This window comes from Ochotona curzoniae, unplaced genomic scaffold (assembly GCF_017591425.1).
Source record: "Ochotona curzoniae isolate NIBS_2020 unplaced genomic scaffold, NIBS_Ocur_1.0 patch441, whole genome shotgun sequence".
In the NCBI taxonomy this organism is placed as follows: domain Eukaryota; kingdom Metazoa; phylum Chordata; class Mammalia; order Lagomorpha; family Ochotonidae; genus Ochotona; species Ochotona curzoniae.
Genome location: NW_024467019.1, coordinates 11247 through 154253, shown reverse-complemented (window position 1 = coordinate 154253; position 143007 = coordinate 11247). Strand labels below are relative to the sequence as shown.

Below are 143007 nucleotides of genomic sequence, written 5' to 3'. Positions count from 1 at the left end.
GTGAGAGAGAAGGATTTTTAAGATTTGTTTATTTATTGGAAAGTCAGATATACAGAGAGGAGGAGAGACAAGAGAGGAAGATCTTCTGTCCGATGATTCACTTCCCAAGTGAGTGCAATGGCCGATGCTATGCCGATCCAAAGCCAGGATCCAGGAACTTCTTCCAGGTATCCCACACGGGTGTAGGGTCCCAAGGCCTTGGAACTTCCTCCACTGCTTTCCCAGGCCACAAACAGCGAGCTAGATGGGAAGTGGAGCTGCAGGGATTAGAACCGGCACCCATATGAGATCCCAGTGTGTTCAAGGTGAGGACTTCGGCAGCTGGAACACAGTGCCTGGCTGAGAGAGAAGGATTTTATAATCACCATATTGTATGGTGGAACCCAAAACCTCCTGCCACCTAGCTCTAATCCAGTGTCTATGAACCCACCTTTGCCCATCCTTCCCTCCCCACTTGCCACCCAGTGTTTAGTAAGCGCAAGTATATATTTTTTAGCTTTTATAAGCTTTCTGTTTTTTAAGTCAACATGTGAGTGAAATTATGTGATATTTGTCTTACGGTGCTTTGGTTGATGTTGTCACCTGCGGTTTAGTCAAGGTGTTGTAAAGGACAAATGTGATCCTTTCATGTCTGAGTTACATTTCCATGTTGACACACCCATTTTCTTTAGACGTTCATCAGTACAGGGAGCCTTAGGTTGTTTTGATTTCTTGGAACTTGCGGAGTGCAGACAGCTCGACGGATGAATTTCATTTCTCTTTGGAATCTTGCCAGTTAGTGGAATTGCTAGATCATATGGTAATCCTAGTTTCCAGTTTTTGAGGAACCTCTCTACTGTTTTATGTATAATTCCATGAACAGTGTGCAAGGATTCCCTTTTCTCTGTATCTTCTCCATCACTTTTTGTTAAAAAAAAAAAAAAAAAAAAAAAAGAGTTTAAAGACAAAGTAGGGGACTGGCAGTAAGTGATGCTGTTGCCCAGAACAGCTTACATCCCCTATGGGTGTGATGTGTATCCTGGCAGTTCCACTTAGGATCCAGCTCTGTGCTGATAGCCTGTGGGAGCAGGAGAGGATGGCCCTAATCTTTGGGCTCTTGTACTCACTGGGGAGACCCAGACTCTTTTGGCTTAGGCCTGGTCCAGGCTGGGCCATTGGGGCTTTGATCTGAGCTGAAACTGGGATTGGCAGCCGGCAGCACATGGATATGATTCTTCTCTCTCTATAACTTTGTCTTTCAAATAAAGAATGAATCTTCAAAAAAAAATCTAATATTGACAATGTTTTCATGTACATGTTGGTCATGTATACATCTTTTGAAAAAATTATATTTCAATCTGCTATCTGTTTTAATTGTGTTATTGATGGTGTTTTTGCTTTGTGGCTGTTTCAGTTTCTGTTTCCCAGTCCCCTGTCAGGTGTGTAGTGTGCGTATTTTCTTCCATCCTGTAGGTTGTTTGTTTAAAAAGTAGTTTTTCTTCTTTTACCAGGGAAAAGCTTGCACTTACTATACTTTTTTAGTCTAATCTAGAACAATCACTGCTAATTGAAGTGTCTGGAGTAATTTCATCCAGATTCCAAAGACCGAGTTACAGAGAGATAGTGAGAGAGAAAGACAGTGAAAAAGCTCACATGAGCACGGCTCACTCCCTGAATGTCTACAACATCTGCAGATGGGCCAGGCTGAAGTGAGGAACCTGGAAGCTTGTCTGGGTCTCCTACTTGACTGCAGGGACCCAAAGCCTGGGGCCCTTTCCACTGCTTTCTTTCCTCGGTACATGTACAGGGAGTTGGGTCGGAAGTAGAGCAGCCAGGACAAAAGCTGGCACCCCATCCCAGGTGGCGGCTTCATTGCTGCCACCACAACATTGACACCCCTGTCTGTGCCTTTAACTGAGGAATTGAGTCTGTTGACATTTAAGATCATTATTGATTGGTTATGTCTTACTGCTGCTGTTTTGAGACCTGTGTGTTTTTATTGTGTGTCCGTTCCCCTCAGTGTTCATTTGTCATTTAGTGATTCTCTCTAGAGTTGTACTTTGATTTCCTTGCTAACTCTGTGTGTAAGTTTTGTGTTGTAGTTACTTTCAGGCTTACAAAACAACTTTATTGACTGTAATAGACTCTTAAAGTGATAACAGCTTCTGATAGATAAGGAAACAAACAGAAAACACAAAGAGGTAAAAAGTCTTCATACTTTCTATACTCTGTTCCCTACCCATATTTTGAAGAAAAAATTTTGTGAACTATATTATTTTGATTTATCAGGGAGAACAGCAAAGTGAGACAGAAAAGATGCTCTCTTCCATTCACTGTTTTACTCCCTAAGTGGCTTGTAACGTCCAGGGCTGGGCCAGGCTGAGGTCAGGAGCCAGGAACTCCTTTCTGGTCTTCCTCACTGGTGGCAGGAACTCACGTGTGTGGTCTGTCTTGTCCGGCTCCGCAGGATGTGTTGGCAGAAAGTGGAATCAGATGTGGAACAGTTGGGCTTGAACCAGGACCTGATAGGGCATGCTGGCATTGTAGGTGGCAGCTTAAGTTAATGCTGTTTTGTAGTGACAGGCCCCGCTTTGGGATGTGTTAATGTTGTTATTGTTGTCATTATTATTATTACACAATTTATATACTTTGAAAAATTACAGAGAGAGGGAAAGATAGAGGATTTTCCTTCCACTGGTTCACTTTCCAAATGGCCAGCATGGCCAGAGCTGGATCTGACCATGGTTGGGAGCCAGGAGCTTTTTCCTGGTCTCCCACATATGTGCAGGAGCTCAAGGACTTGAGCCATCCTCTGTTACTTTGCCAGACCATTGGTCAGTACTTGCTCAAACGTGGAGCAGCTGGAATGTGAACTGGTGCCCAAATGGGATGGCACATCGCCATGCCAGCCCATGGCTATAATGTTTTAGTCGTTATAGTAAAGTCATAAATGGTTGGATCAGAGGCGGAGCAGCAGAAGTCAAAGTAACAACCATATATTAGTCTGGCACTACAGGTGGCAGCTTTGCCTGCCATGCCATGGGGTTGACTCCAAAATATTGTTTCCTTGTGCATGTGTGTGTGTGTGTGTGTCTATGGTGGAAATGTACACACACACACACATACAATTCTCTTAATCATCGTACTTAAATTTGATAAACCAGCCCATTCTACATGTCCTGTCACTTTTTATGTCACTCATGGTTACCCTCCTTGCCAAACCAGCTGAAGTGACAGCAGAGTTCATCATTGTCCTCCGTTTATGACACATGAGTAAGGTCTGTGGACAGAGAACAATCCTTCGGAAAGTTTGAGGAAAAGGTGGAATTACAAATAAGTCTATTCTAGTACAAAACAATTTTGAAATTCATGCTTTGCTTTTTCCTAATGTGCATTTCCCCCAAAGTCCCAGGGTTGTAGATCTAACCTACGAGAGGCCAGCAGTGACACATGGCAAAATGAGTCCAAACCTCCAGAGCTCAGGGCTCTGCATGATGCCATTCTAGGAGCACTGGTGAGAAACTGGAGTCGTGTAGGCTTCTTTAGGTGCTGGTCTCATCATAATGTGCCAGCTTTGAGCTCTGAAGTGTGTCCTGCACAGCTGTAGTTTTGTTTCCTGCTGGTGGTTGGGGCAGGCTGTCAGAGGCCACCTGGCCGTTGAAGATCCCAATACTCACTGCCCTGGTGTGGTCCTGGGGCCAGGGCAAGGGCTGCCATCTATATTTTTCACAGTGGCCCTGGTCCCCTAATGCCCACGCAGGAGGCAACTATCTCTGCATCCATCGTTGGAGTGGGGGAAGGGTGGCATGCCTGGACAACTCTTGTTTTTGCTTTCTTTGATGTGACTCTTGTCATGTCAGGGTTAGAACAAGGTGAGGCATTGTTTCCCCTGCCTGACTCCAGTAGCTCTTGAGAAGCTAACTTGGTGTATGTATAACTAGTCACATTGCTGTCTGCACAGGAGTCTCTTAGCCTGATGCCATCCAGTGAGAGAGCTCAAGAGCTCCCGTTCAGTTAGCCCAAATGCCTGCAGTGGCCAAGGCTGGGCCAGGCTAAAGCCCGGAGCCAAGGACTCAGTCCCAATCTCCCACATGAGTGACACTAATTTCACCCTTGCACCATCACCTGCTGGATTCCAGGGTCTGCATCAGCAGGACGGTGAGTAGCCATGACCTCAGCCAGGCTCTCCATGTGGGATGCAGGTTAAGCAGCATCTCAGTTGTTAGGCCAAATGCCTGCTCAGAAACCACATGTTCCAAACACATAGTCTTAGTGCATGAACACTTACTTTAGGTTTTACATTTACAAAGATGTTAAAAGTAACTGAGACCAATTGATTTAGACTGCTGTACATTGGACCAAGGGATGAAAAATAGTATGAAAGTGGATACACTTTGCAAGGTGAGCATTCATGGATCCAAGTAGAGTCTAGAATTTCATTGATGTTTGATAATTTATAAGAAACAAGGTAAAAGAATGAGTCAGTGCATTCTGTTGATCACTATTTTAGAAGGATTAGCATAAAGACAGACAGTGAATAGTTTCATACTTCAAAAACCAATTTGGGACCCGGCAGAGTAGCCTAGTGGCTAAAGTCCTCCCCCTTGCACATACAAGGATCCCGTATGGGTGCTGGTTCTAATCCCAGTGTCCCGGCGGCCATGCTTCCCATATAACTCCCTGCTTGTGACCTGGGAGATTTTATGGGCATTTGCAATATGAACCCTCAGAAGCTCCCTCCACATTTCTGCAAAGTGTTTTAAGACATAAACCATGGGCCCACCGTGTTAGTCTAGTGGCTAAATTCCTTGTCTTGCCTTCCTTCCAGGCCTGTGTAAAGAGCATTGCAGAATACACACAGAGATAGGCAACATCTGGACACATCTCTAAGGTATGTATGAACAATGGCAATGAATTGGTGATTGAGTTTATTCCTTTTATTTGCATGTCTTTGAAGGGAAGGGCAGAAGCTTTTTGTGAAGATTGATTTAGTTTTGGGTGTAGTGGTTAAGGTCCTCCCCTTAAACCCACCAGGATCCCATATGGGCGCCAGTTCTAATCGTGGAGGCCCGCTTCCCACCCAGCTCCCTGCTTGTGACCTGGGAAAGCAGTGGAGGACAACCCAAAGCCTTCCAGTCTTGCACCTGTGTGGGTGACCCAGAAGAGGCCCCAGGCCCCTGGCTTTGGATTAGTGCAACTCTGGTTGTTGCAGCTGCTTGGGGAGTGAATCATCAAAGGAAACATCTTCTTGTCTGTCTCTCCTCCTCTCTACACATCTGCCTTTCCAAAAAATAAATAAATCTTTTGCAAAAGTTCAGGGATAAAATGAATTGAAAAATAACTGCAATTTTGTCCCAAAACTCTAAAGTCAATGTGTATGAGAAGTCTGCAGTAAGTTCATGGAAATGTGACTTGTTAAACCAAGCAGAATTTTCCCATATCATTCCACATTCCACAAATGTTTGAAAGCAGCATGATTCATGTTGAAGTTGGATAGTTTTGAGATATTTGTTAGTATGATCTGCACAGCTATGAAGATTGCTTTCAATGTGCATGGTTGTACCTAAACATTTCCTTTGGTTTGTGTGGTGGTTAGAATTCGTGCAGCATGGGAATGGTGCTGTGGTGCAGTGGGGGAAACCATGGCTTACACCACCAGCATTCATAAGAGTGGCAGTTTGAGTCCCAGCTGCCTCACTTGCCTTCAGGCTGCCAGCTGGGGAGCCTGGATCCCTGGCACCTGTGTGGGTATCCCAGAAAAAACGCATGGCTCATTTGGACAGTGAATGAGCCAGAAGTGAAGAGAAGTCATCTTTTGATTTATGACTCTCCTTTTCTCTCTGTACTTTAAAAATACATACTTATATTCATGCTTTCTCTTGTTAATCTTCCCCTAAGTTCTATCTATTTCTTTAAAGATTTATTTATTTTCTTGGAAAGGCAGATGTACAGAGAGGAGGAGAGCCAGTGAGGAAGATGTTTCAGTCGGTCATTCACTCCCCAAGTGGTGGCAACGGCTGGTGCTGCAGTGATCCGAAGCCAGGAGCCAACAACCTCTTTCCAAGTGTCCCAGGCAGGCGTGCAGGGTCCCAAAGCATTGGGCCATCCTCGACTGCTTTCCCAGGCCACAACAGGGACAGTGGAATGGGAAGTGGAGCTGCTGGGATTAGAACCGGCGCCCATATGGCATCCCAATAGTTTGAAACAGTGGGGACCTTAACCATTGCTCTATCATCCAGGCCCAGTTCTATGTATTATAAATTGCCTTTGACTATGTGCATGACTCTACTGAATCTACTCCAGGAGACACAGTTACTTTCCTCTCGCATTCCATATTGATGGACAAATGTTTGGCCACTGTGTTATTTGATTTCACTTAGCACTTGAAAGCACTGAGTGTTTTTAGCCTGTGCTTCATAATGCTATATTGTGGTGTTATCCTCCACAATTTTCTATTCAAAACAATTTTTTTCACTGTCAAGTAAGAGCTCACCTATTCTAAAGAACATTTTTCTCCTCCAGATGACCATTTCTTTGATAAGGATTTTTCTTGCCTTAGCATCTGCTCCCTCTATTATTTTTCAAATTTAATTGTGATCGCAGTTGATAACTCCATAATCCATATCTGGAATCTAGACAGCTCTCTTGGTCCCCTTTTAAGCCTATCATAATCTCTGCTATTATGATGCAAAAATGTCAAACTTCACTATTGCTAACACCCCCTGACCCAATAATCAAACAGATTCTCGTTGTTTTTCTATGAACTATAATGAAATTCTGCACCGTAGTGTGTAACCTGATATGAAATAATAATGCTTTTAATTTTTTCCTTGCTTTCATGCACCAATGCATATATCCATGCATTTCTACATATTAAATATTTCCAACTATTTCCCCTTAATTATTTCTGTAATGATGCTAGTTTGGACAGCTGTTGTCATGAACCTTAATTTCTCCCATCTTCCCAAAAGCATTTTTCAAGTCTATGCTGGTTCTTTTGTCAAAATTCATTCACTACTTACTACCTCTTCCTCTCCCTCTAAATTCTCAAGGAATCTCTTTTGGTTTCAAGTGGGACCTACCATTTCTTCGCATGATAGTAATTCTTTCAGGGAGGTAGACATTAGTCAAATGGTGAAGATACTGCCTTGGACACCTTCATGCCATGGTGGAGTGTCAAACCTGGCTTTCTGATAACGGAAGCCTACAGGTTATAGCTCACATAGCCTATTCATTGCCACCCACATGGGAAAATGGACTTGAGCGTGTGGCTCCTGGTGTTTGACTGATGTAGCCTATAGTAGTGTAGGTATTTGCAATGTTACTTAGAATTAGGCTCTCGCTCCGTCTCTCTTTCTCTCCTTCTCTGCCTCTCCGTTTACAATAAACTTAAAACTAGAATTTACTTTTAAACATGTTGAAAGAATTCACAAGATAGCATAGCTGTTCAACTCATTTTCAGGTAATTTTCACATGATCATCTAATCTCCTTGCACCAACATGGCAATAACTCTGTTTCATTTTTAATCGTTCATCCATTTAAAAAATTAGGCTTTCACCTGAACTCCTTACAAATTAATTATTTTCAAAGCGTCTGTGCCTTGGTTGCCACATAGAGTTCTCGATCCAAAGAAAAATTTTGAGAGATTTTTTTTGAATGGATAAACGAAACAATAAGAACCATGGAAGAAGTTTCTTAAAAGACAAATACAGTGTACAGTTTTTCAAAACCAACATGAAATATGTCAAAACTGATAGATCACATTTTATTTGTACAGCAGTCAAAACCTAAAATTGCATGTCTCTAAGTGGGCCTCCAGAGCCCAGTGCAGCAAGGAGCCCCCATCCCCATCTGGCCACACAGAACTTCCCAGGGTGAGGAGAGGAAGCACAGCAGGGCGCCCTGGTGTCCAGGAGGAGGAAGAAAAGGTTCCCCAAGGGCGGCGGGGCATCCAGCGGAGGAATCCTGCGTGGTGCTGACGCGGAGGGATTGGCCGCTTGGTCACTTCCTGCGAGATGCTGCGGCCTCGCACACTCAGTCAGTGAAGAGCCAGTGGAGAAAGAGGACAAGTCACTGGGTTCTCCAGAGTGGAACTGTTCTCTTGCCGAAGATGTGCAGCAGGCTCCGGGAGAGGACGTAAGGGCTCATGGACTCCAGCTGAAAATCATCCTGCCTGCTGTCCACCTGCCCCCCACCTGGGGAGGGTCTGGCGGTGGCTGCCATGGTGGACATGGAGCCAGCTATGTGTGAGTTGGTGCAGCCCCCAGAGTGCCTGGTCTCTGAGCCTCGCTGCAGGACTTGATAGACCCACTGGGCTTCATCAGCACCATCCGACCTGTTACGGAAAACAGGGACACCTACAAGGTAAGAACCCCCAAGTTCTAGTGATCCAGGAAGGGGAGGCGGCAGCTTGGCCTTAGCACCTGTGTGGGAGCGCAGGTGGAAGCTTGTCCCCTAGGGCAAGGGTAGTTTAGCCATCTCCATCACAATGGTGCAGGAGTGGAGGTGGCTGCTTGCCTGCCTGCAGGGTTTAGGAGGATGGGCCATGGCTTAGCACTCAGTGAGGATTCCAGGAGGCGAGATTGCAGCTTGGCCATCTGCGTGGGGTCTAGGAGGGCAGGTAGTGGCTTGTCCCTAGGTGCAGGGTCCAGGAGGCAGGCGGTGGCTTGGTCCTTGGTGAGTGTTCCTGGAGGGCAGGCAGTGCCTTGGCCCTTTTGTGTGTTGTCTGGGAGGGCTGGTGGCAGCTTGGTCATTGGCATGGTCCATGAAAGGCATGAGGTTTCTTTGCCCTAGGCATCGGATCCAGGAGCTCAGGTGGCAGCTTAGTCCTGCATTCTGGGTGGAGAAGCTCAGGTGGTGGCTTCGCCCTCAGGGTGGGGGTCATCATGGCAGGCTGTGGCTTTGTGCTTTGTGTGTTGTTTTCTGGGAGGGCTGGAGTCCTTGGTGCAGAGATGAGAGGGAAGCTGGGGTCTAGCACTCAGTGTGGTCTCTGTGTAGAGTGGGCACAGGTGCCTCGGGTTCACGCTGTCCTGCAAGGCCTGCTCCACTTCTGTCCTTGGGGCCGTCCTTCCTTTTTTCCTTTCTCTCTCTCTCCCATTCTCTCTCTCTTTCCTTTTTTTCTTATTTGGGTTAGTGATATATCAGTGTTACTTAGTTTTCAATAAATCTGTTCTTCATTGATCTTTTATCTTGTTTTCTATTTTGTTTATTGTCTACTTTCTTTCCTCCTAGTAATTTTGTGGTTTGTGTTGTTTGTCTTTTGCCTTGATGCCGTTTATCTGATGCCTTTCCATTTCTCAGTATAAGCACTGACCGCCCCAAATGTCCCTGTCAGCACTGCTGTTGTTGTGTCCCTTCAATTCTGATGCATTGTGCTATCTCCATTTGTTCACAGGAAGCTTTTGATTCTCCTTGGTTTCTTCTGTGGCTCTTTGCTTAGGAGCAATTTGTTAAGTCATGTGTGAGTTTACATATCTTTTAGATATTTGTAAGTCGTTAATTTCTAACTGAATTAGATTGTGATCAGAATGTAATCAGAAAAGAGAAATGATATGGTTTCATTTCTAAAAAAAATTATTGAGACTTTTGCTTTATATCTTAGCAGTGAACCATGATAAGAAAGTTCAATGTACTGATGAAAAGGATGGTTTCTGGACGTATGGAATGAGTTCTCTCAGATGGCAATGAAGTTCTGTTCGTCCATAGTGCAGATTAGCCCTGTTGTTTCTTGGCTGATTTTCTGTTTTGTTGATCTGTCCACTGATGGAAGTGAGGTGTTGGAGTGGAGGGGGCCGCTCCTTGCTGTGGAACTGCATGAGCTGATCCGAAGCCTGGAGCCTAGAGCTTTTTCCTGGTCTCCCATGTGGGTCCAGAGGCCCAAGGATTTAAGCCATCCTCTGCTGCTTTCCTAGGCAGGGAACTGGTTTGGAATTGATGCAGCTGGGACATGAACCAACACCCATATGGGATGCCGCATGATAGATGAGGATTAGGTTACTACACCACCATGCCAGCCCCTAAGTGATTAAAAATGGTATATATATATATAACATATATGTATATATTACAGAAAAAAATATATAAACCTTTTTAATCACATATATATACTAAAATGCATATTTTTAAATATAGTTTTCAGCAGTTTATCTTGTGATAAGCAAATGGAGTGCTTCATTCTGTCATGCCAGAAGTCATTTTCTTTTTTGTGTTTTGTTTTGGTTATTTTGAGGTTTGCAGTACTGTGTAGTTGTAGTTTTAATGTGCATTTACAAGCACTTTTTCATTGTCTCTGTCATTCTATCCTCTTGAATAAGGTGTTTGTACATATCATTATCTTTTTAGTTGGCTTGTTTGGTGCTGTTCCATTTGTGTGTGTGTGTGTGTGTGTGGGTGTGTGTGTGTGTAGTTTAAAGGCTATTCCTGGCTGCTTAGTGACATGCAGATATTCGTCTCCCAGGCTGAAACTTACTTTTTTTCAACTTAACAGTGTCTATGAAAAAAGCTAATATTCATGAAGTCTATTTCACCAGTTTGTCTTGTCATTTATTGGTCTTTTGGTGTCATGTCAGACCACTTGTCAGACCCTCCCTCTCGGTCCTAAAGGTTTCACATGCGTTTCCTGAGGAAGGTTTTTTCATTTTTGTTTTTTTTATTTCATGGAGTAAAAATTTCATGGTTTTTCATTTTACATTTTAAGTTAATGAGCTGTTTTAATTTTCCTACGAAGTATTGGTGTAGGAGTTTAAAGTGTTTATGTGTTTTTCATTTTTTGTTACTGTTCAATTACTGCAGTATCATTTATCATAAAAGCCTGCCCTTTCCCAGTTGCATTGCATCTACAAGTTTATAAAAGGCGTGCTTGGGTCATTGTTGGGTTCTCTAGTGTTCCTTTAGTCTGTTGCAGCTGCTTGGGCAGTGAACCAGCAGAGGGAAGATCTTCTTGTTTCTCCTCCTTTCTATCTGATTTTCCAATAAAAATAAATCTTAAAAAAAGAGTTGAATTATGATCTGCAGAAAGGGGGAACAAGTGTTTATTGTATCATTTGATTCTCATTCTGTCACCGTTTCTCTGGTTTCCTTACAGAGCTCTGGGGAACATGAGTGCAGTGAAGAAGTTTCCCATGAAGATGAGGGGTTTATGGGCATGTCCCATCTCCTGCAAGCCCATCATGCTGTGGAAAGATTGGAAGAGTTTGTGTGTAAGGTAAGATGACGGTATCCTCTCATTTGCATGCAGTATTTAGTCAGCGCCAATCAGAAACAGCTAAACAGCATGAGTACTTTGGCATTCAGCTTTCTATGCAAAAAATCCATGGTAAAATGAGGGCAGGGGAAGTCTTCTGAATTGTTTCAGAAAAGTTTTACAAATAAATAGTAAAGATTTATTTATTTTTGTGCAGAAGGGAGAGTTACAGGGAGACAGAGCAAATGAGAGAGAAGGATTTTTAAGATTTGTTTATTTATTGGAAAGTCAGATATACAGAGAGGAGGAGAGACAAGAGAGGAAGATCTTCTGTCTGATGATTCACTTCCCAAGTGAGTGCAATGGCCGATGCTATGCCGATCCAAAGCCAGGATCCAGGAACTTCTTCCGGGTATCCCACACGGGTGCAGGGTCCCAAGGCCTTGGACCTTCCTCCACTGCTTTCCCAGGCCACAAACAGCGAGCTGGATGGGAAGTGGAGCTGCAGGGATTAGAACCGGCACCCATATGAGATCCCAGTGTGTTCAAGGCGAGGACTTCGGCAGCTGGAACACACTGCCCGGCTGAGAGAGAAGGATTTTATAATCACCATATTGTATGGTGGAACCCAAAACCTCCTGCCACCTAGCTCTAATCCAGTGTCTATGAACCCACCTTTGCCCATCCTTCCCTCCCCACTTGCCACCCAGTGTTTGGTAAGTGCAAATATATTTTTTTACCTTTTATAAGCTTTCTATTTTTTAAGTCAACATGTGAGTGAAATTATGTGATATTTATCTTACGGTGCTTTGGTTGATGTTGTCACCTGCAGTTTAGTCAAGGTGTTGTAAAAGACAAATGTGATCCTTTTATGACTGAGTTACATTTCCATGTTGACACACCCATTTTCTTTAGACGTTCATCAGTACAGGGAGCCTTAGGTTGTTTTGATTTCTTGGAACTTGCGGAGTGCAGACAGCTCGACGGATGAATTTCATTTCCCTTTGGAATCTTGCCAGTTAGTGGAATTGCTAGATCATATGGTGATCCTAGTTTCCAGTTTTTGAGGAACCTCTCTACTGTTTTATGTATAATCCCATGAACAGTGTGCAAGGATTCCCTTTTCTCTGTATCTTCTCCATCACTTTTTGTCAAAAAAAAAAGAAAAAAAAAAAAGGGAGAGTTTGAAGACAAAGTAGGGGACTGGCAGTAAGTGATGTTGCCCAGAACAGCTTACATCCCCTATGGGTGTGATGTGTATCCTGGCAGTTCCACTTAGGATCCAGCTCTGTGCTGATAGCCTGTGGGAGCAGGAGAGGATGGCCTTAATCTTTGGGCTCTTGTACTCACAGGGGAGACCCAGACTCTTTTGGCTTAGGCCTGGTCCAGGCTGGGCCATTGAGGCTTTGATCTGAGCTGAAACTGGGATTGGGCGCCGGCAGCACATGGATATGATTCTTCTCTTTCTATAACTTTGTCTTTGAAATAAAGAATGAATCTTCAAAAAAAAAATCTAATATTGACAATATTTTCATGTACATGTTGGTCATGTATACATCTTTTGAAAAAAGTATATTTCAATCTGCTATCTGTTTTAATTGCGTTCTTGATGGTGTTTTTGCTTTGTGGCTGTTTCAGTTTCTGTTTCCCAGTCCCCTGTCAGGTGTGTAGTGTGCGTGTTTTCTCCCATCCTGTAGGTTGTTTGTTTAAAAGTAGTTTTTCTTCTTTTACTGGAGAAAAGCTTTCACTTACTATACTTTTTTAGTCTAATCTAGAACAATCACTGCTAATTGAAGTGTCTGGAGTAATTTTATCCAGATTTCAAAGACCGAGTTACAGAGAGATAGTGAGAGAGAAAGACAGTGAAAAAGCTCATGTGAGCATGGCTCACTCCCTGAATGTCTACAACATCTGCAGATGGGCCAGGCTGAAGTGAGGAACCTGGAATCTTGTCTGGGTCTCCTACTTGAGTGCAGGGACCCAAAGCCTGGGGCCCTTTCCACTGCTTTCTTTCCTCGGTACATGTACAGGGAGTTGGGTCGGAAGTAGAGCAGCCAGGACATAAGCTGGCACCCCGTCCCAGGTGGCGGCTTCATTGCTGCCACCACAACATTGACACCCCTGTCTGTGCCTTTAACTGAGGAATTGAGTCTGTTGACATTTAAGATCATTATTGATTGGTTATGTCTTACTGTTGCTGTTTTGAGACCTGTGTGTTTTTATTGTGTGTCCGTTCCCCTCAGTGTTCATTTGTCATTTAGTGATTCTCTCTAGAGTTGTACTTTGATTTCCTTGCTAAATCTGTGTGTAAGTTTTGTGTTGTAGTTACTTTGAGGCTTACAAAACAACTTTATTGACTGTAATAGACTCTTAAAGTGATAACAGCTTATGATAGATAAGGAAACAAACAGAAAACACAAAGAGGTAAAAAGTCTTCATACTTTCTATACTCTGTTCCCTACCCATATTTTGAAGAAAACATTTTGTGAACTATATTATTTTGATTTATCAGGGAGAACAGCAAAGTGAGACAGAAAAGATGCTATCTTCCGTTCACTGTTTTATTCCCTAAGTGGCTTGTAACGTCCAGGGCTGGGCCAGGCTGAGGTCAGGAGCCAGGAACTCCTTTCTGGTCTTCCTCACTGGTGGCAGGAACTCAGGTGCGTGGACTGTCTTGTCCGGCTCCGCAGGATGCGTTGGCAGAAAGTGGAATCAGATGTGGAACAGTTGGGCTTGAACCAGGACCTGATAGGGCATGCTGGCATTGTAGGTGGCAGCTTAAGTTAATGCTGTGTCATAGTGACAGGCCCCGCTTTGGGATGTGTTAATGTTGTTATTGTTGTCATTATTATTATTACACAATTTATATACTTTGAAAAATTACAGAGAGAGGGAAAGATAGATAGAGGATTTTCCTTCCACTGGTTCACTTTCCAAATGGCCAGCATGGCCAGAGCTGGACCTGACCATGGTTGGGAGCCAGGAGATTTTTCCTGGTCTCCCACATATATGCAGGAGCTCAAGGACTTGAGCCATGCTCTGTTACTTTGCCAGACCATTGGTCAGTACTTGCTCAAACGTGGAGCAGCTGGGATGTGAACTGGTACCCAAATGGGATGGCACATCGCCATGCCAGCCCATGGCTATAATGTTTTAGTCGTTATAGTAAAGTCATAAATGGTTGGATCAGAGGCGGAGCAGCAGAAGTCAAAGTAACAACCATATATTAGTCTGGCACTACAGGTGGCAGCTTTGCCTGCCATGCCATGGGGTTGACTCCAAAATATTGTTTCCTTGTGTATGTATGTGTGTGTGTGTGTGTGTGTATGGTGGAAATGTACACACACACACACACACACATACAATACTCTTAATCATCGTACTTAAATTTGATAAACCAGCCCATTCTACATGTCCTGTCACTTTTTATGTCACTCATGGTTACCCTCCTTGCCAAACCAGCTGAAGGGACAGCAAAGTTAAACATTGTCCTCCGTTTATGACACATGAGTAAGGTCTGTTGACAGAGAACAATCCTTCGGAAAGTTTGAGGAAAAGTTGGAATTACAAATAAGTCTATTCTAGTACAAAACAATTTTGAAATTCATGCTTTGCTTTTTCCTAATGTGCATTTCCCCCAAAGTCCCAGGGTTGTTGATCTAACCTACGAGAGGCCAGCAGTGACACATGGCAAAATGAGTCCAAACCTCCAGAGCTCAGGGCTCAGCATGATGCCATTCTAGGAGCACTGGTGAGAAACTGGAGTCCTGTAGGCTTCTTTAGGTGCTGGTCTCATCATAATATGCCAGCTTTGAGCTCTGAAGTGTGTCCTGCACAGCTGTAGTTTTGTTTCCTGCTGGTGGTTGGGGCAGGCTGTCAGAGGCCACCTGGCAGTAGAAGATCCCAATACTCACTGCCCTGGTGTGGTCCTGGGGCCAGGGCAAGGGCTGCCATCTATATTTTTCACAGTGGCCCTGGTCCCCTAATGCCCACGCAGGAGGCAACTATCTCTGCATCCATCGTTGGAGTGGGGGAAGGGTGGCATGCCTGGACAACTCTTGTTTTTGCTTTCTTTGATGTGACTCTTGTCATGTCAGGGTTAGAACAAGGTGAGGCATTGTTTCCCCTGCCTGACTGCAGTAGCTCTTGAGAAGCTAACTTGGTGTATGTGTAACTAGTCACATTGCTGTCTGCACGGGAGCCTCTTAGCCTGATGCCATCCAGTGAGAGAGCTCAAGAGCTCCCTTTCAGTTAGCCCAAATGCCTGCAGTGGCCAAGGCTGGGCCAGGCTAAAGCCCGGAGCCAAGGACTCAGTCCCAATCTCCCACATGAGTGACACTAATTTCACCCTTGTGCCATCACCTGCTGGATCCCAGGGTCTGCATCAGCAGGACAGTGAGTAGCCATGACCTCAGCCAGGCTCTCCATGTGGGATGCAGGTTAAGCAGCATCTCAGTTGTTAGGCCAAATGCCCGCTCAGAAACCACATGTTCCAAACACATAGTCTTAGTGCATGAACACTTACTTTAGGTTTTACATTTACAAAGATGTTAAAAGTAACTGAGACCAATTGATTTAGACTGCTGTACATTGGACCAAGGGATGAAAAATAGTATGAAAGTGGATACACTTTGCAAGGTGAGCATTCATGGATCCAAGTAGAGTCTAGAATTTCATTGATGTTTGATAATTTATAAGAAACAAGGTAAAAGAATGAGTCAGTGCATTCTGTTGATCACTATTTCAGAAGGATTAGCGCAAAGACAGTTTCATACTTCAAAAACCAATTTGGGTCCCGGCACATTAGGCTAGTGGCTAAAGTCCTCCCCCTTGCACATACAAGGATCCCGTATGGGTGCTGGTTCTAATCCCAGTGTCCCGGCGGCCATGCTTCCCATATAACTCCCTGCTTGTGACCTGGGAGATTTTATGGGCATTTGCAATATGAACCCTCAGAAGCTCCCTCCACATTACTGAAAAGTTTTTTAAGACATAAACCATGGGCCCACCGTGTTAGTCTAGTGGCTAAATTCCTTGTCTTGCCTTCCTTCCAGGCCTGTGTAAAGAGCATTGCAGAATACATACAGAGACAGGCAACATCTGGACACATCTCTAAGGTATGTATGAACAATGGCAATGAATTGGTGATTGAGTTTATTCCTTTTATTTGCATGTCTTTGAAGGGAAGGGCAGAAGCTTTTTGTGAAGATTGATTTAGTTTTGGGTGTAGTGGTTGAGGTCCTCCCCTTAAACCCACCGGGATCCCATATGGGCGCCAGTTCTAATCGTGGAGGCCTGCTTTCCACCCAGCTCCCTGCTTGTGAGCTGGGAAAGCAGTGGAGGACAACCCAAAGCCTTCCAGTCTTGCACCTGTGTGGGTGACCCAGAAGAGGCCCCAGGCCCCTGGCTTTGGATTAGTGCAACTCTGGTTGTTGCAGCTGCTTGGGGAGTGAATCATCAAAGGAAACATCTTCTTGTCTGTCTCTCCTCCTCTCTACACATCTGCCTTTCCAAAAAATAAATAAATCTTTTGCAAAAGTTCAGGGATAAAATGAACTGAAAAATAACTGCAATTTTGTCCAAAAACTCTAAAGTCAATGTGTATGAGAAGTCTGCAGTAAGTTCATGGAAATGTGACTTGTTAAACCAAGCAGAATTTTCCCATATTATTCCACATTCCACAAATGTTTGAAAGCAGCATGATTCATGTTGAAGTTGGATAGTTTTGAGATATTTGTTAGTATGATCTGCACAGCTATGAAGATTGCTTTCGATGTGCATGGTTGTACCTAAACATTTCCTTTGGTTTGTGTGGTGGTTAGAATTCGTGCAGCATGGGAATGGTGCTGTGGTGCAGTGGGGGAAACCATGGCTTATACCACCAGCATTCATAAGAGTGGCAGTTTGAGTCCCAGCTGCCTCACTTGCCTTCAGGCTGCCAGCTGGGGAGCCTGGATCCCTGGCACCTGTGTGGGTATCCATCCCAGAAAAAACGCATGGCTCATTTGGACAATGAATGAGCCAGGAATGAAAAGAAGTCATCTTTTGTTTTATGACTCTCCTTTTCTCTCTGTACTTTAAAACTACATACTTATATTCATGCTTTCTCTTGTTAATCTTCCCCTAAGTTCTATCTATTTCTTTAAAGATTTATTTATTTTCTTGGAAAGGCAGATGTACAGAGAGGAGGAGAGCCAGTGAGGAAGATGTTTCAGTCGGTCATTCACTCCCCAAGTGGTGGCAACGGCTGGTGCTGCAGTGATCCGAAGCCAGGAGCCAACAACCTCTTTCCAAGTGTCCCAGGCAGGCGTGCAGGGTCCCAAAGCATTGGGCCATCCTCGACTGCTTTCCCAGGCCACAACAGGGACAGTGGAATGGGAAGTGGAGCTGCTGGGATTAGAACCGGCGCCCATATGGCATCCCAATAGTTTGAAACAGTGGGGACCTTAACCATTGCTCTATCATCCAGGCCCAGTTCTATGTATTATAAATTGCCTTTGACTATGTGCATGACTCTACTGAATCTACTCCAGGAGACACAGTTACTTTCCTCTCGCATTCCATATTGATGGACAAATGTTTGGCCACTGTGTTATTTGATTTCACTTAGCACTTGAAAGCACTGAGTGTTTTTAGCCTGTGCTTCATAATGCTATATTGTGGTGTTATCCTCCACAATTTTCTATTCAAAACAATTTTTTTCACTGTCAAGTAAGAGCTCACCTATTCTAAAGAACATTTTTCTCCTCCAGATGACCATTTCTTTGATAAGGATTTTTCTTGCCTTAGCATCTGCTCCCTCTATTATTTTTCAAATTTAATTGTGATCGCAGTTGATAACTCCATAATCCATATCTGGAATCTAGACAGCTCTCTTGGTCCCCTTTTAAGCCTATCATAATCTCTGCTATTATGATGCAAAAATGTCAAACTTCACTATTGCTAACACCCCCTGACCCAATAATCAAACAGATTCTCGTTGTTTTTCTATGAACTATAATGAAATTCTGCACCGTAGTGTGTAACCTGATATGAAATAATAATGCTTTTAATTTTTCCCTTGCTTTCATGCACCAATGCATATATCCATGCATTTCTACATATTAAATATTTCCAACTATTTCCCCTTAATTATTTCTGTAATGATGCTAGTTTGGACAGCTGTTGTCATGAACCTTAATTTCTCCCATCTTCCCAAAAGCATTTTTCAAGTCTATGCTGGTTCTTTTGTCAAAATTCATTCACTACTTACTACCTCTTCCTCTCCCTCTAAATTCTCAAGGAATCTCTTTTGGTTTCAAGTGGGACCTACCATTTCTTCGCATGATAGTAATTCTTTCAGGGAGGTAGACATTAGTCAAATGGTGAAGATACTGCCTTGGACACCTTCATGCCATGGTGGAGTGTCAAACCTGGCTTTCTGATAACGGAAGCCTACAGGTTATAGCTCACATAGCCTATTCATTGCCACCCACATGGGAAAATGGACTTGAGCGTGTGGCTCCTGGTGTTTGACTGATGTAGCCTATAGTAGTGTAGGTATTTGCAATGTTACTTAGAATTAGGCTCTCGCTCCGTCTCTCTTTCTCTCCTTCTCTGCCTCTCCGTTTACAATAAACTTAAAACTAGAATTTACTTTTAAACATGTTGAAAGAATTCACAAGATAGCATAGCTGTTCAACTCATTTTCAGGTAATTTTCACATGATCATCTAATCTCCTTGCACCAACATGGCAATAACTCTGTTTCATTTTTAATCGTTCATCCATTTAAAAAATTAGGCTTTCACCTGAACTCCTTACAAATTAATTATTTTCAAAGCGTCTGTGCCTTGGTTGCCACATAGAGTTCTCGATCCAAAGAAAAATTTTGAGAGATTTTTTTTGAATGGATAAACGAAACAATAAGAACCATGGAAGAAGTTTCTTAAAAGACAAATACAGTGTACAGTTTTTCAAAACCAACATGAAATATGTCAAAACTGATAGATCACATTTTATTTGTACAGCAGTCAAAACCTAAAATTGCATGTCTCTAAGTGGGCCTCCAGAGCCCAGTGCAGCAAGGAGCCCCCATCCCCATCTGGCCACACAGAACTTCCCAGGGTGAGGAGAGGAAGCACAGCAGGGAGCCCTGGTGTCCAGGAGGAGGAAGAAAAGGTTCCCCAAGGGCGGCGGGGCATCCAGCGGAGGAATCCTGCGTGGTGCTGACGCGGAGGGATTGGCCGCTTGGTCACTTCCTGCGAGATGCTGCGGCCTCGCACACTCAGTCAGTGAAGAGCCAGTGGAGAAAGAGGACAAGTCACTGGGTTCTCCAGAGTGGAACTGTTCTCTTGCCGAAGATGTGCAGCAGGCTCCGGGAGAGGACGTAAGGGCTCATGGACTCCAGCTGAAAATCATCCTGCCTGCTGTCCACCTGCCCCCCACCTGGGGAGGGTCTGGCGGTGGCTGCCATGGTGGACATGGAGCCAGCTATGTGTGAGTTGGTGCAGCCCCCAGAGTGCCTGGTCTCTGAGCCTCGCTGCAGGACTTGATAGACCCACTGGGCTTCATCAGCACCATCCGACCTGTTACGGAAAACAGGGACACCTACAAGGTAAGAACCCCCAAGTTCTAGTGATCCAGGAAGGGGAGGCGGCAGCTTGGCCTTAGCACCTGTGTGGGAGCGCAGGTGGAAGCTTGTCCCCTAGGGCAAGGGTAGTTTGGCCATCTCCATCACAATGGTGCAGGAGTGGAGGTGGCTGCTTGCCTGCCTGCAGGGTTTAGGAGGATGGGCCATGGCTTAGCACTCAGTGAGGATTCCAGGAGGCGAGATTGCAGCTTGGCCATCTGCGTGGGGTCTAGGAGGGCAGGTAGTGGCTTGTCCCTAGGTGCAGGGTCCAGGAGGCAGGCGGTGGCTTGGTCCTTGGTGAGTGTTCCTGGAGGGCAGGCAGTGCCTTGGCCCTTTTGTGTGTTGTCTGGGAGGGCTGGTGGCAGCTTGGTCATTGGCATGGTCCATGAAAGGCATGAGGTTTCTTTGCCCTAGGCATCGGATCCAGGAGCTCAGGTGGCAGCTTAGTCCTGCATTCTGGGTGGAGAAGCTCAGGTGGTGGCTTCGCCCTCAGGGTGGGGGTCATCATGGCAGGCTGTGGCTTTGTGCTTTGTGTGTTGTTTTCTGGGAGGGCTGGAGTCCTTGGTGCAGAGATGAGAGGGAAGCTGGGGTCTAGCACTCAGTGTGGTCTCTGTGTAGAGTGGGCACAGGTGCCTCGGGTTCACGCTGTCCTGCAAGGCCTGCTCCACTTCTGTCCTTGGGGCCGTCCTTCCTTTTTTCCTTTCTCTCTCTCTCCCATTCTCTCTCTCTTTCCTTTTTTTCTTATTTGGGTTAGTGATATATCAGTGTTACTTAGTTTTCAATAAATCTGTTCTTCATTGATCTTTTATCTTGTTTTCTATTTTGTTTATTGTCTACTTTCTTTCCTCCTAGTAATTTTGTGGTTTGTGTTGTTTGTCTTTTGCCTTGATGCCGTTTATCTGATGCCTTTCCATTTCTCAGTATAAGCACTGACCGCCCCAAATGTCCCTGTCAGCACTGCTGTTGTTGTGTCCCTTCAATTCTGATGCATTGTGCTATCTCCATTTGTTCACAGGAAGCTTTTGATTCTCCTTGGTTTCTTCTGTGGCTCTTTGCTTAGGAGCAATTTGTTAAGTCATGTGTGAGTTTACATATCTTTTAGATATTTGTAAGTCGTTAATTTCTAACTGAATTAGATTGTGATCAGAATGTAATCAGAAAAGAGAAATGATATGGTTTCATTTCTAAAAAAAATTATTGAGACTTTTGCTTTATATCTTAGCAGTGAACCATGATAAGAAAGTTCAATGTACTGATGAAAAGGATGGTTTCTGGACGTATGGAATGAGTTCTCTCAGATGGCAATGAAGTTCTGTTCGTCCATAGTGCAGATTAGCCCTGTTGTTTCTTGGCTGATTTTCTGTTTTGTTGATCTGTCCACTGATGGAAGTGAGGTGTTGGAGTGGAGGGGGCCGCTCCTTGCTGTGGAACTGCATGAGCTGATCCGAAGCCTGGAGCCTAGAGCTTTTTCCTGGTCTCCCATGTGGGTCCAGAGGCCCAAGGATTTAAGCCATCCTCTGCTGCTTTCCTAGGCAGGGAACTGGTTTGGAATTGATGCAGCTGGGACATGAACCAACACCCATATGGGATGCCGCATGATAGATGAGGATTAGGTTACTACACCACCATGCCAGCCCCTAAGTGATTAAAAATGGTATATATATATATAACATATATGTATATATTACAGAAAAAAATATATAAACCTTTTTAATCACATATATATACTAAAATGCATATTTTTAAATATAGTTTTCAGCAGTTTATCTTGTGATAAGCAAATGGAGTGCTTCATTCTGTCATGCCAGAAGTCATTTTCTTTTTTGTGTTTTGTTTTGGTTATTTTGAGGTTTGCAGTACTGTGTAGTTGTAGTTTTAATGTGCATTTACAAGCACTTTTTCATTGTCTCTGTCATTCTATCCTCTTGAATAAGGTGTTTGTACATATCATTATCTTTTTAGTTGGCTTGTTTGGTGCTGTTCCATTTGTGTGTGTGTGTGTGTGTGTGGGTGTGTGTGTGTGTAGTTTAAAGGCTATTCCTGGCTGCTTAGTGACATGCAGATATTCGTCTCCCAGGCTGAAACTTACTTTTTTTCAACTTAACAGTGTCTATGAAAAAAGCTAATATTCATGAAGTCTATTTCACCAGTTTGTCTTGTCATTTATTGGTCTTTTGGTGTCATGTCAGACCACTTGTCAGACCCTCCCTCTCGGTCCTAAAGGTTTCACATGCGTTTCCTGAGGAAGGTTTTTTCATTTTTGTTTTTTTTATTTCATGGAGTAAAAATTTCATGGTTTTTCATTTTACATTTTAAGTTAATGAGCTGTTTTAATTTTCCTACGAAGTATTGGTGTAGGAGTTTAAAGTGTTTATGTGTTTTTCATTTTTTGTTACTGTTCAATTACTGCAGTATCATTTATCATAAAAGCCTGCCCTTTCCCAGTTGCATTGCATCTACAAGTTTATAAAAGGCGTGCTTGGGTCATTGTTGGGTTCTCTAGTGTTCCTTTAGTCTGTTGCAGCTGCTTGGGCAGTGAACCAGCAGAGGGAAGATCTTCTTGTTTCTCCTCCTTTCTATCTGATTTTCCAATAAAAATAAATCTTAAAAAAAGAGTTGAATTATGATCTGCAGAAAGGGGGAACAAGTGTTTATTGTATCATTTGATTCTCATTCTGTCACCGTTTCTCTGGTTTCCTTACAGAGCTCTGGGGAACATGAGTGCAGTGAAGAAGTTTCCCATGAAGATGAGGGGTTTATGGGCATGTCCCATCTCCTGCAAGCCCATCATGCTGTGGAAAGATTGGAAGAGTTTGTGTGTAAGGTAAGATGACGGTATCCTCTCATTTGCATGCAGTATTTAGTCAGCGCCAATCAGAAACAGCTAAACAGCATGAGTACTTTGGCATTCAGCTTTCTATGCAAAAAATCCATGGTAAAATGAGGGCAGGGGAAGTCTTCTGAATTGTTTCAGAAAAGTTTTACAAATAAATAGTAAAGATTTATTTATTTTTGTGCAGAAGGGAGAGTTACAGGGAGACAGAGCAAATGAGAGAGAAGGATTTTTAAGATTTGTTTATTTATTGGAAAGTCAGATATACAGAGAGGAGGAGAGACAAGAGAGGAAGATCTTCTGTCTGATGATTCACTTCCCAAGTGAGTGCAATGGCCGATGCTATGCCGATCCAAAGCCAGGATCCAGGAACTTCTTCCGGGTATCCCACACGGGTGCAGGGTCCCAAGGCCTTGGACCTTCCTCCACTGCTTTCCCAGGCCACAAACAGCGAGCTGGATGGGAAGTGGAGCTGCAGGGATTAGAACCGGCACCCATATGAGATCCCAGTGTGTTCAAGGCGAGGACTTCGGCAGCTGGAACACACTGCCCGGCTGAGAGAGAAGGATTTTATAATCACCATATTGTATGGTGGAACCCAAAACCTCCTGCCACCTAGCTCTAATCCAGTGTCTATGAACCCACCTTTGCCCATCCTTCCCTCCCCACTTGCCACCCAGTGTTTGGTAAGTGCAAATATATTTTTTTACCTTTTATAAGCTTTCTATTTTTTAAGTCAACATGTGAGTGAAATTATGTGATATTTATCTTACGGTGCTTTGGTTGATGTTGTCACCTGCAGTTTAGTCAAGGTGTTGTAAAAGACAAATGTGATCCTTTTATGACTGAGTTACATTTCCATGTTGACACACCCATTTTCTTTAGACGTTCATCAGTACAGGGAGCCTTAGGTTGTTTTGATTTCTTGGAACTTGCGGAGTGCAGACAGCTCGACGGATGAATTTCATTTCCCTTTGGAATCTTGCCAGTTAGTGGAATTGCTAGATCATATGGTGATCCTAGTTTCCAGTTTTTGAGGAACCTCTCTACTGTTTTATGTATAATCCCATGAACAGTGTGCAAGGATTCCCTTTTCTCTGTATCTTCTCCATCACTTTTTGTCAAAAAAAAAAAAAAAAAAAAAAGGGAGAGTTTGAAGACAAAGTAGGGGACTGGCAGTAAGTGATGTTGCCCAGAACAGCTTACATCCCCTATGGGTGTGATGTGTATCCTGGCAGTTCCACTTAGGATCCAGCTCTGTGCTGATAGCCTGTGGGAGCAGGAGAGGATGGCCTTAATCTTTGGGCTCTTGTACTCACAGGGGAGACCCAGACTCTTTTGGCTTAGGCCTGGTCCAGGCTGGGCCATTGAGGCTTTGATCTGAGCTGAAACTGGGATTGGGCGCCGGCAGCACATGGATATGATTCTTCTCTTTCTATAACTTTGTCTTTGAAATAAAGAATGAATCTTCAAAAAAAAAATCTAATATTGACAATATTTTCATGTACATGTTGGTCATGTATACATCTTTTGAAAAAAGTATATTTCAATCTGCTATCTGTTTTAATTGCGTTCTTGATGGTGTTTTTGCTTTGTGGCTGTTTCAGTTTCTGTTTCCCAGTCCCCTGTCAGGTGTGTAGTGTGCGTGTTTTCTCCCATCCTGTAGGTTGTTTGTTTAAAAAGTAGTTTTTCTTCTTTTACTGGAGAAAAGCTTTCACTTACTATACTTTTTTAGTCTAATCTAGAACAATCACTGCTAATTGAAGTGTCTGGAGTAATTTTATCCAGATTTCAAAGACCGAGTTACAGAGAGATAGTGAGAGAGAAAGACAGTGAAAAAGCTCATGTGAGCATGGCTCACTCCCTGAATGTCTACAACATCTGCAGATGGGCCAGGCTGAAGTGAGGAACCTGGAATCTTGTCTGGGTCTCCTACTTGAGTGCAGGGACCCAAAGCCTGGGGCCCTTTCCACTGCTTTCTTTCCTCGGTACATGTACAGGGAGTTGGGTCGGAAGTAGAGCAGCCAGGACATAAGCTGGCACCCCGTCCCAGGTGGCGGCTTCATTGCTGCCACCACAACATTGACACCCCTGTCTGTGCCTTTAACTGAGGAATTGAGTCTGTTGACATTTAAGATCATTATTGATTGGTTATGTCTTACTGTTGCTGTTTTGAGACCTGTGTGTTTTTATTGTGTGTCCGTTCCCCTCAGTGTTCATTTGTCATTTAGTGATTCTCTCTAGAGTTGTACTTTGATTTCCTTGCTAAATCTGTGTGTAAGTTTTGTGTTGTAGTTACTTTGAGGCTTACAAAACAACTTTATTGACTGTAATAGACTCTTAAAGTGATAACAGCTTATGATAGATAAGGAAACAAACAGAAAACACAAAGAGGTAAAAAGTCTTCATACTTTCTATACTCTGTTCCCTACCCATATTTTGAAGAAAACATTTTGTGAACTATATTATTTTGATTTATCAGGGAGAACAGCAAAGTGAGACAGAAAAGATGCTATCTTCCGTTCACTGTTTTATTCCCTAAGTGGCTTGTAACGTCCAGGGCTGGGCCAGGCTGAGGTCAGGAGCCAGGAACTCCTTTCTGGTCTTCCTCACTGGTGGCAGGAACTCAGGTGCGTGGACTGTCTTGTCCGGCTCCGCAGGATGCGTTGGCAGAAAGTGGAATCAGATGTGGAACAGTTGGGCTTGAACCAGGACCTGATAGGGCATGCTGGCATTGTAGGTGGCAGCTTAAGTTAATGCTGTGTCATAGTGACAGGCCCCGCTTTGGGATGTGTTAATGTTGTTATTGTTGTCATTATTATTATTACACAATTTATATACTTTGAAAAATTACAGAGAGAGGGAAAGATAGATAGAGGATTTTCCTTCCACTGGTTCACTTTCCAAATGGCCAGCATGGCCAGAGCTGGACCTGACCATGGTTGGGAGCCAGGAGATTTTTCCTGGTCTCCCACATATATGCAGGAGCTCAAGGACTTGAGCCATGCTCTGTTACTTTGCCAGACCATTGGTCAGTACTTGCTCAAACGTGGAGCAGCTGGGATGTGAACTGGTACCCAAATGGGATGGCACATCGCCATGCCAGCCCATGGCTATAATGTTTTAGTCGTTATAGTAAAGTCATAAATGGTTGGATCAGAGGCGGAGCAGCAGAAGTCAAAGTAACAACCATATATTAGTCTGGCACTACAGGTGGCAGCTTTGCCTGCCATGCCATGGGGTTGACTCCAAAATATTGTTTCCTTGTGTATGTATGTGTGTGTGTGTGTGTGTGTATGGTGGAAATGTACACACACACACACACACACATACAATACTCTTAATCATCGTACTTAAATTTGATAAACCAGCCCATTCTACATGTCCTGTCACTTTTTATGTCACTCATGGTTACCCTCCTTGCCAAACCAGCTGAAGGGACAGCAAAGTTAAACATTGTCCTCCGTTTATGACACATGAGTAAGGTCTGTTGACAGAGAACAATCCTTCGGAAAGTTTGAGGAAAAGTTGGAATTACAAATAAGTCTATTCTAGTACAAAACAATTTTGAAATTCATGCTTTGCTTTTTCCTAATGTGCATTTCCCCCAAAGTCCCAGGGTTGTTGATCTAACCTACGAGAGGCCAGCAGTGACACATGGCAAAATGAGTCCAAACCTCCAGAGCTCAGGGCTCAGCATGATGCCATTCTAGGAGCACTGGTGAGAAACTGGAGTCCTGTAGGCTTCTTTAGGTGCTGGTCTCATCATAATATGCCAGCTTTGAGCTCTGAAGTGTGTCCTGCACAGCTGTAGTTTTGTTTCCTGCTGGTGGTTGGGGCAGGCTGTCAGAGGCCACCTGGCAGTAGAAGATCCCAATACTCACTGCCCTGGTGTGGTCCTGGGGCCAGGGCAAGGGCTGCCATCTATATTTTTCACAGTGGCCCTGGTCCCCTAATGCCCACGCAGGAGGCAACTATCTCTGCATCCATCGTTGGAGTGGGGGAAGGGTGGCATGCCTGGACAACTCTTGTTTTTGCTTTCTTTGATGTGACTCTTGTCATGTCAGGGTTAGAACAAGGTGAGGCATTGTTTCCCCTGCCTGACTGCAGTAGCTCTTGAGAAGCTAACTTGGTGTATGTGTAACTAGTCACATTGCTGTCTGCACGGGAGCCTCTTAGCCTGATGCCATCCAGTGAGAGAGCTCAAGAGCTCCCTTTCAGTTAGCCCAAATGCCTGCAGTGGCCAAGGCTGGGCCAGGCTAAAGCCCGGAGCCAAGGACTCAGTCCCAATCTCCCACATGAGTGACACTAATTTCACCCTTGTGCCATCACCTGCTGGATCCCAGGGTCTGCATCAGCAGGACAGTGAGTAGCCATGACCTCAGCCAGGCTCTCCATGTGGGATGCAGGTTAAGCAGCATCTCAGTTGTTAGGCCAAATGCCCGCTCAGAAACCACATGTTCCAAACACATAGTCTTAGTGCATGAACACTTACTTTAGGTTTTACATTTACAAAGATGTTAAAAGTAACTGAGACCAATTGATTTAGACTGCTGTACATTGGACCAAGGGATGAAAAATAGTATGAAAGTGGATACACTTTGCAAGGTGAGCATTCATGGATCCAAGTAGAGTCTAGAATTTCATTGATGTTTGATAATTTATAAGAAACAAGGTAAAAGAATGAGTCAGTGCATTCTGTTGATCACTATTTCAGAAGGATTAGCGCAAAGACAGTTTCATACTTCAAAAACCAATTTGGGTCCCGGCACATTAGGCTAGTGGCTAAAGTCCTCCCCCTTGCACATACAAGGATCCCGTATGGGTGCTGGTTCTAATCCCAGTGTCCCGGCGGCCATGCTTCCCATATAACTCCCTGCTTGTGACCTGGGAGATTTTATGGGCATTTGCAATATGAACCCTCAGAAGCTCCCTCCACATTACTGAAAAGTTTTTTAAGACATAAACCATGGGCCCACCGTGTTAGTCTAGTGGCTAAATTCCTTGTCTTGCCTTCCTTCCAGGCCTGTGTAAAGAGCATTGCAGAATACATACAGAGACAGGCAACATCTGGACACATCTCTAAGGTATGTATGAACAATGGCAATGAATTGGTGATTGAGTTTATTCCTTTTATTTGCATGTCTTTGAAGGGAAGGGCAGAAGCTTTTTGTGAAGATTGATTTAGTTTTGGGTGTAGTGGTTGAGGTCCTCCCCTTAAACCCACCGGGATCCCATATGGGCGCCAGTTCTAATCGTGGAGGCCTGCTTTCCACCCAGCTCCCTGCTTGTGAGCTGGGAAAGCAGTGGAGGACAACCCAAAGCCTTCCAGTCTTGCACCTGTGTGGGTGACCCAGAAGAGGCCCCAGGCCCCTGGCTTTGGATTAGTGCAACTCTGGTTGTTGCAGCTGCTTGGGGAGTGAATCATCAAAGGAAACATCTTCTTGTCTGTCTCTCCTCCTCTCTACACATCTGCCTTTCCAAAAAATAAATAAATCTTTTGCAAAAGTTCAGGGATAAAATGAACTGAAAAATAACTGCAATTTTGTCCAAAAACTCTAAAGTCAATGTGTATGAGAAGTCTGCAGTAAGTTCATGGAAATGTGACTTGTTAAACCAAGCAGAATTTTCCCATATTATTCCACATTCCACAAATGTTTGAAAGCAGCATGATTCATGTTGAAGTTGGATAGTTTTGAGATATTTGTTAGTATGATCTGCACAGCTATGAAGATTGCTTTCGATGTGCATGGTTGTACCTAAACATTTCCTTTGGTTTGTGTGGTGGTTAGAATTCGTGCAGCATGGGAATGGTGCTGTGGTGCAGTGGGGGAAACCATGGCTTATACCACCAGCATTCATAAGAGTGGCAGTTTGAGTCCCAGCTGCCTCACTTGCCTTCAGGCTGCCAGCTGGGGAGCCTGGATCCCTGGCACCTGTGTGGGTATCCATCCCAGAAAAAACGCATGGCTCATTTGGACAATGAATGAGCCAGGAATGAAAAGAAGTCATCTTTTGTTTTATGACTCTCCTTTTCTCTCTGTACTTTAAAACTACATACTTATATTCATGCTTTCTCTTGTTAATCTTCCCCTAAGTTCTATCTATTTCTTTAAAGATTTATTTATTTTCTTGGAAAGGCAGATGTACAGAGAGGAGGAGAGCCAGTGAGGAAGATGTTTCAGTCGGTCATTCACTCCCCAAGTGGTGGCAACGGCTGGTGCTGCAGTGATCCGAAGCCAGGAGCCAACAACCTCTTTCCAAGTGTCCCAGGCAGGCGTGCAGGGTCCCAAAGCATTGGGCCATCCTCGACTGCTTTCCCAGGCCACAACAGGGACAGTGGAATGGGAAGTGGAGCTGCTGGGATTAGAACCGGCGCCCATATGGCATCCCAATAGTTTGAAACAGTGGGGACCTTAACCATTGCTCTATCATCCAGGCCCAGTTCTATGTATTATAAATTGCCTTTGACTATGTGCATGACTCTACTGAATCTACTCCAGGAGACACAGTTACTTTCCTCTCGCATTCCATATTGATGGACAAATGTTTGGCCACTGTGTTATTTGATTTCACTTAGCACTTGAAAGCACTGAGTGTTTTTAGCCTGTGCTTCATAATGCTATATTGTGGTGTTATCCTCCACAATTTTCTATTCAAAACAATTTTTTTCACTGTCAAGTAAGAGCTCACCTATTCTAAAGAACATTTTTCTCCTCCAGATGACCATTTCTTTGATAAGGATTTTTCTTGCCTTAGCATCTGCTCCCTCTATTATTTTTCAAATTTAATTGTGATCGCAGTTGATAACTCCATAATCCATATCTGGAATCTAGACAGCTCTCTTGGTCCCCTTTTAAGCCTATCATAATCTCTGCTATTATGATGCAAAAATGTCAAACTTCACTATTGCTAACACCCCCTGACCCAATAATCAAACAGATTCTCGTTGTTTTTCTATGAACTATAATGAAATTCTGCACCGTAGTGTGTAACCTGATATGAAATAATAATGCTTTTAATTTTTTCCTTGCTTTCATGCACCAATGCATATATCCATGCATTTCTACATATTAAATATTTCCAACTATTTCCCCTTAATTATTTCTGTAATGATGCTAGTTTGGACAGCTGTTGTCATGAACCTTAATTTCTCCCATCTTCCCAAAAGCATTTTTCAAGTCTATGCTGGTTCTTTTGTCAAAATTCATTCACTACTTACTACCTCTTCCTCTCCCTCTAAATTCTCAAGGAATCTCTTTTGGTTTCAAGTGGGACCTACCATTTCTTCGCATGATAGTAATTCTTTCAGGGAGGTAGACATTAGTCAAATGGTGAAGATACTGCCTTGGACACCTTCATGCCATGGTGGAGTGTCAAACCTGGCTTTCTGATAACGGAAGCCTACAGGTTATAGCTCACATAGCCTATTCATTGCCACCCACATGGGAAAATGGACTTGAGCGTGTGGCTCCTGGTGTTTGACTGATGTAGCCTATAGTAGTGTAGGTATTTGCAATGTTACTTAGAATTAGGCTCTCGCTCCGTCTCTCTTTCTCTCCTTCTCTGCCTCTCCGTTTACAATAAACTTAAAACTAGAATTTACTTTTAAACATGTTGAAAGAATTCACAAGATAGCATAGCTGTTCAACTCATTTTCAGGTAATTTTCACATGATCATCTAATCTCCTTGCACCAACATGGCAATAACTCTGTTTCATTTTTAATCGTTCATCCATTTAAAAAATTAGGCTTTCACCTGAACTCCTTAAAAATTAATTATTTTCAAAGCGTCTGTGCTTTGGCTGCCACATAGAGTTCTCGATCCGAAGAAAAATTCTGAAAGATTTTTGTTGAATGAATAAACAAAACAATAAGAACCATGGAAGAAGTTTTTTAAAAAGCAAATGTAGTGTACAGTTTTTCAAAACCAACATGAAATATGTCAAAACTGATAGATCACATTTTATTTGTACAGCAGTCAAAACCTAAAATTGCATGTCTCTAAGTGGGCCTCCAGAGCCCAGTGCAGCAAGGAGCCCCCATCCCCATCTGGCCACACAGAACTTCCCAGGGTGAGGAGAGGAAGCACAGCAGGGAGCCCTGGTGTCCAGGAGGAGGAAGAAAAGGTTCCCCAAGGGCGGCGGGGCATCCAGCGGAGGAATCCTGCGTGGTGCTGACGCGGAGGGATTGGCCGCTTGGTCACTTCCTGCGAGATGCTGCGGCCTCGCACACTCAGTCAGTGAAGAGCCAGTGGAGCAAGAGGACAAGTCACTGGGTTCTCCAGAGTGGAACTGTTCTCTTGCCGAAGATGTGCAGCAGGCTCCGGGAGAGGACGTAAGGGCTCGTGGACTCCAGCTGAAAATCATCCTGCCTGCTGTCCACCTGCCCCCCACCTGGGGAGGGTCTGGCGGTGGCTGCCATGGTGGACATGGAGCCAGCTATGTGTGAGTTGGTGCAGCCCCCAGAGTGCCTGGTCTCTGAGCCTCGCTGCAGGACTTGATAGACCCACTGGGCTTCATCAGCACCATCCGACCTGTTACGGAAAACAGGGACACCTACAAGGTAAGAACCCCCAAGTTCTAGTGATCCAGGAAGGGGAGGCGGCAGCTTGGCCTTAGCACCTGTGTGGGAGCGCAGGTGGAAGCTTGTCCCCTAGGGCAAGGGTAGTTTGGCCATCTCCATCACAATGGTGCAGGAGTGGAGGTGGCTGCTTGCCTGCCTGCAGGGTTTAGGAGGATGGGCCATGGCTTAGCACTCAGTGAGGATTCCAGGAGGCGAGATTGCAGCTTGGCCATCTGCGTGGGGTCTAGGAGGGCAGGTAGTGGCTTGTCCCTAGGTGCAGGGTCCAGGAGGCAGGCGGTGGCTTGGTCCTTGGTGAGTGTTCCTGGAGGGCAGGCAGTGCCTTGGCCCTTTTGTGTGTTGTCTGGGAGGGCTGGTGGCAGCTTGGTCATTGGCATGGTCCATGAAAGGCATGAGGTTTCTTGGCCCTAGGCATGGGTTCCAGGAGCTCAGGTGGCAGCTTAGTCCTGCATTCTGGGTGGAGAAGCTCAGGTGGTGGCTTCGCCCTCAGGGTGGGGGTCATCATGGCAGGCTGTGGCTTTGTGCTTTGTGTGTTGTTTTCTGGGAGGGCTGGAGTCCTTGGTGCAGAGATGAGAGGGAAGCTGGGGTCTAGCACTCAGTGTGGTCTCTGTGTAGAGTGGGCACAGGTGCCTCGGGTTCACGCTGTCCTGCAAGGCCTGCTCCACTTCTGTCCTTGGGGCCGTCCTTCCTTTTTTCCTTTCTCTCTCTCTCCCATTCTCTCTCTCTTTCCTTTTTTTCTTATTTGGGTTAGTGATATATCAGTGTTACTTAGTTTTCAATAAATCTGTTCTTCATTGATCTTTTATCTTGTTTTCTATTTTGTTTATTGTCTAATTTCTTTCCTCCTAGTAATTTTGTGGTTTGTGTTGTTTGTCTTTTGCCTTGATGCCGTTTATCTGATGCCTTTCCATTTCTCAGTATAAGCACTGACCGCCCCAAATGTCCCTGTCAGCACTGCTGTTGTTGTGTCCCTTCAATTCTGATGCATTGTGCTATCTCCATTTGTTCACAGGAAGCTTTTGATTCTCCTTGGTTTCTTCTGTGGCTCTTTGCTTAGGAGCAATTTGTTAAGTCATGTGTGAGTTTACATATCTTTTAGATATTTGTAAGTCGTTAATTTCTAACTGAATTAGATTGTGATCAGAATGTAATCAGAAAAGAGAAATGATATGGTTTCATTTCTAAAAAAAATTATTGAGACTTTTGCTTTATATCTTAGCAGTGAACCATGATAAGAAAGTTCAATGTACTGATGAAAAGGATGGTTTCTGGACGTATGGAATGAGTTCTCTCAGATGGCAATGAAGTTCTGTTCGTCCATAGTGCAGATTAGCCCTGTTGTTTCTTGGCTGATTTTCTGTTTTGTTGATCTGTCCACTGATGGAAGTGAGGTGTTGGAGTGGAGGGGGCCGCTCCTTGCTGTTGAACTGCATGAGCTGATCCGAAGCCTGGAGCCTAGAGCTTTTTCCTGGTCTCCCATGTGGGTCCAGAGGCCCAAGGATTTAAGCCATCCTCTGCTGCTTTCCTAGGCAGGGAACTGGTTTGGAATTGATGCAGCTGGGACATGAACCAACACCCATATGGGATGCCGCATGATAGATGAGGATTAGGTTACTACACCACCATGCCAGCCCCTAAGTGATTAAAAATGGTATATATATATATAACATATATGTATATATTACAGAAAAAAATATATAAACCTTTTTAATCACATATATATACTAAAATGCATATTTTTAAATATAGTTTTCAGCAGTTTATCTTGTGATAAGCAAATGGAGTGCTTCATTCTGTCATGCCAGAAGTCATTTTCTTTTTTGTGTTTTGTTTTGGTTATTTTGAGGTTTGCAGTACTGTGTAGTTGTAGTTTTAATGTGCATTTACAAGCACTTTTTCATTGTCTCTGTCATTCTATCCTCTTGAATAAGGTGTTTGTACATATCATTATCTTTTTAGTTGGCTTGTTTGGTGCTGTTCCATTTGTGTGTGTGTGTGTGTGTGTGGGTGTGTGTGTGTGTAGTTTAAAGGCTATTCCTGGCTGCTTAGTGACATGCAGATATTCGTCTCCCAGGCTGAAACTTACTTTTTTTCAACTTAACAGTGTCTATGAAAAAAGCTAATATTCATGAAGTCTATTTCACCAGTTTGTCTTGTCATTTATTGGTCTTTTGGTGTCATGTCAGACCACTTGTCAGACCCTCCCTCTCGGTCCTAAAGGTTTCACATGCGTTTCCTGAGGAAGGTTTTTTCATTTTTGTTTTTTTTATTTCATGGAGTAAAAATTTCATGGTTTTTCATTTTACATTTTAAGTTAATGAGCTGTTTTAATTTTCCTACGAAGTATTGGTGTAGGAGTTTAAAGTGTTTATGTGTTTTTCATTTTTTGTTACTGTTCAATTACTGCAGTATCATTTATCATAAAAGCCTGCCCTTTCCCAGTTGCATTGCATCTACAAGTTTATAAAAGGCGTGCTTGGGTCATTGTTGGGTTCTCTAGTGTTCCTTTAGTCTGTTGCAGCTGCTTGGGCAGTGAACCAGCAGAGGGAAGATCTTCTTGTTTCTCCTCCTTTCTATCTGATTTTCCAATAAAAATAAATCTTAAAAAAAGAGTTGAATTATGATCTGCAGAAAGGGGGAACAAGTGTTTATTGTATCATTTGATTCTCATTCTGTCACCGTTTCTCTGGTTTCCTTACAGAGCTCTGGGGAACATGAGTGCAGTGAAGAAGTTTCCCATGAAGATGAGGGGTTTATGGGCATGTCCCATCTCCTGCAAGCCCATCATGCTGTGGAAAGATTGGAAGAGTTTGTGTGTAAGGTAAGATGACGGTATCCTCTCATTTGCATGCAGTATTTAGTCAGCGCCAATCAGAAACAGCTAAACAGCATGAGTACTTTGGCATTCAGCTTTCTATGCAAAAAATCCATGGTAAAATGAGGGCAGGGGAAGTCTTCTGAATTGTTTCAGAAAAGTTTTACAAATAAATAGTAAAGATTTATTTATTTTTGTGCAGAAGGGAGAGTTACAGGGAGACAGAGCAAATGAGAGAGAAGGATTTTTAAGATTTGTTTATTTATTGGAAAGTCAGATATACAGAGAGGAGGAGAGACAAGAGAGGAAGATCTTCTGTCTGATGATTCACTTCCCAAGTGAGTGCAATGGCCGATGCTATGCCGATCCAAAGCCAGGATCCAGGAACTTCTTCCGGGTATCCCACACGGGTGCAGGGTCCCAAGGCCTTGGACCTTCCTCCACTGCTTTCCCAGGCCACAAACAGCGAGCTGGATGGGAAGTGGAGCTGCAGGGATTAGAACCGGCACCCATATGAGATCCCAGTGTGTTCAAGGCGAGGACTTCGGCAGCTGGAACACACTGCCCGGCTGAGAGAGAAGGATTTTATAATCACCATATTGTATGGTGGAACCCAAAACCTCCTGCCACCTAGCTCTAATCCAGTGTCTATGAACCCACCTTTGCCCATCCTTCCCTCCCCACTTGCCACCCAGTGTTTGGTAAGTGCAAATATATTTTTTTACCTTTTATAAGCTTTCTATTTTTTAAGTCAACATGTGAGTGAAATTATGTGATATTTATCTTACGGTGCTTTGGTTGATGTTGTCACCTGCAGTTTAGTCAAGGTGTTGTAAAAGACAAATGTGATCCTTTTATGACTGAGTTACATTTCCATGTTGACACACCCATTTTCTTTAGACGTTCATCAGTACAGGGAGCCTTAGGTTGTTTTGATTTCTTGGAACTTGCGGAGTGCAGACAGCTCGACGGATGAATTTCATTTCCCTTTGGAATCTTGCCAGTTAGTGGAATTGCTAGATCATATGGTGATCCTAGTTTCCAGTTTTTGAGGAACCTCTCTACTGTTTTATGTATAATCCCATGAACAGTGTGCAAGGATTCCCTTTTCTCTGTATCTTCTCCATCACTTTTTGTCAAAAAAAAAAGAAAAAAAAAAAGGGAGAGTTTGAAGACAAAGTAGGGGACTGGCAGTAAGTGATGTTGCCCAGAACAGCTTACATCCCCTATGGGTGTGATGTGTATCCTGGCAGTTCCACTTAGGATCCAGCTCTGTGCTGATAGCCTGTGGGAGCAGGAGAGGATGGCCTTAATCTTTGGGCTCTTGTACTCACAGGGGAGACCCAGACTCTTTTGGCTTAGGCCTGGTCCAGGCTGGGCCATTGAGGCTTTGATCTGAGCTGAAACTGGGATTGGGCGCCGGCAGCACATGGATATGATTCTTCTCTTTCTATAACTTTGTCTTTGAAATAAAGAATGAATCTTCAAAAAAAAAATCTAATATTGACAATATTTTCATGTACATGTTGGTCATGTATACATCTTTTGAAAAAAGTATATTTCAATCTGCTATCTGTTTTAATTGCGTTCTTGATGGTGTTTTTGCTTTGTGGCTGTTTCAGTTTCTGTTTCCCAGTCCCCTGTCAGGTGTGTAGTGTGCGTGTTTTCTCCCATCCTGTAGGTTGTTTGTTTAAAAAGTAGTTTTTCTTCTTTTACTGGAGAAAAGCTTTCACTTACTATACTTTTTTAGTCTAATCTAGAACAATCACTGCTAATTGAAGTGTCTGGAGTAATTTTATCCAGATTTCTAAGACCGAGTTACAGAGAGATAGTGAGAGAGAAAGACAGTGAAAAAGCTCATGTGAGCATGGCTCACTCCCTGAATGTCTACAACATCTGCAGATGGGCCAGGCTGAAGTGAGGAACCTGGAATCTTGTCTGGGTCTCCTACTTGAGTGCAGGGACCCAAAGCCTGGGGCCCTTTCCACTGCTTTCTTTCCTCGGTACATGTACAGGGAGTTGGGTCGGAAGTAGAGCAGCCAGGACATAAGCTGGCACCCCGTCCCAGGTGGCGGCTTCATTGCTGCCACCACAACATTGACACCCCTGTCTGTGCCTTTAACTGAGGAATTGAGTCTGTTGACATTTAAGATCATTATTGATTGGTTATGTCTTACTGTTGCTGTTTTGAGACCTGTGTGTTTTTATTGTGTGTCCGTTCCCCTCAGTGTTCATTTGTCATTTAGTGATTCTCTCTAGAGTTGTACTTTGATTTCCTTGCTAAATCTGTGTGTAAGTTTTGTGTTGTAGTTACTTTGAGGCTTACAAAACAACTTTATTGACTGTAATAGACTCTTAAAGTGATAACAGCTTATGATAGATAAGGAAACAAACAGAAAACACAAAGAGGTAAAAAGTCTTCATACTTTCTATACTCTGTTCCCTACCCATATTTTGAAGAAAACATTTTGTGAACTATATTATTTTGATTTATCAGGGAGAACAGCAAAGTGAGACAGAAAAGATGCTATCTTCCGTTCACTGTTTTATTCCCTAAGTGGCTTGTAACGTCCAGGGCTGGGCCAGGCTGAGGTCAGGAGCCAGGAACTCCTTTCTGGTCTTCCTCACTGGTGGCAGGAACTCAGGTGCGTGGACTGTCTTGTCCGGCTCCGCAGGATGCGTTGGCAGAAAGTGGAATCAGATGTGGAACAGTTGGGCTTGAACCAGGACCTGATAGGGCATGCTGGCATTGTAGGTGGCAGCTTAAGTTAATGCTGTTTTGTAGTGACAGGCCCCGCTTTGGGATGTGTTAATGTTGTTATTGTTGTCATTATTATTATTACACAATTTATATACTTTGAAAAATTACAGAGAGAGGGAAAGATAGATAGAGGATTTTCCTTCCACTGGTTCACTTTCCAAATGGCCAGCATGGCCAGAGCTGGACCTGACCATGGTTGGGAGCCAGGAGCTTTTTCTGGTCTCCCACATATGTGCAGGAGCTCAAGGACTTGAGCCATCCTCTGTTACTTTGCCAGACCATTGGTCAGTACCTGCTCAAACGTGGAGCAGCCGGGATGTGAACTGGTGTCCAAATGGGATGGCACATCGCCATGCCAGCCCATGGCTATAATGTTTTAGTTGTTATAGTAAAGTTATAAATGGTTTGATCAGAGGCGGAGCAGCAGAAGTCAAAGTAACAACCATATATTAGTCTGGCACTACAGGTGGCAGCTTTGCCTGCCATGCCATGGGGTTGACTCCAAAATATTGTTTCCTTGTGTGTATGTGTGTGCATGTGTGCGTGTGTGCGTGTGTGTGTGTGTGTGTGTGTGTGTGTGTGTGTCTATGGTGGAAATGTACACACACACACACACACACAATTCTCTTAATCAGCGTACTTAAATTTGATAAACCAGCCCATTCTACATGTCCTGTCACTTTTTTTTTTAAAGATTTATTTTTATTATTTTTTTTATTGGAAAGGCGGATATACAGAGAGGAGATACAGAGAGGAAGATCTTCCATCCGATGATTCACTCCCCAAGTGAGCCGCAACGGGTCGATACTATGCCGATCCGAAGCCAGGAGCCTCTCCCGGGTCTCCCACGCGGGTGCAGGTTCTCAAAGCTTTGGGCCGTCCTCAACTGCCTTCCCAGGCCACAGGCAGGGAGCTGGAAGGGAAGCGGGGCTGCCGGGATTAGAACCGGCGCCCATATGGGATCCCGGGCGTGCAAGGCGAGGACTTAACCACTTGCGCCACCGCGCCGGGCCCATGTCCTGTCACTTTTTATGTCACTCATGGTTACCCTCCTTGCACTCCTTTTCTGATTTTTGGTTATTTTGAGTTTAACAGGAGACAGGTGTTATTTCACAAGTTGAAAAGTGTTGTGGGCTGAGGAGTTAATTAGCGCTCGTTAAGCTGAGCAGTTCAGGAAATGGGATTGCAGCTAAAGGCACCTAGACTAATTGGACTCATTGGCATCCTATTGTTTAGCTAAAGGACTGGAGGGGGAAGGGTATAAAAGGAGTAATCAAGGAAGGCTTTGAGAGACTTCTACCATTACTGGTTTCCTGACAGGACTTCATCACCAGACCCTCTCCCTGTCCAGGTTACTGGCTCTGCTGGCTGGAGCAGAAAAGAGCTGACTATAGGGGTGTCAGTGTTTCCTGGAGAGGCTTGAAGAAAGGCTCAGTGTAAGATTTCTGTGTGCAATTCTTGCATTTATAATGTATGTCAAGCTTTTATGTTGTGAGAGTTTAATTCAAACACAGAAAACTAGTGTTCTCTTTAGCAACCTTCAACTAATTCATTTTAGGTCCAGAGAGAGCAAGTATCAGATGCAGGTAGTTAGAACCCATTGGGATGCACAGGCCACAGCAGGTTACCCATTTCTGTGCTGGTGCAGCTTTCAATTCCAGCATCTTACTGAGGTGCACTCTGAAAAGTGGCATGTGGAAGACCAAAACCTTGGATCCCTGACACCCACCACGGGAAGCCCAAATGGAATTCATAGCTTCTGGCTTGGTGATCCTGGCCTATTTCCGAGAGGCCAGATGTTGCCCAGGATCCGTGGTAAGCCTGAGGCTCCATGTGTATAGAGGCTGGGTGTGCAGGAGGACAGTGCAGGAAGGCCCAGATGTCAGAGGAGGGAGTGAGTCCTGCCCTAGAAGAGATGAGGCCAGAGGTGGGTTTAAAGGAGAACCCTGGAAGTCTACACATGGGGCTTCTTGGCAAAAAAGCTAATCCACACAGGGGAACAGAGACAAAAAGACAACCACCACCCTGTTCCTGGCCTGCTTCTTAACTTCCCCAGTCTGACTGCAGGATGAAGGACAGCCTCACCTGAATGGGGAGACCCCAGGGCCATCCTCGGCCATGATCACTTTCCATCACTGTATAGGAAAGGCTTTCCCAGAGGAAACCCCTAACACTTCCCAATCCCTAGACCCACTGTATTCCATGGAAATGCTGGAGCATTTGGCTGTGCAGTTTGTCTAATAAAAGGCTGCTGTCTGCCAGGCTACCAGCCCCGCTCAGGCTGCTGTCTGAGGGCCAGGATTCAGGCAAGCTGAAGGCCTGGACCTGGACAACTTTCCCAAAAGAACTGCTCCATGCCACAGCTTCCAGGAGAGAGACATCAGCCTGGAAATGCCCAAGTCATTGGCGTGATACTGTCACTCATGTAATATGAGGCTCCTGGAGATCCCATCTAGGCCACCTCTGTGACTCCACATTCTGACCTTGTGCTGTGAACCTGGGACAGGTGCACAACAGTAGTAGGTCTGCGTTCCATTGCACATTTGACAATGGTATCCATGGGACTGGTGTGTTAGAAGGACATGCACATTGTGTGCCCTGCACCTGGCTTGGAGAATCATCCCTTCATGGTCATTGTGAGCCATTTGTCACTCCTGGGGTTGACCTTGATTACTCTCTAAAGTTATGTTTCCATGTAACTTTCCAAAGGCACTCCAAGGAGACATGGCTGCCTGGTTAAGCTGAAGCATGCATGACTCCAGTTGTGTGCCAGGAGGTTGCAAGACAAAAGAACAGTGCTCCTTCTGGTGGAGCATCCATTTTACTCTCTGAATTGGAAGAAAAGGTTATCCACTAAGTGGCATGTGCCTTCCCCCAGAAACATGGAAGAGAAGAACAGGATGTGTGTGTGTATGTATGCATGTATCGGAAGGCGCCATCCCTACAGCTTTCCCAGCTGAGGCCAAAGAGGTCCTCTCCTCTACAGTTGGCCTCCACCTTTCATCTCCTTTCTGCTCACTCAAATTTTGCACAGGTGGCTTTGAAAGATTAAGGCATGGCCAGGGTCCCTGTGGACCTGAACACTGCATGAATCCCCAGGTATCTTGCCCACCTCTCTCCTCTGCAGTGCTTAGGCCACAGCTGAGCTTGCTGCCCTGCTCCCACCTGTAGCTATTTGAGTCCACACCATCATGCCAGAGCCTATGGTTCTTGAGGGAGGTTCTTGTCCTCAGTAACAAGTCAGGAGGACATTGGATATGGAAATACGCATCTCTGCTGTAGTGCACATCACTGTGGACCGGTGGCTTTGGGCTGTCCTCAGCTGCTTTCCCAGGCCACAGGCAGGGAGCTGCACTCACTTGGGGGACCAAGAAGAACCTCCTGGTTCATTTTGGCTATTAGGGGTGTGATTGAGTGAATATAAACTTCTATCTCCCCCATTCTATATTCCAGTCTGCCTTTCCAATACAAATAAATAAACCTTTTTTTTTTTTTTTGAACAATAGGTGGAGCAGGTCGGATGTCCATCGAGATGCCCACGGGAGGTGGTGCTGGTGGCAGCGAGGGAGAGTCCTCCTCTCCAGAAGCACAACCTCTGCCCCCTGGAGCCCTCCAAGGTCCTCCATGCTGGAGAAGCAGCTGCATCTCTCCCCTCCTGCGCTGCAGGGCCCAGTGCTGTGAGGGGCCCCAGGCCCTGTTCGGCAGTGCAGAATTTCTCCAGGGCGAGGAAAGGAAGCACAGCGGGGCGCCCTGGGGTCGGAGAAGAGGAAGAAAAGGGTCCCCATTGGTGGAGGAATCCTGCATGGTGCTGAGGGTGCTGAGATGGAGGAATTGGCCGCATGGTCACTTCCTGCAAGGTGCTGTGGCCCCGCACCCTCAGTCAGTGAAGAAGCAGCAGAGGAAGAGGACGCACTGCTGGGCTCTGCTTGGAGAGCTCTTGGGCTGCCCGAAGACTCACTGTGGGCCCCACAAGAGGACATGACAGGGCTCGTGGACTCCAGTTGACCCTACTCCCACCTGCTGTCCACCTGCACCCCACCTGGGGAGGGCCTCACGGTGGCCGCCATGGTGAACCCACGTGGGGCCCGCTGTGTGCCAGGTGGAGTTGGTGCCGCCCCCAGAGTGCCTGGACTTTGAGCCTGGCTGGAGGAGTTCACAGACCCACTGGGCTTCACCAGCACCATGTGACCTCTGAGGAGAAAACGGACATCTACAAGGTAAGACCCCCAGGGTACAGGGGTCCGGGAAGGGGAGGTGGCAACTTGGCCCTAGTGTGTGTCCAGAGCGCAGGTGGCAGCTTGTCCTTGGGTGCAGGTCCACATGTGGTACAGGGTTCTAAGGCTTTGGGCCATCCTACTGCTCTCCCAGGCCACAATCAGGGAGCTGGATGGAAAGTGCAGCAGCTGGGACACAAACCATTGCAGTATGGGGATACTAGCACTTGCAAGGGGAGGGTTAGTCAATTGAGTCATCACCACCTCGTTTGTTTTTCTCATCTTTTTACTTCTACAAAAAGATTTTGGTGCATCATGTCAGAAATGATCTGGTGCTGATTGGACCGCTGATTGCTGGTTGTTAGCACCTTAACCAAGAAATCAAAGATACTATCTACCACAACTCTTCTATTTTAAGTTTTCCGTTTTTCACTTATAAGAAATTATTCTTGGAGTTACTGTGTAAACATTTATTTCTCATTTGAATTCACGTATTTGTAGTATATTCTTTGCCTCAATACATAGGAAATGATAAGTAATGTTTTATTTTCTAAAGACTTAGAATGAAGAGAAAGAGAGAATTTGTTGGTTTGATGGTTTACTCCCCAAATGGCCTTGACAGTTGAACCCCAGGCCAGGACCTCTAGCTGGGTGCTCCCCATGGGTGCTTTCCTGGGCAATGAGATGCCTTAGTAATGCAAGGGAGCTAGATTACAAGCGGGGCAAGTGGGATTTGAACTGGAACCTGTATGATGCCAGTCCTGCAGATGACAGCTTACCCCAGTGCACCACAACGCTGTTCTTTAGGTAGTTGTTTTCAAATGCTTTGATTCCTTTTATTAGTTTGCATTCATTTTTCATTTAGAGATTTTAAGTGTTTGATCAAAAGGTGTTTTTCTAACCCCTGAGTGTATTAATTTATGATAGATTTTTGGAAAACTCATTTAAAACATAGGAATCTGGTATAACTATATTCAGAAAGTCTATTTTTAAAGTGTAGTTATTTATTTACTTGTTTATTTGAAAATGAGGTGGATAGGGAAAGAAATCTTCTGCCTCCTGGTTTGCTCTCCGTATGGCCACAGCATCCAGAGGTGGGCTGGTCTTAGGTCAGGAGCCTCTTCCGGGTTTCCCACATGGGTGGGGGACTGAAACACCTGAGGCATCCTCTGCTGTTTTTCTCAAGCCACTTATGGGGAATTGGATGGGAAGTAGAGCAGTTGGGACATCAGCTGGCACCACATGGGATACAGGCCTAAAAGGCAGACTTTACCTGCTAAGCCACAATGCCAATCTAGTATCCTTTTAATTCACTAATTTTTTAATTAGTGTCTGTCACATTAGCTTAGTTTTCTTTTTTGCTGAAACATTTGACAGTAAGTTGGTGACATAACACTTTATCCCTTATTACTTTGACATGCACCAAAAATAAATGACCACCACAATATGACCATGGTAGCATGTTCACATTTAGCAAAGTTAACACTTTTGCTGCTGCTTCTCCTTTTTTTAAAATGGCACATCAGATTTACAGAGAGAGAAAAAGATCTTCCATTCACTAATTCACTTCCCAAATGGCCACAACTGCCATAGCAGAGCCCATCAGGAGCCCTGTCTCCCAGGTGGGTGCAGGGTCCCAAGCCTTTGGACCACTCTCTGCTGCTTTCCAAGATCGCAAGCAGGGAGCTGGGTAGCAAGTGAAGCAGCCAGGACACTGTCACAGCACATACTGTATCGTAGTGCTTGTAAGGGAAGGATTAACCAATTGAGCCACTGTGTCAGGACCAGTTGTTCTTTTACAAACCAAGCCCTCCCTTTTTTTTTTTTTTTTTTTAATTTCCCTACCTGGACTTTTCTCAAGCGTGGAGTCTTGTGGCTGGATTTTTTTTTTTCATGCTCAGCAACATATTATAAAGTTCATCTATGTTGTATAAACATGGGAAGTTATTCCTCTTTATAGCCAATAATATTGTTGAAGATTATATTTTATTGATAAAATCATTAGGTGTTTTCACAGTTTGTTATGAATACTGCTTCCATTTATATAGTTTTAAAAATGTTTTGATTTGTAAATCAGAGAGAGAAAAAGCGAATTTTCTATCTGCAGGGTCACCTGTTCACAAGAGGCTGTAATGGCTGCAGCTGAGCTGATCTGAAGCTAGTTGCCAGAAGCTTCTTCCAGGTCTCTCATGTGGATGCAGGGCCCAGGCTTTGGACCATCTTTTGCTGCTTTCCCAGGCCACTGCAGGGAGCTGGCTTAGTAAATGTGGACCAGCCAAGACTGGAACTGGTAACCAAATGAGATGCCAGCACTGCAGGTGGAAGCTTAGCCTAACATGCTGTGGCCCCAGCCCTGTGTTTTTGTGAACCTGTTATCAGAGTGGAATTACTGGAGCATATAGTCTTTGTATCTGATTATTTAAGGAAATGCGCATTTCTAAAAGTGACCACAGCGTTTTTACATTTGTTCCTTCCAGCAGTAAATGAGGGTTCCAGTTTGTCTCCTTCCTGCCGACACTTGCTGTCTGTCTGTCTGATTGCAGCTGTCCTAAGGAGTTAGTGGTATGTGAATGTGATCTTGGTTTATACTTCCCTGATGACTATTAATACTGAGCATCTTTTCTCGTGCTTATTGGCTATTTGTATATTTTTCTTAGAAAACTGTCTGTTAAGGTCATATACCAGTTTTAGATTAGACCTTTTATAAGAGCACTTAACTAGAGCCTGGTGCGGTAGCCTTGTGGCTGAAGTACTCACCTTGCATGCACCAGGATCCCGTGTGGTCATCGGTTCTTATCCTGGCTGCTCCACTTCCCGTCTAGCTCTAGCAGTAGAGGACTGTCTAAAGCCTTGGGCCCCTGGACCCTTGTGGAGACCGGGAAGAAGGCCCTGGCTTGGCTAGGTTCTGGCCATTGCAGCTCTTTGGGGAGTGAACCCACAGGTGGAAGACTTTTCTCTCTGTCTCTTCTCTCTGTAAATGTGACTTTCCAATAAAAATAAGTAAATCTTAAAAAAAAAAAAAAAGAGTACTATTCCAGGGTTATGAAAGTATGCTGCTATGCTTGCTTCTAACAATTTTATAATACCTAGTGTATGTTTTGGTCTTTGTTCATTTTGCATTACTTTTTACTTTTAGTTTGACGTAAAGAGCCAACAATATTTTTACCACAGATGGTGATATAATTGTCACAGAAACAATGTTGGAGAATTTTTGTTCCCCTGAACCATCTAGTAACACCTTGTTAGAAATCATTTTTTAAAAGGAATTTATTTTAATGAATTTCAAGAAAGATGGGAGAGACAGAGAGGTCTTCCATTCTCTGATTCACTCCTCAAATTGCCACAGGTGCCATGTCTGGGCCTGGCTGAAGCCAGGAGCCAGGTTTCCCATGTGGGTGCAGTGCTTCAAGAACATGGGCCATCTTCTGTTGTTTTCCCAGGCACGTTAGCTGGGAGTTGGATGGGAAGTTGAGCAGTGGAGACTCAAACTGGCACTCTGTGGGAATTCTCGCATGTGTAACCCATTGAGCCACAATGCCAACCCGATCAAATTCATTTGACTTTAAATGTGTGGCATCATGTCTAAATTCTGAATCCTGCGCTGCTCATGTTCTTTTCTCTCCTTGTGCCAGTACTGCACAGTCTGAGTCACATTGCTGTGTAGTGAGTTTTGAAATGGAGAATTGTGAGTTCTTCTCTTGTGTTGCTGTTTTTCAGGATGTGGGAGGGGCTATTCTGGATGTTGTGGTCTAGATTTCTGCCAAATATTGATTTTCTAAGTTCTTGCCCCTTACTTTAAAAGCATTTTAAGCACAAGTACCAACATGGCTTGGACAAGTGGTAACGTTTGTTCAGATGGTGAGGAACACAGACAAATGAGTGTCATGTTCAGGGTGAGTGAGCCAGTACGTGAAAGGTCAGGGAGAGATTGCTTCTCGGGGTTTGTCCGTCTGAAGTGAGAGAGCAGTGGGAATATGAGAGGCTGAGAGTGTTAGAGGTGAAGAGAGCCAAAGTGCCAGTGAAGAAGCGCACCGCCAAGAGAGTGAGCCCTTCCCAGTGTGGCTTGGATAGGGCTGAGAGGGGAATGGGGACAACACGAAACTGCCCTCCAGGTCCTACTTAATGATGTCACAGATCATTTGACACTCAAGGGGGCAAATGGTATTATGCAGATGGGAGATGTGCAGCTTCAACTGACCCTAAACAGGCTGTCTTCCTAGACCATATCATGGGTAGCTTTAAGATCAGAGTGTTGATCTCTTCAAATGGGGACTTTTATAGAAATTGTTTTTGAATTTGTAGATTAGCTTAGGGTATAGTGCCATCTTAAGTCGGCCCATCTGTGGGATAATTTTTTTAATTTATTTATAGCTTTTTTATTTCTTTTTTCCCTAAGGTTTACTTTATTTATTTGAAAGGCAGAGCTAGAGAGGTCTTCCATCTGCTGGTTCATGCCCCAAGTGGCTGCAGTGACAAGGCTGAAGGCAGGAGCCAGGAACTTCCTGTCTTCCACTCAGATGCTCGGACCCAAGGACGTGAGCACATCGTTCTGTTTTTCCAGGTGCATTGGCAGGAAGTTGAATCAAAAAGCTGGAATTCAAACCAGTATCTATGGGCTGCAGTTTTAGCTGCTACATCACAAAACCAGTCCCTGAAACATTTATTTCTATGAATACTGTTTGTATTTTTCCAAGTATAAGTATTCTGTTTTGTGAAAACTTGCGCTCCAAGTATTCTTTTTTTTTTTTAAAGATTTATTTTTATTATTTTTTTTATTGGAAAGGCAGATATACAGAGAGGAGAGACAGAGACGAAGATCTTCCGTCTGATGATTCACTCCCCAAGTGAGCGCAACTGCCGATGCTATGCTGATCCAAAGCCAGGAGACTCTTCCGGATCTCCCACGTGGGTGCAGAGTCCCAAGGCTTTGGGCCATCCTCAACTGCTTTCCCAGGCCACAGGCAGGGAGCTGGAAGGGATGTGAGGCTGCCAGGATAGAACCGGCGCCCATATGGGATCCCGGGCGTGCAAGGCGAGGACCTTAACCACTTGCACCACCACGCTCCAAGTATCCTTTTAATGGAAGATCTTTCTGTCTCTCCTTCTCTGTAAATCTGGCTTTGAAATTAAAAAACAAACAAACAAACAAAAAACATGAAGTACAGAAAGTATATGAGATCAAATGGGAGCCTGGCTATGGATCTAGGGGGCAGTTTACTGGACATATGTGACAGTGGCTTGTGAGAGTAGTGGTTTAAGGCAGTGGTATCATTCACAGGTCAGTGTCATTCTCTGGGGTTTTGTAAGGGCATGTTTGTTCAGAGAGTGAAAGGTGTTGCCATTCATTGCACCTTGGCCTGCATGTTAGATGGTTAGTACCCAGGACAGTCCCAACAGTGAAGATTTGTGTTCATCCTAAGAACTTTTCAGGTTGGTCAAGGAGATTCCTATTTTAATTTAAATTCAATTCAGTTTTATGCATATTTACATATAAACATAAAATGACTTTTGCAGTGTTTTAACAGTGAAATTTTTAGAAATACAGCTGTCATTTTAATCTAGGAAGCAGACATTTAACATTGTTAAAATCATTTGGCATATAAGTAAGAGTTGGGCTTTTTAAAAAATTTTAAGTTTCATAGTACAGTTCCGTAGAGTCTGGGATTTCCCTTCCCTCTCCTCAAATTCCTACCCACTGACTGATTTCCTCATTTTGTTACAATAGTATAGCCCTTCATTAGCAGTCATAAGTTCCTTAGTCTGTAAGTGAAGTGTGTCCCAACATCGCTGGTACATACAGTGTCAGACAATTCAGCATACCATTGTCCAGATATGGCCAAAAGTTTGATTGGAAGTCTATCTTTGATTTGGACATAGAGGTGCCACACTTTGCCCACCTATGTAATGTTATCTGCTCACTTGTCAAATAACTCTTTTCCAGCCCAGGGATGCCTCTCTGCACATGGAACCTGAAGTGGCACTATGTCACGTACTACTCTCCTTCATGCCCCCTTAGAGCCCAGGCTGAAGAGAAACACACAGTCTTGCAAGAGATGCAGCACAGATATGTAGGAAAAACATAGGATTTTCAAGCCAGAGTTGCCGGAGTCAGAAGGATGGAACATGAACGGACGAAGCTCTGACACAGTTACACTTCCAAGTAACAGCATGTTTTGATGACTCGATGAAGAACGATCATATTATCTCAAGTCCTAGTTTTGCTGTGTGAAGACTGCAGCCCAATGCAGAAGAACCAGGAACCAAGTCTGGAACACTTAAGTGCTGCGCTGCAGGGAGGGGAGCAAGACCAATTCTTGGAAGATGGAGCCATGGACAGCCAGCATCTGTGGGTGCTGGGGGAACTGGCTGAGCCCTCCTGGACCTGGAGTGGCAGGCAAGATGGTTTGGGTATGAGGAGGCTGGCAAACTGACTCTGGAGAGGATGGTGATAAGGCTGTGGGCACATGAGTCACAGGCAGAGGCAGCCTGGGTATGGAAGGCCTAGGAGCTTGATGTACCAGCCCAGTCAACGTGGTCCTGGAGCAGCCAGCTGCCAGGTGGTGGCTGTGGGCACTGGCTGAGCCTGCCTGGCACTAATGGTTGGCCAGCTGGGGACTCAGGAGGTACTACCAGAGCCAGCCAGCCTAGCCCTGGAACAGTAGCTGTGGTGGCAGGGCAAGCTGGCTAGATGAGCTGGGGACCCTGGGCTTGGGAGCCTGGTCCTGGGGACAAGGGTTATTGCACTGTGGGCAAGGGGGTCACCGACTGAACTGGCCTGTCCCCGGAGTGGGAAAGGTGCTGTGGAATGGATGTGCAAAGTGTGCAGTGGACACAGGACAAGTGATCCTGGTGCTGGAGGGGCAGGCCAGTGAGTAGCCTTCTGGGGATGCTGGGTCACTGGGCTAGCCCACCTGATCCTGGAGCAGCTGGCAGGGTGGCATGGTGGACAGGGTAGGAGTGCAGTGGGGAGGGAGGCCGGGAGAGTCGGGCTGGCCATGAAATGGACAATGATAGTACTATGGGTGCAGGGGGTATCAATGGAGCCAGCTTGGCAATGAAGCAGGTAGTGGGTGGGCTTGGGACACAGGGTGATCTGACATACTGAGCCTGGCTCTGGAGCAGCCAGCAGATGGCTTGGGTGCTGGGCTCTCTGGCCGAGCACCTCTGGCTCTAGGTGAACTTCCTTCAAGTCACTGGAGCAGTGTGTGGGAGAGTGGCATGGGCAAGCTAGAGCCATGGTGGGCAACAGCTGAGCCTGCCTGGCCCTGTAGCAGCTTAGAGGCAAGCTGGGAAAGAGAGGGGTGTTCTGTGGGCCAGCCTGGCCCTGGGGTGGATGGAGGGCACCAGATGCACCGGCCAGTGTGGAATGGTCCTCAAGCAGCTGGGAGTGGTGGTGGGACAGGTGGACATTAGGAACTTGGCAAGTATTTCAGAGCCCACCTGGTCTTGGAGCAGCTCATGGCACAACTGGGTGGGTAGGCTAAAAGCATAGGGGTTTCCAGTCCAGTTGTCCTGTGCCTGGCTGCCTAGAATATTAGAAGCATGGCAGCCCCTGGGGGAGTGAGCCTGGTCCTGAAGTGCCAGGAGGAATGAGAGCATGCCAGCCTGGGGCCCGGAGTCTTTGACAAAATGGGCCAGGTGCTAGAGCAGCAGGTGGCAGTGCTGCCTTCTGAGGGAGCATGGTCACTGGGTGATCCCATCCTGCCCTTGAACAGCAGATGAGCTGTGGTGCTGGCAGGCTAGGGTTCATGCCTAGTGAAGGGCAGCAGGACCTGGCCCTGCAGCAGCAAATGGGACAGTACGCAAACCTGCTTTGTGTGGGCAGGCTTCAGTGGAGCTGGCCTTGAGGTGTTGCAATGAACAGGTGGGCTGAGGATGTGATGGATGCTGCCCTAGCCGGCATGGCTCTGCAGCAACAAGTGGGGTGGCAGGGTGGACATAGTGGCAGGGGGGGCATGCTGGATGTGGCTGGGTGCTAGCCAGCTGGTATGGCCCTGGAGTGGATGGCAGGTATCTTTCGGCAAGGGGTGTGGTGGGGAGGGTTGCTGATGGAAAAGCATGCCTTGCCCAAGAGCAGCAGGGGCCAGCAGCTTGAGGCACGTGAGGCATCATCCAAGTTCGGCTGACCGTAGAGGGGCTGGTAGGCGGGCTGGAAATGGGGGAGGTCACACATGAACCATTTTTTTTTTTAATTCCTGACACAGGTAAGCATGGCAGTGAGGTTGGCATGCTCTCGGCTGGGGGATTCAGATCGTAGGGGCTGGTGCAACAGATTGCTGTCATATGGGCCCAGCTCTAGATCAATGGGCAGCCTAGCAGCCTACTGAGGGAGCAGTTGGGTGGCTGAGTCTATGTGTACCTGGAACAGTTGGTGGGGCAGTGGTGCGGGTGGGCTAGAGTCCAGGTGGCAGACTGGGACCTGGAGGGGTGTCAGCCTGCTGGCCTGGCTCCAGAGTGGACAGTGGGCAGTCTTGGGGTACCGGAGGGTGCGTAGAACCTTCTGAGCCTGCCTTGTCCTGGAGCACCCTGCAGGGCAGCCAGGCAGGCAGGATCTAGGAACATTAGACATACCAGCTGTGCTTGCCTGGGCTTGGAGCAGCCTGTGGATTAGAAGTGCAGGGATCTGGTCCTAAAATAGTTGGTGTGGAGCAGTTTAGTGTCCTAGAGGCACAGAGGGCCCAGTGTTCATGAGCCTGGCCCTGGAGTGCCAAGCTGAGTGACAGGGTGTGCCAACTGGGGCCACAGGGTCACTGGCAGAATGAGCTGGCTCTAAATAGCAGGCAGCTGAGTGGTCTGCTGAGGGAGTAGAATTCCTGGCTGAGCCCCACTGGCTCTGTAGCACTGCATGGGATGGCAAGGCTGCCAGTTCAGGGGAGAGCCTGGTGATGGCAAATAGAACCTGTCACTGGAGTGACCAGTGTGATGGCTGGTGGGCCTGGTTTGTGCATGGAAGTTGTTGGCAGAGCTGGCCTGGGCCTAGAGCAGTGTGTGGGCCGGGGTGTCTGTTTTAATGACGCATGGGGTGCTGGCTGAGCCCAACTGGCCATGTTGTGGTAAACAACGCCCAGCTGGTATGGCCCTGCAGCAGCGTGTGGGCTGATGGGGTGGGCATGTTGGATGTGCAGGCACACTTGCTAAGCAGGCCTGGCCTTGGAGCAGGTGGTAGATGGTGGGCATCTATGGGCATGGACACTGTTGGAGCCTGGCTTGGCATGGAGTGGCTGGTAGACAGGCTGAGGGTGTGAAGGCCACACCTGAGTCATTCTGGCACTGGGACAGCAGGCAGGGCATCTGGGTGGGCATGCTCTGGGCTGGGGAATTCAGTTCATGTATGCTGGTGCCACAGGTTGCCTTCAGATGCACCTGGCTCATCCACAGGAAGGGTGTGCTGGATCTGATTGGTGCTGGCTGAGCTGGCATGGTCCTGGAGCAGGCAGAGTCATGGGCGGCTGTGGGCCCTGGAGGAGCACACCTTTTCCTGAAGCAGCAGGGATGGGTCAGGTGGCCTGAGGCACATGTGACACCAAGCCCAACCCTAGTGGCACTGGAGAGAGGGGTAGGTTGGCTGAGATAGTGGGAGGCACTTCCAGAACTGTTTTGGCCCTTTAACATCAGATGGGGGAGTGAGGGGGAGAGTCAGGAATGCTGTGGAGCAGAGGATTCAGGTCCTGTGGCTGGTGCCTCAGGGTTGCCGTAATAGCATGCCTTACCTTATAGCAGCTGGCTGCTGTGCAACCTAGTAAGGAAGTGGGGCAGAGGCTGAGTCTACCTGTTCCTGGAGTAACTAATAGGGCAGCATCGTGGCGCATGAGCTGAGCCTACCTGGCCTAGGAATAGCAGTCAGAGTGTTGTGTGCTGACTAGAAGTGTGTGGGGCCAGCTAAACCCTCCTGGTCCTGGAATGTCTTGCAGTTAGGCTGGGAAAGCAAGGGGTGTCAGTGACTTGGCCTCACCCTGGAGTGGACTGTGGGAGGTGGGGGTGCGGGCTGAACCTGAATGGCCCTACAGAAACAGGCTGGGTGGAAGAATGGGGGTGTTGTGGGGCTCAGGAGTGTGGAAGGCACTGGCTGAGGCCACCTGGGCCTTGAGCTGCTGGTGAGGCAGCTGGATGGGTGAGCTAGAGGACATAGGGGTCACCTGCTGAGGGAGCTGTGCCTGCTTCAGTGGCCATGCCAGGAGTGCTAGAGGCACTGAGGGCCCATAGCCCCATTAGCCTGGCCCTGAGATGCTGGGGCATTGGAGGTTCATGCTGGCTGGGGCCTCAGGGTTGTCAGTAAAATGGGCCCAGCCCTAGAGTGGCACACACAGCAAGTGGCTTGCTGAGGGAACTGGGTTGATTGCCAAAGTCAGCTAGCCGTTGAGCAGCGGCAGGGTGGTGGAACTGGCAGGCTAGAGGCATGTCTGGTGCTTGCCAATCAAGGTTGACCCTGGAGTGAGTGGCAAGCAGGGCACCAGCGTATACTGTCTGGGGCCCCAGAGACCCAGGAGAATGGGACTGCCCCCAGAGAGGCTGGTTTGAAGCCGGCCATGTGAGGGAGAGGTCACTTGCTGAGCTGCCTGGCCCTGGAGCAGTGTAAAGGGCAATGGAATGGGTGCACCTAAGTCCCTGGTGCCAGGCAGCTGAGCTTTACCGGCCCTAGATCAGCTGGCATGTGGCCTTGTGTGTAGGAGGTGCCACCGGAGCCTGTGTGGCTCTGAAGGGACAGTCAGGCAGCAGGGTGTGGGATGCCATGCTGTGGTGTGGAGTGTCTGCCTGAGTATAACTGGCCATGGAACAGCCTGTGAGCATCCAGGTAGATGGGCTGGAGAGTCAGGGCTCATTGGCCAGCTGGCCTATGCCTCTTGAGTGGCCACAGTGGGAGTGCTAGAGATGTGGTTGGCCCACGGCAAGTGAACCTGGCCCTGGAGTGCCATGCAGAGTGGTCAGGCGTGCCAGCCGGGAGTGTAGGGTCATCAGGAGAAGTGGCCTGACCCTAGAGAGGCATGCAGCCGAGCAGTCAGCTGAGGGGGTGGGGTGGCTGGCCAACACCAACTGCCCTGGGTCAGCAGCAGAGTGGCATCCCTGCCAAGCTAGAGGTGTTCCTGCCAACAGCTCACCAAGACTGAACCTGGAGCACCAAGCCAGATGGCAGGCAGGTGTGCTTCATGTCTGGGGCCTGTTGGCCTGATGGCAGGTGGCCATCAGAACAGATCCAGCCCTACAGAGCCCACTGGTGAGCAGTGTGTTGAGGGTGAACTATCAGGGTGAGAAGATGGAGAGGAAGAGATCAGTCTGAAAATGATAATGTACTGTCAATGAAGAAACAAAAATGATACTATTCATTCCAAGTATATCTACTGATATTGGCTTCTTTTGGTCACTATCTACTTACTATTAGTAGATATTAGTAATCTACTATATACTAGTATTAGTAATATATATAATATAATATAATATAATGTAATATAATATAATATATAATATGATATAATATACAAATATACATTAGTATATACAATTCGCTCTCCTTTGAGTTATGGGGCAAACAGTGCAGCCCTCTAGGCATGGGGCTGGTGCCTAGAGCTGGCTGCAGGTAGTTAAGAGCCAGTGAGTGGATTGTGTGTCAAAACCTGGTGGGTAGGCCTGGGAGGAAAAATGTGTTGTTGGCTGAGGGAACAACAGGAGGTCTGGATTTATAGTTTGGGGGAGAAAGAGTGGGTTTGGAATGCAGTGCTCAGTTGAAGGTTTGGAGGGAAGCCTTGGGGGATTGGGTGCCCTGGAGGAGCCAGGGGCATAGGAGATGCTTGGGTATTGGAAGCTGAGAGCAGGTAATGTGTGTGTATCCTGAGAGGAGAGAGAAAAGGTTATAACAGGTGAAGGGTGTGGTTGTTAGAGCAGTGAAGGTGCAGGAGTGTTAGCCTTGCCGTGGAATCTGGAGAAAACTTTAGGCAAAGTGGCAAGAAAGGAGAATTTTGTGGGGACAGAGCATTTGAAGGGCCTGTTTATATTTTCTGGGACTTCTTGATTTAATCTTGGTAGGTTTTATACATGTGCACATATATAAATATATGTATATATGTATGTGCATATATGTGTGTATATAGACATATACATATATGTTTTTTTATTTAGGAATGCATCCATTTCTCCAGGATTTTCCATTTTCTTCATTCCATTTTCCTATGACCCTTTGTATTTCAATGATGTCTGTTTTAATCTACCCTTTTATATTTTATTTAGTGATTATTAATGTGTTTGAAAGGAAGAGTTGCTGAGAGAGGGAAACAGAGGTAAGGCCCAGGTCCTCGCTGAGCCATCACCCGCTGATTTCCTTTGTGTTTTAAGCAGGGAGCTGGATCAGAGCTCTTGCCCATATGGGATGCTGGCATGGCTTAACTTACTACAGGCTAACACCAAACAGGTAATGTCTCTTATTTTTCTTCCTCTTGATTTGGGCTTAGGTTTGTTCCTTTTATACATCTCTGAGGTGCGTAGTTGTAACTTTGAATTTCAGATACTGTTCTTTTTGTGTTCCTAGCTAATACCATTAGTCTCCCTCTTAATTCTGACTTAGCTGTATCCTGCTGATTTTGCTGTGTTGTGTTTTCATTTTCATTTATTTCAAGAAAGTTTTTCATGTCCTTTCAATTTGTTCAATGACCAGTTGCTCATTTAGTAGCATATCGTTTGACTCTCAGGTATTTGTGAGTGTCCAGTTCTTGTTAATGTCAAGCTTTATTTCTTACTGGTCTAAGTAGGTACATAGTATTTCTTCTATCTTATATTTGCTGAGACTTGATTTGTGCCCTATTACCTGATCTGTCATAGAAAAGGTTGTGTGTGCTGGTGAGCAGAATGTGTATATGTTACTCCATTCTCTTCCGGCCTGTAGAGTTTCCTGTGAGAGGTCTTCTGTTAGTTTAATTGGCTTTATATTTCAGTTGATTTTTTTCACGTGCATATTTAAGAATCTTGCTTATGTTCAATTGAAGAGAGCTTGATGATCATGTGTCATGGTGAAGATCGCTTTTGGGCAAGCCTGTTTGGAGTTCTGTGCCCCTCCTGGATCTTGTTTCCCAAATCTTTCTCTAGATTAGGGAAATTTTCCCATGTTATTTCGTTAAATATATTTGTAAAACCAGTTTTTCTTTCTGCACCTTCTGGGAGTCCCATGACTCTTACTATTTGGCCTTTTAATAGTGCCTTTCAATTCTTGAATACTTTTTTTGGCCTGATCTAGCTCTGCTCCCAAGTTTTTGCTGATTTTGCCTTGGTGACAGGAAATATCTTCTAATTTTGAGATTCTTTCTTCTACCTCCTTCATTCTATTTTGGAGACTCTCCGTTGTGCTTTTAATTTGCTCCACTATGTTCTTCATTTCTAATACATCAGCTTTCATTTGATTCATTTCCTGTGTGACGGATTGCTTGAATTCCTTGAATGTTGCTTTAAGTGCTTCTTGTTGTTGATAAGAAGGTATATGACAAAGAGTTTTGAATTCTGTATCCCCCACTTTCTCACTGTCTTCCTTAGTTAATTCTGAGGTTGCCAGAGGGTTTTGCTCTTTTGCAGGGGAGTCTTCAGTCACTGTGTCTCTGTCTCTTCTTTTGCTCTTGGTTGTTGTTATCAGATTCTTCTCTTGGTTATCAGATTCTTCTTCTGGTTAACAGATTCTTCTTGGGGCAGGTTTCTCAGCTCTGTCACCCACAGGTCTACATAAGATTTTACTTTTTGCAGTTGGTACATGGCTTTGTGTTGGCAGTCATTTGTGTTGCTCCCTCGAGTGAGTTCCAGGTCTGGGTTCTTATGTTAGATTTTCACCATGGTCTCCATAGCCTCAACTCTTGGCTAACCAATCTCCACCCCCTGTGATTCCATGCTGAGGCTTCATCGTTGTCTGTACAACCTTTCTTCCCCTTCGGTTGGAGCAGGTCCCAGGATTATGGGAGACACCAGGTGTCCCAAACAGCTAGGTTGTTGGTGGCACTGATCTTGCCAGAACAGGTGTGCTGGGCTGGGCTCAGGACAGCCCGAAGCCCAGCCATGCGGCAGGGCATGCAATTCAGCCAGAGAGTTCAAGCTGTGGGCAGGGGATCCACATGGCACTGCCTGCACCTGTCCTGGCCAAGGTGACCTAACAGAGTGGTGTCCTGGGCTGGCCACAGGCTGGCACATTCCTGTGAGGCAAGTGGAGCTGGGATCTGCAGAGCCAGCTGCCTCACCAGTGCTGCGTCTGTGCCACTGTGTGATCCATGACACACACCTCCAACCCAAACTTATGCACACCTTTTCCGTTGGCCGTTAGGTCTGGGTGCCACACGGACCTATTTTGACCCATACAATGGCACAGTTGTTATTATTTTCCTGTGGGACCAGTGCAGTGCACTGAGCTCAGCGAGTTCTTGCTGAGCTCAGTGCATGAGCAGCTCATTGTTGTGCCCTGCAGTCTTTTCTTTTTTTTAAGATTTATTTATTTTTATTACAAAGGCAGATATACAGAGAGGAGGAGAGATAGAGAGGAAGATCTTCCATCCAGTGATTCACTCCACAAGTGATCGCAACGGCTGATGCTGTGCTGATCTGAAGCCAGGAACCAGGAATGTCTTCCTGATCTCCCACGTGGGTACAGGGTCCCAAAGCTTTGGGCCGTCCTCGACTGCTTTCCCAGGCCACAAGCAGGGAGCTGGATAGGAAGTGGAGCCGCCGGGATTAGAACCGGTGCCTATATGGGATCCCAGGCATGTTCAAAGTGAGGACTTTAGCTGCTAGGCTATGCCGCTGGGCCCTGTCCCCTGCAATCTTAAATTCTTTGCCACATGTAAGAAGTGACACCTGAGGTGCCTCTAGTGATTTCTTGATCTGCTGGCCGTCAGGTCTGAGAGTTACCCAGACCTATATGGGGTGGAACCTGTAGGATGCCACATTGTTACACTACATTGAGCCAGAAATGAATTCACTCTCAGCTCTGTGCATGCGCAGTACTGTCCATGGTCCTTGTTTGCTTAAACAAAATGGCACCCGATGTGGTTCTATGGGGCAGACTGGGTTGTAAAATCCACCCTGTTCCCACACTGCCCGTCTGTGGTCTGCGGCTCTGTCTCTGCTTCTGGTGAAATTAACCGGACCAGCAGGACAGGCAGTTCTTTGTCTGGGTTCACCTCCTGAGTTCCCGGTGACAGTCCCTTCCCACCTGGTTGCTGCTGTTTTTCGGCTGCCAGTGGAGTTTAGCCAGCACAACTACACAGTGTTGTCTCTGCTACTTTCCTGTGTGTCAGTGTCCAGGTACCCCTCTGCTATTATTCTGTCCTCTCCTATTTCCTCGAATGTGCCCTCTCTGGTTCACACTGGACAGTATTTCTCTGTGTAAACGTGTCCTTACCCTATTCTGCTATCTTGATTCTCACAGATGAAGTTTATTGTGTCTCCTTGAGGGCCCCTCCTGTCCAGTTTTCTCTGAGTCCCTGGGGGAATGAGATGTGTGTCCAGTGTGCCCTGAGGCCTGAAACTGAGTCCAGAGCTTGGTTTCTGTGGTGCCCATGTCCTACAGAAGGAGCCGATTGGGCTAAGCCTACATTTGAGTACCCAGAACATGTTTTTATTAGGATTTCCGTTATTACCAGGGAGCTTGAGCATTTTTTTCATATGCCTGTTAGCCATTTGGATTTGTCCCTTTGTAAAAGTGACTGGCCATTTCCTGTGCCCATTTCATGACTGGTTTGCTTGTTCTGTTGTTTTGGTTGTTCTGGAGTTGCTTGTATATTCTGGAGATTAAGCCCTTATCTCCTGTGTAGTGTGCAAAGATATTCTCCCATTGTGTTGTTTGCTTCTTTTACTTTGATGATTGTTTCCTTTGCTGTGCAGAAATGTCTGAGTTTGATGTAGTCCCATTTGTTTGTTTTGGTCTTTATTGCTTTTGCTTTTGATGGTTTTTCTAGGAAGTCAGAGCCTACATCTATATTTTGCAGAGTGTTTCCAACTTTTTCTTCCAGAGGTTTGATGGTCTCTGGGTGTAGGTTTAGATCTTTCATCCATTTAGATTTGATGTTTGTGTATGGTGAAATGTGTGAGTCATGCTGCTTATTTTTGCAGGCTATTAGCCAGTTGTCCCAACAACATTTTTGAAGAGACCTTCATTTTTCCTGGATTGGCTTCTGTTTTCTTGTCGAAGATTAGATGGTTGTGCATGTGTGGGTTCCCTTCTGGTATTTCTATACTATTCCATTGGTTTCCTCTCTGTATCAGTGCCAGTAACAGGTTGTTTTGAAAGCTACCATCCTATAATATGTCCAAAGAGCTGGGATTGTGATCCCTCCTGCTAAGTTCTTATTCTTCAGGATAGTTTTGGCGATTCATGCTTTTATTTTCCGGTTTGTTTCTAGATGAACCTGTGGATCATTTCTCCAGCTCTGTGAAGAATGCTCTTAGCATGCTGATTGAAATCACATTGAATGTAGATATTGCTTTTGCTTTTGTTGATATGGACGTATTGAAGATGTTGACTCTACCCATCCACGAACTTGGTATGTTTCTCCACTGTTTGAAGTCTTCGATTTTTTGTCTTAATGTTTTATAATTTTCATCAGAGACTTTCCACATCATATGTTTTTTCTTAAGATTTATTTATTTTTATTACAAAGTCAGATATGCAGAGAGAAGGAGAGACATAGAGGAAGACCTTCCGTCTGATCGTTCAGTCCCCAAGTGAAATCAACGGTTGATGCTGTGCCGAACTGAGGCCGGGAACCAGAAACCTCCTCTGGGTCTCTGGAGTGCAGGTTTCTAAAGCTTTGGGCCATCCTCGACTGCTCTTCCAGGCCACAAGCAGGGAGCTGGTAACAAATTTAGGAAAAAAAATCTTGTGATTTTTTTTTACTGTGTATAAAAATGTGGTGTATGGAATTTTGTAGTTGTACAAGTCACAACTAATTTAGTGGGTTGAAACTTCACAGTTTCAGTGCATTGGGAACTGGACACGGCAGCTGTGTTTATGTCGCAGCCGTGATGTTGGCCTCTGTGGTGTTTCTGTCTTCCCCTGGATCTCTCCAAGGGCTGTGCTGCTGCTGAAATGTGTCCTTTGGTTTCAGTTGTAAAGGTTTAAGCTGTCTATTAGCAATGAACTTGGCCCAGAGAGGAATTTTGTACTCTTTTAAGATACTATTTTCATTGCAAAGTCAGATACACAGAGACGAGGAAAGACAGAGAGGAAAATCCTGAATCCTCCCAAATGATTCACACTGGCCTCCGTGCTTGAAACTGAGTCAGCTAGGGTTAGAGTTAGTGGGAAATTCCTTGCGGCCCTGCCTGCAATGGAACAACACTCTTCACCCCTTCATGTCCCCCGCATCTGCACAGACCCCAACACAAAGGAGCCTGTGAGTGCAGGGTTGGCCTCATGAGAAAGAGGATTTTGTGTTGAGTGAGTGTCTCATGGGAGAGGCATCCATGTGTGCAGGATGATCTTGAGTGACTGGGGTCATTGGCGGCAGGATCGTACTTGTACAACTGGGACCTGTCTGTGCAGGTCGATCTTGTGCAACCTCGTTCTGTAATAGAGGATGGACTTGGATTTTCTGTGACTCCCTGGAAGACAAGGATCTGTGGGTTTAGGGACAATCTTATGAGACAAGTGGCTTGGGTTCAAGCATGGCCTGTGCAGCGTGGCTGTTGGGGTAGATGTATGGCCTTCTGCAACTTTGTATGCAGGCCAGTGGATGCATGGGTGTCCTTGTGAGACAGGGGCCTTTCTGTTCACAGTATCCATGTGAGAAGCATCTGTGTATGCAGGAGGAGCTGGTCCAACAGAAGCTTTGAGGTGCATAGGTGGTCTCCTGTTTTAGGGACTTGTGGGTGCAGATTGTACTCACTTGTCATTGGCCTTTAGTTGTTAGCATGGCCTTGTGCAACAGAGCCTGGGGGTGAAGACAGGCTTGTGTTACTCTGGCCTTTTTGTTGCAGCACAGCAGTGGGTGGTCATGTGGCCTGCTGAGGGAGCAGAGTTGGTGGCCAAACCTGCCTGTCCCTGGAGCAGAGTGTGATAGAACAGGCAGGGAAGAAGGTGCCTTGCAATTACCAACCTAGTTTGGCCCTGGGGGCAGCAACCAGGTTGGAAAGGCATATCGCCTGGGGCCACAGAGACCCAGGAGAGTGGAACTGACAGCAGAGTTGCTGCTTTGTGATTAGCCCTTTGAGGAAGCAGGTCACTGGCTGAGCCTGCCTGGCCCAATAGCAGGGAAAGGCCAATGGCACAGGCAGGCCTGAGGACCATAGGGGCAGGCACCTGAGCTGTCCTGGCCCTGGAGTGATTGGCAGGTGCTCTTGGGTATAGGAGGTATCACCAGAGCTGGTCTGTCCCTGGAGGGTCAGTCATGGAGGAGGGGTGTCATGCTATGATGTGGGGTCCCTGGCCAAGCAGATCTGGCCCTGGAGGAGCTGGTAGGTGAACAGGTGGGCAGCCTTATGTGCCAGACTCAAAGCCAAGGCAGCCTGTGCCTCTTGCAGTGGCCACAACAGGAACACTAGAGGTTTGATGGCCCCAGGGCAAATGATCCTAGCTGTGAGTGCCAGGCAGAGTGGCCGGATATGCCAACTGGTGCGTAAGGTTGCCAGGAAATGATCCCCAGCTGTACAGTGGCTGTGCAGTGGAGCATCTTACTGAGAGAATAGGTTCACTGCCTGTAATTGAATTTCCCTGGAGTAGTGGTGCTGCAGTGTCCCTGATGATCTAGGAGTGTGCCTTGCAATAGCCCAGCAAGCCTGGTCCTAGAGCAGCAAGCAGGATGGCAGGCAGGCATGCTTTATGTGTAGAGTCTGTTGGCTGGGCTGGCCTGGCACTCTAGTGACCAACAGGTTGGCTATGGATGTGGTGTCTGTTATTGAAATGGGTATGGCCCTGCAGCAGCAAGCAAGTGGGGTGGTGTGGTGGGCTTTCTACATGTTCATGGACTAGGTGGAGCCAGGGTGGCCCTGGAAGAGGTGGTGGGCAGTGGGTGGCTGTGGGCGCTGGTGGAGGTGTTTGCTGCAGACCCTGCCTTGCTGTGGAGCAGCGGCCATGGGGGCCTGTGATCTGGGTTCAGTGGGATGCCAGCCAAGCCTTAGTGGCACCGGAGAAGCTGGTACACTGGGAGTGCAGAAGGCTCTGCCAGAACTGTTTTGGCACTTAAATGGCAGGAAGGCAGCAGGGTGGACATGTTTTCCTGTGGGAGATTCAGGTCCTGTGGGCTGGTGCTCTAGGGTCACCGTGTAGAACGGGGCCAGCCTTCAGTGCCTAGTGGGCCAGCAGTCTGCTGAGAGCAGGGTCATTGGCAAAACCCACCTGTTCCTGAAGTAGCTGCTGGGACACCACATGAGGTTGCATGGCCCCGGAGCAACTGGCAGACAGCCTGGAACACAAGGGGTATCAGCGTGCTGGCCTAGCCCTGGAGTGTACAGTGGTTGGTCGGGGTTACTGGCTGAATTGGAATGGCCATGAAGGAGCCAGTGGGGTGGTGGGACAGACAGAGGAGAAGTGAGTACGGTACTGGCTGGACCTGGAGCAACTTTCAGGCTGGCTAGAAAGTCAAGGGATGTCAGCAAGCAGGCCTGGCCCTTGAGTGGTTGGTGGGCCGGGTTGCAGGGGCACCTGCTGAGCCAGAATGGCCCTAGAGCAGTGGGCAGCCAAGCAGCCTGCTGAAGGTGTGAGTTCACTGGTCAAACCCAGTCTGCCCTGTGCATCGGACATGGTGGCATGACTGGTTGGGCAGTGGCGTGCCTGTCAACAGCTGACTGAACCAGGTCCTAGAGCAGTGAGCAGTGTGGTGGGCAGGCCTACTTTGTTTGCAGGGCATTTGGCCGAGCTGGCATGAGGTTGCAAGTGACAGGCAAGCTTGGGACGTGGTGGGGTGACCCTGCAGTGGTAATCCGGGAGGTAGGGCACGCAGCCTTAGGTTGTGGGGTGTTGGCCAAGCCTGACTAGCCATTGAGGGGCTGGTAGGCATGTCAAGAATGTGGGAAGCTCCGCAGAAAAGGGTTTGGGTCCTAGAACCTTAGTCATGGCAGCATTGTGTGCATGCTCTGGCATAGGGGATTCAGTTCCTGTGGGCTCGTGCCACAGCTGGCCGTCCGAACAGGCCTGGACCTATGGCAGCTGGCAATTGAGCAGTCTATTTAGGGAGTGGGGATGTGTGCGAGCCCACCTGTGCCTGGAACAGCTGATCTAGTGGTGATCTAGTGGTGTGTGGGTGCTGGCTGAACCTGCCTGATGCTGGAGCACCTTGCAGGCAGGCTTGGAACATGAGAGGTCTCAGTGAACTGTCGTGGAACTAGAGTGGAGGAGGTTGGGTAGCAGGGGTCACCAGAATGGCTCTAGAGCAGTGAGCTTGGTGGTGAGGCTGGTGGTTTCTAGGAGCTTGGGAGGTGCTGGCCTAGCCCACCTAGTCTGGATCAGCTGGTAGGGCGGTGTCTTAAGCAGGCTAGAGGTACCAGGGTTTCTGTCCAAGCTGCCCTGTGCCTGCTGCAGCAGCCATGGCAAAAGTGCGAGAGGTGTGGTTAGCCCAGGGCAAGTGAGTATGGCCTTGAAGCACCAGGCAGGGCAGCAAGGTGTGCTGGCCGGTGCTGCAGGGTTGCCAGCCCAATGGGCCTGGCCCTAGAGGGGTGGGTGGCTAAACAGCTTGCTAAGGGGGTAAGGCTCACTGCCTGAGCCCTACATGGCCCTGGAGTCCCCAGTAAGGATGGTAAGGATGGTAAGAATACGGGGCTGCCGGTTTAGGGATGTGCCTGTATCTTGTCAACAGAACCTGGCCTTGGAGCAGCAAGTGTGGCACAGCAGACAGGCCTGCTTTGTGTGTGGGTGGACCTAGGCCACCTAAGGGTTAAGGTTCCCTAAGTCCCTCTGGTCCCAGATGGAGGCCACAGCTAATTGCCTAGCTCCTTTTGGGGAGCTAGGCCACACGGAGTCATGGAAAAATCCTGCAAGTGATCCCTGCTACTTAAGGTACACATTAAGTTATCCCATTCAAGAATCGCGTGGCATCCATGACTGTGTTCTAGTGTGATTCGCAGTGCTTTAGCAGTCCAACACCAATTAATGCTAGTGTTGCAAAAAAGCCTTTGATTGACCTGGATCAACTTAACCTGGGAGCTGTGTGCCTTTCCCCACCTTAGTTTTTTCAACAACTCTCTAGTTTATTCCTCTGTTTTTCTCTTGCATATTCCTTCCTTCCTTCCTTCAGCTCTGCCTATCTCTCTTTCTTCATTACCTTCTCCCCCACCCTTTCTTCCTTCCTTGCTTTGTTCTCATCTGCTAATTTTTCCACAAGGAATGCAGATGTATCATAAACATTCTTTTTTTTTTCTGTTATTGAACTCTAAACAACAGATAAAATGAATTTGGCTTTCATTCTCCTTTTGACTGCTGTCCCTGAGCTGATTTCTGGTAATCTGATCCAGCTCTTGAAGGCCACCTCTAATGTCTTCTCTTTTTTGCTTTCTTTCCTTTTCCTTGCTCCTTTCCCTTCTGTTTCTCCCCCCACCTGCATTCTTTCCATTCTCTCCCTTCTTTTAAATGTATTGCAGCCTTAAAATTGAGAAACTTGGCCAGTGCAGATTGCTCAGCATGGAACTGTATGTCTAGAAGTTGTGAAGCCTCCAACACCCCCACCGACACCCCACCTCCTCCCCAATCCTTGTTGAAACAGGCAGCTGCTGTCTGGGAGCGAACCTGTATCCTGAGCCAGAAGTCCAGGCTGTGCCTCCCCAACCCAGAGTCATGGCAACATGCATGGAGCACGCAAGGAGCCATGAGTTCTCCTATCCACACTAAAGGCTCATCTTCACCCAGAAGCCTGTTGGAAGTTCCAGGAAGCTTCAGTCTCCCCTCTGAGATGTAATTCTAGCAGAAGCCCTTTCTCCGCAAAATGAAGATGTCACCAACTCTAAAGATGAGATAGTTTCACTGGCAAGATGTATTTCCTACCTTATTTTAGTGAGTTGTTCCTCCACATTCTCTTAGAAACCCATTCCCTTTGCCTTCCTTGTGGAAAACAGCAACCTGCAGGGCTCTCTCTGCTGGCCCCTCCTGTGAGTTGGTTATCGGCACAGACCTTGTCCACAAGGTACGATGGCACTTGTTGGTGCAGGAGAGAAGCAGTGTGCACTCCCAGCAGCCATGGCCTTCACAGCAGCTCTGTTTAATTACCTGATTTACTGAGGTACTACAGCTGGAAAAAAAAAAAAAAAACACTGTTCCATGTGCATTAGAATCATAAGATTTCATGCATCGTGAATGCTCTGTTCTGACATTTGATTTTGGCAAAGGACTGTCCCACTCTGAACATTCATAAAGTTTCTATCACTGGTGAATTTTCTATTTCATGAGAACAGATTTTCATAAAAAGGAATTTTTAAAAGTCATTACTGTCATATCTGTCCCCCTTGTTTGACTTTACTGATGTCCATAAGATGTGGTTTAAACAGAAAACATTTCCAGTCATATATTTTTTTTATTTATTTATTTTTGTTTTAAATATTTATTTTTATTTATTTATTTTTTATTGGAAAGGCGGATATGCAGAGAGGAGAGTCAGAGAGGAAGATCTTCCGTCCGAAGATTCAAGCCCCAAGTGAGCGCAATCCGAAGCCAGGAGCCTCTTCCGGGTCTCCCACGAGGGTGCAGGGTCCCAAGGCTTTGGGCCGTCCTCGACTGCTTTCCCAGGCCACAGGCAGGTTGCCGGAAGGGAAGCGGGGCTCCTGGGATTGGAACCGGGGCCCATATGGGATCCCAGGCATGCAAGGCGAGGACCTTTAACCACTTGCGCCACAGCGCCGGGCCCTGAATTGCCACTTTTTAATGGAACTCTTTTTTTTTTTATTTAAAGATTTATTTTATTTTAATTGGAAAGGCAGGTATACAGAGAGGAGAAACAGAGAGGAAGATCTTCTGTCCAATGATTCACTCCCCAAGTGAGCGCAACGGCCGATGCTATGCCAGTGCGAAGCTAGGAGCCTCTTCCAGGTCTCCAACAAGGGTGCAGGGTCCCAAAGCTTTGGGCCGTCCTCGACTGCTTTCCCAGGCCACAGGCAGGGAGCTGGATGGGAAGTGGAGCTGCCAGGATTAGAACTTGCGCCCATATGGGATCCCTGGCATGCAAGGCGGGGACCTTTAACCACTTGCGCCACTGTGCTGGGCCCTACTCTTGATTTTCTATTGTGACATTCAAATTACATTTCTATTTTTGTTTGTATTATAAAAAAAAAAAAAGTCAAAAAGTTCCTTGCCCACAGGCAAAAAAAAAAAAAAAAAAAAGGCAGCTGCAGGCTGTATCTGGGATGGGGCGTGGTTGGCTAGCCAGGGACCAATAGGATTGCTGCGGGGTCGGGCATTGCTGACCCGGACCAGTAAGAATGGTGCGAGGGTGGGACATTTTGTGAGAGGTCCAATTGAAGCAAGGAAAGGGCGGGCCTAGCTTGAAGCGCACCAATAAAGGAGCACAGAGGGCGGGACAGGATGGCCTTGGACCAATAGGAGCGGCAGGTGGGCGGGGCGTGCCCAGCAGCATGTGTTCTGGTAAACAGTGAGGTGTGGGGTGGGCCAGTTGGCGCGCGTGTTCCTGCTGCCTGTGGAGGGCGGATTCGGCCGGCTGCTGCTCCTCCTTGGGCGCCCTCGGCCTGCAGGAGCCTGGGGACAGGCAGGAACACGGACGGACAGGCGGGGAACACGGACGGACAGGCGGCAACGCGGAGAAGCCTGGCGAAGCCCGGTCTCATCATTCCGGACTCAGCAGCCCTGGCAGCGCTGGAGGAGCGGCCTTGGTGAGTTGTTCTGGCCTGGAGCCGTGGTGCGGGAGTACGGGGTGGTGCTCGGGGAGCCCCTGGGCACCCGCGGTGGAGGTGTGGTAGGCCTCTTTAAGCGGTAGTTGCTCCGGGAGTTGGGGGCTGGGGGTGTGGGCTTGTGGGCGAGTTGAGGCCACGCCAGAGGAAGCCGTGGAAAGTGGCCGAGCGGCCATATATGTGCTTGAAAGCCAGTGGCGTGCTGATGGGACAGGCCAGAGGGGTGCACGTGCAAGTGCGGGTGCTCCTGTAGCCGCTGTGGGTGGATTCAGCTGCCTCCCGCTGGTCCCAGGGTGCCGGGGCCTGCAGGAGCCCGGGGACAGGCGGGAAGCCGGCCCACACTCCTGGTCACGGACTCAGCAGCCCTGGCAGTGCTGGAGGGGCGGCCTCAGTGAGTTGTTCTGGCAGTGGAGCCCTGGCACGGGAGTCTCTGGTCATGCTTGGGGAGCCCCCTGGGCACCCATGGTGGAGCGAGGTGGGCTTCTCCAAAGAGTCATTGCTCCGGGAGTTGGGGGTTGGGGGTGTGGGCTTGTGGGTGAGCGGGCTGCAGTCCTGCCAGAGGAAGCTGTGGCAGGAAGCTGTGGCAGGAAGCTGGGGGAAGTGGCCGAGCAGCCTGGTTGTGTGCTTGAAGCCAGTGGCGTGCTGGTGGGACAGGCCAGCGGTGTGCACGTGCTGGCGCGTATGCTCCTGCAGCCGATGCGGGTGGATTCAGCTGGCTCCCGCTCGTCCCTGGGTGCTCGCGGCCTGCAGGAGCCACGGGACAGGCGGGAAGCCATCCCACCCTCCTGGTCACAAACTCAGCAGCCCCTGCACCACTGGAAGAGCGGCCTTGGTGAGTTGTTCTGGCCTGGACCCCTGGCGGGGGAGTCCGGGGTGGTGCTTGGGGAGTCCCCGGGCACCCGCGGTGGAGGGGGGGTGGGCTTCTCTAAGCGGTAGTTGCTCCGGGAGTTGGGGGCTGGGGGTGTGGGCTTGTGGGCGAGTTGAGGCCACGCCAGAGGAAGCGGTGGAAAATGGCCGAGCGGCCATATGTGTGCTTGAAAGCCAGTGGCGTGCTGGTGGGACAGGCCAGAGGGGTGCACGTGCAGGTGCGGGTGCTCCTGTAGCCGCTGTGGGTGGATTCAGCTGCCTCCCGCTGGTCCCAGGGTGCCCGGGGCCTGCAGGAGCCCGGGGACAGGCGGGAAGCCGGCCCACACTCCTGGTCATGGACTCAGCAGCCCTGGCAGTGCTGGAGGGGCGGCCTCAGTGAGTTGTTCTGGTGGAGCCCTGGCGCAGGAGTCTTGGGTCGTGCTTGGGGAGCCCCCTGGGCGCCCAAGGTGGAGGCAGGTGGGCTTCTCCAAACAGTCATTGCTCCGGGAGTTGGGGTTTGGGGGTGTGGGATTATGGCCGAGCGGGCTGCAGTCCCGCCAGAGGAAGCTGTGGCAGGAAGCTGTGGCAGGAAGCTGTGGGAAGTGGTCGAGCAGGCCAGTTGTGTGCTTAAACGCCCGGTGGGGTGCTGGGGTCTGTGGGGCGCGCCATGCTGTGGCCAGTTCCTGGTCCTTGGCCACATGCACCTGCCTGGTGCTTGGCGGCGGGCACCTGCGTGGTTCTCAGCTGAAAGCTCTCAGGACTTTTCAGTTTGTATTGAGACATGGACTGCTTCACAGTAGGAGTCATGGGTTGCTCAAGGGACCGGTTGTTTCCACTCTGCAGGTGTGCTTGAGATTGCAAGTGAGGCGAGGTAAGCTTTCCTAAATAGTTGAAATCATCTTTAGGATGGGTGGTGTGTTTTGTAGGAAATCTTTAAAGATCTCTTTTTGAGGTTTAACTGTTCCTGTCTGATAATGATGAGAATTTGCTCTCTTCCCCAGACAAGAATGATGTACCTTCATAAAAGTGAAGTGGTCATAAAACACACATTTCTTTCATCTAGGAATTCCTTTTAATTTTTTTTCCTGATATGCATTAAGTAGCTATAGAGGTTCATTTCTCTCCTTTCTCCCCCTCTTTTTCCCTGTTTACCAAAATTTTCCCCTCTTGCCATTCCTCCTGTGTTATCACAATAATATAGTTCCTAATTCTTTTTCTTTCTTTATTTTTGACAGTCTGTGTATGGTTAATTATGGCACAAAGGTTCAAGGGCTACAGGATTGCTGTTGTTATTGTTATGGGTAAGATTGTTATTTCCACATTCTCTTTTTGTGTGTGTGTAAGGTTTTCTATATCTGGGATAAAAAGGGAGATAAAGGGAGAAGTCCCACCCAACCTCCCACTGATCCCAGGTCCCCAATTTAGGACATGCTCCAAGGGTCTTGCTCAAGTGCTTTTGATAGTTCAGCAGTTTGATTGATTGTGGCCTGGGAAAGCAGTAGAGGACAGCCCAAAGCCTTTGGATTCTGTGCCTGTGTGGGAAACCAGGAAGAGGCTCCTGTCTCCTGACTTCGGATTGGCTCAGTGCTGTCCATTGTGGCCACTTGGGGAGTGAATCAATCGGTGAATGATTTCCTCTCCATCTGTCCTCCTCTGTGAATATCTGACTTTCCAATAACAAAATCAATCTAAAAACTAACTGCTGAATAATACAAAATGCATTTTTAAAAATTTTGTTTTCATATGAAAGGCAGACTTTACAGGGCGCCAAGGAGAGTTAGGGAAAGAGGGGCTTAGGTGGTCCGAAGGTGGTTCCCACAGGCTGCTTCTGTGGAAGCTCCTGTGTGATTCCAGGGCCCAAGGCATCTTCATTTGCTCTCTCCGGCCATAAGTAGAGAGCAGAATCAGAAGGGGAGCACCTGGCATTGCCACCACAGGGCTGAAGATGAGCTTGTTACAGCATCATTGTTGCTCCAACAACCTTATCCCCCTGTGGAAATCAGAAGAAACTTCTGGCTCACCTCAGCTGTGGCCATTATGGCCATTTGGGTAATGATTCAGTGGAAGAACATCTTTTTGCCTCTATTTCTCTGTAAATCTGATCTGCCTTTCCAAAAAATAAAGTTTTTTTTTTTTAATTAAATTAGTCATTTGGAAAGTCAGATATACAGAGGGAAGGAGAGACAGAGCAAAAGATATTCTGTAAGCTGGATCACTGCACAAGTGGGCAGAACTGAGCTAGTCTGACGATAGGAAATTCTGACAAGTCTCCCACATGGGTGCAGGGTCCCAAGGGTGTGGGCCGTCTTTGCTTTCTCAGGCCACAAGCAGGGAGCTGGATGGGATGTGGCGCAGCCAGGGCATGAACCAGTGCTCATATGGAATCCTGGCATATGGAAGTTGAGCACTTTACCCACTAGGCTGTTGCTTTGGGCCCAAAAATAAATAAATCTTTTTAAAATCTTTTTAAAAAGATTATTTATTTTTATTACAAATTCAGATATGCACAGAGGATGAGAACAGAAAAGTTCTTCTGCCTGATGATTCACTCGCCAAGTGACCACAAAGCCTGGTGCTACATGATCCAAAGCCCGGAGCCTTGAGCCTCTTCCAGGTTTCCCACGTGGGTGCAGGATGCCAAGTCTTTGGGCCATCCTCGACTGCTTTTCCAGGCCACAATCAGGGAGTTGGATGGGAAGCAGGGCTGGTGGGATATGAATATATACCCATACGGTATAGCAGCTTCTACAATTCGAGGATTTTAGCCTCTGGGCTACCGTGCTGGGCCCAATAAATAAGTCTTAACAAGAAAAGCAACAAAGAAGCCTTAATAATCATTATATCTTTTTGTTTGCCTGTAAATATTACAGATGTCACTATTGTCATTTATTTGTTGAAATCTAAAATTGAAGCCCAGAGTAATTTATGTGTTTAGCAGAGAATGCTTGACTCTACTTAAATACTAATTTTTACTATTTTTTTCAATTCAGATTGTTGGCAGCAAAGGAGGTGTTGAAATGGTCACCAAAGAAAAGTAGTGGTTTGAAGTTGATATCTGCTTGGAATATCTGCCAACTGGGTGTCGCTTGAAATCTCACTATGAAAGAATTCTCTACCCATAGAGCTGTTCCAGTCTGGTGTCAGTATTATGGTGAGTTGCAGCATTTTTCTTAGAAGTGGATAAATTGGGCCTGGCATGGTAGCCTAGTGGCCAAAATCCCTACCTTGTATGTGCCAGGATCCCATTTGGGCTCTGGTTTATATCCTAACTGTTTCACTTTCCATCCAGCTCCCTGCCTGTGGCCTGGGAAAGCACTTGAGGGCAACTCAGAGCCTTGGGACCTTGCACCCATGGGAGACCAGGAAGGAACTCCTGGTTTCTGGCAGCTCAGCTGCGGCTGTTGTGGCCATGTGAGGGGTGAAGTAGTGGATGAAAAAAATCTTTCTCTCTGTAAATCTGCCTTTCCAATAAAAATAAAACTTTTTGGGGGGAGAATGTTTCAAAATTATTTTATGTTGGAAAGGCAAGTTGAGAGAGAGAGAAAGAGAAAGAGAGATCTTACATCCACTGATTCACTCCCCAAGTGGCTGCAGTGTCCAGAGCTGAGGCAGTCTGAAGCCAGGAGCCAGGAGCTTCTTCTGGGACTCCCACGTGAGTGTAGGGTCCCAAGGCGTTGGTCCATCCTTGACTGCTTTCCCAGGCTACAAGCAGGGAGCTGGGGGAGGGAGGAAAGGGGGAGAAGCTGGAGCAGCTAGGGCCTGAATGGTGCCCATGTGGGATCCCGGAGCATGCCAGTTGAGGATTTTAACTGCTAGACTATTGTGTTGGGCCCCACTTCATTTGTTTTTATTGGTGAATAGTATTTTCCTTGTATTTACGTACCTTTCTACTTGTTTACTAGTTGAAGATCAATGGATTGTTCCAGTGTTTGGCTGTTAGGAATAATAGTAATGCCTGTTTAGGTATAACACTTTGTGTGGACATATGTGACTGAACTAAATTCCCCCAGTAATGTAGAGGCTTCCGGTTTTTCCATGTTCTGGCAAACATGTGTTGTCTCTTGTTTTGGTTCTGGCCATTTTATTAAGTATGTACTGGTATTTCCTTGTAGTTTAATTTGCATTTTCCTGAAGGCTACTGATGATGTGCATTGTTTCTGTTCATGTTAGCTGTTTGCGCATCTTCCTCAGTGGAGTGTTTGTTGGGTTGGCTTTGAACAGTCATAAGTAAAGACAGATGATTTACAAAAACTTTATTCTTGTGTGTCATTTGTGTTTTCATTTTTCTGATAGTATCTGCTTGAAAGAGTGGTTTGCAGAACCTGTTTTCCTTTGATGGATTTTAGTTTTCGTATCATTTAGGAAGCATTTTCCTTATCTGTGGCTGTAGTCATTTTTTTTTCTCCATGTAGAAGTTCTGTGGTTTTAGCTTTTGTTATAGAGCATTTCCTTTTGAGTTCAGTTTTTCCCTTATTTTCATTTTATTTGAAAGAGAGAAGGGATAAAGCTTCCAACTGCTGGTTCACTCCCAGCAAGGGTAAAGCCAGGAACTCAATCCAGATTTCTCTTGGGCGTGACAGGGATTCAAGTACTTACACAGTCATCTGTTGCCTGCCAGGCAGGAAGCTGAGTTAGGAATGGCGCTGGGACTTGAACTCAGGCACTGGCGTGTGAGATGTGGGTCTCACAAGTGGGGTTGTAACTATTGGCTTTTACATTTAGGTTCATCCTGAACTGTTTATTTTTTTGTGTGTATAACATCAGGTACATATACAGGTTAGTTATTTGGGATGGAGGGCATATGAATATTCAATTTTGATGGGCAATATTTGTTTAAAACAATAGTGTTCGATTGATTTAGCTAGGCTACCTGTATTGAGAATCATTTGAGTATAATTGTACAGTGTTATTTCTGAACTGTTTTGTTGCAATAGTCTCCCCCTATGGCCAATCCTAAGTCAGTCCGTGGTTTTATACATTGTTCTGTGGTTTTGATTACGTACAGCCAATTGCATTAAAAGAGTGCATGGAAAATTCTGGTAGTAAGCAGTTTGTAAGTTTTTAGTTGTGTGGTATTCTGATTAGTGTGGTGAAATCAAACTTGTGTGGTCCTCCATCCTGTCTGGAATGGGATTTATTCTTTTGCCCCTGTTTAATATCCATCTTAATTATCTTACTGGCTTTCATGGCACCCCAATGCTGGTAACCAGATATGCTTTTCTTCTTTTTTTAAGATTTTATTTATTTATTTATTGGAAAGGCAGAGTCGTAGAGACACAGAGAAATGTCTTTTGTTCTGGGTTCACGTCCTAAGTGGCTTCAGTGGCTGCAACTGAACTGATCGAAAGCCCAGAAGCAGGAGCCCATTCCATGTCTCCCCCATGGGTGCAGGTCCCAAAGGCTTTCTAAAGGTGCAAACAGGGAGCTGGAATGGAAGTGAAGCAGCCAAGACAAAAATTGGTGCCCACATGGGCTCCTGAAACATGCAAAGGGAGGAAATTTGCCACTGAGCAATAGCATCAGGCCCATTCCTCAGATATTCTCTTATTTTACAAAAATGATCTCAAAATACAACAGCAATGATGTTGGCAATTTGGATATGCTGAAGAGAAGTCAAAATGTGTTTTGTCTCATAGGAAAAATGAAATTAAAATAAGATTTGTTTAGATCAATGACTATATTCACCTAACTCTTAGCATAGTATGTTACTGTGATTATTTGATTTCAGTATTTTTTTTTTCTCAAGCTCTACCTAATATATAAATCAAACTTTTGTAGAAAAAACTGTAGTTTTCCTCTATTTCAAACCTCCTTTGGTGGTCTTGGGATACCTATGAACACATCAATGAAGAACCTATTGCTAAAATGACAGGAACAAATTTCTACCTATCTGTATTAACCCTGAATGTAAATGGCTTGAACTCATCAATCAAGCACTGTAGCTTATTGAATTGGATTAAAACCAAATATCTATCTATCTGTTGCCTAGAGGAGGCACATCTCACCAGCAAAGATCAGCAGAAACTGAAGGTCAAAGGATGGAGAAAGATATTCCAGGCTAATGGAAAAGGAAACACGAGCTGGTATAGCCACTCTTATATCAGATGATATAGGCTTTAATGTGTAAAGCATTAAAAGAGGAAGAAGGGGGCCCGGAGCGGTGGCACAAGTGGTTAAAGGTCCTCACCTTGCACGCCCGGGATCCCATATGGGCGCCGGTTCTAATCCCGGCAGCCCCGCTTCCCTTCCAGCTCCCTGCCTGTGGCCTGGGAAAACAGTCGAGGACGGCCCAAAGCTTTGGGAACCTGGTCTCCCATCTGGGTGGCAGGGGCTCAAAAATATGGACCATCTTCTACTTTTCTCAGGCACATGAGGGACCTGTATTGGAAGTAGAGCAGCCAGGACTCCAACCAGTGCATGCGTGGGCTGTTGGCATTACAAGCAACAGCTTTACCCTGTAGGACACACAGAGCACAATGCCAGCCCTGTTAAAATGCAAGAGTAAAATCATCTTCAGGTAAATCCCATCCAGTTTTGTGGAGACATACCTGTGCTTGGAGGTGGCCTGCTAACGTGTGAACTCATCAATGAAGGTCCGATAATTCCAATAGGTAGGCACTAATAAGGAGGCTTGGCTGTCTTTGGGACCCTCAAGAGTCCTGCTTAGGATTCAGAAAACCTTTTACTACTGTTAAGCATTCAGTTTTTTTTTTTTCCCCATGGGAAAAAGCATGCCAGTGTTTCCATTAACCTGATTTAAATAGGAGCTGTGGGAGATGTTTTTTTGTCAGTGGGAGAGACTTCATAAGGAGCCGCTGCAACCATCGGGAAAGGTCAAGAAAGGGAGCTTGGTTGCAGTGTGTATGTGATGGCTATGTGGTGGGGGTGGGGAGGTTCCAGAGGAGTTGGGGTGCCTGATGGAGAGCGAGGGTAAGTGGAGGTGGTCATCAGAGGAGAGTGGAGGGGGCAGCAGGAAGGAAACTGGGGTGACCTAGTGGGGTGGGAGTGGAGTTGGGGTCCTCACAGGGAGGAAGAGAAAGCAGCTTTCCCTTAGGAGTGGATTGAGCAAGGTAGACTTGGCTTGGGGTCTGATGAGGCCGCCAGTCTGTCATGGCCTTCTTAGTTTAGTGCCGATCTTCTTAAGAGAGGCTGTGATCACTTCGTGGTTATGTTTGGAACTCTCCAAGTGGCCATTGCAGCAAGTTAAGGGTTGCTTTGTGAGGTGTGAATCCTCTGTTCTAATTTTGTGTGCAAATGCACTGAGTTACGGATATAAAAGGACACACCCAGTTACCAACAGATTCCTTTTTTAAGTTATCCTGCGTTAGCTTAAACCAATGTCATTCATGATTGCCAACCACATACAGTTCTTCAACACAAAAGCTGCAGCCTTCCTGGTCCTGGGAACCTTCTTTATAAACTAGGTTACCTGTTGCAAGCAATCCTGGAAGCAGCTTTCCCCTTGAGTGGCCTTTTTGCAATGAGCTCTGCAGCCTTAGCTTTCTAGTCCTAAAACCCTGGTGGGCTGAAGACTTGGCTTAAGCAGGTCTGGGGATTGGACTCTCTGGAGCCTCATGGATAGCCACTCTTCAGGAGCTCAGCCAAGCATGGAAGGTCTGGGTCTAGGAGGGCCTTGTCACAATGCCTCTCCAGAACTGTCAGAAAACCAGCTCAGCTCACAGGACCTGGGCAGATGCTGTGCTTTGATTTTAGGCATCTTCCAGCAAGGCTCAAGGAGTCACTTTGAATCCTCATCACCAAGAAATGTCAGCCAAAATAGACAAAAGGACAAAGGACAACAGGGCTTTATGTCCAAAGTAAAAGCTATTTACAGATTGGAGAAGCAGGTTTACAAGCGAGCTGAAAGTGTGAGCAGAGCAGAAAAGAACATCAGAGAGGAGAAATAGACATGCTTGTGGGAATTTCAATGATGCTTGGATATGAGATACAACCATACAAGCACAAAAACCACTGTTATTAAAACAAAATTACCAGGTTTTAAACGGGATTTTGGTCCATATGATGTCAAGCTTCTTTGGGGGTAGGATAGCTGATATTGATGGTGCACAACCTAGCACCCAAATAGGGCCCCAGATGTATGGGAGAAAGAGTGAGAAGAATTATTACAAATTAGTGAAAAGTCAAAAACTTCATGTAATCTGCTGGGAAAGCTTTTTTTTTGCCCCTTCTATTACTGTGATTATCAGTTTAATTGTGATTTTTACCTTTTTCAATTCTCTTCTTTTCCCCCGAGAGAATCTGCTCCGCTAAGTCTTTCACTCTCTCTGATTATCAGAATCTAGCGGAATGTTTATTTTCTTGTGTCTAATTTGTTCTGCTTAACATGTCTTCGTGTTCACCTGCGTCATAGTGTGTATTCGGATTTCATTTTGATGACTGAATAATAATATTCCATTGTATGTATGCATCACATGATAATATATACACCACATTTTGTTTTTTTATATTTTCTTTGTTGATGGGTATTTTGGTTGTTTGTAGTTTCAGACTATTGTGTATGATATTACTCTGAAATTTGGAAAACAAATATCCAAAGTTCCTGCTTTTAATTATTTTGAATATATACCTAAAAATTCTAGATCATAGGCTAATTATGTGTTTAATGTTTTTACTATATTTTTAAATTTTTGGTGTGGTTTTATTTTTTGGATATTTTGCTAAGTAACATGTGGCTGGGTTCTCCAATTTGATCATCAATTTCCCTCTTAGAAAATCAGATGAATCTAGAATAGATGTTTGGAGTAGTGGTTAAGATGCTGATTGGGCATCTTAACCTGGAGGGCCTGGATTCAAGCTCCAGCTCTAGTTTGTTTCTTTGTTTACCAAATAAATGAAATGAAATGTTACAAAGTAAAACATACAATGAACACTAATATTTTCAATGCTATATTGAGAGACAGGCAATTCCAAAGATGTAAAATCAAGTATAGTCTTAGCATGTAAATGCAGATTTTTAATCTTTCTTATCTTTCTTGTTTCCTATCTTTATTATTATTGCCAAATTGCTATCATTTCAAAATATCTTGTAAAAACAAACTAAAACTCCATAGTACACTTATCAAAATAATAGTAATAATAATGAATCACATTACTAGAGAAAATCAGTCACAAAAAATTAGAAGGAAAGAAAAGAAAGAAAGAACTATGATAAAATTTGAAAGTGGCTACTGTAAGATGCTACCTATGAATAATGACCTTGAATGCAAATTTGTCAAATTCTCCAATGATCAGACATATAGTGATTAATGGATTTGCAAGACAGGAAGCCACAGAAGCAGCCAAATCAGCCAGAGGCTGGGGGGTGTCAGCACCTCAGCACCCTGTGTGGGCCAAGGGTGGAAATGAGTGAGTGGTTGATTACAGAAGTGGGTGCCCACGTCTGCCCCTGGGCACCATCTTCGCCCTCTTGTTCTTCCAGTCTCCCAGGCCACAAGGCTCCAAGACTGAAACTATGGGAAAGAACAATGTCCCAGATGAAATTCTGAGATTCTTTGAGGAATAGTAGGCAATGTTTGGGCACAGATGCTCCGTGTGTGTGTGTGTGTGTGTGTGTGTGTGTGTGTGTGTGTTTGTGTGTGTATGTGTATGTGTCTGTCTGTCTGTAGGTTAGAGTTTCAAGGGGAAACTTTGCAAAATGTTTATAAACCAATGGGGTCTCAAAAGAGTTCAAAGAGAACATATTTAGTGATACCTGATGAACTGCTTATGAATAAGAACTTATTTTTTTATCCTTTTTTTATTGATTACATTGCATTATGTGACACAGTTTCATAGGCACTGGGATTCCCACCTTCCCTCTCCAAAACCTGCCCCCCTCCCATGGTGGATTCCTTCGCCTTGTTGCATTACCACAGTTCAAATTCAGTTGAAATTCTTTCATTACAAGCATCTACAAAGCAGAGTCCAGCATCTTATTGTCCAGATAAGTTCAACGGTTTCTTGGGGAGACCATCTCTGGTCTGAAGGTAGAGCTGACAGAGTATCATCCCAATCAATTAAAAGCCCCAACATTACATCAGTAACAATTTATAATGTAATGGAATTAGTTGACATGGTATTGTGTAACCAACATGTTATGAGAGAGAGAGAGAGAGAAAAAAAAGAGTGCAAGTTCTGAACCACATCCTATGCTTCTACATTGACATTTCAATTGTTAGTTTATATACAACTGGGTTCTATACACCTTAAAATGGCTATAGATTACTATTCAGCTATCTCATGTCTATCTTAATTTTAGTATTTAGCAGTTTATAGCGTTAAAGCATGATTTTGCAGAACCTGGCTGTTTTTCAGGTAGTCTAACACTATAACTCTAACAAGACATATGTCAACAGTTTAGGTGAACAGTTTTAGGAGGGGTGTGCAGAGAAATCTTCAATCCCTTAGTGAGGAGTAACTAATCTTTGTGTCCCACCCAGTGAGTTATGAGTGCATCCCCACTGCCCGTTTCCTGTCTGTTTCTAAGCTTTATGAATAAGAACTTATGCCTTACTTGTCCCTGAAAAAAGTAGCGCCTTCTTAGTTATATGATTATTGTTGTTTAATACACCAATAGGGACTCCCCCTCCAAAACACACACACACCACCCACACACACCACACACACACACCACACCACACACACACACACACACACACAACACACACAAAAGGAGTTGCACAGTCTGAATTTCCTTTGCTGCCTTAAAATATGACCTCCTGCATCAATAGATTGTAGACAGTGATTTGGGAGTTGCTGCAAAATGTTTTTTCCAGCATTTACAGAGCAGACAATTGTCTGATATGCTGTGGGAAGATTTTACTTTAAACGAGTTGAGTTTTTCACTTTGTCATAAAGGAAGTTAATAAATAAATGTAAAATTTCAGAAGAGTGTCCTGAATTGGTTCTACCACTAATATAAATGGATAATATTTTTTATGTAACATGAAATCAAGATTTTTATATCCCTTCTCACTTTGCATTTTTACTAATAATTTATAGCATTATGTTCTTATGCTAAAACCACTTATCTCTGTTGAGTACTTAACTATTTGACTTCCAATGTAAATATTTTGGCTCTTATTTTCAAAATGCATGCTCAAAAATCACTCAAAAGGACAGATATTACACTTTCTTATAAAGTACAAAATAAATATTCAATCTTTAAGTTGTAACGTGTTTACCATAAAAAGGCCATTGCAATTATAAAAGTGAAATTCCGAATAGTGCGCTAACAGTTCGGTGTCTTGTTGGTATGATGATGCTTTTATTTCTCAGAATATTTTCTTTGTCCTACTAGATGTGTAACATATGAACAATATGAAGAAATTACAGCAACAGAGACTGAACTATATGAAACAGAAGAACAGGAGACCTTAACCTATGACGCACCAAGAAAATTCGCTGGATTACTCCAGTCAGGGAAAAACAGAAGAAACTGATCAAGATTACTACCCAGGCATGTTGCTTTTTTTTTAAGACTTATTTATTTTTATTGGAAAGGCAGATATACAGAGAGGAGGAGAGACAGAGAGGAAGACCAGGCATGTTGCTTAATGCTTTATTTTATGAAGATGAAAAGGGTTTTTAAAAATGGCCTCAAAATAAGAAATTAAGTAAAAGTTAGTTTACCTTCAAAATATAAGGTTTGATATTTTATTAATTTTCATTCATCATAGCAGTTAGAAAGGTCTTCAAAGACTTTTTGTTTAAACAATTTGAATACTGATTAGAATCCAAATACCCACAATAATAAAAATAAAAATAGCAATAGGGACATCATTGCCACCAAGAATATTTGGCATTTCCATTTTTATAGCAGTCTGTGATCGACATCCCTGCTTAGAGAATATCATTTAATGTGCATTTTTTAATTGGTGAGGAAGATCTCAAAGGTGGTGGCAGCATTTTCTCAAGACCCCAGTGTCTTATCTCTGTACTGTGCCTTGGTTTTTGTTCATCACAAAGGAAAAGGTTGCATCAGAAGTGGGGGTGGGAGGAGCCATTAGACTCAGTGAGGTAAACCAGGCGTAGACAGATGAAGCCTGATCTAGAAAAGTTGGCCTGACAGCAGTTGAGGGTAGCATGGTGGTTATCAGAGACCTGAAAGAGTGGTAAGGAGAGAGAAGGATGAAGAAAAGTTAACCAGTGGACAGGAACAAGCAGCTCTAGTTTCTACTGCATGCTAGACCAACTCCAGACAGCAGTAATGAACTGTATATTTTTTTACAATGCTAGAAGAAGGGATCTTCAATGGTTTCACTATAAAGAAATGATCAGGGTTTGAGGTCATATGTATCCCACAAATGTGTATATTTTTATGGATTGCTTAATTTTAAAAAATGTAAGAAAGGAGTAGTCTGAAGACCAGATAATACCAACAACTTCAGTAAAATGATGACTGAAAACTGCCCATTGGCCTTACTTGTGTGCTGTGTTTTGGTAGGATTTCTGGATTAAGAAATGGAGGAGGAAACAGAAGAGTATGCAATTGTTGTTGTGAAGTTCAACTGTTGCCAAAGACAAGCACGGATTAACAACAGGAGAGAGATGGCCAAACAATATATTTTGTTTAAGTTAGGGGTTGCTTGGATGTGCAAAGGAACAGTTTAATGGTGCATGCATGGAGAAATGGGATCTAAGCAAAATGATGTGTCAAGGACTGATCTTGGATAAGAGGAAAGACATTCCTTCCCTCTTTATTAAATCAGGAGGAATAAAACAAACATGAGCTGTTGGTTTGTTTGGCAGTGGCAAGTTACAGGGATTCTCCTCTGTTCCCAGGGAATTAGGCATTGAGATCTGTTGAAGGAGAGAGCTGAAAGGTTAAGGTTTAAAGATTTTTGCAGTGTGAAAATCTGAAGTCATTGAAGAGTGTTGGGAGAACAAGTTAATAAGACAATAACATTCTTCTTATGTGTCCAGTGTCTATTAGTACTTAATTAAAATGGAAAACTACCAACCCATCTACTTGTGGGATGTCTCACAGCACTGGGATGTGCAGCTTTAAAGAACTCATAGGTTTGAGTTTGTGCAAGGTTGATGTTTTGCCATGTAGACCAAAGAGAAAGAGCTTAGCAAATTGGCAAGAGTGTGTGGAAAGACAGCATAATCTACCCTGGATAACACACAGGGGAAACAGAAATGAAAGGGTAATGGGTGATAAGAAAGTTATGTTCCAGTGGATTAATGCTCTTGATGAAAGTGGAAGAGTACAGTGCAACAAAAGGACATGAACTTCAGAGGAGCTGGAGCTCATCTTTAAAAGAGGGCAAGTTGTAATGATTTGGAAGTGGTGATTGAGATCAAGGAGAAAGAGAATCCTGATCACTGTCTTCTATCAGCCCAAGGAGAGAATGTAAACCATAGCTGCTTCGGAGAGCTGAATACCTGTAATTCCTGTTAACACGAGGAGCTCGGTGGTGTCCTCAGGGCTCCTGTTGATGCAAGGAGCACGGAGAAACTCATGGAACAGGTTAAAGATGGATGACGTTTTTCACAACTCTCATACGATTTTCATAAAGCCAACCAAGTATCTTATTGTGGTCTGGACAATGTTTGATTTTTTCTTTGATTTGTTTATTTAAAAGGCAGAATTAGAGAGAAAGAAAGAAAATCTTCTATGCACTGATTAATTTCCCAAGCAGTAGAGCCAGGAACTCCATCTGGATCTCCTGTATGAGTGATAGGGGTCCAGAGATTTGGGCCAACTTCTGCAAGTGTCCCCAGGCATTCTCACTTCCTCTCTGACAGAACGTTCTGGCCTCCGCTCCCACTTGATGTTCCTCGCCTGTCTTGGAGCTGTCACAATCAGTTGCCCTTGGAAAGAGATGAGGCAGGGAAGTTCAAAGACTCTCGCATTTTCAGAGTCAGGGTGATGGGCAAGTTGTTGGAGAATCTCACAATTTCATATGTTTTAACCTTCTTAATTCTTTTCAAGGAAGCAATATCTTAAGGGCTAAGATGAGAGGGTAGGTCTAGAAAACATTTTGAGGGGGCTGGCATAGTGGCATAATGAGTTAAGCCAGCACTTGTAATGCCAGCAACCTATGTGGACACTGGTTCAATTCCCAACTGCTGATCCAACTCCCTGCTGATGAACCTGGTAAAGTAGTGAAAGATGGCTGAAGTATTTGGGCCCCTGCATCCACAGGTGAGACTCAAACAACATTCCTGGCTTCAGCCTGGTCCAGCCTTGTTCATTGTAGCAATTTGAGGGGCTGAACCAGCAGATGGAATGAATGCCTTTCTCCTCTCTCGATAATTCTTTAAGTTTTTAAAATCCATTTTTAAAAAAAGAGAAGAGAAGACACCCTTATGATGGGAGCGGGTAGGTCACTAACAGAGAGGAGCTGAGGTCGGACCTCATCACCCTATTGCAGCTGTGGCAATGCGGCCCAGTGTGCTAGCTCTGTCTCACCTGCTGTGGTACAGCTCCAGCCAGCCTTGCAGAGGCCCCAGCTGACTGGTGCAGCAACTAGGACCACAGCAGCATGCGGCAGCCCCATCCAGCTCACACAAGAAGCCCAGTCTGCACCAACCGAACCCACTGCATGTGCTCTGACTGCCCAAATCTCCCTTTCTGGGAACCACAAGTTCTACAGTGCTGCAAACTGAGAGGCAGCTGGAGTGGCCCAGCATGGCTGCTGTCTGCTTATCACCACGACCAGTACTCACACTCCCATATGTACCTGACACCATGATACTGTTAAGGCTTCCAATTAAGGGCACCGAAGTGGGTCCTCCCAAATCCTTCTCCCAAACTCGGCCCCCTTTGAATAGTCGACCAAAATGCAGCCCAAGCACTAGCCTCGCCCCCATTCCTCTTGACAGTATAAGGACTGAACTTCCGTCCACTGATCATTCCCCCAGGTCTCCCACATGGGTGCAGGATCCAATAAATCAATTTACAAAATAAATAAGTACATAAATAATGCAAAAGCATAGTATTGTTAGCTCAATACTGCAGCTCAAGTTGTGTCAGCTGCAGTCAGGAATTTAATGTGCATACTGCTTTTTTGGCATTGATTATGAGTAGTCAAAATGCACATCCTAGTATTACTTTCTTTCGGTGTAGCAGAGGGTTGTCATTTCTCTGCTGGAGAGACAGGGTGTGGTGGGGGAGGAAATGCCAGCATTGTGTAGCAGCTAGTTAAGCTGTATCAGAAATGGGGGCCTGGTGTGGTAGCATAGCAGTGAAAGTACTTGCCTTAAATGCACCAGGATCCCATATGGGTGCCTGTTCTAATCCTGGCAGCCCTGCTTCCCCTATCCAGCTCCCTGCTGTGTCCTGGGAAAGCAGGCGAAGACGGCCCAAAACCTTGGGACCCTGCACCCATGTGGAAGACCTGGAAAAGACTCCTGGCTTTGGATTGGTTTAGCGCTGGCCGTTGTGATCACTTTGAGGAGTGAATCATCGAGGGAAGATTTTCCCTCTGTCTCTGCTCCTCCCTGTATAGCTGAATTTCCACTTTTTAATGGAACTCTTTTTTTTTTATTTAAAGATTTATTTTATTTTAATTGGAAAGGCGGGTATACAGAGAGGAGAAACAGAGAGGAAGATCTTCCGTCCAATGATTCACTCCCCAAGTGAGCGCAACGGGCCGATGCTATGCCGATCCCGAAGCCAGGAGCCTCTTCCAGGCCTCCCACATGGGTGCAGGTTCCCAAAGCTTTGAGCAGTCCTCGACTGCTTTCCCAGGCCACAGGCAGGGAGCTGGAAGGGAAGCGGGGCCGCCAGGATTAGAACCAGCGCCCATATGGGATCCCGGGCGTGCAAGGCGGGGACCATAACCACTTGCGCCACTGTGCTGGGCCCTACTCTTGATTTTCTATTGCGACTTTCTAATTACAAAAGTATTTTTCTTTGTATTATTAAAAAAAAAAAAGTCAAAAAGTTCATTGCCCACAGGCAAAAAAAAAAAAAAAAGGCAGCTGCGGACTGTATCTGGGATGGGGCGTGGTTGGCTAGCCTAGGACCAATAGGAGTGCTGCGAGGGCGGGCATTGCTGACCCGTACCAGTAGGAATGGTGAGAGGGTGGGACATTTTGGGAGAGGGCCAATAGAAGCAAGCAAAGGGCGGGCCTAGCTTGAAGAGCACCAATAAAGGAGCAGTGAGGGCGGGCCAGGATGGCCTTGGACCAATAGGAGCGGCAGGAAGGCGGGGCGTGCCGAGCAGCGTGTGTTCCGGTAAACAGTGAGGTGTGGGGTGGGCCAGCTGGCGCGCGTGTTCCTGCAGCCTGCGGAGGGCGGATTCGGCCGGCTGCTGCTCCTCCCTGGGCGCCCTCGGCCTGCAGGAGCCTGGGGACAGTCGGGAACACGGACGGACAGGCAGGAACGCGGACCTTCAGGTGGGAACGCGGACGGGCAGGCGGGAACGCGGAGAAGCCTGGCGGAGCCCGGTCTCGTCGTTCAGGACTCAGCAGCCTTGGCAGCGCTGGAGGGACGGCCTTGGTGAGTGGTTCTGGCCTGGACCCTGGTGTGGGAGTCCGGAGTGGAGCTCGGGGAGCCCCCAGGCACCCGCGTTGGAGGGGGTGGGCTTTTCTAAGCTGTAGTTGCTCCGGCCGTTGGGGCTGGAGGTGTGGCTTGTGGGCAGGTTGTGGCCACGCTGGAGGAAGCTGTGGGAAGTGGCCCAGCGGCCATTTGTGTGCTTGAAAGCCGGTGGGGTGCTGGTGGGTCAGGCCAGTGGCGTGCACGTGCTGGCGCGGGTGCTCCTGCAGCCGCTGCGGGTGGATTCAGCTGTCTCCTGCTGGTCCTAGGGCGCATACGGCCTGCAGGAGCCTGGGGACAGGTGGGAAGCCGGCCCACGGGCAGTCACGGACTCAGCAGCCCCGGCAGCCTGGAGGGGTGGCCTCAGTGAGTTGTTTTGGCGGTGGAGCCCTGGCACGGGAGTCTCTGGTCATGCTTGGGGAGCCCCCTGGGCACCCATGGTGGAGCGAGGTGGGCTTCTGCAAACAGTCGTTGCTCCGGGAGTTGGGGGCTGGGGGTGTGGGCTTGTGGGTGAGCGGGCTGCAGTCCTGCCAGAGGAAGCTGTGGGAGGAAGCTGTGGGAGAAAGCTGTGGCAGGAAGCTGTGGCAGGAACTGTGGCAGGAAGTTGCGGGAAGTGGCCGAGCAGCCGTTTGTGTGCTTGAAAGCCAGTATCGTGCTGGTGGGACAGGCCAGCAGCATGTTCGTGCTGGTGCGGGTGCTCCTGCAGCTGCGGGTGGATTCAGCTGCCTCCTGCTGGTCCCAGGGCGCCTGCGGGCTGCAGGAGCCCGGGGACAGGCGGGAAGCCGGCCCACACTCCTGGTCACGGACTCAGCAGCCCTGGCAGCACTGGAGGAGCGGCCTTGGTGAGTTGTTCTGGCCTGCACCCTGGTGCGGGAGTCCGGAGTGGAGCTCGGGGAGCCCCCGGGCACCCGCGGTGGAGGGGGGGTGGGCTTCTCTAAGCGGTAGTTGCTCCGGCCATTGGGGGCTGGGAGTGTGGCTTGTGGGCGGGTTGAGGCCACGCTGGAGGAAGCTGTGGGAAGTCATTTGTGTGCTTGAAAGCTGGTGGGATGCTGGTGGGTCAGGCCAGTGGCGTGCACGTGCTGGCGCGGGTACTCCTGCAGCCGCTGCGGGTGGATTCAGCTGTCTCCTGCTGGTCCTAGGGCGCATACGGCCTGCAGGAGCCTGGGGACAGGTGGGAAGCCGGCCCACACTCCTGGTCACGGACTCAGCATCCCCGGCAGCCTGGAGGGGCGGCCTCAGTGAGTTGTTTTGGCGGTGGAGCCCTGGCACGGGAGTCTCTGGTCGTGCTTGGGGAGCCCCCTGGACACCCATGGTGGAGCGAGTTGGGCTTCTGCAAACAGTCGTTGCTCCGGGAGTTGGGGGCTGGGGGTGTGGGCTTGTGGATGAGCGGGCTGCAGTCCTGCCAGAGGAAGCTGTGGCAGGAAGCTGTGGGAGGAAGTTGTGGCAGGAAGCTGTGGGAAGTGGTCGAGCAGGCCAGTTGTGTGCTTAAACGCCCGGTGGGGTGCTGGGGTCTGTGGGGCGCGCCATGCTGTGGCCAGCTCCTGGTTCTTGGCCACAGGAACCTGCCTGGTGCTTGGCGGCGGGCACCTGCGTGGTTCTCAGCTGAAAGCTCTCAGGACTTTTCAGTTTGTGTTGAGACATGGACTGCTTCACAGTAGGAGTCATGGGTTGCTCAAGGGACCGGTTGTTTCCACTCTGCAGGTGTGCTTGAGATTGCAAGTGAGGCGAGGTAAGCTTTCCTAAATAGTTGAAATCAGCTTTAGGATGGGTGGTGTGTTTTGCAGGAAATGTTTAAAGATTTCTTTTTGAGGTCTAACTGTTGCTGTCTGATAATGATGTGAATTTGCTCTCTTCCCCAGACAAGAATGATGTACCTTCATAAAAGTGAAGTGGTCATAAAACACACATTTCTTTCATCTAGGAATTCCTTTTAATTTTTTTTCCTGATATGCATTAAGTAGCTATAGAGGTTCATTTCTCCCCTTTCTCCTCCTCTTTTTCCCCATTTACCAAAATTTTCCCCTCTTGCCATTCCCCCTGTGTTATCAAAATAATATAGTTCGTAATTGTTTTTCTTTCTTTATTTTTGACAGTCTGTACATGGTTAATTATGGCACAAAGGTTCAAGGGCTACAGGATTGCTGTTGTTATTGTTATGGGTAAGATTGTTATTTCCACATTCTCTTTTTGTGTGTGTGTATGTTTTTCTCTATCTGGGATAAAAAGGGAGATAAAGGGAGAAGCCCCACCCAACCTCCCACTGATCCCAGGTCCCCAATTTGGGACATGCTCCGAGGGTCTTGCTCAAGTGCTTTTGATAGTTCAGCAGTTTGACAGAGTGTATAAATTCAAATATTAATTTCTGATTCCATTTCCCATGAATCTTCTGATGTACAGTTGAGTAGTGTTCTGTGTTGAGCTTGTCATTTTTTTCTCTGTTTCATAAGGTGGAATATATTTGAGGATTCCTGTTACTCTGCAGTGTTATGTGGATATATGAGTTTTACTTGTGCTTGTAAGTCAGGTTAGTGGTTGTGGGAAGCATTATCTCCTAGGGTGAGCAATAGCTCAGTAACTAAATGTGAAGAATTTAGACTAGCGTTTGCCAAAATTTGTGTCAACCTTAGAGTGATAATTTTTTTTAATACTTATTTTATTTTTTTTTGGAAAGTTAGATATACAGCAGGAGAAGTGACAGAGAGGAAGATCTTCCATCCACTGGTTCACTCCCCAAGCACCTGCAGTGGTCAGAGCTTCTCTGATCCAAAGCCAGAAGCCTGAAGATTTGTCTAGGTCTCCCACGCAGGTACAGATACCCATGACTTTGGACTGTCCTTGACTGTTTTCCTAGACCAAGAGGAGGGAGCTGAATAGATGTGGGGTGGCCAGGAGTAGAACTTATTTCTGTATGGGATTCTGGCACATGCAGTGTGAGGATTTTAGCCTCTAGGCTATTGCTCTGGGACGGAAATCATTTACAATTATACTTTTAAAAGATGTGTTAAGTTTTGTAAATATTTATTCACTTATTTGTTTATTTGAAAGGCAGTGTTTTCAAAGATTGAGGGAAAGATAGATATTGATTGTGCTGATTCACTCTCCAAATGGTTGCAGGGGCAAGACTGGTCCAGGCCAAAGCAAGGAGCCAGGAGCTTCATTGGGGTTTCCCATGCCAGAGGGCATCCTCCATGGTTTTCCCTGGAGCATAATCAGGGAGCTAGCCCGTAACAATACATTTTTTAAAGATGTATTTATTTTTACTGCAAAGTCACATATGCAGAGGAGGAGAGAAAGAGAGATCTTCTGTCCAATGACTCACTCCCCAAGTGATCACAAACGGTGGAGCTGAGCTGATTTGAAGCCAGGAGCCAGGAAATTTTTCCAGGTACCCCATGTGGGTGCAGGATCCCAAGGCCCTGGGCCATCCTTGACTGCTTTCCCAGGCCACAAGTAGGGAGCTGGATGGGAATCAGGTCTGGCGGGATAACAATCATTGCCCATATGGGATCCAGGCATGTCAAGGTTAGGACTTGAGCCATTAGGCCACTGTATTCGGACCCTAATGATACATTTTTAAGTTTAAGAGAATATTCAGTAGGGTTGAAGAGCGGGACCTCTCATCTTGGTTACTCACCAAGTGCCTGCAAGCTGGGAGCCCAGAATTCAGTCCAGGTCTCCCAAGTGGTTGGCAGGAGCCTACTTGGGAAGCCATTGCTGCTGCCTCCCACTAGCAGGAAGCCAGAGTTGGGAGATTGAGCCAGGGCTTTAACCGTGCACTGCACTGAAAAGTGGATGAACTCTCTGATAAGCACTACATCAAATGCCCACTCCATCACACAATTTATGCTTAGTGTAAGGTCAGAATCTTCATTAAAAACTCTGAGAAATGCAGTCTTAGGCTAAAATGTGGTTCTGGATTTTTCCCATCACTTGGATGGTGATATTTGTAATGAAGCATTGTTTGCGCATTTTCCTACTGCAGTTGGTGAAAACCTGTGATTCTAAGGAGCAGATGAAGTTAAAGTAGAAGGGGAGGTATAGGTCTTCCTGCAGAAATCTATTAAACATTTAAGAATTCAATATTGACATTTTAGTTAATCAACTTTTCATCCTAGATTTTGCTGTGAGATGTTATGTTTCTGAATGTGTTTGTTTTAAGTTACATAAAGTGAATACAATACATAATATATATTTTAAAAATTAATTTTGTTTTTATTTGAAAATCAGAGTTAGAGAAGGAAGTCTTGCCTTTGCTGGTTCACTCCTCAAATGGCTGCAGCAGTTCAGGCTGAGCTGATCTGAAGCTAGGAGCCAGAAAATTCTTCAAGTTTTCCTATATTGGTGCATGGGTCCAAGGCCTTGGGCCAGCCTCTGTTGCTTCCCCTGTGTATAAGCAGGGAGCTGGATTTAAAGTGGAGCAGCTAGAACTCAAATGGGCATCTATAGCAGATGCTGGCACTGCAGTGGGAGGCTTAGCTTCACATGCCACAGTGCCGGACCCTGTTTTGTTTTCCAAATTTCTTACTGAAGTTTGCTAATCTCAGTAATGTAAGAGAAAAATCTGCAAACTCTGAGCTTTTAGCAGTTTTCTTGTTAACAGATAAGAATTAGGTATAATCTGTTGGTAAGTTAGATTACATTCTTGGAAGATGCTTTTTAAGATTGCCTGATCAAGGGCCCGGTGGCATGGCCTGGCAGCTAAAGTCCTTGTCTTGAGCGCACTGGGATCCCATGTGGGCGCCAGTTCTAATCCTGGCAGCTCCACTTCCCATCCAGTTCCCTGCTTGTGGCCTGGGAGAGCAGTCGAGGATGGCCCAAAGCTTTGGGACCCTGCACGCATGTAGGAGACCCCGAGGAAGTTCCTGGATCCTGGCTTTGGATCGGCATAACATTGTCCGTTGCGCTCACTTGGGGAGTGAATCATTGGACGGAAGATCTTCCTCCCTGTCTCTCCTCTCTGTATATCTGACTTTCCAATAGACAAATAAATCTTAACAAAAAAAAAAAAAAAAGATCGCCTGATCAGACCAGTTTTACAGCTGTTTATAACATTTTTATTCAAACTGTTTCAGTCCATCTTGAGAAACCTGGTTTCTTTTGTTAAAAAGGGAAGACTATGGAAGAAATATCTCTAATTTAGATACATAGGGGACTAAAAAAAAATGCATGACTAACAGGTAAATCTCTTTGATGGTTTCCTGGAGTATTTTTGTTGTTAAACATTGTTTATGTATTTGAAAGAGTTTCAGAGAAAAGAGGCAGAGGGATATTTCTCAGTGCTCAGTTACTTCCCAGATAGCTACAATGCCTAGAGCTGGGCCATACGGAAGCCAGCAGCCAGGAGCTCCCATCTGTATGTCCCTGTGGGTGGCAAGGCCCACACACTCAGTCATCCTTCATTGCTCTTTCAGGTGTATTAGCGAGGAGCTGGATTGGAAGTTGAGCAGCTGGGATTTCAACAGGTGTCCATTTGGAATGCCAGTGCCGCTTAACCTGCTTCACCCTAATGGGATCTTCTGCATGTTTTGAGGGTACCCCTTTACATGTTTGTTTGTTTGTTTTTTCCTTCAGAGAACATTTCCAATACAGATAAAAGGCAGGTCAACTTTGAGTTAGCTTAGTTTGTACTGTAAAGGAATTGGTTCCCTAAATGTAGTTGTGAGGTTGCTATTTTCCTTTCACTGTGATGTGTAATTTAGGTGCAGTAAACACATTTTAAAGGCACAGTTCATTAATGCTTCACACATTGCCTGTGCAACCACTACCCACATGAATATACAGTTTTTTTTTTCAAAGACTGAGAGTTCCAGAGAGATGGAGAGATAACCAGAGCAGTTTTTATCAGCTTGTTCAGTGCCCAGGTGCCTGCAGCAGCGAGGGCTGAGCTGATCCGAAGCCAAGAGCTTCTTCCAAGTCTTCCATGTTGGTGCAGGATTAAAATAAAAAAAATTGATTGCTTTCCAAGGCCATAAGCAAGGCACTGGAAGGGAAGCTGAACAGCCATGATGTGAATGGAACCACTTCTGTGATCCTGGCACATTAAAGGTGAGGATTTAGCCATTGAGCCATGGTGCTGGTCTCTGTCTCTCGATGCCCTTCCCTTTAAAAAATAAAAAGATTTGTTGATTTTAGAGGCACAGGAGTGCAGGAGATCAGGCACTAGGGCCATCCTCCACTGCTTTCCCAGGCACATTTAGCAGGAAGAAGGATTAAAATGGGAGCAACAGGGCATGGCATGATGGCCTAGCGTCTAAAGTCTTCCGTTGATCACGCGGGGATCCTATATGGGTGCCAGTTCTAATCCCAGCAGCCCTGCATCCCATCCAGCTCCCTGATTGTGACCTGGGAAAGTAGTCGAGGATAACCCAAGGCCTTGGAATGTTGTACCCACATGCGAGTTCCTCAGGCTCCTGGCTTTGGATGGGCACAGCTCATGTGGTTACATTCAATTAGGGAGTAAATCGTTGGACAGAAGATCTTCCTTTCTGTCTCTGCTTCTCTCTATATATATATCTGACTTTACAATAAAAGCAAGCAAGCAAACAAATGAATGTTTTATTTAAAAAACGGAGCAGCAAGTGTTTGAACTGGTGCTCATATGGGATGCCAGTACAGCAGTTGGGAACTAAATGTGCTGTGCCACAATGCTTGCCCACCTCCTTGATTTTAACTTGAATTTTTGTTACTTTGACAACACTTAACTGCTTCAAATGAAAACCAACATTTTCCTTTCTCTGATTTGCACTCCTTGCAATATTTGCCCCCTGATCTTTCAGCTGCTCACGATTAAATCTTTTGCTTATTGATGTGATTTGTTTGTGGGTCTGTTTAGGTTTTCTGCATCTTCATGGCTCAGTTCTTCAACATTTTATTCGTTGTTGATTAGCTGTTGTTATTCCTGAAAATTCTTCTTGCTTATGTGGTATACACTGTTACATCTTTTCATCTTTAATTAGGACTGTCTCCTCCCTCCCTTCCTCCTTCCCCACTCCCTTCATTTCCCTCCCCTCCCCTCCCCTCCACTCCCCTCCTCTCCTTTCTCTCTCTCTCTCTGTCTCTGTCTCTTTGTCTCTCTCTTTCTCTTTTTTCTTATTTGGGTTAGTGATGTATCAGTGTTACTTAGTTTTCAATAAATCTGTTCTTCATTGATCTTTTATCTTTTTTTCTATTTTGTTTATTCTCTAATTTCTTTCCTCCTAGTAATTTTGTGGTTTGTGTTGTTTGTCTTTTGCCTTGATGCCGTTTATCTGATGCCTTTCCATTTCTTAGTATAAGCACTGACCGCCCCAAATGTCCCTGTCAGCACTGCTGTTGTTGTGTCCCTTCAATTCTGATGCATTGTGCTATCTCCATTTGTTCACAGGAAGCTTTTGATTCTCTTTGATTTCTTCTGTGGCTCTTTGCTTAGGAGCAATTTGTTAAGTCATGTGTGAGTTTACATATCTTTTAGATATTTGTAAATCGTTAATTTCTAACTGAATTAGATTGTGATCAGAATGTAATCAGAAAAGAGAAATGATATGGTTTCATTTTTAAAAAAAATTATTGAGACTTTTGCTTTATATCTTAGCAGTGAACCATGATAAGAAAGTTCAAGGTACTGATGAAAAGGATGGTTTCTGGAGGTGTGGAATGAGTTCTCTCAGATGGCAATGAAGTTCTGTTAGTCCATAGTGCAGATTAGCCCTGTTGTTTCTTGGCTGATTTTCTGTTTTGTTGATCTGTCCACTGATGGAAGTGAGGTGTTGGAGTGGAGGGGGCCGCTCCTTGCTGTTGATCTGAATCAGCTCCCGGGGATAGGAGATGGCCTTTTGATGACACCTTAGAGACCCTGATGTGAGGAAGAACATTCCCAGAGTGTTGCTTGAGTGGTTTGGGCAGTTCTGACACATTGTTAGCTTTATTGCATCAGGGTTGAGAAGATCTTTTCCAGATCCACTGGCTGCCCAAGTCCACCTTAGTGCATCCAGAGACCCGGGTACTTGGTTCAAGCTTGGCCAGGAGAATGATCTGATCTGTTCTGCTTTGCATTTCCTGATGTGGCACTTGATGTCCCCATCTGGCCTAGATGAACTGTGCATTGGGGCACACTGTCCAAACATTGCACAGGCCTCAGCACCTGAGGAGGGATAGTTGATCGATTTGTTCTGTCCTCTGTCCTCTGTAGTGGTACGAGGTGTCCTTTGCAGGTTCCGATGGATTGTCATATCCTCCATGGGCACCTAGATGTGCTGTCCACCGCTCTGTCTGAGCCTCTATTTTGAGGAGGCTCAGCTTTGACACTTGCACTCCATGGTCAGACCATGGAAGCTGCAGTTTTCTTTATGGTAACATTCTTGAATGGAGGATTCTTATTTTGCTGTTTGTTTTTAGGATCATTTTCCAAAGTTCTCTCCTCACCCCAAGATTGATTTAAAAGACAGATTTTTTTAGAGAGAAGATTACAAAGAGGAATATTCAGTCTGCTGGTTCACTCCCTAAACAGCTGCAATGCCAGAGCTGAGCTGATCTGAAGCCTGGAGCCTAGAGCTTTTTCCTGGTCTCCCATGTGGGTCCAGAGGCCCAAGGATTTAAGCCATCCTCTGCTGCTTTCCTAGGCAGGGAACTGGTTTGGAATTGATGCAGCTGGGACATGAACCAACACCCATATGGGATGCCACATGATAGATGAGGATTAGGATGCTACACCACCATGCCAGCCCCTAAGTGATTAAAAATGGTATATACATAAAATATATGTATATATATTACAGGTAAAAATATAAACCTTTTTAATCACATATATATACTAAAATGCATATTTTTAAAATATAGTTTTCAGCAGTTTATCTTGTGATAAGCAAATGGAGTGCTTCATTCTGTCATGCCAGAAGTCATTTTCCTTTTTGTCTTTTGTTTTGTTGATTTTGAGGTTTGCAGTACTGTGTAGTTGTAGTTTTCATGTGCATTTACAAGCATTTTTTCATTGTTTCTGTCATTCTATCCTCTTGAATAAGGTGTTTGTACCTATCATTTTCTGTTTAGTTGGATTGTTTGATGCTGTTCCATTTGTGTGTATGTGTGTGTGTGTGTAGTTTAAAGGCTATTCCTGGCTGCTTAGTGACAGGCAGATATTTGTCTCCCAGGCTGAAACTTACTTTTTTTCAACTTAACATGAAGTCTATTTCACCAGTTTGTCTTGTCATTTATTGGTCTTTTGGTGTCATGTCAGACCACTTGTCAGACCCTCCCTCTCGGTCCTAAAGGTTTCACATGCGTTTCCTGAGGGAGGTTTTTTCATTTTTTTTTTCATGGAGTAAAAAATTCATGGTTTTTCATTTTGCATTTTAAGTTAATGAGCTGTTTTAATTTTCCTACAAAGTATTGGTGTAGGAGTTTAAAGTGTTTATGTGTTTTTCATTTTTTGTTACTGTTCAATTACTGCAGTATCATTTATCATAAAAGCCTGCCCTTTCCCAGTTGCATTGCATCTGCAAGTTTATAAAAGGCATGCTTGGGTCATTGTTGGGTTCTCTAGTGTTTCTTTCGTCTGTTGCAGCTGCTTGGGCAGTGAACCAGCAGAGGGAAGAGCTTCTTGTTTCTCCTCCTTTCTATCTGATTTTCCAATAAAAATAAATCTTAAAAAAAGAGTTGAATTATGATCTGCAGAAAGGGGGAACAAGTGTTTATTGTATCATTTGATTCTCATTCTGTCACCGTTTCTCTGGTTTCCTTACAGAGCTCTGGGGAACATGAGTGCAGTGAAGAAGTTTCCCATGAAGATGAGGGGTTTATGGGCATGTCCCATCTCCTGCAAGCCCATCATGCTATGGAAAGATTGGAAGAGTTTGTGTGTAAGGTAAGATGACGGTATCCTCTCATTTGCATGCAGTATTTAGTCAGTGCCAATCAGAAACAGCTAAACAGCATGAGTACTTTGGCATTCAGCTTTCTATGCAAAAAATCCATGGTAAAATGAGGGCAGGGGAAGTCTTCTGAATTGTTTCAGAAAAGTTTTACAAATAAATAGTAAAGATTTATTTATTTTTGTGTAGAAGGGAGAGTTACAGGGAGACAGAGCAAGTGAGAGAGAAGGATTTTTAAGATTTGTTTATTTATTGGAAAGTCAGATATACAGAGAGGAGGAGAGACAAGAGAGGAAGATCTTCTGTCCGATGATTCACTTCCCAAGTGAGTGCAATGGCCGATGCTATGCCGATCCAAAGCCAGGATCCAGGAACTTCTTCCAGGTATCCCACACGGGTGCAGGGTCCCAAGGCCTTGGACCTTCCTCCACTGCTTTCCCAGGCCACAAACAGCGAGCTGGATGGGAAGTGGAGCTGCAGGGATTAGAACCGGCACCCATATGAGATCCCAGTGTGTTCAAGGCGAGGACTTCGGCAGCTGGAACACACTGCCCGGCTGAGAGAGAAGGATTTTATAATCACCATATTGTATGGTGGAACCCAAAACCTCCTGCCACCTAGCTCTAATCCAGTGTCTATGAACCCACCTTTGCCCATCCTTCCCTCCCCACTTGCCACCCAGTGTTTGGTAAGCGCAAGTATATATTTTTTAGCTTTTATAAGCTTTCTGTTTTTTAAGTCAACATGTGAGTGAAATTATGTGATATTTATCTTACGGTGCTTTGGTTGATGTTGTCACCTGCGGTTTAGTCAAGGTGTTGTAAAGGACAAATGTGATCCTTTCATGTCTGAGTTACATTTCCATGTTGACACACCCATTTTCTTTAGACGTTCATCAGTACAGGGAGCCTTAGGTTGTTTTGATTTCTTGGAACTTGCGGAGTGCAGACAACTCGACGGATGAATTTCATTTCTCTTTGGAATCTTGCCAGTTAGTGGAATTGCTAGATCATATGGTAATCCTAGTTTCCAGTTTTTGAGGAACCTCTCTACTGTTTTATGTATAATCCCATGAACAGTGTGCAAGGATTCCCTTTTCTCTGTATCTTCTCCATCACTTTTTGTCAAAAAAAAAAAAGAAAAAAAAAAAGAGTTTAAAGACAAAGGAGGGGACTGGCAGTAAGTGATGCTGTTGCCCAGAACAGCTTACATCCCCTATGGGTGTGATGTGTATCCTGGCAGTTCCACTTAGGATCCAGCTCTGTGCTGATAGCCTGTGGGAGCAGGAGAGGATGGCCTTAATCTTTGGGCTCTTGTACTCACAGGGGAGACCCAGACTCTTTTGGCTTAGGCCTGGTCCAGGCTGGGCCATTGGGGCTTTGATCTGAGCTGAAACTGGGATTGGCAGCCAGTAGCACATGGATATGATTCTTCTCTCTCTATAACTTTGTCTTTCAAATAAAGAATGAATCTTCAAAAAAAAAATCTAATATTGACAATGTTTTCATGTACATGTTGGTCATGTATACATCTTTTGAAAAAAGTATATTTCAATCTGCTATCTGTTTTAATTGCGTTATTGATGGTGTTTTTGCTTTGTGGCTGTTTCAGTTTCTGTTTCCCAGTCCCCTGTCAGGTGTGTAGTGTGCGTATTTTCTCCCATCCTGTAGGTTGCTTGTTTACAAGGTAGTTTTTCTTCTTTTACCAGGGAAAAGCTTTCACTTACTATACTTTTTTAATCTAATCTAGAACAATCACTGCTAATTGAAGTGTCTGGAGTAATTTCATCCAGATTTCAAAGACCGAGTTACAGAGAGATAGTGAGAGAGAAAGACAGTGAAAAAGCTCACATGAGCACGGCTCACTCCCTGAATGTCTACAACATCTGCAGATGGGCCAGGCTGAAGTGAGGAACCTGGAAGCTTGTCTGGGTCTCCTACTTGAGTGCAGGGACCCAAAGCCTGGGGCCCTTTCCACTGCTTTCTTTCCTAGGTACATGTACAGGGAGTTGGGTCGGAAGTAGAGCAGCCAGGACATAAGCTGGCACCCCATCCCAGGTGGCGGCTTCATTGCTGCCACCACAACATTGACACCCCTGTCTGTGCCTTTAACTGAGGAATTGAGTCTGTTGACATTTAAGATCATTATTGATTGGTTATGTCTTACTGCTGCTGTTTTGAGACCTGTGTGTTTTTATTGTGTGTCCGTTCCCCTCAGTGTTCATTTGTCATTTAGTGATTCTCTCTGGAGTTGTACTTTGATTTCCTTGCTAAATCTGTGTGTAAGTTTTGTGTTGTAGTTACTTTGAGGCTTACAAAAACAACTTTATTGACTGTAATAGACTCTTAAAGTGATAACAGCTTATGATAGATAAGGAAACAAACAGAAAACACAAAGAGGTAAAAAGTCTTCATACTTTCTATACTCTGTTCCCTACCCATATTTTGAAGAAAAAAAATTGTGAACTATTTTATTTTGATTTATCAGGGAGAAGAGCAAAGTGAGACAGAAAAGATGCTCTCTTCCATTCACTGTTTTACTCCCTAAGTGGCTTGTAACGTCCAGGGCTGGGCCAGGCTGAGGTCAGGAGCCAGGAACTCCTTTCTGGTCTTCCTCACTGGTGGCAGGAACTCACGTGCGTGGACTGTCTTGTCCGGCTCCACAGGATGTGTTGGCAGAAAGTGGAATCAGATGTGGAACAGTTGGGCTTGAACCAGGACCTGATAAGGCATCCTGGCATTGTAGGTGGCAGCTTAAGTTAATGCTGTGTGGTAGTGACAGGCCCCGCTTTGGGATGTGTTAATGTTGTTATTGTTGTCATTATTATTATTACACAATTTATATACTTTGAAAAATTACAGAGAGAGGGAAAGATAGATAGAGGATTTTCCTTCCACTGGTTCACTTTCCAAATGGCCAGCATGGCCAGAGCTGGACCTGACCGTGGTTGGGAGCCAGGAGCTTTTTCCTGGTCTCCCACATATGTGCAGGAGCTCAAGGACTTGAGCCATCCTCTGTTACTTTGCTGTACCATTGGTCAGTACTTGCTCAAACGTGGAGCAGCTGGGATGTGAACTGGTGCCCAAATGGGATGGCACATCGCCATGCCAGCCCATGGCTATAATGTTTTAGTCGTTATAGTAAAGTCATAAATGGTTGGATCAGAGGCGGAGCAGCAGAAGTCAAAGTAACAACCATATATTAGTCTGGCACTACAGGTGGCAGCTTTGCCTGCCATGCCATGGGGTTGACTCCAAAATATTGTTTCCTTGTGTGTGTGTGTGTGTGTATGGTAGAAATGTACACACACACACACACACACACACACACAATACTCTTAATCATCGTACTTAAATTTGATAAACCAGCCCATTCTACATGTCCTGTCACTTTTTATGTCACTCATGGTTACCCTCCTTGCCAAACCAGCTGAGGGGACAGCAAAGTTAAACATTGTCCTCCGTTTATGACACATGAGTAAGGTCTGTGGACAGAGAACAATCCTTCGGAAAGTTTGAGGAAAAGGTGGAATTACAAATAAGTCTATTCTAGTACAAAACAATTTTGAAATTCATGCTTTGCTTTTTCCTAATGTGCATTTCCCCCAAAGTCCCAGGGTTGTTGATCTAACCTACGAGAGGCCAGCAGTGACACATGGCAAAATGAGTCCAAACCTCCAGAGCTCAGGGCTCTGCATGATGCCATTCTAGGAGCACTGGTGAGAAACTGGAGTCCTGTAGGCTTCTTTAGGTGCTGGTCTCATCATAATGTGCCAGCTTTGAGCTCTGAAGTGTGTCCTGCACAGCTGTAGTTTTGTTTCCTGCTGGTGGTTGGGGCAGGCTGTCAGAGGCCACCTGGCAGTAGAAGATCCCAATACTCACTGCCCTGGTGTGGTCCTGGGGCCAGGGCAAGGGCTGCCATCCATATTTTTCACAGTGGCCCTGGTCCCGTAATGCCCACGCAGGAGGCAACTATCTCTGCATCCATCGTTGGAGTGGGGGAAGGGTGGCATGCCTGGACAACTCTTGTTTTTGCTTTCTTTGATGTGACTCTTGTCATGTCAGGGTTAGAACAAGGTGAGGCATTGTTTCCCCTGCCTGACTGCAGTAGCTCTTGAGAAGCTAACTTGGTGTATGTGTAACTAGTCACATTGCTGTCTGCACAGGAGCCTCTTAGCCTGATGCCATCCAGTGAGAGAGCTCAAGAGCTCCCGTTCAGTTAGCCCAAATGCCTGCAGTGGCCAAGGCTGGGCCAGGCTAAAGCCCGGAGCCAAGGACTCAGTCCCAATCTCCCACATGAGTGACACTAATTTCACCCTTGCGCCATCACCTGCTGGATCCCAGGGTCTGCATCAGCAGGACGGTGAGTAGCCATGACCTCAGCCAGGCTCTCCATGTGGGATGCAGGTTAAGCAGCATCTCAGTTGTTAGGCCAAATGCCCGCTCAGAAACCACATGTTCCAAACACATAGTCTTAGTGCATGAACACTTACTTTAGGTTTTACATTTACAAAGATGTTAAAAGTAACTGAGACCAATTGATTTAGACTGCTGTACATTGGACCAAGGGATGAAAAATAGTATGAAAGTGGATACACTTTGCAAGGTGAGCATTCATGGATCCAAGTAGAGTCTAGAATTTCATTGATGTTTGATAATTTATAAGAAACAAGGTAAAAGAATGAGTCAGTGCATTCTGTTGATCACTATTTTAGAAGGATTAGCACAAAGACAGACAGTGAATAGTTTCATACTTCAAAAACCAATTTGGGACCCGGCACATTAGCCTAGTGGCTAAAGTCCTCCCCCTTGCACATACAAGGATCCCGTATGGGTGCTGGTTCTAATCCCAGTGTCCCGGCGGCCATGCTTCCCATATAACTCCCTGCTTGTGACCTGGGAGATTTTATGGGCATTTGCAATATGAACCCTCAGAAGCTCCCTCCACATTACTGAAAAGTGTTTTAAGACATAAACCATGGGCCCACCGTGTTAGTCTAGTGGCTAAATTCCTTGTCTTGCCTTCCTTCCAGGCCTGTGTAAAGAGCATTGCAGAATACACACAGAGACAGGCAACATCTGGACACATCTCTAAGGTATGTATGAACAATGGCAATGAATTGGTGATTGAGTTTATTCCTTTTATTTGCATGTCTTTGAAGGGAAGGGCAGAAGCTTTTTGTGAAGATTGATTTAGTTTTGGGTGTAGTGCTTAAGGTCCTCCCCTTAAACCCACCAGGATCCCATATGGGCGCCAGTTCTAATCGTGGAGGCCCGCTTCCCACCCAGCTCCCTGCTTGTGACCTGGGAAAGCAGTGGAGGACAACCCAAAGCCTTCCAGTCTTGCACCTGTGTGGGTGACCCAGAAGAGGCCCCAGGCCCCTGGCTTTGGATTAGTGCAACTCTGGTTGTTGCAGCTGCTTGGGGAGTGAATCATCAAAGGAAACATCTTGTTGTCTGTCTCTCCTCCTCTCTACACATCTGCCTTTCCAAAAAATAAATAAATCTTTTGCAAAAGTTCAGGGATAAAATGAATTGAAAAATAACTGCAATTTTGTCCAAAAACTCTAAAGTCAATGTGTATGAGAAGTCTGCAGTAAGTTCATGGAAATGTGACTTGTTAAACCAAGCAGAATTTTCCCATATTATTCCACATTCCACAAATGTTTGAAAGCAGCATGATTCATGTTGAAGTTGGATAGTTTTGAGATATTCGTTATTATGATCTGCACAGCTATGAAGATTGCTTTCGATGTGCATGGTTGTACCTAAACATTTCCTTTGGTTTGTGTGGTGGTTAGAATTCGTGCAGCATGGGAATGCTGCTGTGGTGCAGTGGGGGAAACCATGGCTTACACCACCAGCATTCATAAGAGTAGCAGTTTGAGTCCCAGCTGCCTCACTTGCCTTCAGGCTGCCAGCTGGGGAGCCTGGATCCCTGGCACCTGTGTGGGTATCCCAGAAAAAACGCATGGCTCATTTGGACAATGAATGAGCCAGGAGTGAAGAGAAGTCATCTTTTGTTTTATGACTCTCCTTTTCTCTCTGTACTTTAAAAATACATACTTATATTCATGCTTTCTCTTGTTAATCTTCCCCTAAGTTCTATCTATTTCTTTAAAGATTTATTTATTTTCTTGGAAAGGCAGATGCACAGAGAGGAGGAGGAGAGCCAGTGAGGAAGATGTTTCAGTCGGTCATTCACTCCCCAAGTGGTGGCAACGGCTGGTGCTGCACTGATCCGAAGCCAGGAGCCAACAACCTCTTTCCAAGTGTCCCAGGCAGGTGCAGGGTCCCAAAGCATTGGGCCGTCCTCGACTGCTTTCCCAGGCCACAACAGGGACAGTGGAATGGGAAGTGGAGCTGCCGGGATTAGAACCTGCGCCCATATGGGATCCCGATAGGTTCAAGGTGGGGACCTTAACCATTGCTCTATCATCCAGGCCCAGTTCTATGTATTATAAATTGCCTTTGACTATGTGCATGACTCTACTGAATCTACTCCAGGAGACACAGTTACTTTCCTCTCACATTCCATAGTGATGGGCAAATGTTTGGCCACTGTGTTATTTGATTTTACTTAGCACTTGAAAGCACTGAGTGTTTTTAGCCTGTGCTTCATAATGCTATATTGTTGAGTTATCCTCCATAATTTTCTATGCAAAACAATTTTTTTCACTGTCAAGTAAGAGCTCACCTATTCTAAGGAACATTTTTCTCCTCCAGATGACCATTTCTTTGATAAGGATTTTCTTGCCTTAGCATCTGCTCCCTCTATTATTTTTCAAATTTAATTGTGATTGCAGTTGATAACTCCATAATCCATATCTGGAATCTAGACAGCTCTCTTGGTCCCCATTTAATCCTATCATAATCTCCGCTATTATGACGCAAAAAATGTCAAACTTCACTATTGCTAACACCCCCTGACACAATAATCAAAACAGATTCTCGTTGTTTTTCTATGAACTATAATGAATTTCTGCACCGTAGTGTGTAACCTGATATGAAATAATAATGCTTTTATTTTTTTTCCTTGCTTTCATGCACCAATGCATATATCCATGCATTTCTACATGTTAAATATTTCCAACTATTTCCCCTTAATTATTTCTGTAATGATGCTAGTTTGGACAGCTGTTGTCATCAACCTTAATTTCTCCCATCTTCCCAAAAGCATTTTTCAAGTCTATGCTGGTTCTTTTGTCAAAATTCATTCACTACTTACTACCTCTTCCTCTCCCTCTAAATTCTCAAGGAATCTCTTTTGGTTTCAAGTGGGACCTACCATTTCTTCGCATGATAGTAATTCTTTCAGGGAGGTAGACATTAGTCAAATGGTGAAGATACTGCCTTGGACACCTTCATGCCATGGTGGAGTGCCAAACCTGGCTTTCTGATAACGGAAGCCTACAGGTTATAGCTCACATAGCCTATTCATTGCCACCCACATGGGAAAATGGACTTGAGCGCGTGGCTCCTGGTGTTTGACTGATGTAGCCTATAGTAGTGTAGGTATTTGCAATGTTATTTAGAATTTGGCTCTCGCTCCGTCTCTCTTTCTCTCCTTCTCTGCCTCTCCGTTTACAATAAACTTAAAACTAGAATTTACTTTTAAACATGTTGAAAGAATTCACAAGATAGCATAGCTGTTCAACTCATTTTCAGGTAATTTTCACATGATCATCTAATCTCCTTGCACCAACATGGCAATAACTCTGTTTCATTTTTAATCGTTCATCCATTTAAAAAATTAGGCTTTCACCTGAACTCCTTACAAATTAATTATTTTCAAAGCGCCTGTGCCTTGGTTGCCACATAGAGTTCTCGATCCAAAGAAAAATTCTGAGAGATTTTTGTTGAATGAATAAATGAAACAATAAGAACCATGGAAGAAGTTTCTTAAAAGACAAATATAGTGTACAGTTTTTCAAAACCAACATGAAATATGTCAAAACTGATAGATCACATTTTATTTGTACAGCAGTCAAAACCTAAAATTGCATGTCTCTAAGTGGGCCTCCAGAGCCCAGTGCAGCAAGGAGCCCCCATCCCCATCTGACCACACAGAACTTCCCAGGGTGAGGAGAGGAAGCACAGCAGGGCGCCCTGGTGTCCAGGAGGAGGAAGAAAAGGGTCCCCAAGGGCGGCGGGGCATCCAGTGGAGGAATCCTGCGTGGTGCTGACGTGGAGATATTGGCCGCTTGGTCACTTCCTGCGAGATGCTGCGGCCTCGCACACTCAGTCAGTGAAGAGCCAGTGGAGAAAGAGGACAAGTCACTGGGTTCTCCAGAGTGGAACTGTTCTCTTGCCGAAGATGTGCAGCAGGCTCCGGGAGAGGACGTAAGGGCTCATGGACTCCAGCTGAAAATCATCCTGCCTGCTGTCCACCTGCCCCCCACCTGGGGAGGGTCTCGCAGTGGCTGCCATGGTGGACCTGGGGCCAGCTATGTGCGAGTTGGTGCCGCCCCCAGAGTGCCTGGTCTCTGAGCCTCGCTGCAGGACTTGATAGACCCACTGGGCTTCATCAGCACCATCCGACCTGTTACTGAAAACACGGACACCTACAAGGTAAGAACCCCCAAGTTCTAGTGATCCAGGAAGGGGAGGCGGCAGCTTGGCCTTAGCACCTGTGTGTGGGAGCGCAGGTGGAAGCTTGTCCCCTAGGGCAAGGGTAGTTTGGCCATCTCCATCACAATGGTGCAGGAGTGGAGGTGGCTGCTTGCCTGCCTGCAGGGTTTAGGAGGATGGGCCATGGCTTAGCACTCAGTGAGGATTCCAGGAGGCGAGATTGCAGCTTGGCCATCTGCGTGGGGTCTAGGAGGGCAGGTAGTGGCTTGTCCCTAGGTGCAGGGTCCAGGAGGCAGGCGGTGGCTTGGTCCTTGGTGAGTGTTCCTGGAGGGCAGGCAGTGCCTTGGCCCTTTTGTGTGTTGTCTGGGAGGGCTGGTGGCAGCTTGGTCATTGGCATGGTCCATGAAAGGCATGAGGTTTCTTTGCCCTAGGCATCAGATCCAGGAGCTCAGGTGGCAGCTTAGTCCTGCATTCTGGGTGGAGAAGCTCAGGTGGTGGCTTCGCCCTCAGGGTGGGGGTCATCATGGCAGGCTGTGGCTTTGTGCTTTGTGTGTTGTTTTCTGGGAGGGCTGGAGTCCTTGGTGCAGAGATGAGAGGGAAGCTGGGGTCTAGCACGCAGTGTGGTCTCTGTGTAGAGTGGGCACAGGTGCCTCGGGTTCGTGCTTTCCTGCCAGGCCTGCTCCATTTCTGTCCTTGGGGATGTCCTTCCTTTTTTCCTTTCTCTCTTTGTCTCTCTCTCTCTCTCTCTTTCCTTTTTTTCTTATTTGGGTTAGTGATATATCAGTGTTGCTTAGTTTTCAGTAAATGTGTTCTTCATTGATCTTTTATCTTTTTTTCTATTTTGTTTATTGTCTAATTTCTTTCCTCCTAGTAATTTTGTGGTTTGTGTTGTTTGTCTTTTGCCTTGATGCCGTTTATCTGATGCCTTTCCATTTCTTAGTATAAGCACTGACCGCCCCAAATGTCCCTGTCAGCACTGCTGTTGTTGTGTCCCTTCAATTCTGATGCATTGTGCTATCTCCATTTGTTTACAGGAAGCTTTTGATTCTCCTTGATTTCTTCTGTGGCTCTTTGCTTAGGAGCAATTTGTTAAGTCATGTGTGAGTTTACGTATCTTTTAGATATTTGTAAGTCATTAATTTCTAACTGAATTAGATTGTGATCAGAATGTAATCAGAAAAGAGAAATGATATGGTTTCATTTTTAAAAAAAAATTATTGAGACTTTTGCTTTATATCTTAGCAGTGAACCATGATAAGAAAGTTCAAGGTACTGATGAAAAGGATGGTTTCTGGAGGTGTGGAATGAGTTCTCTCAGATGGCAATGAAGTTCTGTTAGTCCATAGTGCAGATTAGCCCTGTTGTTTCTTGGCTGATTTTCTGTTTTGTTGATCTGTCCACTGATGGAAGTGAGGTGTTGGAGTGGAGGGGGCCGCTCCTTGCTGTTGAACTGCATCAGCTCCCGGGGATAGGAGATGGCCTTTTGATGACACCTTAGAGACCCCGATGTGAGGAAGAACATTCCCAGAGTGTTGCTTGAGTGGTTTGGGCAGTTCTGACACATTGTTAGCTTTATTGCATCAGGGTTGAGAAGATCTTTTCCAGATCCGCTGGCTGCCCAAGTCCACCTTAGTGCATCCAGAGACCCGGGTACTTGGTGCAAGCTTGGCCAGGAGAATGATCTGATCTGTTCTGCTTTGCATTTCCTGATGTGGCACTTGATGTCCCCAGCTGGCCCAGATGAACTGTGCTTTGGGGCACACTGTCCAAACATTGCACAGGCCTCAGCACCTGAGGAGGCCCAGTCCACATTCTTGGGCTTCCGTCAGTTTATTTCTCTGCTTTTGAGTAAACTCATGCTTGGTATTTTTAATTGCTTTTAATACAACTTACCAGTCTCTTGTAAGGAGAGGAAGGGAGGGAAAGAGAAGCAGGGAATTGGATGCCAAGTATAGCAGCTAGAACCTGGAACTGTAAGCTCTATGCGATCCTGGTGCTTGCAAGGTGAGGATTTAGCCAATGAGCCATTCTACCAGGCCCTGGATCTCTCTATATTTAAGATTCACTTATTTTTATTGGAAAGAGTAGTGCAGAGAGAAGGAGAGACAGAGATCCTCCATCCATCATCAAATTTACCAAATGATCCTAATAGCTGGGGCTGAGCCAGTCCTTCTGAGTCTCCAGCCTGAATGCAGGGTACCAAGGACTTGATACGTCCTTTATTGCCTTCGTAGCCACAAGCCAGGAGCTGGATGGGCGGTGGAGCAGCCAGGACATCAGCTGATACCTTTATGGGATGCTGTTTCCTGAGTTATCTTTGCTGCTCACTCCAGACCAGCTGTTTTTAAGGTTAGCTAGTAGCCTAGAACCTCTGGGGCTTTCCTTTTGCTTCGTCCTGTGTTGCAGGTCTTTGTTTTCCTTATGTTTTTGATAGATCATATGTTCTAGTATAATGAGGAAGAAGGTCAGTGGGAAGTGAAGTAGACACTTGCTTCTTGAGGCCTGTGTGGTGTTGTGGATGGAATTGCTGCCTATGTTGCCAGTGTGAGTCCTGACTGCTCTGCCTTCATCCAGCTGCCTGAGAATGACCTGAGGGGAAAAGGTGAAGATGGCCCAGTTCCTTAGATCCCTGTACCCATGTGGAGGCCCAGACGGAGTTCCAGCTTCTGGCTTTAGCCTGGCCATTGTGGCCATCTGGGGAGTGGACCACTGGATGGAAGAAACATGTCTGTCTCTTCCATGCTTGTTGCTTTGAGTTTTAACATATACACATACATGCATATTCAGCAAAAAGAATCTTGCTTTTGTGGAGAGCTTTTGCAATGATGTGAGACTGAGTTGGTTTTGTGATGAGTAGAGCTGCTGCCTGCACAGCTGCCAGCCCACTGTTCAGGTCCTGGCTGTTCTACTCCGATCAACCCCTGCTGATGGCCTGGGACAATCACCAGAAGATGGCACAGGTTCTTGAGCCCTTGTCGCCTATAATGGAAGACCTGGATGAAGCTCCTGTGGATGGAAGAGCTCTTCTCATTTCACTTTTGAATAAGAATACAGATTTTAAAAATTAAATTATGAATCATTTTAGTTCAGTAAAATGATGTGAAAGTTTGTTTCTTCCTTTCCATGATTGCTGCTGAGAATGTTGCTGTGTTTATTCTTAACCCATTGTGACTTATTTGTAATTTATTTGAGTGGCAGAGAATCCAACAGGGAGACCTCCCTTCCGCTGATCACTGCCCACACGTCTGCAGTTACTAGCGCAGGGCCAAGCCACATCCAGGAGTCAGGAACTCAGTCTGGGTTTCCATGTGAGTGGAACCGGCAGCTGAGCCTTTTATCTGTTGCCTTTTATTTTGTATAGTATGAATAATTTAGTTAGAGACAGAAATTCGGCTGGTCTTCAAACCAGACAAGAGGTACACATAGAGTAAATCTGTTAAATGTCTAGTTTCAGTGTAGGCACTCTAATATGAATTAAACTTTAGAGTTTAAAACTTTTTCTTTTTTTAAAGATTTATTTTTATTATTTTTTCATTGGAAAGGCAGATATACAGAGAGGAGAAGGAGAGACAGAGAGGAAGATCTTCTGTCTGATGATTCACTCCCCAAGTGAGCGCAACAGGCCGATACTATGCCGGTCTGAAGCCAGGAGCCTCTTCTGGGTCTCCCACGTGTGTGCAGGTTCCCAAAGCTTTGGGCCGTCCTCGACTGCTTTCCCAGGCCACAGGCAGGGAGCTGGAAGGGAAGCGGGGCTGCCGAGATTAGAATCGGCGCCCATATGGGATCCCGGGCGTGCAAGGCGAGGACCTTTAACCCCTTGCGCCACCGCGCCGGGCCTTAGAGTTTAAAACTTTTGAGAGAGGGTTCAGTATGGTATCCTAGTGGCTAAAGTCTTTGCCTTGAATGTGTCAGGATCCCATATGGGCGTTGGTTCTAATCCTGTTAGCCCTGCTTCCCATCCTCTCTGCTTATGGCCCAAGAAAGCAGTTAAAGATGGTCCAAAGTTTTGGGACCCTGCACCCACATGGGAGACCTGGAGGAGGCTTCTGGCTGCTAGCTTTGGATAATTGGCTCAGTTCTAGCCGTGGCAGTCTCTTGGGGAGTGAATCAATGGACGGAAGATCTTCTCTGTCTCTTCTCCTCTCTGTAAATCTGACTTTGCAATAAAAATAAATAAGCCTTAACAAACTAACTAACAAACAAACAAGAAAAACTCCGTGAGAGGGACTGGCATGAGGGCTCAATGACTAAATGCTCACCTGTAAGTGCCAGGATCCCTTATGGTTGAGTGAGTGTCCTGGTGGCTCCACTTCCCATACAGCTCCTCGCTTGCGATCTGAGAAAGAGGAAGAGGGTGGCTCAAAACCTTGGGACCTTATCCCCCTGTGGGAATCAGAAGAAATGTCTGGCTCACCTCAGCTGTGGCCATTATGGCCATTTGGGTAATGATTCAGTGGATGAACATCATTTTTTGCCTCTCTTTTTCTCTGTAAACCTGATCTGCCTTTCCAAATAATAAAGTTTTTTTTTTTAATTAAATTATTCATTTGGAAAGTCAGATATACAGAGGGAAGGAGAGACAGAGCAAAAGATCTTCTGTAAGCTGGATCACTGCACAAGTGGCCAGAACTGAGCTAGTCTGACGATAGGAAATTCTGACAGGTCTCCCACATGGGTGCAGGGTCCCAAGGGTGTGGGCCGTCTTTGACTGCTTTCTCAGGCCACAAGCAGGGAGCTGGATGGGATGTGGCGCAGCCAGGGCATGAACCAGTGCTCATATAGAATCCTGGCGTATGGAAGTCGAGCACTTTACCCACTAGGCTGTTGCTTTGGGCCCAAAAATAAATCAATCTTTTTAAAAAGATTATTTTTTTTTATTACAAAGTCAGATATGCACAGAGGATGAGAAACAGAGAAGTTCTTCTGCCTGATGAGTCACTCGCCAAGTGACCACAAAGCCTGGTGCTACATGATCCAAAGCCCGGAGCCTTGAGCCTCTTCCAGGTTTCCCACGTGGGTGCAGGATCCCAAGTCTTTGGGCCATCCTCGACTGCTTTTCCAGGCCACAATCAGGGAGTTGGATGGGAAGCAGAGCTGGTGGGATAGGCACATATACCCATATGGTATAGCAGCTTCTACAAGTCGAGGATTTTAGCCACTGGGCTACCGTGCTGGGCCCAATAAATAAGTCTTAACAAGAAAAGCAACAAAGAAGCCTTAATAATCATTATATATTTTTGTTTGCCTGTAAATATTACAGATGTCACTATTGTCATTTATTTGTTGAAATCTAAAATTGAAGCCCAGAGTAATTTATGTGTTTAGCAGAGAATGCTTGACTCTACTTAAATACTAATTTTTACTTTTTTTTTTTTTAATTCAGATTGTTGGCAGCAAAGGAGGTGTTGAAATGGTCACCAAAGAAAAGTAGCGGTCTAAAGTTAATATCTGCTTGGAATATCTGCCAACTGGGTGTCGCTTGAATTCTCACTATGAAAGAATTCTCTACCCATAGAGCTGTTCCAGTCTGGTGTCAGTATTATGGTGAGTTGCAGCATTTTTCTTAGAAGTGGATAAATTGGGCCTGGCATGGTGGCCTAGTGGCCAAAATCCCTACCTTGTATGTGCCAGGATCCCATTTGGGCTCTGGTTTATATCCTAACTGTTTCACTTTCCATCCAGCTCCCTGCCTGTGGCCTGGGAAAGCACTTGAGGGCAACTCAGAGCCTTGGGACCCTGCACCCGCGGGAGACCAGGAAGGAACTCCTGCTTTCTGGCAGCTCAGCTGCGGCTGTTGTGGCCATGTGAGGGGTGAAGTAGTGGATGAAAAAAATCTTTCTCTCTGTAAATCTGCCTTTCCAATAAAAATAAAACTTTTTTGGGGGAGAATGTTTCAAAATTATTTTATGTTGGAAAGGCAAGTTGAGAGAGAGAGAAAGAGAAAGAGAGAGATCTTACATCCACTGATTCACTCTCCAAGTGGCTGCAGTGTCCAGAGCTGAGGCAGTCTGAAGCCAGGAGCCAGGAGCTTCTTCTGGGACTCCCACGTGAGTGTAGGGTCCCAAGGCTTTGGTCCATCCTTGACTGCTTTCCCAGGCTACAAGCAGGGAGCTGGGGGAGGGGGGCAGGGGGAGAAGCTGGAGCAGCTAGGGCCTGAATGGTGCCCATGTGGGATCCCAGAGCATGCCAGTTGAGGATTAACTGCTAGACTACTGTGTTGGGCCCCACTTCATTTGTTTTTATTGGTGAATAGTATTTTCCTTGTATTTACGTACCTTTCTACTTGTTTACTAGTTGAAGATCGATGGATTGTTCCAGTGTTTGGCTGTTAGGAATAATAGTAATGCCTGTTTAGGTATAACACTTTGTGTGGACATATGTGGCTGAACCATTTTACATCCCCCCAGTAATGTAGAGGCTTCCGGTTTTTCCATGTTCTGGCAAACATGTGTTGTCTCTTGTTTTGGTTCTGGCCATTTTATTAAGTATGTACTGGTATTTCCTTGTAGTTTAATTTGCATTTTCCTAAAGGCTACTGATGATGTGCATTGTTTCTGTTCATGTTAGCTGTTTGTGCATCTTCCTCAGTGGAGTGTTTGTTGGGTTGGCTTTGAACACTCTTAAGAAAAGTATACTTTGTTATACTAAATGCAAGTCCTTAGTCAGACACATGATTTACAAAAACTTTATTCTTGTGTGTAATTTGTGTTTTCATTTTTCTGATAGTATCTGCTTGAAAGAGTGGTTTGCAGAACCTGTTTTCCTTTGATGGATTTTAGTTTTCGTATCATTTAGGAAGCATTTTCCTTATCTGTGGCTGTAGTCATTTTTTTTTTCTCCATGTAGAAGTTCTGTGGTTTTCGCTTTTGTTATAGAGCATTTCCTTTTGAGTTCAGTTTTTCCCTTATTTTCATTTTATTTGAAAGAGAGAAGGGATAAAGCTTCCATCTGCTGGTTCACTCCCAGCCAGGGTAAAGCCAGGAACTCAATCCAGATTTCTCTTGTGGGTGACAGGGATTCAAATACTTACACAGTCATCTGTTGCCTGCCAGGCAGGAAGCTGAGTTAGGAATGGCGCTGGGACTTGAACTCAGGCACTGGCGTGTGAGATGTGGGTCTCACAAGTGGGGTTGTAACTATTGGCTTTTACATTTAGGTTCATCCTCAACTGTTTATTTTCCTGTGTATAACATCAGGTACATACGCAGGTTAGTTATTTGGGATGGAAGGCATATGAATATTCAATTTTGATGAGCACTATTTGTTTAAAACAATATTGTTCGATTGATTTAGCTAGGCTACCTGTATTGAGAATCATTTGAGTATAATTGTACAGTGTTATTTCTGAACTGTTTTGTTGTAATAATCCCCCCCTATGGCCAATCCTAAGTCAGTCCATGGTTTTATACATTGTTCTGTGGTTTTGATTACGTACAGCCAATTGCATTAAAAGAGTGCATGGAAAATTCTGGTAGTAAGCAGTTTGTAAGTTTTCAGTTGTGTGGTATTCTGATTAGTGTGGTGAAATCTCACTTGTGTGGTCCTCCATCCTGTCTGGAATGGGATTTATTCTTTTGCCCCTGTTTAATATCCATCTTAATTATCTTACTGGCTTTCATGGCACCCCAATGCTGGTAACCAGATATGCTTTTCTTCTTTTTTTAAGATTTTATTTATTTATTTATTGGAAAGGCAGAGTCGTAGAGACACAGAGAAATGTCTTTTGTTCTGGGTTCACGTCCTAAGTGGCTACAGTGGCTGCAACTGAACTGATCGAAAGCCCAGAAGCAGGAGCCCATTCCATGTCTCCCCCATGGGTGCAGGTCCCAAAGGCTTTCTAAAGGTGCAAACAGGGAGCTGGAATGGAAGTGAAGCAGCCAAGACACAAATCGGTGCCCACATGGGCCCCTGAAACATGCAAAGGGAGGAAATTTGCCACTGAGCAATAGCATCAGGCCCATTCCTGAGATATTCTCTTATTTTACAAAAATGATCTCAAAATACAACAGCAATGATGTTGGCAATTTGGATATGCTGAAGAGAAGTCAAAATGTGTTTTGTCTCATAGGAAAAATGAAATTAAAATAAGATTTGTTTAGATCAATGACTATATTCACATAACTCTTAGCATAGTATGTTACTGTGATTATTTGATTTCAGTATTTTTTTTCCTCAAGCTCTACCTAATACATAAATCAAACTTTCGTAGAAAAAAAAACTGTAGTTTTCCTCTATTTCAAACCTCCTTTGGTGGTCTTGGAATACCTATGAACACATCAATGAAGAACCTATTGCTAAAATGACAGGAACAAATTTCTACCTATCTGTATTAACCCTGAATGTAAATGGCTTGAACTCATCAATCAAGCACTGTAGCTTATTGAATTGGATTAAAACCAAATATCTATCTATCTGTTGCCTAGAGAAGGCACATCTCACCAGCAAAGATCAGCAGAAACTGAAGGTCAAAGGATGGAGAAAGATATTCCAGGCTAATGGAAAAGGAAACACGAGCTGGTATAGCCACTCTTATATCAGATGATATAGGCTTTAATGTGTAAAGCATTAAAAGAGGAAGAAGGGGGCCCAGAGCGGTGGCACAAGTGGTTAAAGGTCCTCGCCTTGCATGCCCAGGATCCCATATGCGTGCCGGTTCTAATCCCGGCAGCCCCGCTTCCCTTCCAGGTCCCTTTCCGTGGCCCGGGAGGGCAGTGGAAGACGGCCCAAAGCTTTGGGACCCTGCACCTGCGTGGGAGACCCAGATGAGGCTCCTGGCTTCGGATTAGCATAACAATTGCCGTTGTGCTCACTTGGGGAGTGAATCATGGGACAGATCTTCCTCTCTGTCTCTCCTCTCTGTATATCTGCCTTTCCAAAAAAAAATAAAAAAATAAAAATAAATCTTTTTAAAAAAAAAGAGGAAGAAGGACACCCTATAATGATCAAAAGGTTTATTCAGCAAGGAGAGATCACCTTACTAGTTTTCTAAAATGTTTTCCTTTTCATCTCTAATTTTACTTGCTTTTTCTTTCTTGCATTTCTTTACTCGTCTGGCTGAAAGTTTGTTTTGCTCATCTTCTTTAAAAACTGGCTCTTGTTACAATTTGTAGTTTTTTAGGTTCGATTGCATTTGTTATTGCTGTGATTTTTTTTATCATTTTTTGCTTCTTGCATTTTTAAAGTAAGTCCTTGGTATATCTTATTAGATCATTTGTTTGTGATATTTCTATTTGTAAACACCTGATGCTGTTATGACCAGATTTTGAGATCCCCAGGAATCTGAAGTTGATGTAAGCACACAAGGGCGGTTTATTCAAGCTCGAGCTAGGGCTTCCAGCCATCACCAACACAGAGGTTCTTGGTTGAGAGCAGGCAACCAACTGACCCACTGGCCAGCGGGACCAGCAGCTCTTACTGGAATGCGACCCTGAACATCACATTCACAGGGTTTTTTAGGGGCCCAATAACCCACAATAGCTTGAAAAGGGGTAATTCACAGTAGCTTGCAAGGTGAGGTGGGAAATACCACAAATTCCCTACCTATCTGGGCTGGACAGCCCATGCCTGGCTCTTCTTTGGTTCAGTGCATAAGTTAACCACCCACTTAATTACTTGGAGCCACCTGTGAGATACCCAGACTTGGGTGGACCTTGGTTCATGAAAATTGGAGCTCCTCAGTGCAAAAGGTCACACGGCCCTTTGGCCTTCAAGCTCACATGGTTTCTTAGTAGCAATGAGCCATGATCAAATGGTTGGGATTTTGATTTTGATATTTTTCAATGTTCTGAATGTCCCTGTCAGTACTGGTTTTGCTACATCTCTGCCTTTCTGTCTATCTCTCTATCTCTTCATCTCTGATTCTGCCTCTTTCACTGTAGCTTTGACTTCCATGTAAAGAAAATATAAGGGGAAAAATTTTCCAACAATTTTGGCTTCTCAGGAACATCACACTAACACCCCACTAAGTTTGCAAGAAAGTTTCTCTGTCTATTCCTACATAACTGCTGATAACTTAAAATAGTTCCAAATAACAAATAATTTATGCACTCCTTTTCCTATTTTTGGTTATTTTGAGTTCAACAGGAGACAGGTGTTATTTCACAAATTGAAAAGTGTTGTGGGCTGAGGAGTTAATTAGCACTCGTTAAGCTGAGCAGTTCAGGAAATGGGATTGCTGCTAAAGGCACCTAGACTAATTGGACTCATTAGCATCCTATTGTTTAGCTAAAGGACTGGAGGGGGAGGAGTGTAAAAGGAGTAGTAAAGGAAGGCTTCCAGAGACCAGACTTCTACCATTACTGTTTTCCTGTCAGGACTTCATCCCCAGTCCCTCTCCCTGTCCAGGTTACTGGCTCTGCTGGCTGGAGCAGAAAAGAGCTGACTATAGGGGTGTCAGTGTTTCCTGGAGAGGCTTGAAGAAATGCTCAGTGTAAGATTTCTGTGTGCAATTCTTGGATTTATAATGTATGTCAAGCTTTTATGCTGTGAGAGTTTGATTCAAACACAGAAAACTAGTGTTCTCTTTAGCAACCTTCAACTATACATAATTCATTTTAGTTAAAAACATAGGTCCAGAGAGAGCAAGTATCAGATGCAGGTAGTTAGAACCCATTGGGTTGCACAAGCCACAGCAGGTTACCCATTTCCCGTGCTGGTGCAGCTTTCAATTCCAGCATCTTACTGAGGTGCACTCTGAAAAGTGGCATGTGGAAGACCAAAACCTTGGATCCCTGACACCCACCACGGGAAGCCCAAATGGAATTCATAGCTTCTGGCTTGGTGAGCCTGGCCTGTTTCCCAGAGAGGCCAGATGTTGCCCAGGATCCGTGGCAAGCCTGAGGCTCCATGTGTATAGAGGCTGGGTCTGCAGCGGGACAGTGCAGGAAGGCCCAGATGTCAGAGGAGGGGGTGAGTCCTGCCCTAGAAGAGATGAGGCCAGAAGTGGGTTTAAAGGAGAACCCTGGAAGTCTACACATGGGGCTTCTTGGCAAAAAAGCTAATACACACAGGGGAACAGAGACAAAAAGACCACTACCGCCCTGTTCCTGGCCTGCTTCTTACCTTCCCCAGTCTGACTGCAGGATGAAGGACAGCCTCACCTGAATGGGGGACCCCAGGGCCATCCTCGGCCAGGATCACTTTCCATCACTGTATAGGAAAGGCTTTCCCAGAGGAAGCCCCTGACACTTTCCAATCCCTAGACTCACTGCATTCCATGGAAATGCTAGAGCATTTGGCTCTGCAGTTTGTCTAATAAAAGGCTGCTGTCTGCCAGGCTACCAGCCCCACTCAGGCTGCTGTCTGAGGGCCAGGATTCAGGCAAGCTGAAGGCCTGGACCTGGACAACTTTCCCAGAAGAACTGCTCCATGCCACAGCTTCCAGGAGAGAGACATCAGCCTGGAAATGCCCAAGTCATTGGCGTGATACTGTCACTCATGTAATGTGAGGCTCCTGGAGATCCCATCTAGGCCACCTCTGTGACTCCACATTCTGACCTTGTGCTGTGAACCTGGGACAGGTGCACAACACCAGCAGGTCTGCGTTCCATTGCACATTTGACAATGGTATCCATGGGACTGGTGTGTTAGAAGGACATGCACATTGTGCGCCCTGCACCTGGCTTGGAGCATCATCCCTTCATGGCCATTGTGAGCCATTTGTCACTCCTGGGGTTGACCTTGATTACTCTCTAAAGTTATGTTTCCATGTAACTTCCCAAAGGCACTCCAAGGAGACATGGCTGCCTGGTTAAGCTGAAGCATGCATGACTCCAGTTGTGTGCCAGGAGGTTGCAAGACAAAAGAACAGTGCTCCTTCTGGTGGAGCATCCATTTTACTATCAGAATTGGAAGAAAAGGTCATTCACTAAGTGGCATGTGCCTTCCCCCAGAAACATGGAAGAGAAGAACAGGATGTGTGTGTATGTATGCATGTATCGGAAGGCGCCATCCCTACAGCTTTCCCAGCTGAGGCCAAAGAGGTCCTCTCCTCTGCAGTTGGCCTCCACCTTTCATCTCCTTTCTGCTCACTCAAATTTTGCACAGGTGGCTTTGAAAGATTAAGGCATGGCCGGGGTCCCTGTGGACCTGAACACTACACGAACCCCCAGATATCTGGCCCACCTCTCTCCTCTGCAGTGTTTAGGCCACAGCTGAGCTTGCTGCCCTGCTCCCACCTGTAGCTATTTGAGTCCACACCATCATGCCAGAGCCTATGGTTCTTGAGGGAGGTTCTTGTCCTCAGTAACAAGTCAGGAGGACATTGGATACGGAAATACGCATCTCTGCTATAGTGCACATCACTGTGGACCGGTGGCTTTGGGCTGTCCTCAACTGCTTTCCCAGGCCACAGGCAGGGAGCTGCACTCACTTGGGGGACCAAGAAGAACCTCCTGGTTCATTTTGGCTATTAGGGGTGTGATTGAGTGAACATAAACTTCTATCTCCCCCATTCTATATTCCAGTCTGCCTTTCCAATACAAATAAATAAACCTTTTTTTTTTTTTTTGAACAATAGGTGGAGCAGGTCGGATGTCCATCGAGACGCCCACGGGAGGTGGTGCTGGTGGCAGCGAGGGAGAGTCCTCCTCTCCAGAAGCACAACCTCTGCCCCCTGGAGCCCTCCAAGGTCCTCCATGCTGGAGAAGCAGCTGCATCTCTCCCCTCCTGCGCTGCAGGGCCCAGTGCTGTGAGGGGCCCCAGGCCCTGTTGGGCAGTGCAGAATTTCTCCAGGGCGAGGAAAGGAAGCACAGCGAGGCGCCCTGGGGTCGGAGAAGAGGAAGAAAAGGGTCCCCATTGGTGGAGAAATCCTGCGTGGTGCTGAGGGTGCTGAGGTGGAGCAATTGGCCGCATGGTCAGTTCCTGCAAGGTGCTGTGGCCCCGCACCCTCAGTCAGTGAAGAAGCAGCAGAGGAAGAGGACACACTGCTGGGCTCTGCATGGAAAGCCCTAGGGCTGCCCGAAGATGCACTGTGGGCCCCGCAAGAGGACATGACAGGGCTCGTGGACTCCAGTTGACCCTACTCCCACCTGCTGTCCACCTGCACCCCACCTGGGGAGGGCCTCACGGTGGCCGCCATGGTGAACCCACATGGGGCCCGCTGTGTGCCAGGTGGAGTTGGTGCCGCCCCCAGAGTGCCTGGACTTTGAGCCTGGCTGGAGGAGTTCACAGACCCACTGGGCTTCACCAGCACCATGTGACCTCTGAGGAGAAAACGGACATCTACAAGGTAAGACCCCCAGGGTACAGGGGTCCGGGAAGGGGAGGTGGCAACTTGGCCCTAGTGCGTGTCCAGAGCGCAGGTGGCAGCTTGTCCTTGGGTGCAGGTCCACACGTGGTGCAGGGTTCTAAGGCTTTGGGCCATCCTACTGCTCTCCCAGGCCACAATCAGGGAGCTGGATGGAAAGTGCAGCAGCTGGGACACAAACCATTGCAGTATGGGGATACTAGCACTTGCAAGGGGAGGGTTAGTCAATTGAGTCATCACCACCTCGTTTGTTTGTCTCATCTTTTTACTTCTACAAAAAGATTTGGTGCATCATGTCAGAAATGATCTGGTGCTGATTGGACCGCTGATTGCTGGTTGTTAGCACCTTAACCAAGAAATCAAAGATACTATCTACCACAACTCTTCTATTTTAAGTTTTCCGTTTTTCACTTATAAGAAATTATTCTTGGAGTTACTGTGTAAACATTTATTTCTCATTTGAATTCACGTATTTGTAGTATATTCTTTGCCTCAATACATAGGAAATGATAAGTAATGTTTTATTTTCTAAAGACTTAGAATGAAGAGAAAGAGAGAATTTGTTGGTTTGATGGTTTACTCCCCAAATGGCCTTGACAGTTGAACCCCAGGCCAGGACCTCTAGCTGGGTGCTCCCCATGGGTGCTTTCCTGGGCAATGAGATGCCTTAGTAATGCAAGGGAGCTAGATTACAAGCGGGGCAAGTGGGATTTGAACTGGAGCCTGTATGATGCCAGTCCTGCAGATGACAGCTTACCCCAGTGCACCACAACGCTGTTCTTTAGGTAGTTGTTTTCAAATGCTGTGATTCCTTTTATTAGTTTGCATTCATTTTTCATTCAGAGATTTTAAGTGTTTGATCAAAAGGTGTTTTTCTAACCCCTGAGTGTATTAATTTATGATAGATTTTTGGAAAACTCATTTAAAACATATGAATCTGGTATAACTATATTCAGAAAGTCTATTTTTAAAGTGTAGTTATTTATTTACTTGTTTATTTGAAAATGAGGTGGATAGGGAAAGAAATCTTCTGCCTCCTGGTTTGCTCTCCGTATGGCCACAGCATCCAGAGGTGGGCTGGTCTTAGGTCAGGAGCCTCTTCCGGGTTTCCCACATGGGTGGGGGACTGAAACACCTGAGGCATCCTCTGCTGTTTTTCTCAAGCCACTTATGGGGAATTGGATGGGAAGTAGAGCAGTTGGGACATCAGCTGGCACCACATGGGATACAGGCCTAAAAGGCAGACTTTACCTGCTAAGCCACAATGCCAATCTAGTATCCTTTTAATTCACTAATTTTTTAATTAGTGTCTGTCACATTAGCTTAGTTTTCTTTTTTGCTGAAACATTTGACAGTAAGTTGGTGACATAACACTTTATCCCTTATTACTTTGACATGCACCAAAAATAAATGACCACCACAATATGACCATGGTAGCATGTTCACATTTAGCAAAGTTAACACTTTTGCTGCTGCTTCTCCTTTTTTTAAAATGGCACATCAGATTTACAGAGAGAGAAAAAGATCTTCCATTCACTAATTCACTTCCCAAATGGCCACAACTGCCATAGCAGAGCCCATCAGGAGCCCTGTCTCCCAGGTGGGTGCAGGGTCCCAAGCCTTTGGACCACTCTCTGCTGCTTTCCAAGATCGCAAGCAGGGAGCTGGGTAGCAAGTGAAGCAGCCAGGACACTGTCACAGCACATACTGTATCGTAGTGCTTGTAAGGGAAGGATTAACCAATTGAGCCACTGTGTCAGGACCAGTTGTTCTTTTACAAACCAAGCCCTCCCTTTTTTTTTTTTTTTTTTTTAATCTCCCTACCTGGACTTTTCTCAAGCGTGGAGTCTTGTGGCTGGATTTTTTTTTTTTTCATGCTCAGCAACATATTATAAAGTTCATCTATGTTGTATAAACATGGGAAGTTATTCCTCTTTATAGCCAATAATATTGTTGAAGATTATATTTTATTGATAAAATCATTAGGTGTTTTCACAGTTTGTTATGAATACTGCTTCCATTTATATAGTTTTAAAAATGTTTTGATTTGTAAATCAGAGAGAGAAAAAGCGAATTTTCTATCTGCAGGGTCACCTGTTCACAAGAGGCTGTAATGGCTGCAGCTGAGCTGATCTGAAGCTAGTTGCCAGAAACTTCTTCCAGGTCTCTCATGTGGATGCAGGGCCCAGGCTTTGGACCATCTTTTGCTGCTTTCCCAGGCCACTGCAGGGAGCTGGCTTAGTAAATGTGGACCAGCCAAGACTGGAATTGGTAACCCAATGAGATGCCAGCACTGCAGGTGGAAGCTTAGCCTAACATGCTGTGGCCCCAGCCCTGTGTTTTTGTGAACCTGTTATCAGAGTGGAATTACTGGAGCATATAGTCATTGTATCTGATTATTTAAGGAAATGCCCATTTCTAAAAGTGACCACAGCGTTTTTACATTTGTTCCTTCCAGCAGTAAATGAGGGTTCCAGTTTGTCTCCTTCCTGCCGACACTTGCTGTCTGTCTGTCTGATTGCAGCTGTCCTAAGGAGTTAGTGGTATGTGAATGTGATCTTGGTTTATACTTCCCTGATGACTATTAATACTGAGCATCTTTTCTCGTGCTTATTGGCTATTTGTATATTTTTCTTAGAAAACTGTCTGTTAAGGTCATATACCAGTTTTAGATTAGACCTTTTATAAGAGCACTTAACTAGAGCCTGGTGCGGTAGCCTTGTGGCTGAAGTACTCACCTTGCATGCACCAGGATCCCGTGTGGTCATCGGTTCTTATCCTGGCTGCTCCACTTCCCGTCTAGCTCTAGCAGTAGAGGACTGTCTAAAGCCTTGGGCCCCTGGACCCTTGTGGAGACCGGGAAGAAGGCCCTGGCTTGGCTAGGTTCTGGCCATTGCAGCTCTTTGGGGAGTGAACCCACAGGTGGAAGACTTTTCTCTCTGTCTCTTCTCTCTGTAAATGTGACTTTCCAATAAAAATAAGTAAATCTTAAAAAAAAAAAAAAAGAGTACTATTCCAGGGTTATGAAAGTATGCTGCTATGCTTGCTTCTAACAATTTTATAATACCTAGTGCATGTTTTGGTCTTTGTTCATTTTGCATTACTTTTTACTTTTAGTTTGACGTAAAGAGCCAACAATATTTTTACCACAGATGGTGATATAATTGTCACAGAAACAATGTTGGAGAATTTTTGTTCCCCTGAACCATCTAGTAACACCTTGTTAGAAATCATTTTTAAAAGGAATTTATTTTAATGAATTTCAAGAAAGATGGGAGAGACAGAGAGGTCTTCCATTCTCTGATTCACTCCTCAAATTGCCACAGCCGCCATGTCTGGGCCTGGCTGAAGCCAGGAGCCAGGTTTCCCATGTGGGTGCAGTGCTTCAAGAACATGGGCCATCTTCTGTTGTTTTCCCAGGCACGTTAGCTGGGAGTTGGATGGGAAGTTGAGCAGTGGAGACTCAAACTGGCACTCTGTGGGAATTCTCGCATGTGTAACCCATTGAGCCACAATGCCAACCCGATCAAATTCATTTGACTTTAAATGTGTGGCATCATGTCTAAATTCTGAATCCTGCGCTGCTCATGTTCTTTTCTCTCCTTGTGCCAGTACTGCACAGTCTGAGTCACATTGCTGTGTAGTGAGTTTTGAAATGGAGAATTGTGAGTTCTTCTCTTGTGTTGCTGTTTTTCAGGATGTGGGAGGGGCTATTCTGGATGTTGTGGTCTAGATTTCTGCCAAATATTGATTTTCTAAGTTCTTGCCCCTTACTTTAAAAGCATTTTAAGCACAAGTACCAACATGGCTTGGACAAGTGGTAACGTTTATTCAGATGGTGAGGAACACAGACAAATGAGTGTCATGTTCAGGGTGAGTGAGCCAGAACGTGAAAGGTCAGGGAGAGATTGCTTCTCGGGGTTTGTCCGTCTGAAGTGAGAGAGCAGTGGGAATATGAGAGGCTGAGAGTGTTAGAGGTGAAGAGAGCCAAAGTGCCAGTGAAGAAGCGCACCGCCAAGAGAGTGAGCCCTTCCCAGTGTGGCTTGGATAGGGCTGAGAGGGGAATGGGGACAACACGAAACTGCCCTCCAGGTCCTACTTAATGATGTCACAGATCATTTGACACTCAAGGGGGCAAATGGTATTATGCAGATGGGAGATGTGCAGCTTCAACTGACCCTAAACAGGCTGTCTTCCTAGACCATATCATGGGTAGCTTTAAGATCAGAGTGTTGATCTCTTCAAATGGGGACTTTTATAGAAATTGTTTTTGAATTTGTAGATTAGCTTAGGGTATAGTGCCATCTTAAGTCGGCCCATCTGTGGGATAATTTTTTTAATTTATTTATAGCTTTTTTATTTCTTTTTTCCCTAAGGTTTACTTTATTTATTTGAAAGGCAGAGCTAGAGAGGTCTTCCATCTGCTGGTTCATGCCCCAAGTGGCTGCAGTGACAAGGCTGAAGGCAGGAGCCAGGAACTTCCTGTCTTCCACTCAGATGCTCGGACCCAAGGACGTGAGCACATCATTCTGTTTTTCCAGGTGCATTGGCAGGAAGTTGAATCAAAAAGCTGGAATTCAAACCAGTATCTATGGGCTGCAGTTTTAGCTGCTACATCACAAAACCAGTCCCTGAAACATTTATTTCTATGAATACTGTTTGTATTTTTCCAAGTATAAGTATTCTGTTTTGTGAAAACTTGCGCTCCAAGTATTCTTTTTTTTTTTTAAAGATTTATTTTTATTATTTTTTTTATTGGAAAGGCAGATATACAGAGAGGAGAGACAGAGAGGAAGATCTTCCGTCTGATGATTCACTCCCCAAGTGAGCGCAACTGCCGATGCTATGCCGATCCAAAGCCAGGAGACTCTTCCGGATCTCCCACGTGGGTGCAGAGTCCCAAGGCTTTGGGCCATCCTCAACTGCTTTCCCAGGCCACAGGCAGGGAGCTGGAAGGGATGTGAGGCTGCCAGGATAGAACCGGCGCCCATATGGGATCCCGGGCGTGCAAGGCGAGGACCTTAACCACTTGCACCACCACGCTCCAAGTATCCTTTTAATGGAAGATCTTTCTGTCTCTCCTTCTCTGTAAATCTGGCTTTGAAATTAAAAAACAAACAAACAAACAAAAAACATGAAGTACAGAAAGTATATGAGATCAAATGGGAGCCTGGCTATGGATCTAGGGGGCAGTTTACTGGACATATGTGACAGTGGCTTGTGAGAGTAGTGGTTTAAGGCAGTGGTATCATTCACAGGTCAGTGTCATTCTCTGGGGTTTTGTAAGGGCATGTTTGTTCAGAGAGTGAAAGGTGTTGCCATTCATTGCACCTTGGCCTGCATGTTAGATGGTTAGTACCCAGGACAGTCCCAACAGTGAAGATTTGTGTTCATCCTAAGAACTTTTCAGGTTGGTCAAGGAGATTCCTATTTTAATTTAAATTCAATTCAGTTTTATGCATATTTACATATAAACATAAAATGACTTTTGCAGTGTTTTAACAGTGAAATTTTTAGAAATACAGCTGTCATTTTAATCTAGGAAGCAGACATTTAACATTGTTAAAATCATTTGGCATATAAGTAAGAGTTGGGCTTTTTAAAAAATTTTAAGTTTCATAGTACAGTTCCGTAGAGTCTGGGATTTCCCTTCCCTCTCCTCAAATTCCTACCCACTGACTGATTTCCTCATTTTGTTACAATAGTATAGCCCTTCATTAGCAGTCATAAGTTCCTTAGTCTGTAAGTGAAGTGTGTCCCAACATCGCTGGTACATACAGTGTCAGACAATTCAGCATACCATTGTCCAGATATGGCCAAAAGTTTGATTGGAAGTCTATCTTTGATTTGGACATAGAGGTGCCACACTTTGCCCACCTATGTAATGTTATCTGCTCACTTGTCAAATAACTCTTTTCCAGCCCAGGGATGCCTCTCTGCACATGGAACCTGAAGTGGCACTATGTCACGTACTACTCTCCTTCATGCCCCCTTAGAGCCCAGGCTGAAGAGAAACACACAGTCTTGCAAGAGATGCAGCACAGATATGTAGGAAAAACATAGGATTTTCAAGCCAGAGTTGCCGGAGTCAGAAGGATGGAATGTGAACGGACGAAGCTCTGACACAGTTACACTTCCAAGTAACAGCATGTTTTCTGACTCGATGACGAACGATCATATTATCTCAAGTCCTAGTTTTGCTGTGTGAAGACTGCAGCCCAATGCAGAAGAACCAGGAACCAAGTCTGGAACACTTAAGTGCTGCGCTGCAGGGAGGGGAGCAAGACCAATTCTTGGAAGATGGAGCCATGGACAGCCAGCATCTGTGGGTGCTGGGGGAACTGGCTGAGCCCTCCTGGACCTGGAGTGGCAGGCAAGATGGTTTGGGTATGAGGAGGCTGGCAAACTGACTCTGGAGAGGATGGTGATAAGGCTGTGGGCACATGAGTCACAGGCAGAGGCAGCCTGGGTATGGAAGGCCTAGGAGCTTGATGTACCAGCCCAGTCAACGTGGTCCTGGAGCAGCCAGCTGCCAGGTGGTGGCTGTGGGCACTGGCTGAGCCTGCCTGGCACTAATGGTTGGCCAGCTGGGGACTCAGGAGGTACTACCAGAGCCAGCCAGCCTAGCCCTGGAACAGTAGCTGTGGTGGCAGGGCAAGCTGGCTAGATGAGCTGGGGACCCTGGGCTTGGGAGCCTGGTCCTGGGGACAAGGGTTATTGCACTGTGGGCAAGGGGGTCACCGACTGAACTGGCCTGTCCCCGGAGTGGGAAAGGTGCTGTGGAATGGATGTGCAAAGTGTGCAGTGGACACAGGACAAGTGATCCTGGTGCTGGAGGGGCAGGCCAGTGAGTAGCCTTCTGGGGATGCTGGGTCACTGGGCTAGCCCACCTGATCCTGGAGCAGCTGGCAGGGTGGCATGGTGGACAGGGTAGGAGTGCAGTGGGGAGGGAGGCCGGGAGAGTCGGGCTGGCCATGAAATGGACAATGATAGTACTATGGGTGCAGGGGGTATCAATGGAGCCAGCTTGGCAATGAAGCAGGTAGTGGGTGGGCTTGGGACACAGGGTGATCTGACATACTGAGCCTGGCTCTGGAGCAGCCAGCAGATGGCTTGGGTGCTGGGCTCTCTGGCCGAGCACCTCTGGCTCTAGGTGAACTTCCTTCAAGTCACTGGAGCAGTGTGTGGGAGAGTGGCATGGGCAAGCTAGAGCCATGGTGGGCAACAGCTGAGCCTGCCTGGCCCTGTAGCAGCTTAGAGGCAAGCTGGGAAAGAGAGGGGTGTTCTGTGGGCCAGCCTGGCCCTGGGGTGGATGGAGGGCACCAGATGCACCGGCCAGTGTGGAATGGTCCTCAAGCAGCTGGGAGTGGTGGTGGGACAGGTGGACATTAGGAACTTGGCAAGTATTTCAGAGCCCACCTGGTCTTGGAGCAGCTCATGGCACAACTGGGTGGGTAGGCTAAAAGCATAGGGGTTTCCAGTCCAGTTGTCCTGTGCCTGGCTGCCTAGAATATTAGAAGCATGGCAGCCCCTGGGGGAGTGAGCCTGGTCCTGAAGTGCCAGGAGGAATGACAGCATGCCAGCCTGGGGCCCGGAGTCTTTGACAAAATGGGCCAGGTGCTAGAGCAGCAGGTGGCAGTGCTGCCTTCTGAGGGAGCATGGTCACTGGGTGATCCCATCCTGCCCTGGAACAGCAGATGAGCTGTGGTGCTGGCAGGCTAGGGTTCATGCCTAGTGAAGGGCAGCAGGACCTGGCCCTGCAGCAGCAAATGGGACAGTACGCAAACCTGCTTTGTGTGGGCAGGCTTCAGTGGAGCTGGCCTTGAGGTGTTGCAATGAACAGGTGGGCTGAGGATGTGATGGATGCTGCCCTAGCCGGCATGGCTCTGCAGCAACAAGTGGGGTGGCAGGGTGGACATAGTGGCAGGGGGGGCATGCTGGATGTGGCTGGGTGCTAGCCAGCTGGTATGGCCCTGGAGTGGATGGCAGGTATCTTTCGGCAAGGGGTGTGGTGGGGAGGGTTGCTGATGGAAAAGCATGCCTTGCCCAAGAGCAGCAGGGGCCAGCAGCTTGAGGCACGTGAGGCATCATCCAAGTTCGGCTGACCGTAGAGGGGCTGGTAGGCGGGCTGGAAATGGGGGAGGTCACACATGAACCATTTTTTTTTTTTAATTCCTGACACAGGTAAGCATGGCAGTGAGGTTGGCATGCTCTCGGCTGGGGGATTCAGATCGTAGGGGCTGGTGCAACAGATTGCTGTCATATGGGCCCAGCTCTAGATCAATGGGCAGCCTAGCAGCCTACTGAGGGAGCAGTTGGGTGGCTGAGTCTATGTGTACCTGGAACAGTTGGTGGGGCAGTGGTGCGGGTGGGCTAGAGTCCAGGTGGCAGGCTGGGACCTGGAGGGGTGTCAGCCTGCTGGCCTGGCTCCAGAGTGGACAGTGGGCAGTCTTGGGGTACCGGAGGGTGCGTAGAACCTTCTGAGCCTGCCTTGTCCTGGAGCACCCTGCAGGGCAGCCAGGCAGGCAGGATCTAGGAACATTAGACATACCAGCTGTGCTTGCCTGGGCTTGGAGCAGCCTGTGGATTAGAAGTGCAGGGATCTGGTCCTAAAATAGTTGGTGTGGAGCAGTTTAGTGTCCTAGAGGCACAGAGGGCCCAGTGTTCATGAGCCTGGCCCTGGAGTGCCAAGCTGAGTGACAGGGTGTGCCAACTGGGGCCACAGGGTCACTGGCAGAATGAGCTGGCTCTAAATAGCAGGCAGCTGAGTGGTCTGCTGAGGGAGTAGAATTCCTGGCTGAGCCCCACTGGCTCTGTAGCACTGCATGGGATGGCAAGGCTGCCAGTTCAGGGGAGAGCCTGGTGATGGCAAATAGAACCTGTCACTGGAGTGACCAGTGTGATGGCTGGTGGGCCTGGTTTGTGCATGGAAGTTGTTGGCAGAGCTGGCCTGGGCCTAGAGCAGTGTGTGGGCCGGGGTGTCTGTTTTAATGACGCATGGGGTGCTGGCTGAGCCCAACTGGCCATGTTGTGGTAAACAACGCCCAGCTGGTATGGCCCTGCAGCAGCGTGTGGGCTGATGGGGTGGGCATGTTGGATGTGCAGGCACACTTGCTAAGCAGGCCTGGCCTTGGAGCAGGTGGTAGATGGTGGGCATCTATGGGCATGGACACTGTTGGAGCCTGGCTTGGCATGGAGTGGCTGGTAGACAGGCTGAGGGTGTGAAGGCCACACCTGAGTCATTCTGGCACTGGGACAGCAGGCAGGGCATCTGGGTGGGCATGCTCTGGGCTGGGGAATTCAGTTCATGTATGCTGGTGCCACAGGTTGCCTTCAGATGCACCTGGCTCATCCACAGGAAGGGTGTGCTGGATCTGATTGGTGCTGGCTGAGCTGGCATGGTCCTGGAGCAGGCAGAGTCATGGGCGGCTGTGGGCCCTGGAGGAGCACACCTTTTCCTGAAGCAGCAGGGATGGGTCAGGTGGCCTGAGGCACATGTGACACCAAGCCCAACCCTAGTGGCACTGGAGAGAGGGGTAGGTTGGCTGAGATAGTGGGAGGCACTTCCAGAACTGTTTTGGCCCTTTAACATCAGATGGGGGAGTGAGGGGGAGAGTCAGGAATGCTGTGGAGCAGAGGATTCAGGTCCTGTGGCTGGTGCCTCAGGGTTGCCGTAATAGCATGCCTTACCTTATAGCAGCTGGCTGCTGTGCAACCTAGTAAGGAAGTGGGGCAGAGGCTGAGTCTACCTGTTCCTGGAGTAACTAATAGGGCAGCATCGTGGCGCATGAGCTGAGCCTACCTGGCCTAGGAATAGCAGTCAGAGTGTTGTGTGCTGACTAGAAGTGTGTGGGGCCAGCTAAACCCTCCTGGTCCTGGAATGTCTTGCAGTTAGGCTGGGAAAGCAAGGGGTGTCAGTGACTTGGCCTCACCCTGGAGTGGACTGTGGGAGGTGGGGGTGCGGGCTGAACCTGAATGGCCCTACAGAAACAGGCTGGGTGGAAGAATGGGGGTGTTGTGGGGCTCAGGAGTGTGGAAGGCACTGGCTGAGGCCACCTGGGCCTTGAGCTGCTGGTGAGGCAGCTGGATGGGTGAGCTAGAGGACATAGGGGTCACCTGCTGAGGGAGCTGTGCCTGCTTCAGTGGCCATGCCAGGAGTGCTAGAGGCACTGAGGGCCCATAGCCCCATTAGCCTGGCCCTGAGATGCTGGGGCATTGGAGGTTCATGCTCGCTGGGGCCTCAGGGTTGTCAGTAAAATGGGCCCAGCCCTAGAGTGGCACACAGCAAGTGGCTTGCTGAGGGAACTGGGTTGATTGCCAAAGTCAGCTAGCCGTTGAGCAGCGGCAGGGTGCTGGAACTGGCAGGCTAGAGGCATGTCTGGTGCTTGCCAATCAAGGTTGACCCTGGAGTGAGTGGCAAGCAGGGCACCAGCGTATACTGTCTGGGGCCCCAGAGACCCAGGAGAATGGGACTGCCCCCAGAGAGGCTGGTTTGAAGCCGGCCATGTGAGGGAGAGGTCACTTGCTGAGCTGCCTGGCCCTGGAGCAGTGTAAAGGGCAATGGAATGGGTGCACCTAAGTCCCTGGTGCCAGGCAGCTGAGCTTTACCGGCCCTAGATCAGCTGGCATGTGGCCTTGTGTGTAGGAGGTGCCACCGGAGCCTGTGTGGCTCTGAAGGGACAGTCAGGCAGCAGGGTGTGGGATGCCATGCTGTGGTGTGGAGTGTCTGCCTGAGTATAACTGGCCATGGAACAGCCTGTGAGCATCCAGGTAGATGGGCTGGAGAGTCAGGGCTCATTGGCCAGCTGGCCTATGCCTCTTGAGTGGCCACAGTGGGAGTGCTAGAGATGTGGTTGGCCCACGGCAAGTGAACCTGGCCCTGGAGTGCCATGCAGAGTGGTCAGGCGTGCCAGCCGGGAGTGTAGGGTCATCAGGAGAAGTGGCCTGACCCTAGAGAGGCATGCAGCCGAGCAGTCAGCTGAGGGGGTGGGGTGGCTGGCCAACACCAACTGCCCTGGGTCAGCAGCAGAGTGGCATCCCTGCCAAGCTAGAGGTGTTCCTGCCAACAGCTCACCAAGACTGAACCTGGAGCACCAAGCCAGATGGCAGGCAGGTGTGCTTCATGTCTGGGGCCTGTTGGCCTGATGGCAGGTGGCCATCAGAACAGATCCAGCCCTACAGAGCCCACTGGTGAGCAGTGTGTTGAGGGTGAACTATCAGGGTGAGAAGATGGAGAGGAAGAGATCAGTCTGAAAATGATAATGTACTGTCAATGAAGAAACAAAAATGATACTATTCATTCCAAGTATATCTACTGATATTGGCTTCTTTTGGTCACTATCTACTTACTATTAGTAGATATTAGTAATCTACTATATACTAGTATTAGTAATATATATAATATAATATAATATAATGTAATATAATATAATATATAATATGATATAATATACAAATATACATTAGTATATACAATTCGCTCTCCTTTGAGTTATGGGGCAAACAGTGCAGCCCTCTAGGCATGGGGCTGGTGCCTAGAGCTGGCTGCAGGTAGTTAAGAGCCAGTGAGTGGATTGTGTGTCAAAACCTGGTGGGTAGGCCTGGGAGGAAAAATGTGTTGTTGGCTGAGGGAACAACAGGAGGTCTGGATTTATAGTTTGGGGGAGAAAGAGTGGGTTTGGAATGCAGTGCTCAGTTGAAGGGTTTGGAGGGAAGCCTTGGGGGATTGGGTGCCCTGGAGGAGCCAGGGGCATAGGAGATGCTTGGGTATTGGAAGCTGAGAGCAGGTAATGTGTGTGTCTCCTGAGAGGAGAGAGAAAAGGTTATAACAGGTGAAGGGTGTGGTTGTTAGAGCAGTGAAGGTGCAGGAGTGTTAGCCTTGCCGTGGAATCTGGAGAAAACTTTAGGCAAAGTGGCAAGAAAGGAGAATTTTGTGGGGACAGAGCATTTGAAGGGCCTGTTTATATTTTCTGGGACTTCTTGATTTAATCTTGGTAGGTTTTATACATGTGCACATATATAAATATATGTATATATGTATGTGCATATATGTGTGTATATAGACATATACATATATGTTTTTTTATTTAGGAATGCATCCATTTCTCCAGGATTTTCCATTTTCTTCATTCCATTTTCCTATGACCCTTTGTATTTCAATGATGTCTGTTTTAATCTACCCTTTTATATTTTATTTAGTGATTATTAATGTGTTTGAAAGGAAGAGTTGCTGAGAGAGGGAAACAGAGGTAAGGCCCAGGTCCTCGCTGAGCCATCACCCGCTGATTTCCTTTGTGTTTTAAGCAGGGAGCTGGATCAGAGCTCTTGCCCATATGGGATGCTGGCATGGCTTAACTTACTACAGGCTAACACCAAACAGGTAATGTCTCTTATTTTTCTTCCTCTTGATTTGGGCTTTGGTTTGTTCCTTTTCTACATCTCTGAGGTGCGTAGTTGTAACTTTGAATTTCAGATATTGTTCTTTTTGTGTTCCTAGCTAATACCATTAGTCTCCCTCTTAATTCTGACTTAGCTGTATCCTGCTGATTTTGCTGTGTTGTGTTTTCATTTTCATTTATTTCAAGAAAGTTTTTCATGTCCTTTCAATTTGTTCAATGACCAGTTGCTCATTTAGTAGCATATCGTTTGACTCTCAGGTATTTGTGAGTGTCCAGTTCTTGTTAATGTCAAGCTTTATTTCTTACTGGTCTAAGTAGGTACATAGTATTTCTTCTATCTTATATTTGCTGAGACTTGATTTGTGCCCTATTACCTGATCTGTCATAGAAAAGGTTGTGTGTGCTGGTGAGCAGAATGTGTATATGTTACTCCATTCTCTTCCGGCCTGTAGAGTTTCCTGTGAGAGGTCTTCTGTTAGTTTAATTGGCTTTATATTTCAGTTGATTTTTTTCACGTGCATATTTAAGAATCTTGCTTATGTTCAATTGAAGAGAGCTTGATGATCATGTGTCATGGTGAAGATCACTTTTGGGCAAGCCCATCGCTGTTGGGAGTTCTGTGCCCCTCCTGGATCTTGTTTCCCAAATCTTTCTCTAGATTAGGGAAATTTTCCCATGTTATTTCGTTAAATAAAATTATTTGTAAAACCAGTTTTTCTTTCTGCACCTTCTGGGAGTCCCATGACTCTTACTATTTGGCCTTTTAATAGTGCCTTTCAATTCTTGAATACTTTTTTTGGCCTGATCTAGCTCTGCTCCCAAGTTTTTGCTGATTTTGCCTTGGTGACAGGAAATATCTTTTAATTTTGAGATTCTTTCTTCTGCCTCCTTCATTCTATTTTGGAGACTCTCTATTGTGCTTTTAATTTGCTCCACTATGTTCTTCATTTCTAATACATCAGCTTTCATTTGATTCATTTCCTGTGTGACGGATTGCTTGAATTCCTTGAATGTTGCTTTAAGTGCTTCTTGTTGTTGATAAGAAGGTATATGACAAAGAGTTTTGAATTCTGTATCCCCCACTTTCTCACTGTCTTCCTTAGTTAATTCTGAGGTTGCCAGAGGGTTTTGCTCTTTTGCAGGGGAGTCTTCAGTCACTGTGTCTCTGTCTCTTCTTTTGCTCTTGGTTGTTGTTATCAGATTCTTCTCCTTGGTTATCAGATTCTTCTTCTGGTTAACAGATTCTTCTTGGGGCAGGTTTCTCAGCTCTGTCACCCACAGGTCTACATAAGATTTTACTTTTTGCAGTTGGTACATGGCTTTGTGTTGGCAGTCATTTGTGTTGCTCCCTCGAGTGAGTTCCAGGTCTGGGTTCTTATGTTAGATTTTCACCATGGTCTCCATAGCCTCAACTCTTGGCTAACCAATCTCCACCCCCTGTGATTCCATGCTGAGGCTTCATCGTTGTCTGTACAACCTTTCTTCCCCTTCGGTTGGAGCAGGTCCCAGGATTATGGGAGACACCAGGTGTCCCAAACAGCTAGGTTGTTGGTGGCACTGATCTTGCCAGAACAGGTGTGCTGGGCTGGGCTCAGGACAGCCCGAAGCCCAGCCATGCGTCAGGGCATGCAATTCAGCCAGAGAGTTCAAGCTGTGGGCAGGGGATCCACATGGCACTGCCTGCACCTGTCCTGGCCAAGGTGACCTAACAGAGTGGTGTCCTGGGCTGGCCACAGCCTGGCGCATTCCTGTGAGGCAAGTGGAGCTGGGATCTGCAGACCCAGCTGCCTCACCAGTGCTGCGTCTGTGCCACTGTGTGATCCATGACACACACCTCCAACCCAAACTTATGCACACCTTTTCCGTTGGCCGTTAGGTCTGGGTGCCACACGGACCTATTTTGACCCATACAATGGCACAGTTGTTATTATTTTCCTGTGGGACCAGTGCAGTGCACTGAGCTCAGCGAGTTCTTGCTGAGCTCAGTGCATGAGCAGCTCATTGTTGTGCCCTGCAGTCTTTTTCTTTTTTTAAGATTTATTTATTTTTATTACAAAGGCAGATATACAGAGAGGAGGAGAGATAGAGAGGAAGATCTTCCATCCAGTGATTCACTCCACAAGTGATCGCAACGGCTGATGCTGTGCTGATCTGAAGCCAGGAACCAGGAATGTCTTCCTGATCTCCCACGTGGGTACAGGGTCCCAAAGCTTTGGGCCGTCCTCGACTGCTTTCCCAGGCCACAAGCAGGGAGCTGGATAGGAAGTGGAGCCGCCGGGATTAGAACCGGTGCCTATATGGGATCCCAGGCATGTTCAAAGTGAGGACTTTAGCTGCTAGGCTATGCCGCTGGGCCCTGTCCCCTGCAATCTTAAATTCTTTGCCACACTGTACGAAGTGACACCTGACGTGCCTCTAGTGATTTCTTGATCTGCTGGCCGTCAGGTCTGAGAGTTACCCAGACCTATATGGGGTGGAACCTGTAGGATGCCACATTGTTACACTACACTGAGCCAGAAATGAATTCACTCTCAGCTCTGTGCATGCGCAGTACTGTCCATGGTCCTTGTTTGCTTAAACAAAATGGCACCCGATGTGGTTCTATGGGGCAGACTGGGTTGTAAAATCCACCCTGTTCCCACACTGCCCGTCTGTGGTCTGCGGCTCTGTCTCTGCTTCTGGTGAAATTAACCGGACCAGCAGGACAGGCAGTTCTTTGTCTGGGTTCACCTCCTGAGTTCCCGGTGACAGTCCCTTCCCACCTGGTTGCTGCTGTTTTTCGGCTGCCAGTGGAGTTTAGCCAGCACAACTACACAGTGTTGTCTCTGCTACTTTCCTGTGTGTCAGTGTCCAGGTACCCCTCTGCTATTATTCTGTCCTCTCCTATTTCCTCGAATGTGCCCTCTCTGGTTCACACTGGACAGTATTTCTCTGTGTAAACGTGTCCTTACCCTATTCTGCTATCTTGATTCTCACAGATGAAGTTTATTGTGTCTCCTTGAGGGCCCCTCCTGTCCAGTTTTCTCTGAGTCCCTGGGGGAATGAGATGTGTGTCCAGTGTGCCCTGAGGCCTGAAACTGAGTCCAGAGCTTGGTTTCTGTGGTGCCCATGTCCTACAGAAGGAGCCGATTGGGCTAAGCCTACATTTGAGTACCCAGAACATGTTTTTATTAGGATTTCCGTTATTACCAGGGAGCTTGAGCATTTTTTTCATATGCCTGTTAGCCATTTGGATTTGTCCCTTTGTAAAAGTGACTGGCCATTTCCTGTGCCCATTTCATGACTGGTTTGCTTGTTCTGTTGTTTTGGTTGTTCTGGAGTTGCTTGTATATTCTGGAGATTAAGCCCTTATCTCCTGTGTAGTGTGCAAAGATATTCTCCCATTGTGTTGTTTGCTTCTTTTACTTTGATGATTGTTTCCTTTGCTGTGCAGAAATGTCTGAGTTTGATGTAGTCCCATTTGTTTGTTTTGGTCTTTATTGCTTTTGCTTTTGATGGTTTTTCTAGGAAGTCAGAGCCTACATCTATATTTTGCAGAGTGTTTCCAACTTTTTCTTCCAGAGGTTTGATGGTCTCTGGGTGTAGGTTTAGATCTTTCATCCATTTAGATTTGATGTTTGTGTATGGTGAAATGTGTGAGTCATGCTGCTTATTTTTGCAGGCTATTAGCCAGTTGTCCCAACAACATTTTTGAAGAGACCTTCATTTTTCCTGGATTGGCTTCTGTTTTCTTGTCGAAGATTAGATGGTTGTGCATGTGTGGGTTCCCTTCTGGTATTTCTATACTATTCCATTGGTTTCCTCTCTGTATCAGTGCCAGTAACAGGTTGTTTTGAAAGCTACCATCCTATAATATGTCCAAAGAGCTGGGATTGTGATCCCTCCTGCTAAGTTCTTATTCTTCAGGATAGTTTTGGCGATTCATGCTTTTATTTTCCGGTTTGTTTCTAGATGAACCTGTGGATCATTTCTCCAGCTCTGTGAAGAATGCTCTTAGCATGCTGATTGAAATCACATTGAATGTAGATATTGCTTTTGCTTTTGTTGATATGGACGTATTGAAGATGTTGACTCTACCCATCCACGAACTTGGTATGTTTCTCCACTGTTTGAAGTCTTTGATTTTTTGTCTTAATGTTTTATAATTTTCATCAGAGACTTTCCACATCATATGTTTTTTTTAAGATTTATTTATTTTTATTACAAAGTCAGATATGCAGAGAGGAGGAGAGACATAGAGGAAGACCTTCCGTCTGATGGTTCACTCCCCAAGTGAAATCAACGGTTGATGCTGTGCCGAACTGAGGCCGGGAACCAGAAACCTCCTCTGGGTCTCTGGAGTGCAGGTTTCTAAAGCTTTGGGCCATCCTCGACTGCTCTTCCAGGCCACAAGCAGGGAGCTGGTAACAAATTTAGGAAAAAACTCTTGTGATTTTTTTTTACTGTGTATAAAAATGTGGTGTATGGAATTTTGTAGTTGTACAAGTCACAACTAATTTAGTGGGTTGAAACTTCACAGTTTCAGTGCATTGGGAACTGGACACGGCAGCTGTGTTTATGTCGCAGCCGTGATGTTGGCCTCTGTGGTGTTTCTGTCTTCCCCTGGATCTCTCCAAGGGCTGTGCTGCTGCTGAAATGTGTCCTTTGGTTTCAGTTGTAAAGGTTTAAGCTGTCTATTAGCAATGAACTTGGCCCAGAGAGGAATTTTGTACTCTTTTAAGATACTATTTTCATTGCAAAGTCAGATACACAGAGACGAGGAAAGACAGAGAGGAAAATCCTGAATCCTCCCAAATGATTCACACTGGCCTCCGTGCTTGAAACTGAGTCAGCTAGGGTTAGAGTTAGTGGGAAATTCCTTGCGGCCCTGCCTGCAATGGAACAACACTCTTCACCCCTTCATGTCCCCCGCATCTGCACAGACCCCAACACAAAGGAGCCTGTGAGTGCAGGGTTGGCCTCATGAGAAAGAGGATTTTGTGTTGAGTGAGTGTCTCATGGGAGAGGCATCCATGTGTGCAGGATGATCTTGAGTGACTGGGGTCATTGGCGGCAGGATCGTACTTGTACAACTGGGACCTGTCTGTGCAGGTCGATCTTGTGCAACCTCGTTCTGTAATAGAGGATGGACTTGGATTTTCTGTGACTCCCTGGAAGACAAGGATCTGTGGGTTTAGGGACAATCTTATGAGACAAGTGGCTTGGGTTCAAGCATGGCCTGTGCAGCGTGGCTGTTGGGGTAGATGTATGGCCTTCTGCAACTTTGTATGCAGGCCAGTGGATGCATGGGTGTCCTTGTGAGACAGGGGCCTTTCTGTTCACAGTATCCATGTGTGAGAAGCATCTGTGTATGCAGGAGGAGCTGGTCCAACAGAAGCTTTGAGGTGCATAGGTGGTCTCCTGTTTTAGGGACTTGTGGGTGCAGATTGTACTCACTTGTCATTGGCCTTTAGTTGTTAGCATGGCCTTGTGCAACAGAGCCTGGGGGTGAAGACAGGCTTGTGTTACTCTGGCCTTTTTGTTGCAGCACAGCAGTGGGTGGTCATGTGGCCTGCTGAGGGAGCAGAGTTGGTGGCCAAACCTGCCTGTCCCTGGAGCAGAGTGTGATAGAACAGGCAGGGAAGAAGGTGCCTTGCAATTACCAACCTAGTTTGGCCCTGGGGGCAGCAACCAGGTTGGAAAGGCATATCGCCTGGGGCCACAGAGACCCAGGAGAGTGGAACTGACAGCAGAGTTGCTGCTTTGTGATTAGCCCTTTGAGGAAGCAGGTCACTGGCTGAGCCTGCCTGGCCCAATAGCAGGGAAAGGCCAATGGCACAGGCAGGCCTGAGGACCATAGGGGCAGGCACCTGAGCTGTCCTGGCCCTGGAGTGATTGGCAGGTGCTCTTGGGTATAGGAGGTATCACCAGAGCTGGTCTGGCCCTGGAGGGTCAGTCATGGAGGAGGGGTGTCATGCTATGATGTGGGGTCCCTGGCCAAGCAGATCTGGCCCTGGAGGAGCTGGTAGGTGAACAGGTGGGCAGCCTTATGTGCCAGACTCAAAGCCAAGGCAGCCTGTGCCTCTTGCAGTGGCCACAACAGGAACACTAGAGGTTTGATGGCCCCAGGGCAAATGATCCTAGCTGTGAGTGCCAGGCAGAGTGGCCGGATATGCCAACTGGTGCCTAAGGTTGCCAGGAAATGATCCCCAGCTGTACAGTGGCTGTGCAGTGGAGCATCTTACTGAGAGAATAGGTTCACTGCCTGTAATTGAATTTCCCTGGAGTAGTGGTGCTGCAGTGTCCCTGATGATCTAGGAGTGTGCCTTGCAATAGCCCAGCAAGCCTGGTCCTAGAGCAGCAAGCAGGATGGCAGGCAGGCATGCTTTATGTGTAGAGTCTGTTGGCTGGGCTGGCCTGGCACTCTAGTGACCAACAGGTTGGCTATGGATGTGGTGTCTGTTATTGAAATGGGTATGGCCCTGCAGCAGCAAGCAAGTGGGGTGGTGTGGTGGGCTTTCTACATGTTCATGGACTAGGTGGAGCCAGGGTGGCCCTGGAAGAGGTGGTGGGCAGTGGGTGGCTGTGGGCGCTGGTGGAGGTGTTTGCTGCAGACCCTGCCTTGCTGTGGAGCAGCGGCCATGGGGGCCTGTGATCTGGGTTCAGTGGGATGCCAGCCAAGCCTTAGTGGCACCGGAGAAGCTGGTACACTGGGAGTGCAGAAGGCTCTGCCAGAACTGTTTTGGCACTTAAATGGCAGGAAGGCAGCAGGGTGGACATGTTTTCCTGTGGGAGATTCAGGTCCTGTGGGCTGGTGCTCTAGGGTCACCGTGTAGAACGGGGCCAGCCTTCAGTGCCTAGTGGGCCAGCAGTCTGCTGAGAGCAGGGTCATTGGCAAAACCCACCTGTTCCTGAAGTAGCTGCTGGGACACCACATGAGGTTGCATGGCCCCGGAGCAACTGGCAGACAGCCTGGAACACAAGGGGTATCAGCGTGCTGGCCTAGCCCTGGAGTGTACAGTGGTTGGTCGGGGTTACTGGCTGAATTGGAATGGCCATGAAGGAGCCAGTGGGGTGGTGGGACAGACAGAGGAGAAGTGAGTACGGTACTGGCTGGACCTGGAGCAACTTTCAGGCTGGCTAGAAAGTCAAGGGATGTCAGCAAGCAGGCCTGGCCCTTGAGTGGTTGGTGGGCCGGGTTGCAGGGGCACCTGCTGAGCCAGAATGGCCCTAGAGCAGTGGGCAGCCAAGCAGCCTGCTGAAGGTGTGAGTTCACTGGTCAAACCCAGTCTGCCCTGTGCATCGGACATGGTGGCATGACTGGTTGGGCAGTGGCGTGCCTGTCAACAGCTGACTGAACCAGGTCCTAGAGCAGTGAGCAGTGTGGTGGGCAGGCCTACTTTGTTTGCAGGGCATTTGGCCGAGCTGGCATGAGGTTGCAAGTGACAGGCAAGCTTGGGACGTGGTGGGGTGACCCTGCAGTGGTAATCAGGGAGGTAGGGCACGCAGCCTTAGGTTGTGGGGTGTTGGCCAAGCCTGACTAGCCATTGAGGGGCTGGTAGGCATGTCAAGAATGTGGGAAGCTCCGCAGAAAAGGGTTTGGGTCCTAGAACCTTAGTCATGGCAGCATTGTGTGCATGCTCTGGCATAGGGGATTCAGTTCCTGTGGGCTCGTGCCACAGCTGGCCGTCCGAACAGGCCTGGACCTATGGCAGCTGGCAATTGAGCAGTCTATTTAGGGAGTGGGGATGTGTGCGAGCCCACCTGTGCCTGGAACAGCTGATCTAGTGGTGATCTAGTGGTGTGTGGGTGCTGGCTGAACCTGCCTGATGCTGGAGCACCTTGCAGGCAGGCTTGGAACATGAGAGGTCTCAGTGAACTGTCGTGGAACTAGAGTGGAGGTGGTTGGGTAGCAGGGGTCACCAGAATGGCTCTAGAGCAGTGAGCTTGGTGGTGAGGCTGGTGGTTTCTAGGAGCTTGGGAGGTGCTGGCCTAGCCCACCTAGTCTGGATCAGCTGGTAGGGCGGTGTCTTAAGCAGGCTAGAGGTACCAGGGTTTCTGTCCAAGCTGCCCTGTGCCTGCTGCAGCAGCCATGGCAAAAGTGCGAGAGGTGTGGTTAGCCCAGGGCAAGTGAGTATGGCCTTGAAGCACCAGGCAGGGCAGCAAGGTGTGCTGGCCGGTGCTGCAGGGTTGCCAGCCCAATGGGCCTGGCCCTAGAGGGGTGGGTGGCTAAACAGCTTGCTAAGGGGGTAAGGCTCACTGCCTGAGCCCTACATGGCCCTGGAGTCCCCAGTAAGGATGGTAAGGATGGTAAGAATACGGGGCTGCCGGTTTAGGGATGTGCCTGTATCTTGTCAACAGAACCTGGCCTTGGAGCAGCAAGTGTGGCACAGCAGACAGGCCTGCTTTGTGTGTGGGTGGACCTAGGCCACCTAAGGGTTAAGGTTCCCTAAGTCCCTCTGGTCCCAGATGGAGGCCACAGCTAATTGCCTAGCTCCTTTTGGGGAGCTAGGCCACACGGAGTCATGGAAAAATCCTGCAAGTGATCCCTGCTACTTAAGGTACACATTAAGTTATCCCATTCAAGAATCGCGTGGCATCCATGACTGTGTTCTAGTGTGATTCGCAGTGCTTTAGCAGTCCAACACCAATTAATGCTAGTGTTGCAAAAAAGCCTTTGATTGACCTGGATCAACTTAACCTGGGAGCTGTGTGCCTTTCCCCACCTTAGTTTTTTCAACAACTCTCTAGTTTATTCCTCTGTTTTTCTCTTGCATATTCCTTCCTTCCTTCCTTCAGCTCTGCCTATCTCTCTTTCTTCATTACCTTCTCCCCCACCCTTTCTTCCTTCCTTGCTTTGTTCTCATGTGCTAATTTTTCCACAAGGAATGCAGATGTATCATAAACATTCTTTTTTTTTCTGTCATTGAACTCTAAACAACAGATAAAATGAATTTGGCTTTCATTCTCCTTTTGACTGCTGTCCCTGAGCTGATTTCTGGTAATCTGATCCAGCTCTTGAAGGCCACCTCTAATGTCTTCTCTTTTTTGCTTTCTTTCCTTTTCCTTGCTCCTTTCCCTTCTGTTTCTCCCCCCACCTGCATTCTTTCCATTCTCTCCCTTCTTTTAAATGTATTGCAGCCTTAAAATTGAGAAACTTGGCCAGTGCAGATTGCTCAGCATGGAACTGTATGTCTAGAAGTTGTGAAGCCTCCAACACCCCCACCGACACCCCACCTCCTCCCCAATCCTTGTTGAAACAGGCAGCTGCTGTCTGGGAGCGAACCTGTATCCTGAGCCAGAAGTCCAGGCTGTGCCTCCCCAACCCAGAGTCATGGCAACATGCATGGAGCACGCAAGGAGCCATGAGTTCTCCTATCCACACTAAAGGCTCATCTTCACCCAGAAGCCTGTTGGAAGTTCCAGGAAGCTTCAGTCTCCCCTCTGAGATGTAATTCTAGCAGAAGCCCTTTCTCCGCAAAATGAAGATGTCACCAACTCTAAAGATGAGATAGTTTCACTGGCAAGATGTATTTCCTACCTTATTTTAGTGAGTTGTTCCTCCACATTCTCTTAGAAACCCATTCCCTTTGCCTTCCTTGTGGAAAACAGCAACCTGCAGGGCTCTCTCTGCTGGCCCCTCCTGTGAGTTGGTTATCGGCACAGACCTTGTCCACAAGGTAAGATGGCACTTGTTGGTGCAGGAGAGAAGCAGTGTGCACTCCCAGCAGCCATGGCCTTCACAGCAGCTCTGTTTAATTACCTGATTTACTGAGGTACTACAGCTGGAAAAAAAAAAAAAAACACTGTTCCATGTGCATTAGAATCATAAGATTTCATGCATCGTGAATGCTCTGTTCTGACATTTGATTTTGGCAAAGGACTGTCCCACTCTGAACATTCATAAAGTTTCTATCACTGGTGAATTTTCTATTTCATGAGAACAGATTTTCATAAAAAGGAATTTTTAAAAGTCATTACTGTCATATCTGTCCCCCTTGTTTGACTTTACTGATGTCCATAAGATGTGGTTTAAACAGAAAACATTTCCAGTCATATATTTTTTTTATTTATTTATTTTTGTTTTAAATATTTATTTTTATTTATTTATTTTTTATTGGAAAGGCGGATATGCAGAGAGGAGAGTCAGAGAGGAAGATCTTCCGTCCGAAGATTCAAGCCCCAAGTGAGCGCAATCCGAAGCCAGGAGCCTCTTCCGGGTCTCCCACGAGGGTGCAGGGTCCCAAGGCTTTGGGCCGTCCTCGACTGCTTTCCCAGGCCACAGGCAGGTTGCCGGAAGGGAAGCGGGGCTCCTGGGATTGGAACCGGGGCCCATATGGGATCCCAGGCATGCAAGGCGAGGACCTTTAACCACTTGCGCCACAGCGCCGGGCCCTGAATTGCCACTTTTTAATGGAACTCTTTTTTTTTTTATTTAAAGATTTATTTTATTTTAATTGGAAAGGCAGGTATACAGAGAGGAGAAACAGAGAGGAAGATCTTCTGTCCAATGATTCACTCCCCAAGTGAGCGCAACGGCCGATGCTATGCCAGTGCGAAGCTAGGAGCCTCTTCCAGGTCTCCAACAAGGGTGCAGGGTCCCAAAGCTTTGGGCCGTCCTCGACTGCTTTCCCAGGCCACAGGCAGGGAGCTGGATGGGAAGTGGAGCTGCCAGGATTAGAACTTGCGCCCATATGGGATCCCTGGCATGCAAGGCGGGGACCTTTAACCACTTGCGCCACTGTGCTGGGCCCTACTCTTGATTTTCTATTGTGACATTCAAATTACATTTCTATTTTTGTTTGTATTATAAAAAAAAAAAAAGTCAAAAAGTTCCTTGCCCACAGGCAAAAAAAAAAAAAAAAAAAAGGCAGCTGCAGGCTGTATCTGGGATGGGGCGTGGTTGGCTAGCCAGGGACCAATAGGATTGCTGCGGGGTCGGGCATTGCTGACCCGGACCAGTAAGAATGGTGCGAGGGTGGGACATTTTGTGAGAGGTCCAATTGAAGCAAGGAAAGGGCGGGCCTAGCTTGAAGCGCACCAATAAAGGAGCACAGAGGGCGGGACAGGATGGCCTTGGACCAATAGGAGCGGCAGGTGGGCGGGGCGTGCCCAGCAGCATGTGTTCTGGTAAACAGTGAGGTGTGGGGTGGGCCAGTTGGCGCGCGTGTTCCTGCTGCCTGTGGAGGGCGGATTCGGCCGGCTGCTGCTCCTCCCTGGGCGCCCTCGGCCTGCAGGAGCCTGGGGACAGGCAGGAACACGGACGGACAGGCGGGGAACACGGACGGACAGGCGGCAACGCGGAGAAGCCTGGCGAAGCCCGGTCTCATCATTCCGGACTCAGCAGCCCTGGCAGCGCTGGAGGAGCGGCCTTGGTGAGTTGTTCTGGCCTGGAGCCGTGGTGCGGGAGTACGGGGTGGTGCTCGGGGAGCCCCTGGGCACCCGCGGTGGAGGTGTGGTAGGCCTCTTTAAGCGGTAGTTGCTCCGGGAGTTGGGGGCTGGGGGTGTGGGCTTGTGGGCGAGTTGAGGCCACGCCAGAGGAAGCCGTGGAAAGTGGCCGAGCGGCCATATATGTGCTTGAAAGCCAGTGGCGTGCTGATGGGACAGGCCAGAGGGGTGCACGTGCAAGTGCGGGTGCTCCTGTAGCCGCTGTGGGTGGATTCAGCTGCCTCCCGCTGGTCCCAGGGTGCCCGGGGCCTGCAGGAGCCCGGGGACAGGCGGGAAGCCGGCCCACACTCCTGGTCACGGACTCAGCAGCCCTGGCAGCGCTGGAGGGGCGGCCTCAGTGAGTTGTTCTGGCAGTGGAGCCCTGGCACGGGAGTCTCTGGTCATGCTTGGGGAGCCCCCTGGGCACCCATGGTGGAGCGAGGTGGGCTTCTCCAAAGAGTCATTGCTCCGGGAGTTGGGGGTTGGGGGTGTGGGCTTGTGGGTGAGCGGGCTGCAGTCCTGCCAGAGGAAGCTGTGGCAGGAAGCTGTGGCAGGAAGCTGTGGCAGGAAGCTGGGGGAAGTGGCCGAGCAGCCTGGTTGTGTGCTTGAAGCCAGTGGCGTGCTGGTGGGACAGGCCAGCGGTGTGCACGTGCTGGCGCGTATGCTCCTGCAGCCGATGCGGGTGGATTCAGCTGGCTCCCGCTCGTCCCTGGGTGCTCGCGGCCTGCAGGAGCCACGGGACAGGCGGGAAGCCATCCCACCCTCCTGGTCACAAACTCAGCAGCCCCTGCACCACTGGAAGAGCGGCCTTGGTGAGTTGTTCTGGCCTGGACCCCTGGCGGGGAGTCTGGAGTGGTGCTTGGGGAGCCCCGGGCACCCGCGGTGGAGTTGGGTGGGCTTCTCTAAGCGGTAGTTGCTCCGGGAGTTGGGGGCTGGGGGTGTGGGCTTGTGGGCGAGTTGAGGCCACGCCAGAGGAAGCGGTGGAAAATGGCCGAGCGGCCATATGTGTGCTTGAAAGCCAGTGGCGTGCTGGTGGGACAGGCCAGAGGGGTGCACGTGCAGGTGCGGGTGCTCCTGTAGCCGCTGTGGGTGGATTCAGCTGCCTCCCGCTGGTCCCAGGGTGCCCGGGGCCTGCAGGAGCCCGGGGACAGGCGGGAAGCCGGCCCACACTCCTGGTCATGGACTCAGCAGCCCTGGCAGTGCTGGAGGGGCGGCCTCAGTGAGTTGTTCTGGTGGAGCCCTGGCGCAGGAGTCTTGGGTCGTGCTTGGGGAGCCCCCTGGGCGCCCAAGGTGGAGGCAGGTGGGCTTCTCCAAACAGTCATTGCTCCGGGAGTTGGGGTTTGGGGGTGTGGGATTATGGCCGAGCGGGCTGCAGTCCCGCCAGAGGAAGCTGTGGCAGGAAGCTGTGGCAGGAAGCTGTGGGAAGTGGTCGAGCAGGCCAGTTGTGTGCTTAAACGCCCGGTGGGGTGCTGGGGTCTGTGGGGCGCGCCATGCTGTGGCCAGTTCCTGGTCCTTGGCCACATGCACCTGCCTGGTGCTTGGCGGCGGGCACCTGCGTGGTTCTCAGCTGAAAGCTCTCAGGACTTTTCAGTTTGTATTGAGACATGGACTGCTTCACAGTAGGAGTCATGGGTTGCTCAAGGGACCGGTTGTTTCCACTCTGCAGGTGTGCTTGAGATTGCAAGTGAGGCGAGGTAAGCTTTCCTAAATAGTTGAAATCATCTTTAGGATGGGTGGTGTGTTTTGTAGGAAATCTTTAAAGATCTCTTTTTGAGGTTTAACTGTTCCTGTCTGATAATGATGAGAATTTGCTCTCTTCCCCAGACAAGAATGATGTACCTTCATAAAAGTGAAGTGGTCATAAAACACACATTTCTTTCATCTAGGAATTCCTTTTAATTTTTTTTCCTGATATGCATTAAGTAGCTATAGAGGTTCATTTCTCTCCTTTCTCCTCCTCTTTTTCCCTGTTTACCAAAATTTTCCCCTCTTGCCATTCCTCCTGTGTTATCACAATAATATAGTTCCTAATTCTTTTTCTTTCTTTATTTTTGACAGTCTGTACATGGTTAATTATGGCACAAAGGTTCAAGGGCTACAGGATTGCTGTTGTTATTGTTATGGGTAAGATTGTTATTTCCACATTCTCTTTTTGTGTGTGTGTAAGGTTTTCTATATCTGGGATAAAAAGGGAGATAAAGGGAGAAGTCCCACCCAACCTCCCACTGATCCCAGGTCCCCAATTTAGGACATGCTCCAAGGGTCTTGCTCAAGTGCTTTTGATAGTTCAGCAGTTTGATTGATTGTGGCCTGGGAAAGCAGTAGAGGACAGCCCAAAGCCTTTGGATTCTGTGCCTGTGTGGGAAACCAGGAAGAGGCTCCTGTCTCCTGACTTCGGATTGGCTCAGTGCTGTCCATTGTGGCCACTTGGGGAGTGAATCAATCGGTGAATGATTTCCTCTCCATCTGTCCTCCTCTGTGAATATCTGACTTTCCAATAACAAAATCAATCTAAAAACTAACTGCTGAATAATACAAAATGCATTTTTAAAAATTTTGTTTTCATATGAAAGGCAGACTTTACAGGGCGCCAAGGAGAGTTAGGGAAAGAGGGGCTTAGGTGGTCCGAAGGTGGTTCCCACAGGCTGCTTCTGTGGAAGCTCCTGTGTGATTCCAGGGCCCAAGGCATCTTCATTTGCTCTCTCCGGCCATAAGTAGAGAGCAGAATCAGAAGGGGAGCACCTGGCATTGCCACCACAGGGCTGAAGATGAGCTTGTTACAGCATCATTGTTGCTCCAACAACCTTATCCCCCTGTGGAAATCAGAAGAAACTTCTGGCTCACCTCAGCTGTGGCCATTATGGCCATTTGGGTAATGATTCAGTGGATGAACATCTTTTTGCCTCTATTTCTCTGTAAATCTGATCTGCCTTTCCAAAAAATAAAGTTTTTTTTTTTAATTAAATTAGTCATTTGGAAAGTCAGATATACAGAGGGAAGGAGAGACAGAGCAAAAGATATTCTGTAAGCTGGATCACTGCACAAGTGGGCAGAACTGAGCTAGTCTGACGATAGGAAATTCTGACAAGTCTCCCACATGGGTGCAGGGTCCCAAGGGTGTGGGCCGTCTTTGCTTTCTCAGGCCACAAGCAGGGAGCTGGATGGGATGTGGCGCAGCCAGGGCATGAACCAGTGCTCATATGGAATCCTGGCATATGGAAGTTGAGCACTTTACCCACTAGGCTGTTGCTTTGGGCCCAAAAATAAGTAAATCTTTTTAAAATCTTTTTAAAAAGATTATTTATTTTTATTACAAATTCAGATATGCACAGAGGATGAGAACAGAAAAGTTCTTCTGCCTGATGATTCACTCGCCAAGTGACCACAAAGCCTGGTGCTACATGATCCAAAGCCCGGAGCCTTGAGCCTCTTCCAGGTTTCCCACGTGGGTGCAGGATGCCAAGTCTTTGGGCCATCCTCGACTGCTTTTCCAGGCCACAATCAGGGAGTTGGATGGGAAGCAGGGCTGGTGGGATATGAATATATACCCATACGGTATAGCAGCTTCTACAATTCGAGGATTTTAGCCTCTGGGCTACCGTGCTGGGCCCAATAAATAAGTCTTAACAAGAAAAGCAACAAAGAAGCCTTAATAATCATTATATCTTTTTGTTTGCCTGTAAATATTACAGATGTCACTATTGTCATTTATTTGTTGAAATCTAAAATTGAAGCCCAGAGTAATTTATGTGTTTAGCAGAGAATGCTTGACTCTACTTAAATACTAATTTTTACTATTTTTTTCAATTCAGATTGTTGGCAGCAAAGGAGGTGTTGAAATGGTCACCAAAGAAAAGTAGTGGTTTGAAGTTGATATCTGCTTGGAATATCTGCCAACTGGGTGTCGCTTGAAATCTCACTATGAAAGAATTCTCTACCCATAGAGCTGTTCCAGTCTGGTGTCAGTATTATGGTGAGTTGCAGCATTTTTCTTAGAAGTGGATAAATTGGGCCTGGCATGGTAGCCTAGTGGCCAAAATCCCTACCTTGTATGTGCCAGGATCCCATTTGGGCTCTGGTTTATATCCTAACTGTTTCACTTTCCATCCAGCTCCCTGCCTGTGGCCTGGGAAAGCACTTGAGGGCAACTCAGAGCCTTGGGACCTTGCACCCATGGGAGACCAGGAAGGAACTCCTGGTTTCTGGCAGCTCAGCTGCGGCTGTTGTGGCCATGTGAGGGGTGAAGTAGTGGATGAAAAAAATCTTTCTCTCTGTAAATCTGCCTTTCCAATAAAAATAAAACTTTTTGGGGGAGAATGTTTCAAAATTATTTTATGTTGGAAAGGCAAGTTGAGAGAGAGAGAAAGAGAAAGAGAGATCTTACATCCACTGATTCACTCCCCAAGTGGCTGCAGTGTCCAGAGCTGAGGCAGTCTGAAGCCAGGAGCCAGGAGCTTCTTCTGGGACTCCCACGTGAGTGTAGGGTCCCAAGGCGTTGGTCCATCCTTGACTGCTTTCCCAGGCTACAAGCAGGGAGCTGGGGGAGGGAGGAAAGGGGGAGAAGCTGGAGCAGCTAGGGCCTGAATGGTGCCCATGTGGGATCCCGGAGCATGCCAGTTGAGGATTTTAACTGCTAGACTATTGTGTTGGGCCCCACTTCATTTGTTTTTATTGGTGAATAGTATTTTCCTTGTATTTACGTACCTTTCTACTTGTTTACTAGTTGAAGATCAATGGATTGTTCCAGTGTTTGGCTGTTAGGAATAATAGTAATGCCTGTTTAGGTATAACACTTTGTGTGGACATATGTGACTGAACTAAATTCCCCCCAGTAATGTAGAGGCTTCCGGTTTTTCCATGTTCTGGCAAACATGTGTTGTCTCTTGTTTTGGTTCTGGCCATTTTATTAAGTATGTACTGGTATTTCCTTGTAGTTTAATTTGCATTTTCCTGAAGGCTACTGATGATGTGCATTGTTTCTGTTCATGTTAGCTGTTTGCGCATCTTCCTCAGTGGAGTGTTTGTTGGGTTGGCTTTGAACAGTCATAAGTAAAGACAGATGATTTACAAAAACTTTATTCTTGTGTGTCATTTGTGTTTTCATTTTTCTGATAGTATCTGCTTGAAAGAGTGGTTTGCAGAACCTGTTTTCCTTTGATGGATTTTAGTTTTCGTATCATTTAGGAAGCATTTTCCTTATCTGTGGCTGTAGTCATTTTTTTTTCTCCATGTAGAAGTTCTGTGGTTTTAGCTTTTGTTATAGAGCATTTCCTTTTGAGTTCAGTTTTTCCCTTATTTTCATTTTATTTGAAAGAGAGAAGGGATAAAGCTTCCAACTGCTGGTTCACTCCCAGCAAGGGTAAAGCCAGGAACTCAATCCAGATTTCTCTTGGGCGTGACAGGGATTCAAGTACTTACACAGTCATCTGTTGCCTGCCAGGCAGGAAG

General features: G+C 46.5%; 2 long non-coding RNA genes across 4 annotated transcripts; both read left to right on the top strand.

Moving 5' to 3' along the window:
- Window positions 1-4836: 4836 nt before the first annotated feature.
- Window positions 4837-11169, top strand: LOC121168025. Its single transcript, XR_005885671.1, has 3 exons — window positions 4837-4870; window positions 7758-8344; window positions 11064-11169. It is a non-coding gene; the product is annotated as an uncharacterized LOC121168025 (long non-coding RNA).
- A 29577-nt stretch (window positions 11170-40746) lies between these two features.
- On the top strand, window positions 40747-113443 carry LOC121168026. 3 transcript variants are annotated; one of them, XR_005885673.1, is made up of 4 exons: window positions 40747-40981; window positions 96972-97034; window positions 105893-106053; window positions 113027-113443. It is a non-coding gene; the product is annotated as an uncharacterized LOC121168026 (long non-coding RNA). The 3 variants fall into 3 exon arrangements; XR_005885674.1 differs by lacking the exon at window positions 40747-40981 and adding an exon at window positions 91814-91932; XR_005885672.1 differs by lacking the exons at window positions 40747-40981; window positions 96972-97034 and adding an exon at window positions 100140-100509.
- The last annotated feature ends 29564 nt before the right edge of the window (window positions 113444-143007 follow it).